This window comes from Arachis ipaensis, chromosome B1, assembly GCF_059453495.1.
Source record: "Arachis ipaensis isolate K30076 ecotype BB chromosome B1, ASM5945349v1, whole genome shotgun sequence".
In the NCBI taxonomy this organism is placed as follows: Eukaryota; Viridiplantae; Streptophyta; class Magnoliopsida; order Fabales; family Fabaceae; genus Arachis; species Arachis ipaensis.
This window is the reverse complement of record NC_142436.1, coordinates 7,304,114-7,448,292: the sequence shown is the minus strand read 5'-3', so window position 1 is coordinate 7,448,292 and position 144,179 is coordinate 7,304,114. Positions and strand designations below refer to the sequence as shown.

Below are 144,179 nucleotides of genomic sequence, written 5' to 3'. Positions count from 1 at the left end.
GAAATTATATGTCCTTTTTCTTTTGTTGAGATTGCTGCAACGTAACTTTTTATGAATCATTAAGTAAGATAGTTTTATTGTTTGTGTTTATAAAACTTTTAAAATGATAAATAATTTTTTTTTGGAAAAAAGAGTTCAACACTCTAGTGGAGCAAGTACAGATATGCAAGGGACATAAAATTACAACAACTTCTATGTCATCTCCGGCATAGTCATCGACAACTTGAGTTATCTATCACACCACTCTGTAGCACGTGTAAACGCTTGATCCACACAATCTGCAACTCCTGTTGTCTTATTATGAAATATAATTTCGTTCCGTCTTAGCCAAATAATCCATATTACTGAGAAGAATTCCACTATCCAACTCTTGCGTTGCGCCTTTTAACTGGCATATATCTCCAACTCTCAAAGTGATCTTTCAAATTACCAGGAGCAGTCCACTCCTGTCCAAATGATGATACCCATGCACACCACACCTGCCAGGAGAACTCGCAAGTAACAAATAAGTGTTGGATGTTTTCAACATCCTTCTTGCACAACACGCACAAGTTATCATTCTGTTGTATGATTCTCAGTCTACTCAGTCGATCCTTTGTGTTGACCCTCCCTACCAATACAAACCATGCGAACAACTCGACCCGGGGTGGGACTAACCCTTTCCAAATTTCCTTTGTGAATCCATAGCTTAGTATCTCCTCATCCAAAGTCTCCTCCTGCAAAACCTGCACAAATGAGTTAGTAGAATAAACTCCTTCTTTATCAAACCTCCACACCACTCTGTCTTGCACATCTGCTATTAATCTAATAGAATGCAAGACTTGCAGCAACTGGTCCAATGTCTCGGTTTCCCATTGGCGTAATTCTCTCCTCCATTGGAAGTGCCACACCCACTGTATCCCATCCCAAAATCCACAATCCCCGATTACTGATCCTTGTTGGTTTGAAATCAAGAAGAGTCTCGGAAAGGAGTCTTTGAGCTTTCCCACTTGGAGCCCATGTATCCTCCCAGAATCTGGTGTATCTACCACTTTTCACTTCCATAGCAAGGCCATCAATCATCTTTTGCCTGACATGTTGCTCCTTTATTTGTACTTGGCATATGTCTCTCCACGGTCCCCCTCGCGTTGGTAGCGCCTGAGTTGATAACAAATGATTCAGATTCAAATTATTGCAGGAGCACACAATCTTCTTCCATAGAGGACAGTCTTCCTTTGAGAATCGCCACCACCATTTAAACAGTAAAGCAGTGTTACGGACTACCGCATCACCCACTCCCAACCCTCCTAACTTCTTTGGAGCCTGGACCATCTCCCACTTCACAAGAGCCATACCCGGTCTTCCATCATCCTTTCCCCAGAAGAATCTCCTCTGCAGGGAAATGATTCTTCGTGCAACTGTATTTGGCATCTTATATAAGCTCAGGTAATAAATAGGAAGACTGTTGATCACCGACTTGATGAGCACTAGCTTTCCCGCCTTACTAAGCACCTTTGCTTTCCACAAGCTCAGTTTCTCCTCCACCTTATCTAGAACCGGCTTCCAAGTTTTCACCAACTGTGGATTTGCTCCCAGGTTAATGCCAAGATACCTCACTGGTAAGGCTGCCTCCTGACACCCTAGTAATTGACACATCCGGCTGACCCACTCCTGGCTGCAATTCACTGGTATCAAGTTGGATTTTTCATAATTAATGCTCAATCCAGACATAATTTCAAAGCATCTCAGTAGTCTCTGATAGTTTCTTACTGTATTCTCTTCTGGCGGACAGAATAATATAGTGTCGTCAGCAAATTATAGGTGTGACAACTCTATATTATCCCTCCCAACTAAGAGTGGAGATATTCGACCGTTCCTTACTGCCTCTCCAATTAAATAATTAAATCAAACATCATTTGTTAGTATAGAACAATATATTATTATATATATGAGTAGAAAAAAATTATATTGACAATATATACAAAATAAATTGTTAACTAGAAATGCTACATTATGATCTTGATATTATTTATTTATTTTAGTGGAAATGACATAAAGGCCCTCCATTGGGAGTGTGAAATGAAGAAGCTGAAGTACAATTATCTCAAAAATACATGACAATAATAAGTCAATATCATTGCTTAAAACAGAAGAATTAAGGCAAATTTATATATATATATATATATATATATATATATATATATATATATATATATATATATATATATATATAGCACTAGTATATATTCATCATATGATATTATTATAATATAAAAGAATAAGAGCCGAAAGTCCAATGTTTGATACCAATTTCCTAATAAAACGTTGGATCCCCAAAATTTGAATCATTGCGGAGGTTAGCTTTGTGCTTTTTTCCATATTCATGTTTTTACATTTTGCACCCCATTTTATGGACCACACCCAAAGAGAGCTTGTTTTGATTCACTTTGTAGCCTTTTTTTTTTCCTTTGGTTGGTTGGTTAAAGATGGAAGAGACTTCATCTAGAAGCATGCATGCTGTGCCCTTTGCCTATTTAGCATTAAAATTAGAGATTGCCATCTTTATCAAGAGAGAGGGAATGAAGTTAATGGATCATATGTCTAGAATAATTTTTCAAATTTTCTATTTTAAGGTATGGTGGATTAAACATTTTATATTATGCTAAGGTTTTAATGTGTGTTTGCGGGTTATAATATAAAAGATAGTTATTTTTGTTGATCGATATAGCATTACATAATTAAATATACATATAAATTTTTTTTGTACATTGACAACATATTAAAATTAAATTTTATATTATTATAATAATATATTTTAGTATTTTTTTAACACTAATAATTAAGAATAAATAGTAACTTAATTAAATTAAAATAAAAATTCTTGAGTTAGAAGAACTATTTGGAAGCAAGAGATTTATTTGGATGGTTAACAAAAATGTTTAAAAATTTTGTCTTCCAAATAATAAAACTCGTAAATGAAGTTTAATTTAATAATAAATGATGGATCAAGTGCAACGTTGATGCAGCATTTCTCGAAGTGTTTTCTGGAGGAGCAACAGCGGCAGTATTTAGAGACCATGCTGAAAACCTCCTCACAGCTTCAAATTTTAGAATTGCAGCTTCCTCGCCTTTAGCTGCGGAAGCATTAGCGGTCAGAAAAACACTAATAATAGCTAAGAACTTTTAACTAAAAAGAATTATCTTTAAATTTGACAGTTTGATGCTCATACAAACTCTACAAATTAGGTTTTTCAATCGGATCTAATTTCGGGACAACTTTGAGTCTTGGCAATTTTTTTCCCCTTCTTTTGACTTGCAATATCTTCTTTAATTGTCCTTCAATATGTTTGGAAATGCTGTTGTGTCACATAAAAAGATGGGTAAAGTATTGGATTAGTTAAACGGCGTTATATATATATTACAATGTGATGACCCTGGATGCCTTGATAAATGGGGAAAAGATGGGTTGGAAAAAAAATGAAAAAAAAAAGACAACAAATAACATTAGCAAAAAATTAATTAAAATAATCTAAAATTATTTTTTTTAATATTTATTAATTATTATTAAAATAATTATATAATTTTAAACATAATAAATATATAATTATAAATATTTTATATATTAGAATTATTAATAATATATTATATAAAATAATTTTAGATATTATCTCCCAAACTCTCCCATAACAAAAACAGCTAAGAGCACAGCCTTCGATCTTGCTTGTAAATATTATAGATTGATCATAGCCTCAATTTCTGCAATGTCAGAAAAAAAAAATGCAAGTTTTTTATTTGAGTTAATGTGAGGCTGAAAATTGATGTTTGTCATTCATAATTGATTGGGGTCCATTGAGATTGCAACTTCTCAATGAAAGTGATTCACGTATATTATCATATCCCGCATGCTAATATATATATATACACAGAAAACTTCTCATTGAAATTCATGTTTTTCACTCATCACTCGATTTTTCTTTTCAGGCTCATTTGTATATACACAGAAAACTGCTTTAATTTCAAATGACATCAATATTGATTTAAGTAAATATTATACTTTTGAATAAATTTATTTTATATAATTTTAAGATAATATTCAATTTGACCCTCAAACTTGTATACAAATTTTAATTTAGTCTTTAAAATTTTAGTTGTCTATATTTAATTTTCAAACTTTACGAATGTGACTTATATTAGTCCTTCGATAATTTTTGACACACAAATGTTAATGAAATATTAACTTTGACAGTTGGATGTCATTTGGATTCTTTAAAACAATATTATTTTTGTTTTAATTTTCATTTTCAAATAGCCTAAAAACAACATCGGAAGTGGTGTTTATTGAAACTTTTCTTCCCAAAACAAGTGATCCAGTATTATTTTTGGACTATTTAAACGTTAAACCAAAACGGTGTAACACCCTATCACACTAAGATTTACGCTTAAGTCGTAAAACAGAGGTGATGTGGTATTACGACCTCTAAAATAAAATGAGTACATATAATAGTAGAAGAATTATAATATGCTAGGAGACTTGAAGAATAGAGGAAATAAAAATCGCGAAATGAAAGCGCAACGCTCAAGGAACGAGTTAACTTGCGTGTTAAGAAAACCATAACTATTGAACATAAGATAACAGAAGTAGGAATAGAGTGACAAAGATACAAAATTACAAACTCCTAATTCAGCTTGCGAAGTCAAGACTGGCCGGAGAATATTTACACATATATATACATATCCAAAACCCAAAAGTACATATACACAATTCTGTCTCTCCATAAACCTCTAAGAGGATAAAAAAGAACAAGTTATGCAGAGAGAAAGCCAAGTATATATATATATATATATATATATATATAAAAAACAAAATAACCCAGTAACTACTTCGCCTCAAGAGTCCAGACGCCTAACGAGATGCCTCTCGACCTGCATCTGAAAAACAACAACATAGTATGGAATGAGAACTGGAGGTTCTCAGTATAGTAAATGTGTCACACACATAATATATAAGGTCTTGGGAATGCCAGAGGCAATCCTAGAACGCCGACACTCAGATTACAGAGCTTAAAAGGTGGTTTTTTAAGAATATTTAAACCTAACTTAACTCAATCTTAAATCTAAGTCTCATACTGCCATTCCTCTATACCTCCAACTCCATCATGCATTTCACAGACAGATAAACAGATAAAGGCAAGCATAAGAAGGTTACAAGTACTACAGGTAACAAATATACATTTAACATGGCAAGTACATTTAGGCACACCCAGTTAATACACAAGCAAGTAATTCAAGTAATATGCATATGATGCATGCCTGTCCTATGGCTGATGAGGCTCATCTGTCGGTTATCCAGCCAACCCGACAAGTCTGAATTGAACTTATCCTGTGGTTCATCAACAGGATACTAAGTATTAAATATACACATGCAATCCAACTTATCCTATGGTCATCTAGCCTAAGTTTTCACAAAACATTATATATTAAATGCAAAAAACCTAAACCATACTTTGGCCGATTTCCACGTAACGACCAAAGCTATTTATTCAAAATCAAGGTAGCCCCTCAAAATTCAACTAGTCAGCTTCCTCCAAGTTCCAATATTCACAATTTCAAGTTCTAATTATTTATTCACAATCTAATACACATTCATAACACATATATATCCAATTTAATACTCAAAGCTCAAATTCAATGAAATTAAAATAAAATTATTATTTCCTCACCTTACCCAAGCTTCAAATAAACAAGAGTGAACGTTTTCCTCAACCTAATTGGACCCTAAAACATCAAAAATCAAATAAATTCAACCTTCCTATTCAAAATTCGAAAATTGGGAGAAAAGAGTAGCTGAGAATATTTAAGGGCTTACCTATGAAATTGTTCTAGTAGAAATGTAGAGCTCGACGCGGTGGACGTGTGGCCGCAAACGATACGACGATCGGAGCTCGGACGGAGAAGTTACGGCGTATGGAAGATTGCTGTAAGGGTTCGGTGAAGTTTCGTTCTTCCCTCCCCTTTGTGTGCTGCAACTTCGTTTCTGTTAAAATGAAGGGGAAGAAAGGCTTTGGGCTCACTTAAAAGGGCTGGTCCGGTTGAGCCTATGGGCTCGGTTCAACTGGCTCGACCCGTTCGATCCAATCTTGGACTGTTTTTTTTTTTTTTAATTAGTGTCAAAATTATCATTTCGATGAGCTCTATCCTAATTTGATATAATATTTGTATTTCTAATATTCCTTATTAAAAACTAATTTATTAACTAATTATCTACTAATTTAATCGGGATTTACAAACAGCGTCATTTTATAAATTCCAGCGTGACATTTAGTTGTCCATGTCAACGCTCTATTAATATTTGTGTACTGAAAATTTTTTCAGGAACTAATGTGAGTCACACTTGCAAAATTTAGAGACTAAATAGAGACAATTGAAATTTCAAAAATTAAATTGAGATTGGCATATAAACTTAGAGACAAAATTAAATATTAACTCTATATTTTTTTAAAATTAACAGTTAGATTAAAGCTTGTATTATAGATTATTTCTAAAAAGCTTGTAGAGATTTAGAATAGCTTAATTACGATATCTTTTATATGCTTAAGAATAAACATAATATTATATATATAATTCACATGAAATTATTGTTACAATTCAGTATATATGAGTTGAATTAAGCTAGTTATACATACTCGAATTAAGTCTATTAGGTTTTCTTAAATGATCTTTGGCTTGAATTAATTTTGCCTTTTTGTGATATATACAATAAAACAAATCATTTTTCCATTTCAAATTTTCAGTATTCTTGTTCATTAAATTGATATATATATTGTTTCCTACAATATTTTCTAACCGAGTATGTTAACCGAGTATGTCAAGGACTAATTCATCATAAATTTAAATTATATTTAAAAATTTATCGTTGGTCAATAAATTATTGTATATAAAAGGCAAAATTCAAACTCAATACTTATTCAAGTGATTGAGTATCACTCAACAAACTTAAATTGGTTTATTAGAATTATATATAAAATAAAAGAAAATAAAGCTATGGGAGGAATTTTTTTTTTTTTTTTTGTCTTGAGAGAGAAATAGTTGCGTTTCTTGACCAAAAACAATAATTCACTTACCCAATGTTCAATTTCTTTTTGGGCCTAACACGAACCTAAAACTCTTTTTTTTTTCCGGAATGGAACCTGAAATTTAAAAGTTTGGAAATTTAAAATCTTTAGGGCCAAATGGAGCTGTATATCAAATCAAAACGAATACAAAAAAAAAAAAAAAGAAAAAAGAAAAAAACTAATCAGACCTAAAGGAAAAATATCAGCACATCTCTCTTTTGGTACAAGACGGATATATACCACTTTTTCATTGACGTTTCTCCATAATACTAAAAATCAAATAGAAAATATAGAACGAAAATATTCTTGATTTGTACAAAAATTTCTTAAATAAAAAAATTATTGACGAAAAAATGGTGGTTTTCTACAAAAGCTCATTGCAATTTTTTACTTTATATTGATATGATATGATATGATATGCAAGGGACATTTTTTCTTTGTTTTTGTGTTCTTATTTCGCACCATTCTTTCCACTTTAATTGTTGACCAATGAACTAAAGGGTTTTATTTAATGACAGGTGGCTATAAAAAATGTAATACTTTCACAAAAATTCCATAATTATTTTTAGAGATATTCTTTTATCATTAAATAATAAATTATAAAATTTAATTTAATATGTTATAAAAATATTACTTTTATTTAAAATATGACTAAACAAATAACTCATATTTTTAACATAAATATCTTTAATTGAAATAATAAGGTGTCATAAAAAATAATCCCAACTATTTAATAAAATAGGTTTTTTTTTTAATATACAAATGAATATTTGATGTTTCAAAAAAGTTTGATTGCATTGTAAAAAAAAATATTATTCTACTATGTTAAATTTAATTATCTTATTATAAAATATTTAATTATTTTATTATAAATGCTTGGTATTATTGTGACCGATTATCTTTGTTACAAAAGTATGCAAAATATATAAATTTATCCAATATATATGGCTGAGCTTATAACTAATTTTTAGATTTTATGGAACATTTTTAGTTACCTAAACTCATAAGAGATTTTCAATTCAACACCACCGAAAAGAAATTCTAAATTTTAAATTTTAAATTCTAAATCTTTAATTTTAAACTCTAAATTATAAACATTAAATTCTAAATTTTAAACTCTAAATTCTAATTTCTAAATCCAAATTATTAATATAAAATATAAAAATAAAATATATTTTGTCTTTAATATTTTTAAAATTTTTTAAAAATATCTTTAATATTTAATTTATCTCAATTTTATCCTTAATATTTTAAAAAAATATTTAGACATAATTTTTTGCCAATCAATTTTCGATCAAATTATTTTTACCAATTTTATCTATATTTATATCTTACTATTATCCTCTATTCTTCATTATCATCATATATTCATCATCATTATCATTATCACCATTGCCAATTTGCTGCCACCGTCGTTACCAGTTACAATACGATAATAACAAAGAATAGATGATAATGGTATGATATAAATATGAGTAAAATTGATAAAAGAAAAAATTGATCAAAAGTTGACTAGCAAAAAATTATGTCTAAGAATAAAATTGAGACAAATTAAATGTTGAGAATATTTTTAAAAAATTTTAAAAACGTTAGAGATAAAAATATATATTTTATCTAAAATATAATAAATAAAAAATTAAAATTTATTTAATTGACAAAGAATATAGTACTCATTTACTTAACAAAAAACTTTTATAAATGAAAAAAAGGGGTTTGAATAAGTTTTTGTTCATACAGAATAATTACTTTTTGTCTATATACAGAATAAGTTTTTGTTCATACAGAACAAACTAATGATAATTGATTTCGACTAAAAAATTAGAGATTTTTTAATTTTTATTAAATAAAAATTTAAAAAAGTTTATAGGAATAAAAATTAGTATTTTATGAGAATAAAAACTTATTCGAAAAAAGAAAAGGAAAAAAAAAAGGAAAAGAAAAGTAAAGAAAGACGTTTCCAAATTGCCATTTTATTCTCGACAACAATGATAATAGAAAATATAAGATAAGAGAATATAAATATTAGTATTTGAAAAATAGTTTGATTATTATGACATTGAGACTCATGCTTTTAGAAAGAATTTTTATGAACTCTTTATGGGCTGGGCTTCAAACAATTTGAACACAATAAACACTGTCACGCACATTTATATTCATGATGACTAGTTATCAAATATAAGAAATTTTGCTGTTAATCTTTAAATATTTAATATTTTTTAAAATCTTAACAAATTTACTAGCTAAGAAATATTTAGTGAATGTTCTTTTTTATTAAAAAAAAAAAACATTAAAAAGCAAGGAAACGTGTTAAACAATGTGATGATGCACTTATTCGTCAAGCGCTTACTCGTCAAGTCAACGTTTTTTCATTTAAAGCTGCATTCAATTATCCAAAGTCCGAACCAGAAAAAGGGTTCTTATCCACTTCTCCAGTTCAATGAATTTCCCCAAAAATAAGGACAAGTTAATTAATCAAAATCTGACACGTGTCCTATTCCATAAAGATTGTGATTTGTGACGAGTATATATTTATTGAGTAATGGGCTTAAGGTGATGAAGGGTGATAAATGATAATGAATAGCTTAGGATAGTTTTATTTAAATTGTATTGTGGGTTTAAATTTTTCATTCTGAACTTTTTTATTCGAATTCTAATTTTTTTTAAGATGACTCTATCCGACTTGATATGCAAAAATAAATTTATTTTAATTTAAATATAATATTCAATTTTTTATATTTTATAATATCAATATTATTTTTATATTAGTAGTAAATTAAATTATGAATTTGATTATACTGAATATTTGTGTACAAAACAAAAATTTATATAGAAATCTTTATTCAGATTCGACACCCAAATTCAGCGGCACACATTCGGCTAGGGGTGCACATGGGGCCGGGTGAAGCCGGGTTTGTCGTGACCCGAATCCGACCCTAAATAATGAGCGGGTCTATTTATGAGACCCTTACCCAACCTTAGACCCGATAAAATCGTGTTACTTTCGGGCCACACTTAAGCCGGGTCTAGACCGGGTGAAACCCGGGTCTTGATCAACTTTATCAGGACATCACCAAAAATTAGATTCTACATCTTTTGAACCTCTAAATTTTGAAAAATAATTATTCCATAACATTGCAACATTCACATAATAATAATTTAGAATCTAACAATAATAATTTAAAGTTTCATAATAATAATTATATCAATTACACATTAAACATTCAAAGTTCAAAAGACAATTAAAATAAAGTTAACAACCAACATAAGATTAACATAATAATAATAATTTATAGTGTCATACCAACCAATAACAACAAAATATTAAGTAACAAACAACTACACGGGTCCAACGGGCCGGGGCCGGGTGACCCGAGGCTTGGCCCGAACCCGATTTAATAAATAACCGGGGCCATCTATTGAAACCTTGGGTCTGACCGGGCCATAACAAAGCCGGACCAAATTAGCTCCGAAGTTATCGGGCCCAATCCGAGTCTTCAGGCCGGACCGGGTCTTGTGCACCCCTACATTCGGGTTGAATACCTACTGTACAGGTTGTTTACGGACTTAAACTAATATTTTTATTTATAATAATATTATAAAAATATAAATTTTTTAAAAGAACGAATATGATTTCATTCTGATATTATAGATTATGACATAAAAAATTTAAAAAATCAAACTATTTTTATAAAAAAGTTGTAGGAGACAAAAGTTTTTGTTGTCTAAAAAGATCAAAATTTTCGTAAATAAAAAAATAAATAATAAGATTTTTAGTTATTATTTTTATGTGAAAGAATTTTTTTTTTATAATTAATTTCAACTTTGTTATCTAAAATTTGAAACAATTTAACATGTATACTTTTATATTTGATTAGGTGTTAAATCTGTTGCATAAATAAAAATAATTTAATTTATGCTTGCTATTTGAAAATAATATTTTTTACTCTCTATGTATATAAAAATATAATTAGATATTATCATAAAAAATTTATAATGATAGTTATAAAATTAATTTAAAATCAATTTTTTTAAACAATTAAATTTTGATTCTAACTTTTAATCACAATATTAGTATTTTCTCCAATTTATATGTAATAAATATTTGAAAGAAGATAAATAAAAATATAGATTAGAAAAATAAGCGGTAAAAATTTAAAATTAAATAAAAAATAAAAAATATGTATATAATAATAATAATAATAATAATAATAATAATAATAATAATAATAATAATAATAATAATAATAATAATAATAATAATTTATTGCCAACGAGTTATAGCTCAAATGGCATAGTCTCTCCATACTCAATTAAGAGGTTGCGGGTTCGAGTCTCCTATTTTTGGTAAAAAAATAATAATAATAATTTATTTGAATTATATTATTTTGTTAATTTTATTTTTTGTATAATAGAAATGTAAAAAAATAGAGAAGGAAAGAAAAGAGAGAAAGATAAAGAAGAAGAAGGTTTAATTACTCTACAGGTCTTTATAGTTTTACCAAATTTTCAATTAGGTCTCTATACTTTTTTTTCTTTTCAATTGAGTCCCTGTACGTTAAATTTTTTTTCAATTAAGTCCATACCGTGAGAATAATGTTTAAGATAACAAAATATTCTATTTAAAAAACGAATATTCTCATGATTGGATTAGAATAGCTAGTTGAACATACATCTATTTTTTCAAAATACCAAAAGAATCCTTAGCATTTTGTTCCAAAAGAAAAAAAATCCTAGCCAGTCCCTAACTTGCTCTATGAAGATCATGTGCAGTGCGCTTCTCCTCCGTTGGTGCGTCGTCTTCATCCATATCCGTCGTCGTCCGCGGCAGATACTTGGTGGTCGTCCGTCTGTCACCTCCTTCTCTACGCTGCTTTGTTTTGCACTATTTGCTCGTCGCAACCCTCGCCGTCCCTTGCCGTGCTACGCCTTTTCTCGATCTGCCTATGCTCGATCTGCCAAAACAGGTGACACTAAAATTGATTACTATTATTATTATGTTCTCAAATTGTGTGAATTTGTGCTTCAATTTCAATTTTTTTTCTAGTTGTTTTCAGCTTCTCTCCTGTCTCTTAAGTTGTGAATTCTTAAGTTGAGTGAATTTGTAATTCAGTTTCAGTTTTGCTTAATTATTTGCAACTTCTATTTGTTTTTCAAATTGTGAATTTGTTCTTCATTTCTGTTTTACTTTCAGAGTTTTTCATTTTTATCACCAATTGTTCAAATTTGGTATATATATATATATTTATTTATATTCCAATTTTCTGCTTGTGTTATATTATGCATTTATGCATCATTTTACCTTCTCAATTTGCAGCTTCTGTTTATAAATTTATTTATTTTAGTTTCTATGTGTGTGTGTTTGTCGTTGCAGGTGCACCGTGTGGCACACCGACTATGGCAACAATCACGACGGTCGTTGGCCCTAGCACTTCAGTCTCGAATAGCTGATGTCTTTGCTGTCGACATTCACCATGCAGTGAGGATTGGAAAGGAGATTATGTTTGATCATGCGATGACGTGGTGGTTGGAGAGACTGCAGTGATTAGCAATAATGTCTCCATTCTGCACCATGTGACCCTTGGTGGTACCGGTAAGATTGGTGGGAACAGATACCCCAAGATTGGTGATGGTGTGCTGATTGGTGTCAGGAGCGTTGTTTTAATTGACGTGCCACTACGGATTACTGCGGTAACCTGGCAAGGTTGGTGGGTGGGAAGGAGAAGCCTTCTAAGCATGAGGATGTCTCCGGAAAATCAATAGACCATACTTCCTTCATCTCTAAATGATCAGATTATATTATTTGAATATGAATATGAAAGAGAAATTTTGGAAGTTTGTTAATTTTGGAAGAATAAGAGAGGAAGTTTGTTAATTTTGGAAGAAAAATTTATTTTAATTGTAATAAAAAATATCTGGTAACACATTTTGATTTGTCAAATTACTAATATAAAATATAAATTATATATAAAGTAAAAAAAGTAGAGAGAAATAGAAAAAAGAGAGAAATGTAGATAAAAGAATGTACGTAGGGAATTTATTAATTTGGAGTAAAATATTTTCTCTCAATTTTAATAAGAGAGTGTCATGTGACACATTTTGGTTATTAAATTAGTTAATAATTAATTTATAATATAGCTATATTTTAATTTTAATATTTTAATTTTAATGCAATTAGAGAATGTCATGTTGCATGTTTTGATTGTCAAATCTATAATTAATTATTGATAATGATATTAAGAGAGATAGAGTGAGTGAAAGAATGAGAGAGATAGAAAAAAAAAAAAAGAGAAAAAAACTCTTTAATTTAAAAAAAAAATTAATTTCAATTACAATAAAAAAGTGATATATCACATTATTTTTTATTATAAAAATAATAATATATTAATAGATGGGTCAGAATTTTAATTTATTTTTAATTATTCTTGCTAAATAAATAAAAAATTGAATATATTTTTTAAATTATTAAAAAATAAATTTCAAAATTTTTATTTAAAAATTTAAAAATAAGTTTGAATTCTTAATATTTTTCTATATGATTTGTACGAGAGAGAATACATCATTTTTTTCTCTGTATCTAAACAAGCATAATATGAAATAATAAGTTTTTTTATATATATTTAATGTTATTAATATCTTCATAAAAAATTAATATTTTTTTAAAATAAAAACTTCTGATTGACATCTGTTAAGAACACAAAAATAAAAATTGTTTATAAAAACATAATTTTTAAGGCATTAGCATTATTAAAAATTTTAATGTAATTTTATGAATGATTTTTTAAAAAAACATATAACAAATGTCTCTATTATAAAAAAGTTAAGTTTATAATATGTTTTTTTAATAGACAACGGGGCATTAAGCCTAAAAAAAAAAAAAACTAGATAAAAACTATCTTAAAAAATACTATTCCAATGAAATTTAAATAAAAATTTAAAGAAATGCGAGAGAGTAAAAAGGAAAAAATGATATTTCGACTGAAGTTTATGATCTTGTCATGCTAATTTATCTGGATAAGTATTCGTTTTTTAAAACTTATAATGGATTTTTTAATTACTTAGTCTATTACAGCATTTTTTAATAGCTAAAATTAACGCTCTTGTAGAACGTAATTTGATAGTTTTTTGAAGACAGAAATTTACTGTTATTTTAGAATCTATTTCCATGCAAATATTTATGTATCTAAAGTTTAGGGCTAAGTCCAAATCCAACTGAATACGTCAAAGTTCTGCTAGAGTTATTATTAGAGTTGGAAGTGAGTCAAGTCAACTCATAAGCTAGTTCGAGCTCGATTTGTTAGTAGCTCGATAAGTTGAACTCATGAGCTGGTGAACCGAACTTGAACCTGAAATTGAGGTTATAAATTAAATAAGTTGAATTTGAACTTAGATAAGCTTAACTCCTTAGCTCGTAAGCTGAGTTGATATATATATATATATATATATATATATATATATATATATATATATATATATATATATATATATATTGTAGGTTAAATAAATGATTGTTGAGTTAAGAAATTAACTAAATTGATTAGTGATGACAAACATTATTTTTAGGTAAAATAAATAATTAGTGTTGAGCGTTAATAATAATATGTTGCTAATTATTTATCAATTATTGCAGGCCAAAATTCAATCAAGCAGCCCAAATAGAATGAAAATAAAAACATCAAGGATAATGGACTGGTTAATCAAGTGGAGCCCAAAAGAAACAAAGAAAGGAACCAACGGGCCAAGCAAATCAAACCCGATCCAAACCCGTGTCCACCAATCCAAGTTGATCCCACCAAGCTTCTCGTATAAGATTGAAGTCCTCACTCTCTCTCTCATTGCTTCCAAAGCAACGTTCCTTTCTTCTCTGTCTCAGTCAAATCACTGAACTTAGAAAAAGTAAGAAAGAGAGCTTAGTCACTAAGCTAGTCATGAAAGAAGAAGGAAAGAGAAGGTTAAGCAAAGAAGGGTAAGGTCTAATCACCCATATCAAGAAAAGATCAGAAAGCTCAAGGTAATTCATTTCCTCTTACATGCAACACATTTTTTTCTTTTCATCTTCAACTCTCTGCATCTCCGTTTTGAGCTATATGGAAAAGAGGATTTCTGTTCCTCTCTGCTGTAAATCCACGGTCTCAAACATGTCTTGGGGACCAAGTTGGTTTTCAAAGGTTTAGATTAAGTTGACCATTGGAAGACTCTTGTGATTGCTGCTTTATGGCTTTCGGTCAAGATGGAGAAGTCAGAAGCAAAGTTTCTACTCTAAGGTTTAATGAGAAAAAGTGAATATGTGGGTTAGTGAAGCTCAAGGCTCAAGGTGTTGACCTTGGAAGAAGAACCCAGCAACATGCAAGGATATAAAATAAGACTTTCTGCTCATTCAGGAGCAAGGAGAGATAACCAGAATATTGAGGTTCTGTTCTGAGAAGTGTTCTTTGAAGAAGTTCATCTAACTGGACAGTGTTTCCTAGTTAAAGGAGCATTCCGCCAGTATGAAGGACTGAATCAGAGACATACAACTCTGGTTTATCACATAGCAAAGAGGCTGTTGATGAAGTCAATCTCTTTCATGTTTTACAGATTGTGATGTACTTTTCTATGTTTATCTTTCTGTAATTTCTTGTGAGAAAAGGCATTGTGAGAAATCTCAAGTAAAAGCCATGAGTGGAAAAAGGTTGAGTGATACACTTGAGAGAAAAGCCTAGAGTTATTTTCTGATTTCTTTAGGTATGTCTATGTCTTGTATCTTGTACCTGTGAGGTATCCCTTTCTTAGTTGGGTTAGCACTAAGAGTGAATAGTTAGGTATTAGCATAGCCAATGTCAAGTTAGGTTAGAACTTGAGTGTGAAAGGATTGGGTCAATCCTGTGAAATTGGTGTATGTAATACTGTTAACTATAGTGAAAATTCTTCCATAGTTGTGGAGGAGACTGAATGTAGGTTGCATAGCACAAGGCAACCGAACCAGGATACATGCTGGTGTTAGCTTCTCTCTTCTCTGCTGTGTTCTGTTTTCTGATATTCATTAGACAAAAATAAATTGTCTCATAAATTTTCGCTGCTGAGAACAAACAGGATCGGAATTGAAAGTTTGTTTAAAAGGGTCACAATTGCAACTAAGAAGGAAGGCATAGATTCAACCCCCCCTTCTCTAAGCCTACCACAACCTTCAATGATGAAATAGAACGTTATAAATATAGTTAAATTGTTCTTGATAGAAAAGAATAAGAGAGACGCATTTATATATATTAATGTTTTTAATTATTTAAAATTTTATAATCATATTTTATATATAATTTTGATATAGGGTATAAATAAAAAATTTATAATTGATATATAGACAATATATAAAATTGATATTCTTAAATTTTTTTAATATATAAGTTATAATTTATTAATATAGAATTATAGATTGTGTTCCTATTATTTGAGTCAGCTCAGGAGTTTTCAGCGAGTCAAACTTGAACTTAAGAAATAGGCTATAAGTCGATCCATGATCCAAACTCAATTTTTGTCTGCGGAATTTGAACTTGGTCTAGCTTAGTTCATTTTCAGTCTTAGTCACCGTACAACTACCTAGAATTGCATTGTAACAAATAAAAAATTTACTTTCGTGATGAAGAAAATCTCATGCCCTAAGCTATTCAAGCTGTGATGTTGATGGTTTGATGAACTAGAAGAGATTAAGAGAGGGAGAAAAATAAGTTCTTCTCATTGTTGAAGAGAATGAAAAATCCCTTAGAAAATATATTTGTTGAGTTATTACACCTTATATACTATGTACTCTTTATGTACTCTCACTAAAAAATAATTACAATGGTAAGCCTATTATTGATAAAGAAATAATCTAAATAACACCCTCCCGCAAGCTAGAATTGTGGAAATCTAACAATCCTAACTTGGAAATATTAGCAAGAAAAGGACCCGGTGGTAGAGCTTTGGTAAGAAAATTAGCAAATTGATCCTTGGAACGAACTGGCATAAGATGAATGAGACCAGACAAATACTTTTCACGAACAATATGGCAGTCCACTTCAATGTGTTTGGTTCTTTCATGAAAGATGGGATTATTGGCAATGTGAATGGCTGACTGGTTGTCACAGAATAGAGTGATAGACTTTTGAAGCGGCAAACCAATGAAATCCATCAAGAAAGATAACCAACTAGCTTCACAAGTGGCAACAGCAAGAGACCTATATTCAGCTTCTGTAGAGGACTTGGCAACTGTGGTTTGCTTCTTACTCTTCCAGCTAATGAGAGAGTTCCCAAGCATGAAGCAATAACCGGAAACGGAGCGACAAGTATCGGCACAGGTAGCCCAGTCAGCGTCGACAAATCTAGTGAGATGCAGATTAGAAGTAGAGGAGAAGAAGAGACCAGTTGCAGGTCGGCCTTTTAAATATCGGAGTACGCGAAAAGCAGCCTGTAGGTGAGAAGTGGTTGCATAGTCCAAAAATTGGCTCAAATGTCCCACAGCATAAGAGATATCGTGTCTAGTGTTTGTGAGGTAAAGGAGTCGGCCGATGAGCTGTCTGTAAATAGTGTTGTCTGTTAAAATGGTACATGATTCCTTTGAAAGTTTCTGACTATAATCAAATGGGATAGAAAGAGACTTGCAATCTAGATAACCAAAATCCCTGAGAAGGTCCATGGTGTACTTCCGCTGATAAATGTGAATTCCAGAGTTAGAGCGTGCTACTTCCATTCCCAAGAAGTATTTGAGATCACCAAGATCCTTTATTTTGAATTTGTCATCCAAATTTTGCTTGATGGAATTGATTTCACCAATGTCATTCCCGGTTAAAACCAAGTCATCAACATATACTAGAATGGCAGTGAAGCTTTCAGATTGTTTCTTTATGAAGAGTGAATGATCATAAAAAAACTGCTTATAACCAGCATCCACAAGAGTCTGAGTGAGCTTAATGTTCCATTGCCTGCTTGCTTGCTTAAGCCCATATAGAAATTTTTGCAATTTACAAACCAAACCTGGTTGTGACACAACTAAACTGGGTGGTATCTTCATATAAACTTTCTTGTCCAAATCTCCATAAAGGAAGGCAGTGTTGACGTCCAGCTGTTTCAAATGCCATTTCTTTGCCGCTGCTAATGCTAACATTACTTGTAGGGTAGTCATTTTGACAACTGGACTAAAAGTATCACTATAATCTACTCCTTGCACTTGAGTGAATTCTTTTGCAACTAGCCTCACTTTGTGCTTCTCTATGGTGCCATCGGGATTGAATTTTACCCGAAAAATCCATTTACAACCCACAGCCTTCTTGTCTTTTGGGAGTTCAGTGAGACACCAAGTTCTGTTCTGAGGTAGAGCTGTCAATTCATCTTGTATTGCCTTTCTCCAACATTCATGTGCAGCTGCTTCCTCATAAGTGCTAGGTTCTTGATTTGAGGTGATGGCTAGAGAAAGTGACTTATATTTTGGGGTTAGTTTATCATATGACAAGTGTTGTGAGATATGATATAAAGAGTTAGAGTTGGCAAAGTTGCTAGAGTGAGCTGTATGGGTTGTCATACAATGATAGTCCTTCAAATAAACAGGCGGTTTCTTGACTCTTTCAGACTTTCTAGTAATGCAGTCATGTGTGATGTCAGAGTGTTGTGATGCAGGTGCATTGTTAGTGTGTAGTGTGGTAATGGGTGCAATGGTGTGTGAGAAAATTGGTGAGTGCATTGAGTTTGAGAAATGTTCATTTGAATCTGTGAGTGTGGTATGTGTGGGTGATTGCAAATGATGTGTGGTTGGTGTATCATATTAAAAAAGATCAATGCATTATGGAGTACGAATGGGTACCACAGAAATATCAGTGCTAGTGGAATGTAAAAATGGAAAATGAGTTTCATAAAAAGTTACATTTCTGGATATGAAAATTTCCTTTGATTTTAAATCAATAAGTCGAAAACCCTTTGTTCTTAATTTAAAACCAAGAAAAGCTGTTTTTCTGGCTCTTGGGTCTAATTTTGTTTTTGAATTTGTTAATGTGGAGGCATATGCAAGAGAATCAAATACTCTTAAATATGAAAGGTCAGGTAAGTTACCATACAAAAGCTTGTAAGGACTAGCATTATCCAGGTTAGCACTGGGCAGCCTATTAATTAGGTGAATGGCGTGAGTGTAAGACCCGGTTAATTAATGGCTAATTAATCCATAAATGAGAATTTATTCTAGAAAGCCAAAAATGTTATTTTTATGGCTAAATGTGATAGAGAAGATTGAGACGAGAATTTCGGTACCAATTTTATAGAATTCGGACCAAGATTGGACCGAACGGGCCAAACCGGTCCAACCGGACCCAAAGTGGGCCCTTGGCCCAACTAAACTAAACCAAAACCCTAGTTTTCAGCACTCTCTCTCCTCACAACACACTAAACACGCTGAAAATGGAGGCTATGGAGGGAAGAACACTCTCTCAAGTTCTCTCCCTTGGTTGATCTTCAAACCACCATAACTTTTGATCTAGAGCTCCGATTGTCGCACCGTTTGCGGCCACGCGTTCACCACGGAGAGCTCTACAAAATCCATACAATCAATCTTGAGGTAAGCCACGTTTTACTGTTCGAAATTCCAGCCCTTGATTTCGAGTTTCATGAGCAAAAATGTTGAGATTTTGGGTTCTTTGATGTTATAGGACCCAACTCTCTTGAAGGAGAAGGTTAATCTTGTCTCCTTGAACCTTGGGTGTGGTAAGATTCTCAACCCTAGTGTAAATTGTTGTTCTATGATGTTTGGGTATTGAGATGTTGTGTATGGATATGATGATTGTGGCTTAGGTTGTGTATATGTGAATATTGGAGCTTGATTGGTGATTTTGGAAAGCTTGAAAGAGGGTTTTGTGTGATAAAAATCTGTTCTTGGAGGTGTTGATACCTTGAGAGCTTGTGGACAAGTGGTTTGGAAGTGCTCCGGTTGAGCTTGGAAAATCGGCTAAGGTATGGTTTCGGTTTCCTGTATCTAATATGTAATGTGGTAGGAAATACTTAGGCTAGAGGCCCTAAGATAGGAATTGAATTGTTGGTGTTGTTGAATGGTTGAGATATATGATGTGTTCATATATGTGATTATGAATATTGATGCCTTGATTGTGTGATATATGAGAAATGCATGTTGTGATATATGCTTGATGGATGATTGAGGTTGAATTGATGGGTGGTATCATGTTGATGGTGAGTATGATGTTGATCATGTATAATGATGGTTGATTTGGAAATTGATATTATTAGAAATTGGGATGAGAAGGATGTATGACATGAGATTGTGTTTGTCCTTTAGCCATTGATTGAGAAGTGTTAAAATGGTTGGAGGTAGTTTTGGGAATTTTGGTAAAATGTCAATGTGTGAGTTGAGGATGGCTTGTTGTTGATTTTGGTACATTTTGAATGATTTCAAAGAGAAGGGTTGAAATTGGCATGTTTTGAAAATGGCACTTTGTGGTTTTGAATGAAAATATGGTTTTTAGGCATACTTTGATGGGACATAACTTGGACTACGGATCTTTGATTTGTGCCAAATCTATTTAGAAATGAAATTGAATTCGGGATGTCCATGCCGTTCGAAGAACAGGTGAAAAATGATTTAAAATGAGAGAGTTATGACCGTCGGAAGATTGGGGGTTGAATCTGTGAATTCTGCAGCTTTTAACTTAGAAAAATTTTAGCAGAATGACCCCTCGCGCATAGGCGCACTTGGCGCGTACGCGCCGTTCTTCGAGAAAGCATCATCCACGCATACGCGTGGTGTGCGCGGGCGCGTCGATGCGCTGCATCGAATGCCCAGCCATTTTCCAGAGAGTTGTGCCAGAGTTGTGCCAGTTTTGTGCCTGGGGCACAATGTATTCGCGCGTATGCGTGGCTGACGCGTGCGCGTCGTTTGGCTAATTTTCAATCCACGCGTTCGCGCGTATGACGCTTGCGCGTCGATGAAGTTTTAAGGCCATCCACGCGTGCGCGTGGAGTGCGCGTACGCGTGGACCTGTTTTCATCCCAAAGTTGATTTTTGAGTTTTAAAAGCCAAATTTCATACTTCTAAGCCTCCGATCTCACCACGTATGTCTTAAATCATTATGATATGCCTAGCATGAGAAAAAGGGCTAGTGAATGTGGTAACTTACGAGTGAAGCAAGGGGGAAAATGAATGATCATTGAGGATCAAAGATGATTATGTGAGATGCGGAGGATGGCGGTGGAAGTGCTTGTTGTGCCATGGGCCAAAGGGCCGTAATTGTTAATGAATTGGCTGGTTATGAATTTAACCGTGAGCCGGATGGCTAGATTATTACCGTGTTACGGCGGAACCATGATTATGGCTAAGTATAAATGCATATATGTTGTTGAATGAATTGTGAATGTTTGCACTTCCACCATCGGAGATGAGGGTTTCCCTGGGTAGTAGCAGTGGCTAGCCACCACGTGCTCCAGGTTGAGACTCGAAGCTCTGTTAACCCAATGTCGTAAGTGTGGCCGGGCACTGTGAAAGGCCCGGATGAGCTCGCCCCCGTAAATATTCACCAGTGATGGTGATGGATAAATATTCACCAGTGAGGGTGATGGATATGGATCATGATTATGATCAAGTTTATGACGAGTATAACTCGAGTTGGGGATGCGCGACAGAGGGTCAGTCCAATGGTTAGCTACCAGGACTTGTCGGGTTGGCTCTATAACCGACAGATGATATCATCAGCCACTAGGGACAGGCATGCATCATAAGCATACTACATGAGTTGTTTGAGATTGCCTATTTGACTGCATATTACTTGCTATTTGTCTAAATGTCTTAATTGTTCTTATTTGTAAATCTCTTGTCTGATATAACTGTGTTTGCTATATTATACTCCTGCTGGTGGTTGGGAGGTCTGAAGGAATTGGAAAGGGAAGTATTAGTTAGAATGAAGAATCTTTAGTCAGTTGCCACTTACGGTTTAGCTTGTTTATAAGCTTTGATATTATCTGGAGGAAGTTCTAGGATTGCCTTTGGCTTTCCTCTATTATTATGTATTATATATGTGGAAGCTGTTACCGTGCTGGGGACCTCTGGTTCTCACCCATGCGGATTTTGTGGTTTTCAGATGCAGGACGCGAGGTTTCTCGTTGAGGCATGCTGGAGACTTCTGGATTAGCGAAGATCCTTTGTTCTCGGGACTCTGTTTTGGGATATATATTTTGTTTAGATACTTTTATCTCCACTAAATAATACAAACTGTGATGACTCCTTCTAGAGGGGGATTTTGGAGATTAGATTTCTGTATTTGTGTCCCTTTGGGTTTCCTTTGGGGTTTCCCTTATTTTATTATATGTATATATTGCTATGCTCGAACCGGTTATCTTCGCCGCCGGATTTTGAGCCTTGATATTCCTGTTTTTGATACTCTTTATATATACGATCTTGCGTTAGCTTATCCTTTGCTCGTTGTGTTAGTGATCGGAGTGTTGCGCTTTCGAGTTGCGGTTTTTGTCTACCCCTTTTTCTACAAGGCTCCTAGTTATAATCAATTATTCATACTACTATACGTACTAAATTTTTGTTTTAGAGGTCGTAATACCTTGCCATCTCTGAATTATGACTTAAGCATAAGACTCTGTATGGTAGGGTGTTACATTATGGTATCAGAGCAGTTCGTTCCTGTAGAGCCTGAGGAATGGACTGACTATGCTTCTGTGCATTCTCTGTATGTGTGTTATGTGCTGTTAGTATATCTACTTGATATAGTTGGCATAAACGTTCATGAGCATGCATTTGGGACTTTGAAGCACTAAACTTCCGATATTGAGACTGATCAACTTAATATCGATTGTTTGGTGTGTATAGGAACCAGATGGCGCCTCGTGGACGCGGTAGAGGCCGTGGGAGAGGACATACGAATGCTCGTGCGCCGGAGACTAACCCTAATGACCCGGTGAACTTTATGACTGCGTTGGAGAACATGGCTGCTGCTATGCAAGCCACTGCTGAGGCTCTTGGTCAACAGATGAACGACCATGGTAATGACGGAGGTGGAGTTCAGGACCCGATGACACTGGCAAACTTTTTGAAGGTTAATCCACCGAAGTTCAAGGGAACTACTAGCCCGACTGAAGCTGATACGTGGTTTCAGGCTATGGAACGAGCACTGCAAGTGCAGGTGGTACCTGAAGTGCAGCATGTGGAGTTCGCTACCTATTTGCTCACTGGTGAAGCGTCGCATTGGTGGCAAGGAATCCGACGCCTCCTGCAGCAGGGTGATGATTATATCACCTGGGACGTCTTCCAAGAGGAGTTCTATAAGAAGTACTTTCCGACTTCTGCTAGGACGGCCAAGGAGCTTGAATTGTTGCAGCTGAAGCAGGGTACTATGTCCGTATCTGAGTATACTGACTTGTTTGAGGAGCTATTCAGATTCTCTCGTATGTGTCAAGGGACTCCGGTGGAATATGAGGAATGGAAGTGTGTTAAGTACGAAGGAGGACTCCGGAGCGATATTTTCAGTTCAGTGGGACCAATGGAGATTAGGACTTTCTCCGAATTGGTGAACAAGTGTAGGGTTGCTGAAGAGTGTGTGAAGAGGGCAGTCACTGAGAAAGGAAATCACAAGGGATCATTTCCACAAAACCGAGGAAAGAGCTTTGCACCTAGAGGTCCGCCCTTCAAGAGGGGAGGTTCTTTTAGGAGGCCCAACAACAACAACTCCCAAGGGAAAAGGTTTGGGAAGCAGCCTCAGAATGATCAAGCTTGTACTAGGTGTGGAAGTCACCATCCGGGAGTACCATGCAAGGCCGGATGGGGTTTGTGCTACAATTGTGGAAAGGCGGGGCATAAAGCCGCAAGTTGTCCGAAGAAGCAAAAGCAAGGTGCTGGGAAAGCACAACAGACTGGTCGGGTGTTCACCACCTCAGCTGTGGGTGCAGAGGGATCCGAGACACTCATTCGAGGTAACTGTGAAATGGCTGGTCAAACTTTAAATGCTTTATTTGATTCGGGAGCATCGCATTCATTTATTGCATTTGAGAAAGCCCATGAATTAGGATTGAAGATCGTAACCTTAGGTTATGACTTAAAAGTGTATAATGCTACCCATGAAGTCATGGTAACTAGGCTAGGATGCCCGAAAGTTTCGTTTAGGTTCAAGCAGCGTGATTTTGTCCATAATTTAATCTGCTTACCGATGATCGGTCTTGATCTTATCTTGGGATTGGACTGGTTATCCGAAAACCATGTCCTGCTTGATTGTTCTACCAAGTCGGTGTACTTTATGCCGGAGGATACAAAAGGGCCGGTTGTGGTGAATAATTATTACTTGAATTCGATGATGGTGAACTGTTCTGGAATCGAATGTCAGGGTATCCTGTTGTTAACCGCGGGTGTTTCGGGTGATGATCAAATGTTGGATCAAATTTCGGTAGTGTGTGAGTTTCCAGAAGTGTTTCCCGATGATATTGAGAAATTTCCACCTAACCGAGAGATCGAGTTTGCTATTGAGTTGGTGCCTGGGGCGGGACCAATCTCAAGTGCTCCTTATAGAATGTCACCATTAGAGATGGCCGAGCTAAAGTCTCAGTTAGAGGAATTGTTGGGTAAGAACTTTATTCGACCAAGTGTATCCCCGTGGGGTGCTCCAGTGTTACTGGTAAAGAAGAAAGATGGAAGTATGCGACTCTGTGTGGATTACAGGCAGCTGAACAAGGTCACCATAAAGAATAAGTACCCATTGCCGAGGATTGATGATCTCATGGATCAGTTACAAGGAGCTGGGATTTTCTCCAAGATCGATTTGCGATCCGGTTATCACCAGATAAGGGTGAAGGGTGAGGATATCCCTAAGACCGCTTTCAGGACTCGTTATGGTCATTACGAGTATACTGTAATGTCCTTTGGGTTGACGAACGCTCCTGCAGTGTTTATGGATTACATGAATAGAGTATTCCGTCCGTTTCTGGATAAATTCGTTGTTGTCTTCATTGATGACATACTGATTTACTCCAAAACTGAAGAAGAGCATGCGGAACACTTGCGGACCGTGTTGCAGATTTTAAAGGAGAAGAAACTCTATGCGAAACTGTCTAAGTGTGAGTTTTGGAAGAGTGAGGTAAAGTTTTTGGGTCACGTGGTGAGTAAGAAGGGAATAGCCGTAGATCCAACCAAGGTAGAAGCTGTGATGGATTGGAAGCAACCAACCACAGTAACTGAGATAAGGAGTTTTCTGGGTTTAGCTGGCTATTACCGAAGATTCATCAAAGGCTTTTCGCAATTAGCTTTGCCGTTGACAAAGTTAACCCGCAAGGACACTCCGTTTGTTTGGACTCCTGAGTGCGAAGAGAGCTTTCAGACATTGAAGAAAAAGTTGACCACTGCACCTGTGTTAGTGTTACCTGAGCCGAACGAGCCTTTTGAGGTGTACTGTGATGCATCGTTAAAGGGCTTAGGATGCGTGCTGATGCAGCATCATAATGTGGTGGCGTATGCTTCATGACAGTTGAGACCTCATGAAGTTAGTTACCCTACGCACGATCTGGAACTCGCTGCGGTCGTGTTTGCCTTGAAGGTGTGGAGGCATTATCTCTATGGGGTTAAGTTCCAAGTCTTCTCTGATCACAAGAGCTTGAAATACCTCTTTGATCAGAAAGAGCTTAATATGAGGCAAAGGAGATGGATGGAATTGTTGAAAGACTATGACTTTGAGTTAAATTACCATCCTGGAAAAGCGAATATAGTGGCGGATGCGTTAAGTCGGAAGTCGTTATATGCGGCTTGGATGATGCTTCAAGAGGAGAAGTTGCTCAAGGGATTCGAGAGTCTAAAAATTGGTGCTCGAGAAGTATCGGGAACCTTGTGTTTGAGCCGATTAGAAATCTCAAGTGACTTTAAGTTCGAACTCCTAAAGGCTCATGAAAATGATGGAGCGTTATGGAAGGTGTTACCGGCTATCGAGCAAGGAAAACAATGGAGAGTGTCGGAAGAAAAAGATGGGTTATGGAGATTCAAGGGTAGGATCATTGTGCCGGATGTTGGTACTTTGAGGCAAGATATCTTAAAGGAGGCACACAAAAGCGGATTCTCCATTCACCCGGGGAGTACTAAGATGTACCATGATTTAAAGGCGATGTTTTGGTGGCCGGGTATGAAGAATGATGTGGCGGAATATGTTTCAAAGTGCTTAACTTGTCAAAAGGTAAAGATTGAACATCAAAGACCTTCTGGGATGTTGCAACCTTTAGAGGTTCCGCAATGGAAATGGGAAAGTATTGCAATGGACTTTGTGTCGGGATTGCCAAGGACTAGGACTGGTTTTGATGCTATCTGGGTGATTGTGGACCGACTGACGAAGTCAGCTCACTTTTTGCCCATTCGGATGACTTACACCCTTGAGGAGCTAGCTCGGTTATACATAAAGGAGATTGTGAGACTCCATGGTGTACCTGCTACTATAATCTCTGATAGAGATCCTCGTTTCACTTCGAGATTCTGGGGTGCATTTCAGAAAGCTTTTGGAACCCGATTAAGCTTGAGTACAGCTTACCATCCTCAAACAGATGGTCAATCTGAAAGGACGATCCAAACACTAGAGGATATGTTGAGAGCTTGTGTTTTGGACCAACCGGCGAGTTGGGATCGGTATATGCCGTTAGTAGAGTTTGCATACAATAATAGTTACCATGCGAGCATCGGAATGGCTCCGTATGAGGCATTGTATGGGAGGAAATGTCAATCTCCGCTATGTTGGTATGAAGCTGGAGAGAAAGGCTTGTTGGGGCCGGAAATGATAGCTGAGACCACTGAACAAGTCAAGAAAATCCGAGACAGGATGCTTACGGCGCAGAGTCGCCAAAAGAGTTACGCCGATCAGAGGCGGAAGCCCTTGGAATTTGAGGAAGGAGATCATGTTTTCCTGAAGGTTACTCCGACCACAGGAGTAGGTAGAGCGATTAAAGCAAAGAAGTTGAATCCTCGATACATTGGTCCATTTCAGATCCTGGAGAGGATTGGGCCGGTGGCGTATCGGGTGGCTCTACCACCTCATCTTTCGAACCTGCACGATGTGTTTCACGTGTCGCAGCTTCGGAAGTACACTCCTGATGCTAGCCATGTGTTAGAACCCGAATCGGTTCAGTTAAGGGAAGATTTGACGCTTCCAGTGGCTCCAGTCAGAATTGATGATACTAGTATTAAACGATTGCGTGGAAAAGAGGTTTCATTAGTCAAAGTGGCTTGGAGTCGAGGCGGTGTTGAGGAACACACTTGGGAACTTGAGTCGGAGATGCGAACGGATTATCCGCACTTATTCTCAGGTAATTGAATTTGAATTTTGTGGGCAAAATTCCCAATTAGGTGGGTAGAATGTAAGACCCGGTTAATTAATGGCTAATTAATCCATAAATGAGAATTTATTCTAGAAAGCCAAAAATGTTATTTTTATTGCTAAATGTGATAGAGAAGATTGAGACGAGAATTTCGGTACCAATTTTATAGAATTCGGACCAAGATTGGACCGAACAGGCCAAACCGGTCCAACCGGACCCAAAGTGGGCCCTTGGCCCAACTAAACTAAACCAAAACCCTAGTTTTCAGCACTCTCTCTCCTCACAACACACTAAACACGCTGAAAATGGAGGCTATGGAGGGAAGAACACTCTCTCAAGTTCTCTCCCTTGGTTGATCTTCAAACCACCATAACTTTTGATCTAGAGCTCCGATTGCCGCACCGTTTGCGGCCATGCGTTCACCGCGGAGAGCTCTACAAAACCCATACAATCAATCTTGAGGTAAGCCATGTTTTACTGTTCGAAATTCCAGCCCTTGATTTCGAGTTTCATGAGCAAAAATGTTGAGATTTTGGGTTCTTTGATGTTATAGGACCCAACTCTCTTGAAGGAGAAGGTTAATCTTGTCTCCTTGAACCTTGGGTGTGGTAAGATTCTCAACCCTAGTGTAAATTGTTGTTCTATGATGTTTGGGTATTGAGATGTTGTGTATGGATATGATGATTGTGGCTTAGGTTGTGTATATGTGAATATTGGAGCTTGATTGGTGATTTTGGAAAGCTTGAAAGAGGGTTTTGTGTGATAAAAATCTGTTCTTGGAGGTGTTGATACCTTGAGAGCTTGTGGACAAGTGGTTTGGAAGTGCTCCGGTTGAGCTTGGGAAATCGGCTAAGGTATGGTTTCGGTTTCCTATATCTAATATGTAATGTGGTAGGAAATACTTAGGCTAGAGGCCCTAAGATAGGAATTGAATTGTTGGTGTTGTTGAATGGTTGAGATATATGATGTGTTCATATATGTGATTATGAATATTGATGCCTTGATTGTGTGATATATGAGAAATGCATGTTGTGATATATGCTTGATGGATGATTGAGGTTGAATTGATGGGTGGTATCATGTTGATGGTGAGTATGATGTTGATCATGTATAATGATGGTTGATTTGGAAATTGATATTATTGGAAATTGGGATGAGAAGGATGTATGACATGAGATTGTGTTTGTCCTTTAGCCATTGATTGAGAAGTGTTAAAATGGTTGGAGGTAGTTTTGGGAATTTTGGTAAAATGTCAATGTGTGAGTTGAGGATGGCTTGTTGTTGATTTTGGTACATTTTGAATGATTTCAAAGAGAAGGGTTGAAATTGGCATGTTTTGAAAATGGCACTTTGTGGTTTTGAATGAAAATATGGTTTTTGGGTATACTTTGATGGGACATAACTTGGACTACGGATCTTTGATTTGTGCCAAATCTATTTAGAAATGAAATTGAATTCGGGATGTCCATGCCGTTCGAAAAACGGGTGAAAAATGATTTAAAATGAGAGAGTTATGACCGTCGGAAGATTGGGGGTTGAATCTGTGAATTCTGCAGCTTTTAACTTAGAAAAATTTTAGCAGAATGACCCCTCGCGCATAGGCGCACTTGGCGCGTACGCGCCGTTCTTCGAGAAAGCATCATCCACGCATGCGCGTGGTGTGCGCGGGCGCGTCGATGCGCTGCATCGAATGCCCAGCCATTTTCCAGAGAGTTGTGCCAGAGTTGTGCCAGTTTTGTGCCTGGGGCACAATGTATTTGCGCGTATGCGTGGCTGACACGTGCGCGTCGTTTGGCTAATTTTCAATCCACGCGTTCGCGCGTATGACGCTTGCGCGTCGATGAAGTTTTAAGGCCATCCACGCGTGCGCGTGGAGTGCGCGTACGCGTGGACCTGTTTTCATCCCAAAGTTGATTTTTGAGTTTTAAAAGCCAAATTTCATACTTCTAAGCCTCCGATCTCACCACGTATGTCTTAAATCATTATGATATGCCTAGCATGAGAAAAAGGGCTAGTGAATGTGGTAACTTACGAGTGAAGCAAGGGGAAAAATGAATGATCATTGAGGATCAAAGATGATTATGTGAGATGCGGAGGATGGCGGTGGAAGTGCTTGTTGTGCCATGGGCCGAAGGGCCGTAATTGTTAATGAATTGGCTGGTTATGAATTTAACCGTGAGCCGGATGGCTAGATTATTACCGTGTTACGGCGAAACCATGATTATGGCTAAGTATAAATGCATATATGTTGTTGAATGAATTGTGAATGTTTGCACTTCCACCATCGGAGATGAGGGTTTCCCTGGGTAGTAGCAGTGGCTAGCCACCACGTGCTCCAGGTTGAGACTCGAAGCTCTGTTAACCCAATGTCGTAAGTGTGGCCGGGCACTGTGAAAGGCCCGGATGAGCTCGCCCCCGTAAATATTCACCAGTGATGGTGATGGATAAATATTCACCAGTGAGGGTGATGGATATGGATCATGATTATGATCAAGTTTATGACGAGTATAACTCGAGTTGGGGATGCGCGACAGAGGGTCAGTCCAATGGTTAGCTACCAGGACTTGTCGGGTTGGCTCTATAACCGACAGATGATATCATCAGCCACTAGGGACAGGCATGCATCATAAGCATACTACATGAATTGTTTGAGATTGCCTATTTGACTGCATATTACTTGCTATTTGTCTAAATGTCTTAATTGTTCTTATTTGTAAATCTCTTGTCTGATATAACTGTGTTTGCTATATTATACTCCTGCTGGTGGTTGGGAGGTCTGAAGGAATTGGAAAGGGAAGTATTAGTTAGAATGAAGAATCTTTAGTCAGTTGCCACTTACGATTTAGCTTGTTTATAAGCTTTGATATTATCTGGAGGAAGTTCTAGGATTGCCTTCGGCTTTCCTCTATTATTATGTATTATATATGTGGAAGCTGTTACCGTGCTGGGGACCTCTGGTTCTCACCCATGCGGATTTTGTGGTTTTCAGATGCAGGACGCGAGGTTTCTCGTTGAGGCATGCTGGAGACTTCTGGATTAGCGAAGATCCTTTGTTCTCGGGACTCTGTTTTGGGATATATATTTTGTTTAGATACTTTTATCTCCACTAAATAATACAAACTGTGATGACTCCTTCTAGAGGGGGATTTTGGAGATTAGATTTCTGTATTTGTGTCCCTTTGGGTTTCCTTTGGGGTTTCCCTTATTTTATTATATGTATATATTGCTATGCTCGAATCGGTTATCTTCGCCGCCGGATTTTGAGCCTTGATATTCCTGTTTTTGATACTCTTTATATATACGATCTTGCGTTAGCTTATCCTTTGCTCGTTGTGTTAGTGATCGGAGTGTTGCGCTTTCGAGTTGCGGTTTTTGTCTACCCCTTTTTCTACAAGGCTCCTAGTTATAATCAATTATTCATACTACTATACGTACTAAATTTTTGTTTTAGAGGTCGTAATACCTTGCCATCTCTGAATTATGACTTAAGCATAAGACTCTGTATGGTAGGGTGTTACAGTGAGCAACTGCGTATTGCCAAAAATAATGTGAAATTCTTGATTGAAATAGCAGTGCTCTAGCAACACCTAAAATATACTGGTGTTTCTACACAAGAAGTTTGGTGTAAAATCCCAGTTGATGCAAAAAAGGATTTTAGAGTGAACTCTGGCCCATTGTCAATTCTTATACACTTAACTTATTTTTCAAATTGTACTCTGACAAAATTCACAAAATTAATAACCAATTGTGATACTTCAGATTTGGTCTTCATAAAAAAAAATCCAAGTGAATTTGCTCTTGCCATCCACCACAGTAAAAAAATACCTATGTTCTTCATTGGAAGGGACAGAAATAGGACCCCAGATATCCATATGAACTAAGTCAAAATAATCTTTTATTTTAGTTGTGCTAAGATTAAAAGATAATTTCTTTTGTTTTGCAAAATGACATGAATCACAAGAAAGTTTTGAAGCAATACAATCTATAAAAGGATAATACTTCTTTGGAAAAATCAATTTATGCATGGGTATGTGTCCTAATCTAAGATGCCAAATGTTGTTGTGCTCACTGTGTGAAGGTGTGGTGGGATGAGTAGTAGTCGTAGTTGCCGTCAATGAAGCTTGCTTTGTTAGAAGAGGGGGAAAGTAAGAAAATTTTGGTTCTCTACTCATTGTATATAACCCTTCTATACACTCAACAATGCCAATCATCTTTGATGTGGATCTATCTTGTATCTCACAACACTTATCATTGATTAACAGTTGACAATGTAAGTTTGAGGTTAACTTTGACACAGATATCAGTTTAAAATCAAAAGAAGGAATGTATAAAACATTTTTTAGAAATTTTTTTTTAGAATGTGATTGTGCCAATGATGGTGCTAACAGTTTTGGTCCCATTTAGCAATATCACATTGATTGGAGCAATATTTTGAAAACTTGCAAAATCTTTTAAGTCAAAAGTCACATGATCTGTTGCACCGGAATCAATGATCCATAGTGCAGATTTTGGAGTGATAATACTCATAATTCTCGCATTAAAATGTAATGCAATGGTTTTACCTGGAGTGGAAGTCTGAATGGAATTAGTCAAAATTTGATTTGCATTATGAGGTTGTTGCTGCACACTTTTGTCTTTGATAAACTCTAATAAGGCAAATCTTTGCTATGGAGTGAACCCAGATCTTGATATTCCAGTGTTCTCTTGGAGACAATTGAGCTGGAATTGTTTGTCATTGAGTATATCATCATGCCCCCTCAGTGATCACGTGATTGATGGTGGTATTATGTTGCTGTCGTTGATAGAAATGGGAGGAGTACTCATACTTCTTATAGCATACATCTTCTGTGTGGCCTTACTTGTTGCAATGAGAGCAAGCCAATGTAGCTCCACGACCTCTACAATGGGAGGATCTGTTTACCATGTTCGCCATTTTGAGAAATCAATGAATCACAGAGTAATAGAGATTCAAATTTTCTTCCTTCCAACTCGTTGATCGGAACAGCTATGTTCACCAAGAAAGAATCTTGCGAAATAGCCTCTCATCAAACTCTATTGGATGAGTTTGAAGGAAGAGGTAAGAATGGGGAAAGAAAATATCGAAAGAAAAATTAGGGACAGAAAGAAAATGGCAAAATTGGATTGATCTCAATTCACAACTTTTTTTTTAATTTGATTCACAGCTTGGTTGTCAAGATTGCGAGAACCGGACCGGTCATTGAACCGGTCAAGTGACTGATTCAATAGTTTAATGGTTCAACCGGAGTTCAACCGGTTTAGTTAAAATATACAATAAAATTATAAAAAAATTCAATATATAATAACAATAAACTGAGTTTTCTTAATAGCAGAAGATTTGTTAACCAAACATTTGTTCCTTTCATAAGACCATCTTAATCTTAGATTCATTTAACAATACATTGCCATGGCAATTGATTGTTGCAGCTTCCATATGCAGCAATCATAAGGAGGGGAAATCATTAAACAGAGAATGCCCCTGTCTCCAGTAGAAACGTGTCAAATATTATCACAATTGTCATTTCTTTTAATCAAGAGAGGCAGTAAGAATTAAAAAAAAAAACAGTATTAGAAACTCGAATTCAGTACTTCCACATATCAATAAAACCTCAACAACAAGAAGAAATAAGAGATCAGAGCTCAATTTTGTTAGATGATGAAGAAACAGAAGAAGAAGAATTTAATCTAATCGCAGATCCAATTGCGATACCAACTCGCAAAGTTAACACAACAACATGCAAGCAAAAGGATATGGCGATTGCGGTGAGGAACATGTAGCTGCGATGGCGCCTGGCGAAAAGAGGCAGTGGAAGGAGGAGATTGAGGGTGCTCTACCACCATCTCCAATCTTCAGTGGTGATGTCGCTAACAATGCTAGTAGCAGCGTCACGGTCGACGCCTCTGCAGAAGGGAAAGGGAAGGCGGTTGCAGTGATGGAGATGATGAACGCGACTCCACTAGATCTGATCTGCGACACCAGTAGTGCAATGCTCCGAAAACCAAGATGAGCAAATGGCAGCTACATCGTTGCAGAGAGGAAGCAAGTGGACTTCTCTGGCGCGTGGGATTATGGAACCTATCTGGGAGGAGATCGCAGAAGAAGATGAGGCTGGTGTGGTGGAACTTGGAAGAGAAATTAGGGTTGAGGTGTGGTGGCTGGTGAATGAGGGAACTGGGTCTCTGTTTGCGTAAGGGGTTGGGTAATTGGGTTACCGGGTCAGCTAGTAAATGGGTTGGTTTTTTTTTTTCAACATTGTAAAAAACCGTTAAAAACCCGTCTGGTTTGACCGGTTCACCGGTTCGACCGGTTTTTTACTGGTTTTTTATAGACTGGTTTTTGGGATCAACCGGACCGGCCTGATAACCAGTTCTCGGTTAATCCGGTTGAACTGGCCGGTCTGGTCCGGTTTTCAGAACCATGTTGGTTGCTCTCCACGCTCACCGCACCATGAAGAAAATCTCATGCGCTAAGCTGTTCAAGCTGTGATGTTGATGGTTTGATGAACCAGAAGGGATTAAAAGAGGGAGATAAATAAGTTCTTCTCATTGTTGAAGAGAATGAAAAATCCTCTTAAAAAATATATTTGTTGAGTTATTACACCTTATATATTATGTACTTCTTATGTACTCTCACTAAAAAAATAATTACAATAGTAAGCCTATTATTGATAAAAAAATAATTTAGATAACACGTGATCACTTAATATACCGTCGTAAGTCTTCTGATCACCGTCTTTGTTAATAGATCCATTGAAATTTAACTTAATAGAAAGGTAATTTGAGATTTTGAGGGAATTTAATGAATTTGTTTTTCAAAAAAACATTCAATTATTTTTCTTGATTTAAACTATCTCTTCGTGCATTATACTATTTAACTAAGTACACCAAATCATATATCTTACTTTTATCTAATATATTGTCTTTCTCAAAAATATGTTTGTTACTATGATATTTTTATTGTTTATTCTTCCTGACAAATATAGAAAATGGTGGACTAATTCCGTAAGCAAATAAATAAATGTAAATGAATTTTCATTTGAACTTTGCTGCAATAATTCGGATAAGAAAAAGTTAATTCGGTATACGCTACTTGCATAAAGCCATGACACCTTTTAAATCCCCCAAGATTATGAAAAAGACAAAGTAGAAGATGATGGAAATAAAAAAGGGAACTAAATTAAGACATGGCATAGCATAATAATAATTAACCAAGTTAGTAACATATAAACGGATAAAAGCCACGTACACTAACTTCCAAGATAAAAATAACGAAATCTAAAAAAGTATGACTTGATCCCTGAAGTTAAATTTGTCAAATTCAATTAATTATAAACACAACTGTGATTAATTGCTTTCATACAAGTATGTGCCGTTGGTCGTCATTTCGTTTAAGTAAGTGTTAAAATTTAAATTTTATTTTATGTGTAATAATTTATTAGTTAAAAATAAATTTTTAAATAAAATTTAAATTTATGATAAATTAGTCGTTATTCTATAAATAAACATTTAATTCAATTTTTATTTTATTCGAAAGACATTATAATTTTTGTAAAAAAAAAAAGACAAATCAGTCTTTGTCCCATACTTTTGTAAAACGTTGTGATTCTTTCGTTATTTTTTCTAACAAAAACAAACAAAAATGTCCTAAATTAACGTTGATGATATAGAGATTAACACTTTGTTGAGTTTTACGTTGGCGATTAAAAATGGACAGGAGTTGGTCTGTCCCGCTTTAAAAATACAATGTCTCAGAATTTTAAAGGATATCGATTTTGCTTTCTATTAAAGCGGGACAGATCAACCCTCTATCCAAGTTTTAATGACGAACATGCACGTGGAATTTAACAAAGTATTAACCTCTACATCTTCAATGTTAACTAACACGTAAGATATTTCCGTTAGTTTTGGTTAGGAGAGATGGCGAAAGGACCGCGACGTCTCACGAAAATATGGGACAGGAAGCAATTTGTCCTTTTTTTTTTTGGACAAGGGTCGCGATATCTTTTGAAAAAAAGAACAGAGACCGAATTAGGTGTTCACTCTTATCTTGTGAGCAAAACAAAATGATTTTTCTTTGAATATTTAAAAAAAAAAAGAGTGAATACTCCACCCGACTCCTGACAATTACGTTGAAAGGACAACGAGGCCCCAAGTAAAAAATACATTCAATTCCGTTCCTGATCTTTTTTTTTTTGGGACTGATTAGTTTCTATACCAAAAAAATAATATTGACTTTTTTTGGCACAGAAACCTCGTTGTCCTTTCAAAATAATTATCAAAGGCCGAATTAAATTTTTTTTTGTCAAGGACCTGGTTATCTTTCGAAGTAATTATCAAGAACTGTTTTTGATTTTTCTAAAAAATAAATTGTTCCTGGTGGGACCCAATTGAAGCTTCTATGACAAATTGACATTGAGTCAATGAGTTAAGAAGCGGAACGAAACTTCCTAAAACGACATGCCGTATTGGTTAAAATATATAGCTGAAAGCAGCAGCCAGTGGTCCCAACTCTGATTCACTGCCACGTCGGATTTTACAAAAATCCGATCAGCTTTGAAGAACCCACACTGACATGCTCAGAAAGTCAGAAACATTACAAAAGAATAAATATAATTAAAAAAAACTACTAAAAATGGAACACAAATTTAGCGAGGAAAAATCTAAAATAATCACGACAAGTTTGAAACACGAATTGTATATACTTTTTAGTTCAAAAATATTTTATATAATTGATTAATTATATTATTTTATTTGAATAATGTTTCACATAATAAATATAAAAATAATTATTTTTTATTAATTTAATAATATAAAATTGAATATATGTATACAGTTTTTGAAAATAATATATATTCATAATTCTTTTAGTATTGTTTAGAATTTAGACAATCTTAAATAAAAAAAGTAACTTTTTTTTTTAAAATTAAATAACAACCTCACTAACTAAAAAACCTTTAAAGTAATAATTTTAGCATCTAAATATGTAATGTTACAAGTAAAGTTTGATTAAAATTTCTTTAGTATGTCTCAAATTACAATAAATTATTTGTTGAAAATACTTTTATTATTTCTATATATAGATATATATATATCAAGACGAAAATTCACATTAAGTTATTTTTATATAAAATTAATTATTGTTAAGAATTATTAGATAATAATTTAATCAAATTTATTAAATTATTTGATAATTTTTAATTATTAATTTCATATAAAAATAAATATATTTAAATTTTCACAGTATATCAAAGTGTATTTTGATGGGACTCTTCATTATGTGAAGTTACCCCGCCATCTTCAACTTGATAAAGTGACGATCCATGAAAATTAAGTGAGAATGGATTTTAGGAGAAGTTTATAATTACAAGTTTACAACTATAATATCTCTCTCTCCCTCTCAAATGACCATAACTAAATATCTTTTACAATAATTATCAAGTATGATTTAATATTTTTTATATTATTATTACCTAACTTTATAAAAATTGATTTTTATACTCAAATGTTTAAAAATGAATCTTACAAGTTATCTAATGAATAAAACATATCTTCCTATTTTTAATAAATTTAATTAAATATATATTTGTCATTTTCACATTTCAAGATAATATTTATTCAGCATTTTTCTTACAAATAAATAGTGACGCATTTATACCTTAATTTAATTATTAAATAAAATGATCATGGCAAATAATTTTAGATTTTTTCATTAAAGCATAATATTTAATTTGGATAAATAATTTAATTAAATTTTTTTTTAAAATAGTGTAAATAATAAATATTTATATTAAAAATATTTATTTTAAAAGAAATATGATAAATAATTTTTTTATATTTTTTATAAATATTTAAATAATTTTAAAAAAATTATAATTTAATTTTAAAAATTATACCAAATATTAATACTATTATTTTTTATAAGTGAAAAACTAAAAAAAAATAAATTTAAAGCTTTTCAAATAAACTCGATGACAAAGATTTTGTATATATATATATATATATACACCCTCTTTTTAGGCTTTGAATTTTACGCTGGTGATTTGGTAGGGACATGGTGAAATTGGTAATTTGAGATGAAATAGAGGGTCCATTTACCAAAAAATAAAAGCAGCACCAAATTCTTCATAATCTGTGTTTAAACATTGACACACCCTCTCTTTGATAACTCTTAAACCTCTTTTGATTCAGCAGGTCATCGCTACACTCACTCAATCTCTCTTCAACTAATTTCTTGTGTCCAGTTTCAGGTGAGTTCTGAAATCAACATCTTTTATTGTTATTTTTTCATTACAACAAATCCCTGTGAGCATTGCTTGATTTTTATGTTACTACTGTTTGGTACTGTATTCAATTTTGATCAAAGCTGCAATCTTTCATTTCATTTCTCCATGTTTCCCATGGGATCTGAGACCCCATTTGAGTTTAGCCTCTTTGCTTGATTGGGATTGTATATTTTATACAATGATGAAATGGGCAAGCATAAAGTTTGCATTTTTATTTTAACTATTATTTATATTTTATTGGGTGTTGGTTGCATTGGAATGAACTTGTCCAATCCTTGCTTGAACTGCCCCCCTTTTTTGGCTTCTAAAGTTTTTCATTAACAAAATAAGATCATGCCCATTCATTATAGCTGTTTTATGAATGTTCTGGAAATGAGACAACAGGTCTTGTTATTCACCTTTATAAGAAAGAAAAATGGTGTGTGGTAGGTATTAGAGAATAGAAACCTTTGTAATTTTACCTCAGCATGCTTTAGGAATTTACCAGAGTTTAAGGTCACATATAAAATGAAAATTACAAGACCTAGAATGAGTTTATCATAACCTGTCTTAATCTGCTATCTTATTCAGTACAATCGTCTGCATATCCAATTAGCATTGTCATCGACTATATTGTCTTCTATCATTGGTTCATTCAACTTAATCCAATCAGACATATTTTGAGTTAAAACTAAATTGTGTATTTATTTATCTTTTTGTTTTATGTTTTTGCTGAGATATTAAATGGGGACCGGTGTGAGATGTCCCTATCTTTTGTTTATGTTATTGGTTTCTCTATATGTGAATATCAACCGATATTTTAGTAGGTCTTTGCATGGATACTAAATCAGCTGTTGATTTGATGGAGTCTTCCTCCGAGGTTCACTTTTCTGGATTTCACATGGATGGTTTTGAGCAAAGAAAGTCAGGCATGGAACAACCGACAACATCAGCGACTGACATGTATAAACAACCATTTGTCATAGGTGTGTTTTCTCACGAGTCACGACATGCCTTTAACATGTATAAACAACCATTTGTCATAGCTTTTCGCGAGTCATAGGTGGATACTAAGACATGTCTTTTTTTGGGTATTTCATGCCTTGCAGATTGCTTCAATTTGTTGATGGTAGCTACTACATATATAGTTATTATTGAACAAACATCTACTGCTTTCTGAAATAATAATAAAAAATGAGAGTCTTAATTGGGATGCCTTTAGTTTCAATTTTACAAAATTTCCATCATTTTTGTAGGGAATTTAATTTATTTATTGTTTGTGTTTCATCATGCAGGTGTTGCTGGTGGTGCAGCATCAGGCAAGACTGCAGTTTGTGATATGATTATTCAGCAACTTCATGATCAACGAGTTGTATTAGTTAATCAGGTAGTGATTTCTTTTTGTTACTGCTTATAATATCATCAAAATTGAGATTTATTAGCTATGTCAAAATTATTATAGAATGCAAACAATTAACTTTGTAGTCCCATTGTTCCAATTTCTTTCTTTATTTATTACTCTGACCACCTGTTCCTTTCTTCCTCTCGTCACATTTTCTTAATTTATGACAGGATTCTTTTTACCATAACTTGACTGAAGAGGAACTTGCTCGTGTACAGGATTACAACTTTGACCATCCTGGTCAGTAAAATGATACTTTTGAGTCTTTAATTTCAGTGACCTTATAGAGTATGAAATATTATCTGATGTTACTGGGGCAGCTTTATGTATTCTATTATTATGTAGCTTATTTACAAAATCTGGAATTCGGTTTTTCTGAAATCTTTTAATGGTTTCACACATTTACATTTAAATAATTAATGTAACTGTACCCACCTAGGCCTTAGTTGTTGTTGCCGTGCTTTAATGCATGGCTCCCTAATGCATGTGAATGTTCTTTTACTGATGTTGGCATCAGCAGATGCTTTTGATACTGAGCTATTGCTATGTGTTATGGACAAGTTGAAGCGTGGTGAGGCAGTAGATATTCCAAAGTACGACTTCAAGAGTTACAAGAGTGATGTGTATCCAAAAAGAAGGGTATGTCACTGGAAATCTCATTTTGGATTAGGTGCTTTAGCCTCACTTTTCTCAAAATTCTTAACAGCTTTAGATTGAAATCTATTTTAGAGCTTGTAAAAAAATATATTTAGCATTTAATCCCGATGCATAATTTTGATTGTCAAGAATACAATTACAATAATATGTCACTGCCATTCAAATAATGTTGCTGTGATGTGCCTTTTAGGTAAACCCCTCAGATGTTATAATTTTGGAAGGGATCCTTGTTTTCCATGATCCACGTGTTCGGGAGTTGATGAATATGAAGATATTTGTTGATACAGGTCTTTTATTATTGTTGTTCCACCCTTAAGTTGGACTTTATTTTCTGTAATTTATTTGGGATCTGTACTCATTTCATTTTTATTTCTCTCAGTATTCTTTTCTTGTTGTGTGTGTTCTGTTGTAGCATATGGCATTTATATGGGATCTATTGTTAGATTTATTTCATTTTTATTCATGGAATTGTTTTCTTTTCCCTCTGTACTAATTCACATTGTGTTTCTTATAGTCATTTGTTAAAATACTAAGTTAAGCTGTCGCTTTACATATTAAACTGTTCAGCGCAGATGCTGATGTTCGTCTGGCGAGAAGGATTAGACGAGATACTGGCGAGAAGGGTCGGGATATTGCAGTAGTTCTTGATCAGGTAACAACTTCTGTCCACACCATGCATGCTACCATGAATGACTTGTTTTGTGCTTGTCATAAAATTAACTTAACACATTCTTTTGAAGGCTATGTTTCAATTTAATGGATTTTGCAAGCTGATTCATATGTAATCCTTGTTGCGGTATTCAAAATTTGTGAAACCAGCATTTGATGATTTTATTCTCCCTACAAAGAAGTATGCTGATATCATTATACCGCGTGGGGGAGATAATCATGTAGCCATTGACCTGATTGTACAGCATATCCGCACGAAGCTTGGTCAACATGACCTGTGTAAAATATATTCCAATTTATATGTCATTCAGTCAACTTTTCAGGTACCATTTTCTTGCTATTGATCTTCACTATCATCTCATCCTAGGGAGAACTCCAAAATTGGGTTTGCTATAAAGATTGAATCCTCGTTGTAATTGCTTCTATGCAGATACGGGGCATGCATACCCTGATACGTGATGCTCAGATAACAAAGCACGATTTTGTATTTTATTCTGACCGTTTGATTCGTTTGGTAAGCAGACAGGATCCATTTTTTTTTTTTCATGATTTTTTTATGATATGGCTTTTTCATTAATTTATGCACTTGACCAGGTTGTTGAACATGGGCTGGGGCATCTGCCATTTACAGAAAAGCAAGTAATCACTCCCACTGGTAACCTCTTCTTTTCTATTCTTTCCTTCTGAGATTATTGTGCCATAAAAGCTTCATGTGTTTTTGTCTTTCTTTCTTTCTTTTTTCAAATCCTTGCAGCTAAAGGATCTACTTGGATTTTTGTGGCCACTATGGTTCTTCATAGATGCTTCATTCCCTACTTTTACTAAATATTATCATGGATGATTTGTATATAGTGTAGTTGGTCTCTATAAGGAACCAAAAGCCAGAGAATATGAGTAGTGTGATTGTATTATTTGTATTGATGAGTCTGGAATTCAGCTCACATTTGTAGAGAAGATAGAAGAGAATTAGAAGCAAGCACTATAGCAGCCTCCACTCTCCCTCAACAGAAAAACACACACGTGCACTGTGCGAACACCCACCTGCCAGTATGGCATTCCCTTGCACTTAACTTCTGCACAAGTTAAGGTCTTGAGGTCCACTCAGTTCTCCCACTCCCCGATTTTGCTTAATTCCAAAACTTGTCCTCAGAGATGTTCTGCCGATCTTCTTCCTACATATCCTAACCACCTAAGACGAGACGAGATTCTACTGTCTTTTTAACAATAGACGCTATTCTAACTTTTTCTTTTATCCTTGTTTCTTGTTTTGTCTATACGTGTTTGGTCGCTCATCCATCTACATGTCAGCAAAATTCTATGGACAAATTGCGAAACAAATGTGTGTAGTGTTCATGTTATAGTACCTCTAGATATTCAAATCACCTAAGACGAGATTCTACCATCTTTGCAACAATAGGTCAACTTTTTCTTTTATATCTTGTTCTTGTTTTGTCTATACGTGTTTGACCGCTCATCCATCTACAATCAGGGAAACCCAATGGACAAGTTGGGAAACAAATGCGTTTAGTGTTCGTGTTATAGTACCTCTAGAAGTTCTGTTTTTGAACCTTCTCATGGTAATCTCTGGTTGTTTTCTTTCAATACAGGTTCTGTATACACTGGCGTGGACTTTTGTAAGAGATTGTGTGGTGTCTCTGTCATCAGGAGGTATTAATCTTGTCGAATTTTCGAACTTCCATATGGTGACTAAAGTATCTATTCTATTTAAATCAAATAACACCACTTGATATTTGATAATTCATTCCTTAGTGGCACTTATTGTATTTAAATCTAACATCTGCTAATTTCAGTGGGGAGAGTATGGAGAATGCTTTACGAGCATGCTGTAAAGGTATCAAGATCGGGAAAATTCTAATTCACAGAGAAGGTGACAACGGTCAGCAGGTTTGTCTCTCTGCATGTATAAGTCAGGCACATATCTATGTCTTTTGAGTGTCATGATCATTGCAAGTTTAACCTTCCATCAATGAGCAGCTAATATACGAAAAGCTTCCAAACGATATCTCGGATAGGCACGTGTTACTGTTGGATCCTATCCTTGGCACAGGTTTGTTGTTCTCTTGCATGTTTTCATTGTTGCTCTGATCTTTCTAATTGTTTCTCACCTACGGCAACCTGAATCAACATTTTCGCCATGACGGTTTTGATTTGAATCAACAATTCATCTTCAGGTAATTCGGCTGTACAAGCGATCTCTTTACTTATAAGAAAGGGTGTACCGGAGTCCAACATTATATTTCTCAACCTGATATCTGTAAGTCAAAGATTTCTTTGTTCCTATATACTTTTTGGCCCTTTTTACTTAACAATATAATTATAGAGTAAATAAATCCCCATCTCATCACTAAAAAAAACAAGACAAATTACTCTTTCAAGATTTCAAAGTGACAATTTTTGTCTCTCACCGGCTAACTTCGTCCGCATTGTTCAAATAAAGTGGACAACCTGGCATTTTAGTCTTCCTGTTTTCAGCTAGGACGACATCCGGAATTTACTCATAATTATATTATTTGTGTTTCTTTTTAAGGGCCGAGTTGACGATTACTAACATCAATCGTCGCCTCATCTTTTCAGGCACCTCAAGGTGTTCATGTGGTCTGCAAAAAGTTTCCTAGAATAAAAATAGTGACATCTGAGATCGAGATTGGTTTGAATAAAGATTATCGCGTCATACCAGGCATGGGTGAGTTCGGCGACCGGTACTTCGGAACAGATGATGATGAGCAGTTGGTGGTTCCTTCACAGTAGTTCCTTACTAGGGAAGAAATTTCTACAATGTTTTTTCAGCTTATCAAAATTAAAAACAACAGTACCATGGGAGAAATAGGTTGAAGTGGCAGAATCTTAGTTTTAAACAAAATCTTGAAGTGAGCTTTGAGAACATCATTTCCTTGTGCTTTTGTTTGAGAATGCTCAAATGAAAATCTCATGTGTACCTATTTACTATAATAACAGAACCAGATTTGTCCTTTGTACTTATGTTGGTTTCTTCAGACATATTCATGCATTATTAATTCGGTGTATACAATCTTTAAACTGAATCCATAAAGAGAGTTTCGATTTTGACACATTCATAATAATTTGATAGAGTTTAGCATGCTAGAGGTTTGTTCATCCAGAAAGAAATTAAAAAGGATCATAGGCTTGTGCAAAGCAAGTTTGTTTTGAGTTTTAACATATTTGTATAAAGTTTTAAAATAGTAAAATATTTTAATTTTTTTTAAAAAATAAATCAGTTGAGTTTTCTTAAGTCATGAAAAAAACACAATTTGTAAAATTATATATTACAGTATCAGAAGGGAATATTTCCCTTGAAAATGAACTTATAAGATTTGTTGCACAAATCACTCATAAATTTTGTGATTATTTTTTAGCTTCAAATAATTCAGACGGCTTTTAAGAGAATATAATCCACTAGTGGAGATAACCAGAGTGAAAAGCAGGACTTATGTGAGTATCTGCTTTGAAAATTCTGTATTAACTAGATTAAGTGACATAAATTTGAGTTTATATGCTATCAGGCATGACATCTTTTTATTTAATTTTAGTATAAATTACACTATTCTTATATTTTATAAAATATAGTAATTGTTACAAAACTAAGTCATGATAAAATAAAAGAACAATGTATGTTATATACTTCATTACTTAATTTATTAGAGATAAGTGTATTTTATCCTAAACAATTTGATGCAAGTAAAAATTTTGAAACCTTGGTTCATTGTCCATCAATCTTTGCAGAACCTTTTGTTCCACATTTTGGCTTTAATTGCTTTAGACAGTCAAAAAGATATCTAATAAGTACAGCTGATATATAATAAATTTTATGCAATTAAGAAAACAAAATAGTGTTGAAGGACACTTTCCAAAACCCTTAGGAAATTCAAGTTATTGATTGCTGTGTTCTTTGTATAAAAAAATTAGGTGTAATTATTCTGCTTATATTTATAGTTTTATTAAATTTTAATTAGGTTTCTATCGTTTAAAATTTATAATTGAATATATATATTAGATCATTTTTTTTTTAAATTAGGTTGTCTCAAACTATTGTTATTAAAAATATAAAATACTTTTAAAATATTTGTTTTTGTGTTTAATATAGAATGAATTATGGAATATTCTAAAAGCAAATATTTTTTTATTGCATTTTTTTCTGAAAATAATAACTAGTAAAGATAAAAATCTAATTACAAATTTTTATCTAATATTAATATTTAATTACAAACTTTTAAATTACAAGAATCTAATTAAAAATTTGGTAAAATTATAAGAATTAATAGAATAATTAGAAAAGAAATTACTATGTCTAAGTGCCTAACTAGTAGAAAACTATACCAAAATGATTAAATAAGTCAAATATAACAGAAGTACCTATTCCCTTATAAAATCAAGAGTAGTAAAGATAATTTGAACATTTATTTGTTATTTGCAGATGAAATGAATCCCCCAACATCATATTCTCTGATTTAATTATCTACATACCAAACACCTTGAAAATTCATCATCTAATCATTTTCCCTTTTTCATTCTTTTACCATCTATATCATATGGTATATTTATCAAACATTTTACAGAATCATTCTTATGCACAACTATATAGTATAGAAAACATTAAATCAAACAAGCAAAGAATAACCTTATGTTCATCTCTTTGTTATGCAGTTTCTTGCTACTAATACTCCAGTTGGTGGACCAGTCATCTCAATCTGGCATCTACTATGCAACCAATAAGATACATGAATTAGACCAATGGTGATTTTCACTCTAAATGTTCCCTTCACATTGTAGATTACCCTATTGTTCTGAACTTGCTTTTGAAGCTTCACACCAATATCCTGAGGCAAAAACACCAAGCTAGATATGAAGTTCACTGATTGCAACTTGCTTTCTCTTCTCCTCTGAGGGAACGGCTCTATCGACTGTGCCGATATGAGCCTCTCAGAGAAGAAGAGCTCGATGTCTAAAGACTCGAAAAGGACATTGATTTTTTTGTTGGGGTTGGTGAAGTTTGCAAGGAGGGTGAAGTCACCATTGATGTAATTTGGAGAGTCAAAGTACACCAAATTGAGGTTTGCATTTGGAATATCAAAAATGGGGGTTCTTGGTTTTATGATAAGGAAGATTATCAATGTTGCAATACCAAAGAAGATAAGGACAAGGCTGAATATTAGGCATAGAACTGCAGTGAACCATATGATTGGATTTGTTCTCTTTGGTTGAGGTTGTCTTAGTGGTGTTCTTGGTGGCCTAATTAGCTTTGTTGTAACAGAATTTGGTGCATTTGTTTCAATAGAATTTTGGTTTCTTGTTTGTTTTGTTGATATGACAATTTGGTCAAGTGAAATTGGTTTCGATTGTTTTCTTGGTGGGGGTGAGAGCTGTGGCGGCGGCGGCGGCGGTGGAAGAGAAAGCATGTTTTAGTGATCTATGTAGTACAAAGAGGAAGAGATGAATGTGGAGATTAGGATGAAGGTGTTTGTCTATTATTCTAAAATAGAGTGATGGTGTTAAGGAAAGTGAAAAGTGAAGATAAGAAGCAGCTTTTAATTGTGTTATTATAGTGGGGACAATGTAGTATTTTTTTTTTCTTCTTCTGGGTATTAGCAAAAGGTTGAGTTTACAGGGTGGTGGTGCTAAAGTACTAAAGTTGGAGCAGATTTGAGGATTGGATTTTGAATTTTTGTTTTTAGGTTGTAGTGTTTTTGAGAAAGTGCTAAAGAAGTTTCAAGTGCTTAAGAGAACCACCACCTCACATTCTTTATTTCATCACGATTTAAGAATGTTGGAACTCAATGGCTGCTAGATTTGGTCAAAATGGTAAATTGAATAGAATTATACACTACTCAATTGAAGTCTTTAAAATCTTTCTATTTACTCATTACGAAATATCATGTCAACTTATTCATTATCTATTATTAAATAGAAAATTAAAACAAGTTAACAAGATGTCTTGTATATTCCAAAACTATGTATTTGATGGGTGGGATGTTTAAGGACTAAGGAAGCTAGCTGCTAGGAAGTATATAAAACAAAGAATAAAATAATGTTGGATAGTGACCCTTTCTTTTTATGGATACAGTGATGAAGTCCATGCTTTTCTGCCGAGTCTCAATCACAGGAATTGAGCATGTACGCAATTTATGCTATTTGGTGCTTTGTTCATTCTTCTACTTGGATAAGGGTCTCAAAAGTTTATATAAACTGGCGTAATAACCAAATTGGATTGGTCTAGTGATTAACTCATTAGTTCGCTTAAACAAGTGTTGGGGTTCAAATTTCACCTTGTGCACCCTTAAATGGAACTCCGATCCACAACGGATTATTCCTTGGCTTATCGGGTTGAGAGATACCGTGAAAAACCAAAAAAAAAAAAAAAAAAAACTGGCCTAATAATCCATTGCACCACATGTCCAAGAAGAAGCTGAAAGGGCTTTCCAGAATTCGGTTCCTCCTAAGGAGACTGAACAATCACTTCCAATATTAGCAAGACACACGAAATAGATTCCACACAAATTTAACGCATCTCATTTAGATGCACTCATAATAAACATGGATCCCATTTTGTTAAAGCAGTACTCACTAATTTATGGATTCCACACACATTTTCTTTATAAAACTCTAAATCTCCGTGAGACCACAAAATCGCGAATTCTAACTGTGGAATCAGTCACTCACTCATGTAATTATCAAGTTAGGCTACTTACATTATATCCTTTGGAGACCGGCCTTTTCCTGAACACTGCGTTGAGCGAGATGTTTGTGCACTGAATTGCTCCTTTTTAACTGTGCACATGCAAGAATTATTGAGCACATCTGCAGTAAGTCTGCCCACTCCAAGGCCATGAAAATCACATGAAGCTGTAAAAGATGCACCCCTGTCGCCTACTATCACTTTGGTTAAACAAAACAAGACAAGGTTTTCATAAACAACCTTTTAATCACACACCTTACTTATACACTATCAATCCGAAAAATAAGTTAGCACAACCCCGTGCCATGATTCAAAATATGCCTTTTGATTTCCTAGAACTACCCATGAGATATAATTCAACCCTAAACCAAACACACCACAACACAGCCTCCAAGCAGAAAGTGCGATGGAAGAACAGATCGAAAACTGACTCTTCGTACCTTTAGAATAAAAAAACAATGCAGGAGTTATTCCGGACGAACTCCCACTCCGTTTGAACTTTCATTATATCTGTTACAAGCTCAAACTTTGCATATGTTCTTCGGTACAAGAGATGGTGATGAAAATGAGAGTAAAAACTAGAAAAAAGGAATAGATAACAATATTCATGTAAAATTCATGTCGTAATCTTATTTTCTCTTCTTATTGTATACAGCTTGCTGAGTGCTAAAAAAACTCGGCAAATTTCGTGAAATGTTTGTTTAAATTTATCCAAATTCTCTGTTGAGTGTGTGATATGCCCGAGAGAACACATTCTACTAAATCCAATAAAAAAAATTCATGCCCAGTGGCTAAACACCAATGGGAAACATCACAAGCTATATCCTCTTGAAAGGGGTCATTTCACACATGCAATGCAACTAACTGGGCATCACTCTGTAGCCACGGTACATCGAGAAATAGATTGTCGCACATCAGGCATGTAGGTATCAGTTATCAGTATAAGCTAACTCTTAAATATTTGTTAGATCTTCGTCTGGTACTGGCCAATGAAAACCATGATCAACCTCTTTGACAAGTCTTCTTCTTTGCAATGGCTGTGTCGTACTGCTGCCTGTGCCAATCTGAGATTTTCTCTCCTCTTCTTTCCTTCTCTTAGCATTCGCCATAGCAAACATTCCACAGTTTTGTATATTGACTTTGTCAACAAACTCTTTTACATCCTAGGCAACCATTGGCAAAAAGAACAAATTAAACTGCCTGACCTTTTTCTTTTGCCTTCTTGAGCCACTTAAGCGTGCTCTCCAATGTCGAGTAAGCAACAACATCTGTCAAACTCTTGCTTTCAACTGCATAATCAAACACTTCATAGGCCTCAGCAATTCTATCATCCCTACACAGTGCCCTAACAAACGTGGCATAAGAAGCTGTCTCAAGCTTCAAACCACCTGATTTCATCACTCCATACAATTCCATTGCCTTCTCCAACAACCTAGACTTACATAACCCATGTAACAGGGTGTTATACGTGCACGAATTCGGACAGCACCCCTTGTCCTCCATTTCTCCCAACAACGCCAATGCACCCAGTGCATCCCCTTTCCTGCACATACCATTCATCAGCGAAGTATAAGTCACCTCGTCGGGGAAAAAGCCCTTTTCCGCCATAACTCGCAACAACTTTTTAGCTTCCACAACCCTTCCACATTTCGACAACCCAAAAATCAAAGTGTTATAAGTGACAAGATCAGGCTCTACCCCATCATCCTTCATCTTGTTATAAACCTCAATCGCCTCGCTCCCCCTACTCAGCATACAATACCCTTTCATAATCGTATTGTATAAAAAGCAATCGGGCTTAAACCCTTCCTCGTTGAGCACACTAACCAACCTCAAAGCCTCCCTCAAGTTCTTAGTATTACACACATTATCAATCAAAATCGTGTAAGTAACAAGATCAGGCTTAAAGCCGAAACTATCACGCATCTCATCAATGAATCCATAAACAGTACTCAAGCTACGGCACTTACATAGATGTTTAACAATGCAATTGAAAGTGTAAGTGTCTGGAACACAATGCTTCAAAGAAAGCTCTTTGAACAATTCAACAGCGTGGTCTACCCTTCCGGCGGAACAGAGCGACCTCACGGCGACATCAGCGGTGGATTTGTCGGGGGAGACGCCGTCTTTGACCATCAGATTTAGGGTTTTATGAATTGGGGAAAGGGAGGAGGGGGAATCAGGAGGCGAATCGTTGTTGCAGGTTTGGGAGAGGAGGATGTGGTAGGTGGATCGGTCGGGGGAGAAGGAAGGGCTTGCAGCGGACATGTGGCGGAGAAAAGCGACGGAATCATCAAAGGTGGAGATTGAAGCGTAGGATTGAAGAAGAGAATTGTGGAATCGAGGGTCAATGGAAGCATTTGCGGAATCGGAGGTTTTGATTATGGAGTTGAAGACGGTCTTGGCTTCTTGGAGGCTCGGGGATTTGAAGAGAACGGGGGTTTTCGGAGGTTGTTGCTGGTTGTTAGGTTTTCGGGATTTTCCGGGAAAATGAGAAGGGGTTTTCTTGGGAAAGTGATGGGGTTTGGAGGATGGAGAGGACGGAGGAAGTAGAGAAGATGGGTTTCTGAATTGAGGGTTTGTGACAGCGGATCGAAATGCAGGTGGTATTTTTCCCATTTTGTCCTTCTTCTTCTTCTTCTTCTTCTTATTCTGAGAGTAGAGATGCGAGGGGAACAAGAAAGGAGGCAGAGAATGACAGTAGAGTCTCAAAGCTCCTCCAAACACAACACAAACCTGGGTTTAGGGTTTAGTCTTTTAGATCAACAATAAACACTGGTGATTAAACAATTTAATATTACATATATTTTTAATCCGAAGTAAACACAAAAAATTATAATAAGATTAATTATCATTTTATTAATTAGCAATTTTATGATAACATGCTATTTATTTTGTTATCTGAAATTAGGGGTGTTCGCGGTGCGGTTTGGTTCGGTTTTAAGGAAAAAAGTCATCCAATCTGAACGCTTAATTTATGTGCGGTGCGGTTTGGATTGGATAAATTTTTTTTGGAAATCCGATCCGATTACAAGCGGTTTGGATTGGTTTGGATTTGTGGTTTTTTAAATAAAAAAATTAAATACATATATCAAGTCTCAACATCAAGTTTTAACAATATCTTAAAAAGCCAACGGTAACATAACAATATAAATAAAATTATAGGTTAGTTAAAATAAATAAACAAATAACATTTTGAACATAAAATATTTATTAAATAATAATAATACATGAATAATAGAAAAATGTATAACAAATTGAACATGTTATAAGTATAATTGTAAATATAATAATAAAATAATAATATTATAACATATTGTGCGGTTTGGATTGGATTGGATCGGTTATGAAAAGTATATCCGAAATCCGATCCGATCCAGCGGTTTGTAAAAAATAGAATCCAATTAAATCCGAATTAATACGGTTTTAATCGGTTTTCAGTTTGGATCGGATTGAATGAGCGGTTTAATTTGGATCGGTTTAGATTTGAACACCCCTATCTGAAATTATGATTTATTCTTTTAAATAATATTAAAATTTTTATTTTTTTTCTTTACAAGCAATAATTAAAAATGGTTTAATTATTCTTATGATATAAAAAATATAACTTTTATGAATTATTATAAGAATTTAATTTTAATATACTGAGTAATAAAATATTTTATATAATCGTTTAATTATATTTTTTTTAGGTAATTATTCACTGTGAATGTTAAAAATAATTATTTTTGTTTATGTAAGTATGTAAAATTATTTTATACTAATAGTATATCAAAATTAAATTCAATAAATAAACAAACATTACTTAAATATTTACCATTCTGGTTTGTAAAATTTAAATGTAATTAATTATTCTAAAAATCATATCTACTACTTATTATTTGTTATTTTTATAATATACTATAATTTATTGATTAGAGTAAAGTATTGTTTTTTTTTTTTTTTACCAAAGATAGGAGACTCGAACCCGCAACCTCTTAATTGAGTATCGGGAGACTATGCCATTTGAGCTATTGCTCATTGGCGAGTAAAATATTGCTTTTGTTCCCAACGTTTGGAGTAAGTCTTATTTATGTCCCTAACGTTTAAATTGTCATATTTGTATCCTTAATATTTGTAAAAATGATTCAATATTATCCTGTCGTCAATTACACATCATGAGTTTTAGTTGAAGTTTTAAAAATCTCTTGTTAAAGTTAGAATATAAATGTCTCGGATAGAACTGATGATCTACTCCGGATAATAACTCATCAAAAGTTAAATTAATCCCAACAGCATTTACATAATTCACTTTTTTAGTCCAATACAATAATTAATTATCATGAATTAGAGTTTGATTTAAGAATTTATTGTCGATTAATAAATTATTGCACAGACAAAATAAAATTTAAATTTTCAATACTTATTTAAGTTGACAAATGAATAAATTGAATCCACAATTTTAAAAACCAATCTATTATCCCTCTTTAAATATATCTTTTTATAGTAAAAACTAAAATGTATATGGACCAACTAAACTCTTAATGCAACAATCCTCTTAATATCAACATTTTAATTTTAGCATTTAGACCATGAATCATGTAAGAATTTAGTTATTATTATTTTTTTATTTAATCAACCTATAATAAATGACAAATCAAAATAATAAGAATGAGTAGACCAACCTAATTAAGGTTGGTAATGCTAATTCTATCAGTAAGTATTTAATCCGGACTAAATTCTTGTTTTGGTTCTTAAGATACACACGATTATCCATTTTGATCTTCAAAATTTAAAATTACTTATATTGGTCATCTAGATTTAAGTCCGGGCACCAATGTGGTCCCATGACTCTTTCCGGCGATGACTAGGTAAACAGAGTGCTGAGATCTCACCCTCTCTGTCACGCTGGATGATAAGTAAACGATGTCGTATATATCTTTGCGTTCATCCGTTACACTACAAAAGGAGGAGCTTTGAAGGTTATAAGGGAAATAAATCGCATGAAATTGAGGGGTCAAGTTGTTTTTGTAGGAGAAGCCAAGTACAGAAGGAAGTCGGATACGAATGGAATCCAGAGAACCACGGGAACAAACGTTGACCAAAACACAATTACTCTCAGGCCGCTACGTCAGGAGGTAGTGGCCCGAGTGAATACAACAGAAGTGGGCAAGGAGGAGAAAAGCCTAGATCCACATGAAAATGGATGGACAAAGAAGGTGGAAGTATTTGTGGCAAAAGAAAATATGGAATGGTTACAGAGAAGCCTAGTGGGAGGGACAACAACTGTTATTAACTTCAGATCCTTGGAAGAACAGATTGTGAAAAATTTGCCCCCGAGTCACCCATATACGAGAACTGGGAGCTTACAAAGCCTTACTGACATTTGATACTATGTTAAGCGCTGAAGAGGCATACACCTTTAATATGAACAGTCTTCTTCAGTTTTTTCATAGCGTTTGGAGATGGGAGGAATCGGAGCGAAGTGAAACCCGAAGAGTGTGGCTAGAATGTTTTGGAGTGCCGCTGCATGCCTGGTCTACGAAAACATTCAAAACCATCGGGAGTCAATGGGGTGAAGTGGTTGGTTGCGATACGATGACAGAATCCTGCAATTACTTCAGTGTGGGACGAGTACAAATTGATACATGTTTTATGAATGTGATTAACGAGTGGATACACATTACAATTGGCATTAGCGGGTTCGATGTTATGGTAAAGGAGGTGGGACGTGAGACGCTTGGAACTAGTTATAAGTTGAATAATAACTCTAATGAAAGCACAACCGGCGAGATGCAAAGAGAAATTGCTTCAGGCAGTGGCTCAGATGCGATTAGCATGATGGTGGGGCAAATAAACTGAGCGGAATGCTTTAGCCCGGGAGAAGAACTGCTGATGGCGGTGGCACGGGAGGATGACGTAGTGGAAGATAGAAGGGTAATTTCTGAAAGTATTTTGAATGAGTGGATCAATGTGACTTTAATTGATAATCAACGCAATCAGGTAATGTTCAAATCAAGCATTGAAGGTATTGGAGGGCATGCGGATTGGTGGGAACGCTGATTTGGGGAGTAATGAGGATTCTGATAGAACCATTTCTTGGGAGGTGGAGGATTTGGACTGTGGGCTGCCAAGTAGGGCTGTCCATGGATCGGATCGTATCCGCAGATCCGCGGTAAATATTCGCATCCGATCCGAAAATTGCGGATACGATCCGATCCTCAAATTGATCGGATCGCAGATATCTGCTCTACATCCGCGTATCTGATCCGCGGATCCACAGATCCGCACTATAATAATTAAAAAATAAATAAATATATATATGTTTGGTATTATATTTACTTGTTTGTATGTTTTAGTTAGTAATTATTATTCATATATTGTATTATTTTATTTTTGTTATTTAGAGAGAGTTTGATTAAAAATATTTTAGAAATAAATAAGTTTAAAAGTATGAAAGAAATATTTTTATCGAATTATTTTACATAGAAATATGATTAAAAAGAGAAGGTTTAATTATGCGGATATATCCGATATCCGATCCGATCCGATGAAAATTGTGCGAATCGGATCGAATTTTCGACCATATCCGATCCGATCCGATCCGCGGACACCCCTACTGCTAAGGGGTGCTAGAAGGAGTATAAAAACAAAAAAAAACACAAAGGATACTTGGCCCAATAATAAGAGCAACCGGTTTGGGCCACCAAATGCTGCTGGGCCAGAACTCCTCGTGGGGGCAGCAAGAAAGAACGCTGAGGCGGTTGACAAGGCTGGATCGGGTTAGGATGAGGCGGGTTGAAGGAAGCGGAGCTCACCATGGGTCTGCAGCCCTGTTATTCATCGTGAAACTACCACAGGAGCGATGTAGGGAGATCGCGGCGCTGCTTCCCCCCTGATCCCGCGAAAACAAGGGGCTGGAGGCTTACGTGAATCCCATGCGAGCCAGGGACTGGAGGGATGGTGTGCGATTGGGACGGCCAACGGGGATGAGGGTGAGCCGGCTGTTGACGGCAGAGGCGGTTGCGCTGAGGCGGTTGGGTGTGAGGAGTTGATGGCGAATCCGGAGGAATTGGACGATGGTCGGGTTCTGGGGATGAACAGGAGTGTAACCCCAGGCCTTCGGTCAGTTGCTGGCTTAGGAGTTGCTGGGGCTATGGTAGGAATACATGACGGAAATGGGGATGTTAGTGACAATGGCAACCTTGGGGACAACGGTTCAGACGAGGAGAACAAAACCGCTGGGAAAGCTGAAAGCACAAGTTCGGCTAACAGGATAGATGTGGTTAACGGTGCTGTACACGTCTGTAATGGTTCGAAGATAGGGCCGGGAAAGTTAATGCCGAGTGGAGATGGAGTTGGGATTACTACCAGGAAGGGTGACGGAGATGAATATGAAGATATTGGTGACAACCATAGTTCAACGCTGGAGGAGCAGATGTTGGAAAACAGGAGGACATGGGAAATAGCTGTGGAGTCTGGAGCCATGCTGTACAACAAAGAAGACGATATCATGGCCGCCCTTCAAACTCAAATTGAAGAAAATGCACAGAAAAGAAGATTGGCAAAACAAAAGGCGAAAGCAAGACGATGTAGACTTAAGAACAAAAGCAAGGTGTGTAATAATATTTTTAAATGATTTTAGTTCATGGAATGTGAGGGGATTGAGGGGGGACGGCAAAGTGAAAATGATAAAGGATATGAAGAAAAAATATAAACTAGACATGTTAGGTCTGATTGAAACTAAAAAGCTTGCAGTAACTAGATTTGATGTATCAAGGTTCTGGGGACAAGGTAGTGTTGGGCGGGAATTTGTTGAGTCTGATGGTGCGTCGGGAGGTTTGTTGTTAATGTGGGATGAAATGAGTTTTAAAGTGAATAATTGTTATAAAGGGGAGATATGGTTATGTGTAGAAGGGGTAATTTTGAAGAACAGCTTCAATTGTGCATTTTTCTTTATCTATGGTGCCCATACCAGAGACGAAAAACTTATTGTTTGGAAAGAGTTGAGCTATACAGCTGGATTATGTCAGGTACCTTGTTGCTTTATGGGTGACTTTAATGAGATTGTACATATAGAAGAAAGGAAAGGTAATGTCAACTTATCAATTTCTGCCGAAGAGTTTAAGAACTGGATACAAGATATGCATCTGGTGGACCTACCGCTTAATGACATGAAGTTTACCTGGTTCAGAGGACGATCCTATAGCCGGATTGATAGAGTTTTGGTGAATCTAGAATGGGTGGAGGAGTTCCCAGAGATTCGCTTGAGAGGAGGACCACGGGCTTGTTAGATCACTGCCCTATGATAGTAGAAGATACTAGCTTGAGATATGGGCCTAGGCCTTTTCGGAGTCTTGACTCGTGGTTTACACATGAAGGCTTCCTAAGAATGGTCAAAGAGGAATGGAGGGGATTAGGGAATATACAGTTCATAGAAAAATTGAAGGCCTTGACAAATCCGCTGGGAAGGTGGTTGGTGCACGAAATTGTGATCATCAATGGCGCCAACAACTTGGTACGCACAATTATAATCTCAACTCTTTGTCACAACTCCGCACAACTAACCAGCAAGTGCACTGGGTCGTCCAAGTAATAAACCTTACGTGAGTAAGGGTCGATCCCACGGAGATTGTCGGCTTGAAGCAAGCTATGGTCATCTTGTAAATCTCAGTCAGGCAGATTCAAATGGTTATGGAGAATTGATAATTAAAAGATGAATAAAACATAAAATAGGATAGAGATACTTATGTAATTCATTGGTGAGAATTTCAGATAAGCGTATGAAGATGCTTTGTTCCTTCTGAACCTCTGCCTTCCTAGTGCCTTCTTCCAATCATTCATACTCCTTTCCATGGCAAGCTTATGTTGGGTTTCACCGTTGTCAATGGATACCTCCCGTCCTCTCAGTGAAAATGGTCCAAATGCGTTGTTACCACACGGCTAATCAGCTGTTGGTTCTCGATCATGTTGGAATAGGATCCATTGATCCTTTTGCGTCTGTCACTACGCCCAACACTCGCGAGTTTGAAGCTCGTCACAGTCATCCCTTCCTAGATCCTACTCGGAATACCACAGACAAGGTTTAGACTTTTCGGATCTCAAGAATGCTGCCAATTGATTTTAGCCTATACCACGAAGACTCTGATCTCATGGAATGGAAGGCTCGGTTGTCAGGCGAGGCAACCATGCGTCATGAACCAGAAAGCTAAGAGATACGCACTCAAGCTATTGCAAGTAGAACGGAAGTGGTTGTCAGGCACGCGTTCATAGGTGAGAATGATGATGAGTGTCACGGATCATCACATTCATCAAGTTGAAGAACGAGTGTATATCTTAGAGAAGAAGTAGGCGTGAATTGAATAGAAAAACAATAGTACTTTGCATTAATTCATGAAGAACAACAGAGCTCCACACCTTAATCTATGGTGTGTAGAAACTCCACCGTTGAAAATACATAAGAACAAGAAGTCTAGGCATGGCCGTGAGGCCAGCCTCAAACGTGAATAGGTCTATGAAAAAGTATGAAAATACAATAGCAAAAAGTCCTATTTATAGAAAACTAGTAGCTTAGGATTACAGAAATAAGTAATTAATGCAGAAATCTTCTTCTGGGCCCACTTGGTGTGTGCTTGGGCTGAGCATTGAAGCTCTCACATGTAGAGACTTTTCTTGGAGTTAAACGCCAGCTTTTGTGCCGGTTTGGGCGTTTAACTCCAGCTTTTCTGCCAGTTCTGGCGTTTTGATGCCAGAATTTTTATGCTGACTTGGAATGCCGGTTTGGGCCATCAAATCTCGTGCAAAGTATGGACTATTATATATTTCTGAAAAGCCCAGGATGTCTACTTTCCAACGCAATTGAGAGCGTGCCAATTGAGCTTCTATAGCTCCAGAAAATCCACTTTGAGTGCAGAGAGGTAAGAATCCAACAGCATCTGCAGTCATTTTTCAGCCTCTGAATCAGATTTTTGCTCAGGTCCCTCAATTTCAGCCAGAAAATACCTGAAATCACAGAAATACACACAAACTCATAGTAAAGTCAAGAAATATGATTTTTATTTAAAAACTAATAAAAATATAATAAAAACTAACTAAAACATACTAAAAACATACTAAAAATAATGCCAAAAAGCGTATAAATTATCTGCTCATCAGTGGCACAGAGATAATTTTGGAGACATGGATAAGAAAATTATGAAGTTTGAGGAAGAGATAAAGAAGATAGACGACATGGTAAGCAATGATGTATTTGATGGAACAGTTGAGGCAAGAAGGAAGGCGTTGGTGACGTGCTGTAAGAAGTGGTATGTAAGGAAGGAACTGCACTAGAAACAGATATCGCGATCCTGCCTCGCGAAGGACATGGACAAAAATACCAGGTACTTTCACAACGTAGCTTCAACTAGAAGGAAGAATAACAGGATTGATGCGCTGGTTATTAATGGAAGGCTAGTCAGAAATCAAGCAAGGATAAAAATTGCTATCAGAGAGTTCTATAAGAAATTATATTACCAGGAGGAGGCTCCTTTGGTGGGCTTTAGAGATGGACTGGTAAATATAATAGATGTGGAACTTGCTGAAGTATTGGAGGTTTTGTCGTCGCCTGAAGAGATAAAAGACGCCGTGTGGGACTGTGAATCATCTAGGGCACCAGGAAGTGATGGGTACAACATGAACTTCATTAAAAAGTGTTGGGAGGAAATTGGGGCTGAGTTCACGGCAGCGGTGCTAGGATTCTTTCAAACCTCTAGGCTACCGAAAGACTCTAATCTCACATGGGTGGCATTGGCGCCGTAGTTTACTGGTGCTAAGGAGATTAAAGACCTTCGTCCAATTTGCATGGTTGGTTGTGTGTACAAGGTGATTTCCAAGGTATTGGTTAGCAGGATGAGATCAGTTATGCCAGGTCTGGTTGGAGAGACTCAGAGTGCGTTTGTAAAGGGACAAAAAATACATGATGGGGCTCTGCTTGCTTGTGAAATTGCACATTGGCTCAAATCGAGGAAGAAGGAAGCAGCAATAATCAAGCTGAATTTTCAAAAGGCATATGATAGGGTCAGGTGGAGGTTTGTGGACATTGTCCTGTAGAAGATGGGATTTGGCCTTAGGTGGAGAGAGTGGGTTATGGAGTGTGTCAGCACAGCCACTATGTCAGTATTGGTAAATGGTTCGCCAACTAAACCGTTCAAGATGGATAGAGGTCTGAGACAAGGTGATCTTCTTTCTCCGTTCCTATTTGTACTTGTTGTTGATGTTCTACATAGGATGATTGGGGAGGCAGTCAGAAATGGTCGGATATCCCCTCTGTTCGTGGGAAGAGACAATATAGAATTGTCACATCTCCAGTTTGCTGATGATACTGTGTTGTTCTGTCCGCCAGAGGAGGAGTCCGTTAAGAATTATAAAAGGCTTCTACGATGCTTTGAATTGATGTCGGGCTTAAGCATCAACTTTGAGAAATTGAGTTTAATACCTATAAATTGTGATCAACAGTGGGTTCAGAGCATGTGTAGCTTGTTGGGGTGTAAAGAAGCTGCTCTTCTGGTAAAATACTTGGGGATTCCTTTAGGTGCAAATCCGAGGTTGGTGAAGACTTGGAAGCCAATAATTGACAAAGTGGAGGACAAGCTCAGTTTATGGAAATCCAAGGTCCTTAATAAAGTGAAAAAATTGGTTCTCATCAAAGCTGTCTTAAATAGCTTATCGGTATATTATTTAAGCTTATACAAGATGCCGAAAGCGGTTGCGGAGAAACTTATTTCATTGCAGAGAAGATTCTTGTGGGGAAAGGAGGACGGGAGGTATGGCATGGCTTTGGTTAAATGGGAAGTGGTCCAAGCTCCAAAAAGGTTAGGCGGACTAGGAGTTGGTGATGCGATGCTCTACAACACAGCTCTGTTATTTAAGTGGTGGTAGAGATTCTCTTAGGAGGAGTGTCCGTTGTGGAAGAAAGTGGTCTGTTCCTGTAATAATCTCTCCCCTAACCATCTCTTATCCATCCAAGATTTACCTACTAGAGGGGGGCCTTGGAAAGATATTTGCCACCTACAGATAAAGGAGCAACCTGTACGAGACAAGATGATAACTGGCTTGTCAATGGAGATAGGTGACGGAAGGAGAACTCACTTCTCGGAAGATATCTAGTTGAGTTGTGGTTCCCTGAAGGATAGGTTTCCTAGGCTGTTCTCGGTTTCAACCCAAAAAGGCTTTGTCATAGGGGTTTGTGGGTTTTGGAATGGGCTTGAGTGGATTTGGAACTTCCAATGGAGGTCCGAGCTATTCCAATGGGAGTTGAAACTTGTGAATCAATTACATGAAACCTTGAGGCCGGTAAAACTAGCTCCTGACAGAGAGGATAGAGTTGTCTAGAAGTTTGACAGGCAAGGTGTGTTTTCTACTAACTCCTTTGTGCAGGTACTACAGCCAGAGACGCTTCCGAAGGAAGTAACAAGCTATAGTTTCACCAAGACTATCTGGAAAGGCTTAGTCCCTCCAAGAGTTGAGCTATTTATATAGTTTGCTTTAATAGGCAGAGTGAACACTAAAGAAAGACTGTGTAGATTTGGAATTGTCAACTAGGGTGATACTATGTGTGTTCTATGTAATAAGGAGGTTGAAAATGTCTGCCACATGTTTCTTGGTTGTGATTTTACTTGGCAGGTGTGGTGCGCTTGGTTATCTGATTTTGGCATAAAATGGACTACTCCGTGTACTTTAAAGGAGCACTTTGTAAGCTGGACATGTGTCACAACTAGGAAGGAGGAATGTAAGAAGTGGTTCATAAGCTTCTTCGCGGTTATTTGGAACGTTTGGTTGGAAAGGAATCGGAGATTATTTCAGAATACAGGAAAAAGTGCTAGCGATGTTATCAACATGACTATGCAAAATTACAAAGAGTGGAGGTGCGATGATCCCTTTTGTTGTTGATGGCAATGTCGGAGATGACATGCGGATATGTATTTGTGGAGCGATCTAGGTGGTAACAATAGGTGTTTTTTATTGTTGTCTTTTGTTTGGTTTTCTGCTGTTTATGTTTCAAATGCTCCACGTTTGTGTTGAGCTCTTATTGTTTCAAAAAAAAAAGTAAACGATGCCGTTTACCCTTGGCGTCCAAACAAGTCAGAAATGAAGAATAGTGGAGGTAGAAAAGAAGAAGAATACTTTATTTTGGGTCTCCATCATTTCTTCTCCCTTCATATACAAAGCGACGACATTTTTTACTTGTTTGGTTGCCAAGAGTAAAAGACGTCGTTTACTCATCATCCAGCATGGCAGGGAGGGTGCTATCTCAACACTGTTTGCCTAGTTATCGCCGGAAAGAGTCGAGGGACCACATTGATGCCCGAACTTGAATACGGAGGACCAGTATAGGTAATTTTGAATTTTAAGGACTAAAATGGATAATCTTGTGAATCTCAGGGACCAAAATAAAAATTTAGTCATTCAATCCGACTTAACTCGTTCGAGTAAGGCTGGTATTTGACTTACAACAAATCAGTTGAGAACAAAGTCGGTTAAATTACGAGTAGAGTAAGATGTGAGTTTAGTCCTAATCTTACTCGACTTACCCGTATTTCTAATATATTATGGTATGCAATTAAAATTATTATATATGTATAATAAAACTGATGGAGATCGAATCTACATTTTCTTCTTTTTGTAATTTTAACATGGAATTCATTATTATTTTGTTATTTTTAATTTTATATTTTTATTTTATTAATTTATTTATAAAATATAAAATAATTAAATATTATATTTGATTGAAAAATTTTAATTTATTACAGATAAGGTCGAGGATAGGATGCAAACGTAGAACTTTAGAACACATGTCAAATTAGAATTGAGAAATTCTCCTATTAGGCTATTACTATTTCTTTCTTTCTTTTTTTTTATATATTTCAAAACCATGTCTTACTATTTCTATTTTCATTTTTCACATCACAGAAGTTATTTTTCAAAGCGAATTTCTCCTTCTATTCTTGTAATTTATTTTTCTGCTAATACTTATTTTTCTATTAGATACTTCCTGTTCTTTATAAATTTATGGGTATTGTTTACGAGGATAACATTTGCAATATGAATATGTGCTTTGATAGTTTGATTTTTATTGATATAAATTTATTTATTTTGATTTTGATATTTAATACGTTTTCTGTGATGATGTGAATTTTTAGTCAAAGATACTTTTTAACAGAAAAATTATATTTTTTAAAATTTTAATGTATTGACAAATTTTTTAAAACAAAAATAAAAAAACACTAAAATATAAAAAAATACAATTATCAACTTTTTTAAAAAGACTTGTTTTTACTTTACAAAAGAGATGTTTTAATAAAGAAGTAGTTTTACTTTAAGTTTAGTAATAGCCAAAATAGAATAGAATATAATATAGTTTACACTCTATCTTAACCTTACTTGTGAATTAAAAATTTTTTAAAACTCAACTCTACTTTACCTTGCGGATTGAGAATCTGTCAACTCTAACCCTACTCGCACAGTTCTAAAATTTACTTGACCCGCATGCTACCCGTAGAAAAATTAAAATTTTTTAAATAAATATAAAATTCAATCATTCTATATTTAATATAAATTAATAAAATAAAAAATAAAAAATTAAATTTAAATTTAAATTAAAAAAATAACATTTTAAAAAAATTAACATAAAATTATAAATAACATAATCATAAATTTTTTTTAATAAAATTAAAATAACACTAATAATAAATATTTTGTCACCCTTTCTCTAATTCCAACTTGAGAGGTGCAACATTATTCTTTACATAACAAAGGTACTATATTAGTAGTATAATATATGCTTGCTTTTCTGATTCTCTCATCATCAAAGTTGCTCCAAAATGATAACAAATCCTGACCTGGACAAAAGATCTCAGAACCAGTCCCTATCTCTCTCTCCTCGCCCTTCTTTGTTGCTTCCTTGGCCCTGTCTCCGCTGCGTGCTCCCCTGTCTGGTGCTGTCCCGCCTTCGCCGCCCTGCCTGGCGCCGTGACGTCTTCTGTGGTATTTTCTTTTGTCTGTGGTGTTTGAAAGGTTTGCGTCATCCCTGCTGCTATCTGTGGTGTGGAGTGCGCCAAATGATGGTTTACGAAGCATTGGATTGGAAAAGGTAACCTGATCTCAATACGCGGCTGGCTGCTCGATTCAGGAATAGAGAACTTAGTTGACTGTGACATGTTTGCTGCATTTTCAGACTTGGCTGCACCTCGGCGTGCTCGGCTTCTTGTTACAAGTTCCGGAACTGGATCAAGCTGAATTCCAGCAAGGCGCTTTGAATAACGGCGAGGAAGATTGATCTCCTTTTGGGGAAGTTGCTTCGCTTGGGAATCTTCTTCAGCACCCACCACGCCTATATCATGTAATAAACATACATTAATACATACATGCAAGAATATAACTAAATTGTTGAAAGGCAATATTATATGTGAAAAATTCAGAAGTTTACACTCAGCAGAAGCATTTTCAGAGATTGGCGTAGAAGCATATTCTCCTGAACGCGCAGGCTTTGGAACTTGTTCCGAATCCGAGCTCAAACCCATGATATTGGCTGAAAAAGGAACAAGCAAACAAGAAGTTAATCAAGTATAAATCTTTTGATTGAAATGGTTTTAAACAGAAACAATTTTAACAGAAGCAAAGGCGGCGAGATAACTAATGAACATTAATTAAGGCATCAAAAGAGTATCATATATCACAATGAGTAATTTAGTCATTTGCATTTAAATGTACAGTTGAGTTATCTTGATTCCTAATTGTAATATTCTCAATAAGAAAGAAGAATAATCTAACCGACATATTTTTCTTCTATTTCACATTTAACATCAACTCATTCACAATGGATTCAATTGATTGTTTCATTTTCCAATTTTCCGAGATGTTGCAGACCAAAAATACTTACAGAGAACTTGTCAGCGAAACACAAAGGGAACTTGAATGATTTATGAGAGGTCAGAAGTGATATATGGATGTATAAAACACTTGAGCGTTGACATAAAAGAAGAGTAAGAATGAGAGATCTCTCCTCAAATACTGCTGAAAAGGTTAACTAGCAGTCATAATTTCAGGATAATCAAAGTTCATTTATCATGTGTCCATTAGATATTTATAATTCAAATTTGACTCACAATCCATTACAAATTTGACTCACATAGAGAACTTGAATGATTCATGAGAGGCCAAAAGGTGATATATATAGATGTATAAAGCATTTGAGTGTTCATATGAAAGAAGAGTAAGAATGAGAGATCTCTCCTCAAATACTGTTGAAAAGGTAAACCAGCAATCATAATATCAGGACAGTCAAGGTTTATTTATCATGTGTGTCCATACAAATATTTATAATTTAAATTTGACTCATAATCCATTACAAATTTGATTCACATAGGAAATTTGAATGATTCATGAAAAGTCAGAAGTAATATGTATAGATGTATAAAACACTTGAGTGTTCACATGAAATTGAAGAAGAGTAAGAATGAGAGATCTCTCCTCAAATACTGTTGAAAAGGTTAACCAGCAGTCATAATTTCAGAACAATCAAAATTCATTTATCATGTGTATTTATACAGATATTTATAATTTAAATTTGATCGTCCATTGCCATAGGAGAAATAGGTTGAAGTGGCAGAATTTTAGTTTTAAACAAAATCTTGAAGTGAGCATTGAGAACATCATTTCCTTGTGCTGTTGTTTGAGAATGCTCAAATGAAAATCTCATGTGTACCTATTTACTATAATAACAGAACCAGATTTATCCTTTGAACTTATGTTGGTTTCTTCAGACATATTCATGCATTATTAATTCGGTGTATATAATCTTAAAACTGAATCCATGAAGAAAGAGAGTTTAGATTTTGACACATTCATAATAATTTGATAGAGTTTAGCATGCTAGGTTTGTTCATCCAGAAAGAAATTAAAAAGGATCATAGGCTTGTGCAAAGCAAGTTTTGTTTTGACTTTTAACATATTTGTATAAAGTTTTAAGATAGTCAAATATTTTATTTTTTAAAAAATAAATCAGTTGAGTTTTCTTAAGTCATGAAAAAAATACAATTTGTAAACTTATGTATTGCAGTATCAGAAGGGAATACTTCCCTTGAAAATGAACGTATAAGATTTGTTGCACAAATCACTCATAAATTTTGTGATTATTTTTTAGCTTCAAATAATTCACATGGCTTCTAAGAGAATATAATCCACTAGTGGAGATAACCAGCGTGAAAAGCAGGACTTATGTGAGTATCTGCTTTGAAGATTCTGTATTAACTAGATTAAGTGGCATAAAGCTCAACAATAAATTTTAGTATAAATTACACTATTTGTTATTTGAGTTTATATGCTATTAGGCATGACATCTTTTTATTTAATTTTAGTATAAATTACACTATTCTTATATTTTATAAAGGTCAGTTCTCTGGTGGCACAATTAATGATACTTAGTGGTGCCTAAGTGTTGACCAACCAGTAGATGTGTGACACTTGGTTAAAGGATTATGAAGAATAATTAGTGGTGAGAATGATAAGCAATGATAATTTTGGGAAGTTTACGATGAAGGTAAAATGAACAATTGACGTCCAAAAATTGACTCTTATATTGTGGACTGTGACTGTGTACCAGGCCAACAAAAATATGAAAAACACCAAACTTACAGACAAAAATTAAAAAAAAAAAACAAAAAAAAGGCTTGGGTTGTTTTGCTTTTTTTTAAGATGAAGATAGTAAATAATCAAATTTACAATACATGACTTCAAAGAAAAAAAAATCCAATTTACAAGCAAAAGAGAAAAAATAAAAAAGAAAAAGGACTAGGAAAACACCCCATGACACTTCTTCTGGCTCTCAAAATCTTTCCTTTTTTTAATGGTTGTCGATTTTTTTTTTTTGTTTTTTTGACAAAATTTTAATATTTATATTAGTATTCATGAATACTATCATATCTTATAAATTAAGGTTGTTTAATTTAAATGTTGTAATATTAATTTAAAATTATATGAAAATGATAATTTCTAAAATTTTAAATTTTAATTATGTAATACATTTTTGAAATATTATCCAATAATATTAGATATTGTTTTATCTATTTTAAAATATTATCAAATTGAAAAGAGATTGGATCGTCTAACAATAATAAACGTTAGATATTGTTTTATCTATTTTAAAATCTAAAAAATTAAAGTCTAACTTTAAAAACTCTAATGATTGATTTAAGTAATTAATCTACATTTTTATTTATGTAAAAGGATTTTTGTTTAATTATTTATGTTAATTAAATTTATTTGTTTTTTTAAACCAATATTTTTTTTGAAAGAAATTTAATTTTTTTATTTGTTTATTCTTATAGGGGTTTAAAATTCTTGTATTCGTGAATTTTTAGTATTTATAAATACCAACAAAAATCTATTTTAATTTTTAAATATAATTTTGGGGTGAATCACCCAATTAAATTGGTTTGACTTACCTAAAAAATTGCATTGTCACATTAAATCAAATTATACACATATGTCCAGTTCTAGTAAATTCTTTTTATTTAAAATAATTTACTGTACATTTATACTAATTTATTTTAAGGCATATTGATTTATATAAAGATATTTTTAAAATAAAAGTTATAATAAAATTAAGAAGTAATATTAAAACCAAACCAACGCAAAATGTTGATTTTTCCTCATTCTAAACTACTGTTACAATATATTCGGTAAAATTGCATAGTTTAAATATAATTTAGTATTTATGGATATTAATAGGTGATTTCTTCCAAACCCATGGCAATTTTGTGGGTAAATTACCCTTGCACATGTATCATCATCTTAGCCATTGATCAAGTAAAATTTTCAACCTTGCATTAATGCATTCAATAAATATGTTCACACTACATTGTATTTTATAGTATTTACATTATACCACATAACGTATTTATACTGTGTGTAATGTGCAAATAGTTGATTTTACATATCCCTCCCCAAATACCAAAGAAATCAAAATCTTCCCAAAATACTATTTGAATGTCTACAGCTTCTTCTTCTTCTACCTCTCAAAATACACTTAGAAGGAACTGCTTCTTCTTCAACCTCACTGCTTCTTCTCCCCTACTGACCACTGCTCCTTCTTCTCTAGCCTTCCTGTAGGTGATGGGTGTGATTTTTCCGGCGTCCCACTCGCAAAACCTTCCCCAAATACCCCTGTAATGTCCACTTCTTCTTCTTCTACTACCTCACTGCTTCCTCTACCCTTCCTATAGGTGACAGGTTTGATTTTTCCAGCGACCCACTCGCAAAACCTTCCCCAAATAACCGTGTAATATCCAGAGCTTCTTCTTCTACCTCGCTGTTCCTCCAACCGTTCCTGTAGTTGAAGCGTTTGACTTTTCCGGCGACCCACTCGCAAAACCTTGCCCCAAATACCCGTGTAATGTCAACAGCCTCTTCTTCTACCTCATTCTTCTGATTTCTTCGGTGACTCATCGTTAGTGACAGATTTTTTCGAACCCCGTCGAAGACCCTGCCTACTGCTTCTTCGTCTAGGGTTACGCGGTTGTCCTTTTCTGTGACTCACAGGCGGAGTGAAGTATTTCCGAAACTGTCGAAGCACATAACTCATCCCCTTGCCGGGAACGGTTCCGTCGATCCACGTCGAAAACCCTCTCGAAAAACCATTGTAAGGCCTACTGCTTCTTCTTATAGCTGATTCGTTTCTTTTTGTTGTTGATTTTCATAACCAATTTTGCATGATTTGTTCTGTTATTCACTTTCTTTAATCACCATTAATCAAAGCAGATTGTTTCAATTTTGAATGCAATAGTTGGTAATAATTGTTCATGGTGGTGTTTAATGTTAATCAGATTGATGGCCAGTGATGCATGGTCCTCAAACACGAGACGAGGCAGAGGCGAAGCCGGCGGACAATAGGAACTGATAGCTGGATATGCAAGTTCAAGTTCACTGCAACTTGCGGATGTAACAGATGGTGTTGCCCCAAAATGCTTCTGCGGAAAATATGCTATCTGTTACATGTCAAAGACAGACAGCAACCTGAATAGGCTGTTTTTTGGATGCCCATTGTTAAAGGTAAGCACCCGATTCTTCATGTATGATCACTAAGTTTATGCTAAAATTGGCTAAATTTTGAATTTTTGGAATGGAGGTTTAGTAATATAGACTTTGGTTATTTTTCCTAGATCAAGTTGTTGTGGATGTGATTTTTAGTTGTTTAATGGCATGCCTATTAGTTATGAAAATGATTTGATTTTGTGAGCGATATGCTGTTAAATTGGGTTGATATTATATATGATTTGATATTGATGCTGGTTAATTATGAAGAATGATTGAGAACTGGGAAAAAGTTGATTTCTTGAAAATAGATGTACCTAGATTAAAAATATTGATTTTGACATGAATTCACATGGAACCTGATCTGATATAAAAATGGCTTTAAAATTTGAAAGGTTTTTTAATATTTAGCCTTTAGGGATTAATTACATTCACATATGTGTATTAGATTGAATTGGAGTGTTTTGTACCACCATACATTCAATGTGTTCTATTTGATATAGGTGACAGAAGCACACTGCAAATTCTTTTTCTGGGTTGATGACCACATTGTAAGGGTCAGAGCGGGGGAGGCTACAAGGGGATCGGGTGATGGGAAGCAGAATCATGTTGAAGAACATTTGGGAATGGATAACCTGATAGCACATGTAGAGGAAAGAATAGTGAACCTAGAGAAGCTGCTGAACAAGAAAAGTATACAAGCAGAGTTGAGGAAGAAGACTAAAGAAGCAGCTGCAAGAGAGATGGAGGCTTCATCAACAAAGTCTAACCATTAGATCAAAACCGGAACCTGAAGCACCTCTATTAGGTTGAAAAACTTAAGAATAATTTCCTTCTTTCAGAATTTTTCTGCTAGAATGTAGACACACAATTGCTTGAAGCTTTTAAAGCAAAAATTGTCGATGTCGTTTATTTGATACGTATATGTTTTATGGTATTTATTTTTGTGACTTAGTTATCAAAGTTCCCTACTAATTTCAGTAGCATATGAAGGCTAATATGTTGTAGTAAGTCAGCCTGAATACCAGAAAATAGCAACCTTTTTATTACTGAAACGAATGCTTAAGATTGCAGTCATGTTATAACTCAATCTTCGGCAATTATGTAAGAGTAGAAGGTGAAGGGCATGACAATATATACCGATGATTTGGTTGGTAAATCCATGACAAATCATACAGCCACCACAATAGATAATTGACAAGATCTGTTTATCTTCTTATATACTAGTGTGCAGCATAAATTTTAAGTTGTGAGAGAATGAAGAAGCTGAAAGTAAACTAGAATGTTATGTTAGGCTTTGGAAATTTGTTGAATTGCAACTTGTTAGTCAAGTTTAATTGCTTTCATTTCAGAAAATTTCCTGCATAGGTTTCCAAATTCCTAATCCCTTGAACCTAAATAAATCTTAACACTTGTAGTTTATTTGATCATGATGAATGGCCACTGCTTTGTTCTAATACACATGAATTGTTCAGCAAAGGAGAGCAGCTATGATGCCTGAAATAAGCTAGCCTGTCTGTTAACATAATGGATTTTAAAGGCTTCATATCATCAAGTATTGAAGTTGTAGATCATCATCTTTATACCCCTGCACATGATGTATAATACTCCAATTGAAAGATCTGACTTTTTAAAAAACCATAACTTCCCATTATTGCTGAATCCTTTGTTTGCTCAATTTGTTTAACTTTATTCACCCCTTCATGCACTCGATTGAATTCCTATTACTCTATAAACCAAAGTAAATGAACGAGTGCTAATGGGTTGATCATTTCAGCGACGTGGTCGTGGAGGTAGAGTGCAACCTGGAGTTTGTTTATGGAGTGCTAATGGCTTATTGCAGGTCTTACCAAGTTACCATGTACTCGGTTGCTCTGTTTTTCTTCTTATAAAGTAATATTCAACGAGTATATGGCTTATTGCAGGTTTTACCGTGCACTGTGCTAGGTTCTGCCATCGTCCAACAAAGCAGTGGTGTATACAATTGTTCTCCTGAAACCCAGGGCCATCATGTAAGTTTCTCTTCTAACATTGTCCGTTTATATGTCTGTTTATTTGTCGTCTTTTTTGATCGAATCGTGTTACATAGGAAAACTTTGGTCGAATTATAGGTCGAAATGTCTCGATTCACGATTATACCGGATGAGTTCTGGTTAGGTATTAAGGTGTAACATAGTATATGATCAAAGGTAATCCAAATTTTTTTCCCCCAGCGTTTGTTACTTTAATTAACTGAATATTTAGTCTTTCTGTCATACTTGGGATTGGGCTCGGTCAACTAACCTGGTAAGACATTTTTTTTTGGTAGTTCAAGTCTATCTAAAAGTAAAGTGGGCTATCTATCAATTTGGGCCAGCTACAAAAACAATTAGTGGATAATTCAAGTGAGGATTAATGCAGCAACTGGCTTGAAACCTGTTAAGCCCAACTCTCTCCGGAAATTTAAAAGAAAACCAAGTTTTTCCAGGTAACTATTTATTCCATTCATGTGTGTGTTAACCGTTAATTTGATAAATCTTTTTTTGGAATAGCATTTCTTGATTGAATATTCGCCTAAAATGTTAGTAGGTTAACTGATATTTCTCACATAATCCCTATACTAGGATGGTTAGAAACAGAATAACACCATTATAAATCTCCTGTACATAAGGAACACTACATGACACATCGAATTATATAGATTGAGGTTGTTTTGCAACCATTTCTCTTAATTTTGCCTCCTTCAAACCAATGTAAAACATACAATTGTAAAGACCAACTGAAAGAAAAAACACTAGGAATTAACCAGTGTTATAACAGTTATGGGGATTTCATTAACAAAAAAAAACATAATTAACATCAACTGGAATACTAAACATAGAGTTTCAACCAAGTTCCACAATACATGTAGTCGGAGTAGATCTAAATGTCAATTATTTCTAGACAGGAAACATCCCTGCAAAATACTTGAGTGTAGACCTTACTGTGATCGGGTGTGGCGTTTCTGGGTATCGCCATGCTCTCCTCACCAATAGATTTCTAGTGCCATGTTCGATGTCATATTCTATCAACACAAGCTCTCTGTACCTGTAATTGACGAGTAACTCTCTTTCCTTTGAATTGTTCACCAACAAAAGTAGGTTATCATCCATGAATAGTATTGGATTTTCTCTGATGCTTCGACTCGCAAACCTGCAGTATTGCTCTAATATTCTGTTTCCACCGGCGTCTTCATTCAAGTGCCAAATTGCTGCGACATAACCAAATTCATTGTGTGTATGAGCGAGGAGTGCAACTTTTTCCTTGTGGGTTAGTAAATTGTGAACGGTATATATTGCACCTACTGGGATAGACACCTCGCTAAATGATTCATCTTCAACACTGTAACATAAAACAGACTTGGGTGTAGCATAGCTATCTCCTGTACCAGTTATCCAATACGCATGACCATTATTAAAAACAGAGTTAGGGTCAATTTTTTCTACACCAGGGAGACAATCAACGCAGTAAAACCATGTAGAATGCCTTGAACAATATCTAGAGAAAAAAACGTAGGCATCAACTATGTCCCTTTTGCACATATGTATGATTGTGTATGCATCTGAGTTTGGTACATGACCGAAACCATATACTGGGAAATACGATCTACCGTGGTCCTTGTGGGGGTCGGAAATCTCTCTAGAGCATTGTGTTGTCGGATTCTATACCAAAAGTCTTGTGTCATCTTGTTCACGGGAGAACTTGAAACATATGTTCCCGTTTGACACTCCCACAATACGAAACCACCCATGGATGCCAACTCCGAAAGGTTGCTGAACATGCACCTCTTCTCCAGAAGCAGCATTCACTATATATAGTGAATCTGAACCCATTAGCAGAAGTGAGTATCCAACATGAAACAAAACATGTTGATCTAACACTTTCTGCCTTCGCATGTGTTGTATGCATGTCTTTGGTTGGCGTAGCTGTCGGTGCCAGAATTTATTCAAGCATATACATCTCCCTACAGCTTTGGCACTACTTCGCAGGAAGATTTCTTGTAGCAGTTCATTCGGAATAATCGGCAAGGGAAGTTGGAATTTAGTCATTTTACTAGACGCGCGTTTCGTAGTCTTGGTTTTCGGTTGTGTTTACTTTGTAGTTTTTGAATGGTTGAAGTCTGTTGCTCTCTTTTAAGTAATGAACCTAAATTAGTCTAACTTATTAATTGTGTGAGATGTTGCAACCAACGAGAATTGATGTGGCAGATTATTGTATTTACCGATGTTATCGTAACCTGTTTGAACTAGGTGTTGTGTACCATTAAATTTGTCTCGTCTACCAAAGTTTTTGCCTACCCTAGTAAATAAATTCCGTTGGAATTCCAACATACTCCAATAAACTTATCTTTGATTTTTTGTTTATTAAGTTTGAAATTAGAAGCAGCCGCAAATTTTCCCTTATTTTGTTAATATAGCCACTAATCTGTTTACTTGATTTCCAATATTGTTGGCCTTATCACAATATTACAACCCCTCATCCTAAAGAAATCCATGTTACTCCCAATTTAATCATTTCTGCAGATTCAGCATAAAGTATTTCCAATACCTAATTAGGATGTTACCAGTTACCACTGCCACACCCTCATCCATGTAGCCACAGGTAAACAACAGTCAAGTTTTCCACATGAAAAAGCATTTGTTACCAAATTTTCTTACAAATAATGACTGGAATAAAAAAATACTTCTGATGGTAGACTTGTGTGAGACTTGATCAAAAATAAACCCATAGATGTATATACATTAACAAAATAACGAAGTCCAACACCATACTTTACATTCAGAAAATCAAACCTATTACACAGAATACTAATCGAAGATGTCCACAAAAGTAAACATGTACATATAGACATGGCTACCGAAACACTATTACAAAACATTAGTTCACCAATAAACCTTAAACAAATTAATTTGTCATCTTATGTCCTACGATGATGGTATTATCTGGTTCACAGACGAGTTGGAAGAGTCAGATGGCGAATTTCTTCCATACCTCCTACTAGGTCCTACGATTGCCCTCCTACTAGGTCCTGCCACTGCACCTCCCCCCTGTTGACAGCGGTTGAACCTACAGTAATTTTGGAAAATTTATTATACAACAATGAATATAATAAAGTCTGTAGATTTACTTTCCTAAGTAAACAAGTTATTGTTACCTTGACTCGTGAGAACGCGGTGGTGAACCTTGTTGCCTCCGATGCTGCCGGCGTAATAACCTTTCGGTCTCAAACGCAGCCACCTGTTCATCCTTGTTGAAGTGTACGTTGCATCTGTCCGCCAGTCAGTGTTTGATTTGGTCCGGCAATACGTTGGAGGCATATATCTCATCAACGGCTCTGGGCATTTCTACCGAATGAGTATGGTCCCATGCAAGCATGTAGAAGATACCCCAACCTACGTAACTAAGTTCCAGAATAAGCCGTGGAGTTGGTCGATAGAGAGATCTTATCCTCCCCATATCGGCTGCTTTGATCCAGTACTTATCACCGTCTCTATTTGGGTGGATATGGAGACAGTTGTCTTGTCTGTCTATGAAGTACAGATCACTGGTTGTGAAGAACGAAAAGTGCCATACAATGTGCTGTGGAAACCTTACATCTTCCTATAGTAAGAGAAACAAAATTAGATGTTAAACAGATTTTGAAAAAAATTAGATAAAAAAACGTAAAGAGAAGTAGCGTCTGCGGCGTCTGAAGTAAACTTACATCTGTTGGGAATAGGTTTAAGACGAAAGTCTGGTCAGGGCATCTTCTTACGTTCCTTAAGGCATTGACGTAACTAGCAACCACGAACCAAAAAATGAAAAGTCAGTATTGTTAAAAATAAGAAACCATGGAAGGACAGAACCGAAAGTTGAGAAGTAATCAATGTTAAAAAGAACCACCATATGGAGACAGATGATCATGTGTATGAAAAAAAAAATTGAACAAAAAGCAGATAATAGTTATATGCTTACCAGAATTCTGGCTCCATCTTTGTTTGCTAAGATTATTGACTAGTTTGTGAAGTTGATAGGCGCGGTGAGTGAATTAGGAAAGGGTTTAAAATGTTGGTGTCAAATAATTTTTTTTAAGAAGTCAAGGTTTACTTTTAAAGAGGGTAAAACCAGAGGTCACACCGGTTGGATATGAAGTTGAAGGGATATCTTGAAGCCATCCATTAGGATTCAAACCTCATCACTAATCAAACCTTTTCGAAAATCTAAACTAAATAATAAATACACATGATAAACTCTATTTGAACTGTATTACTCTTGTTTTGGTAAAGGTAAATGTAGTTTAATAACCATTCATTGGTATACGTATCACTAAATGAATAAACATAACGAAGGTTACATAAAATAAAATAAAAAAAATATAATAAGTTTGATCTTGTGTTTATATTTAGGTAAATTATTGAAATCATGTTTACTGAATTGATTTACAAAATATAGGAAATCATTCAAACCTTTTTAATTAACATAACAAAATGTGGTGTTCCATTCAAAAATTAACATAAAGTACTTCAAATAACATAATCATAATTTTTACGACCAAGTAGCATTTTCTCAATCAGTAAGCGCAACACAAAACCTAATATCGAAAATTAACATAAAGTCCTTCAAATAACATAATCAGAATAACTTATTGCAAGCATTAAAGTATTAAAAGTTTATGCAATGGACACAACTATTTTAATGCCTTAGGCATAAATAACTCAGAGCATATTTCCTATCCCCTTAACCAATCGCTCTTCCTTTTTAGATATTTCGTTGTAGTATTTCTTTGCTGCCTCAAGGACTTCCTGGGATTTCAAATTGAACGGATTCATGACCAGATCAATAGCCAGCCGTAATCTAGTGCTTTCATTTACCTAAGACAAAAACAAAAAAATTCAGACGCATAGGTTAGATTAAAATTTTGAGATAATATATGAAACCATGAAACCAATTTTATTTTATAATTACCTTAATATTGTAGTTATTCCTCCATTGGCACTCCCTCATCCAGGTTGTGACCCAAACTCCACAATCATTCCTTGTATATTTAAAAAAAGTTTATCAACAGTCTATAACCAACTTAATTTCTAAGGGTACATTATCATAGCAAACGGAATGGTACTGTAAAAAATATTATCTTCCGTAACCAAGGCTGGCCGGAAAAGCAATGTATAACACTATAACAACGTCAATAAATATGTTAGCGGTCTCTTTTAGTTGTGCAGAAGGAAAATTTATTCATCACACGTTAGCAAATTCATTCATGTATCTCAGTAATTCAGGATTCAACAATCAATAATAACTTATGAGGTTTCTTACGAGTCATCGTTCTGCTCGCCAATTTCTGCAGGGTGTATTATAGGATACTCCGAAATTACTGGTCTGTGTGTTGTTTGGTTAGCATAGAAGGTCGAGTCATCAAGCATCTCCTCAATAAACAGTGCCTGTAATCAAAGTAAAATTTATTTCAGTTGTCAACTCTGGTGTCTGTTCAAACAATTTAGAATTTATTTCCGCCTATTAGAAATTTTGAAACACTACCATTTGTTTCGCACAACGACGGCGCCTGGTTCTGTTTGAGACGCATGGTTTAGAATCCAGTAATATTAGGTGTCTTTTTTCAATGTCAATTACAAGCAGGTACCAGTGCATGTTATCCTCATTCATTGGAACAAAAATCTAACAAAAATATAAACAAATACATTATATTGGAATAAGAATTTTTTACTTACATTATCATATATTACGAGAATTAAATTTGAAAGTTACCTTGCATAACGATTCAAACTCTCCCATGTATTCCTCAGCGTAATAGCGTTTCAAAGTCTTTGGGAAGTGAGTCCAATTAAGGGCAAATTGCTGAAATTTGATTTTTCGTAAACATGTATAAGATCAATGGAGACCAGGAGATGGAGATTCTCTTAATGGTTTTCACTCACCGAAAATGTAGTGAGTAAAAACCACAAGCAGGGAAAACCGGTGTCCTTGCGTGCATCACACATGAGCATGCTTGATGTGAGGTTTATGATCTGCTTCATCGTTCGTTGATTGACGGCCAATAAGAAAAAATATAAACATATATTCCCTTGTTAAAATTATTTTATATGTTAGGAATTTCATTTATGAAATTAATGAATGCTAATGACTGAAAAATCCATACCTCGTCCACCAATGGTTTGTTTGGCAGTAGAGTATACATGACTCTCCTATTAGCGTGCCACAAGTTTGTCTGTGAGATTATCTCCGAATTCAACTCTTCATCCTCCAGATCTGAACCAAAGACGTAGGTTACGACTGAAACTTCGTCCTTGCACAGTGCCATATCACCTGGGGGACGGAACAGAACAGGCTTCCACTGATACAACGAAAACTAAGCCGTTAGTTATTAATAGTTAATTAGAACAACAAATCTTTAACACTTACTTAACATGATATAACCCACCGCAGGTATCTTTGCAGTTTCCTTCGCTAGTGGCAATTTTCTGTCAGCCGGGTTGAAGTAGCTAACATATACAGCCTTGTCTAAGCTACTCATTATAACTGGTTCTGTAGCTGTCTTCTTTCCAGTACCATCATCGCTGAACAAACTTCGGTGAATAACATAATCATCTGGCGGTGTCTGTTCACACTTCGGAGACATTGAACAACACTTTGTAGCCATATGCGATATTGAATCCGCGGCTTGATGAATGCTGGACATGTTGGATCTAATCTTCTTGGAGGAATCCAGATTCCTCTCAAGAGTACCGGATGGCATGCTGAATCTGCTCATGATCACAGGCATTACTGTAGGGTTGAAGTTATCGGGTGGACCATTCCGAAGATTAATCGTTTGTGGCATAGTTCCAAACACAGGATAACACGTCTTGGTCTGAGAAGCAATCAGGTTTGAAAGTGTATTCATCATCGTCGACATTTGCGTTACCACTTCTTTTAGGGAAGGTTCTACCACTCTAGTTTTACCGAAGTCGTCGCCTATCTCTTTGCTGGCTCCACCGTTAAAATTTACATGTAGTCGCTGGTCATGCATGGTGCTTCCTCGGAGACTATGAGAAACAAAACTTAAAAATATGAATACTTTATATTCGGAATCGTTTTATAAGGACATCACTAGTTTGTCGAAATGTAATTTAATTCTAACCTTGATGACAGTTCTATCACTTCCTTGTCGACCACTTTTCTTGAGATTTTCTACTTTGTTCCTTTTTGGCTTCGTCGTCTCCCTTTTCTATTTTTTGTGTTGAGCGTCGCTTTCCTCTGGCAGCCATTGGGTGTTTTAGCTGTTTAATTTTTTTATTAAAAAAAAAACATGAAAAATACTGCAACATGTACAGTTAATGAGTTGCACTCCACTAGCAAGCACAATTTCGTAAAAGAATAACAAACATGGTAGGTTGTCCCTACTATTCAAAGGAGTTTTGACAGCTGATTGATATTTGGCTGTAGACCTCTAATATATGAGGCAGTTTACGTATCCAGTTTATATTCCTAAAGTTTTGCGAAAAAATAATTTACATAAAACTCTTTTTTCTGATTGGTAAAAGATAAGGCTCCAACAATTTTTTTTTTTAAATTATCTTTGTTGAGTTGAGGTATCCATCTGTTTGATCTATTTGAAGTTATTCAGCTCAATACATTAGTTTATTTACGTTGATGTAGTCAAAGCTAATAAAAATTTTCTGGTAACCGTCTATTTTTTTCCTTTAACCAATCGGTTATTGGAAGATTTGTTTTAATTTTCGTAATGAATGCTTGTCTCCATTAAGTTGCTCATAAAGTAATATGCTCATATAACAGAATTGTGTTTCTTGTTATCTCTTATTATCACACACCCGGTCAAAGATTTAGTCCACAACAAAGTTTAATGCGACGGCTAAACACTCGAAAAGGTAAGCATGAAAATAATACACGTATTTGCTGATAGCTCGAGAAAAGGGAATTTTTTTTCCATTTCCTATGAGTTATATTCCTTTTCATTAACTATGTGTATAACATTACCTGTCTCCCACACAGATCTTTGATTTTTCGTTTGTCATGGACACTCATCATCTAATTTATTGCCTAATGACTTTTTTGCTTTCCACTTTTAGGCCCGTTGCCTATCACTTATAGGAGACTGAACTTCCCATCCCTCATCGCAAAGCACTTCCTTCCCCGAAAGATAATAACGTAACTTACAACTAACTATTAGTAATGTGTTTGGAACTTTTTTAGTATAATTTTAGTAGCATAACATTGATTATACTCACTATAAAACTGGAACCATTAACTCGAAGACCTTATACCTAGTCACTAAACAGTACATATTGAACCGTATGCATTGAACCGGTAAACGACAAACCATAAACCATATGCACGAACCGATTCAATCTAAAACATAGTAACTAGTCCGTGAATCCTAGCCCGTACGCAACGAAACCATTCAATCTAAGATCTAGTCACTAAACCGTACACATTGAACCGTGCGTAATGAACCGAAAATAGGCAAACAATAAACAATATACACGAATAAGTTCACTAAAAGACCTAGTGATCAAACCGTGCATCTTAAACCGTAAACATTGAACCAAAAACCGCCGAACGATAAAATATAGGCACAGAACCATTCACTATAAGACCTAACGACCAAACCGTGAACCCTAAACCGTACACATCGAACGGGAAACCACCAAACAATAAACCATAGCCACGAAACCATTCATTATAAGACCTACTCAGTAAACCGTACACATTGAACCGTACACATTGAAGCATAAACCGCCAAACAATAAACCGTGGCCACGAAACCATTCACCGTAAGACCTAACGACCAAACCGTGAACCCTAAACCGTACACATTGAACCAGAAACCGCCAAACAATAAACTGTTGGCACGAAACCATTCACTCTAAGACCTATTCACTAAACCGTACACAATTAACCGTGCGCAATGAACCAGAAACCGGCAAACAATAAACAATATACACGAAACCGTTCACTAAAAGACCTAGCGATCAAACCGTGAACCCTAAACCGTAAATATTGAACCGAAAACCGCCAAACGATTAACCATAGGCACAGAACCATTCACTAAAAGACCTAACGACCAAACCATGAACCCTAAACCGTACACATCAAACGGGAAACCGCCAAATAATAAACCATAGCCATGAAACCATTCATTATAAGACCTACTCAGTAAACCGAACACATTGAACCGTACACATTGAAGCATAAACTGTCAAACAATAAACCATGGCCACGAAACCATTCACCGTAAGACCCAACGAACAAACCTTGAACCCTAAACCGTAGACATTGAACCAGAAACCGCCAAACAATAAACCGTTTGCATAAAACCATTCACTCTAAGACCTATCACTAAACCGTACACATTGAACCGTGCACAATGAACCGGAAACTGGCAAACAATAAACAATATACACGAAACCGTTCACTAAAAGACATAGCGATCAAACCGTGAACCCTAAATCGTAAATATTGAACCGGAAACCGCCAAACGATAAACCATAGGCACAGAACCATTCACTATAAGACCTAACCACCAAACCGTGAACCCTAAACCGTACACATCGAACGGAAAACTGCCAAACAATAAACCATAGCCACGAAACCATTCATTATAAGACCTACTCAGTAAACCGTACACATTGAACCGTACACATTGAAGCATAAACCGCCAAACAATAAACCATGGCCACGAAACCATTCACCGTAAGACCCAACGAACAAACCTTGAACCCTAGACCGTACACATTGAACAAGAAACCGCCAAACAATAAACCGTTTGCACGAAACCATTCACTCTAAGACCTATTCACTAAACCGTACACATGGAACCGTGCACAATGAACCGGAAACCGGCAAACAATAAACAATATACACGAAACCGTTCACTAAAAGACCTAGCGATCAGACCGTGAATCCTAAACCGTAAACATTGAACCGGAAACTGCCAAACGATAAACCATAGGCACAGAACCATTCACTGTAAGACCTAACGACCAAACCGTGAACCTTAAACCGTACACATCGAACGAGAAACCGCCAAACAATAAACCATAGCCACGAAACCATTCATTATAAGACCTACTCAGTAAACCGTACACATTGAACCGTACACATTGAAGCATAAACCGCCAAACAATAAACCATGGCCACGAAACCATTCACCGTAAGACCCAACGAACAAACCTTGAACCCTAGACCGTACACATTGAACCAGAAACCGCCAAACAATAAACCGTTTGCACGAAACCATTCACTCTAAGACCTATTCACTAAACCGTACATATTGAACCGTGCGCAATGAACCGAAAACCGGCAAACAATAAACAATATACACGAAACCGTTCACTAAAAGACGTAGCGATCAAACCGTGAACCCTAAAATAAATATTTCAATTACTACCAACATAAATATTTAATTTTTTTAATTATTCTTAGTACTCTCTAAAATTTATATTTTATTAGTTTTAATTAAAAATATATTTTCCCAATTTTTATATATTATTTTTATTTTAGTTTTTAAATATTAATTTTATTATAGAATTAATTAATCAGATCTATTCAATTATGTAAATTAAAATGATAACATAATATACAAAAATTATTTAACTTGGTGTATATTTTAGTAATTTTTTATCCACAGGTGATTTTGAGTAGTATAATCCAAACAACAATTATTTTAATATAATTAATTTTGATGCAAACATTGCCAAACATAAATCACTTTAACACAAACTTACTTTTCATCAAAATCAAGTTTGCCAAATTATAGTTTACCACATCGATAGCACTAAAACTCAGTTTTGGTTTAAAGTTGCTTATGCTAAATAACCTGGTATGATTCGTAAAATATGGCGAGGTTTACCCAATTTAATTTCAATTGCTCCTTACTAGATAAAGTTATCGCATGTTCTTTTTCAAGAAGAAACTATAAACCGCACCTAGTGGTATCCATAAAACCATATACATGTATACAACATAATTAAGGCCATTAAATAATATTCCAATTAGGTATGTGATGGTTAGTCTAGGACTACGAGCAAGAACATGGTGCAATAAAGTGGAGGCCATGCTACATGACTACAAGAACGAGGGAATGAGTTGGTGGTCTAAGCATAAAAAACTTCAACTACAAACTATATGCTTACAAATTCTACCCCATACAACATGGATACTAGAAGGAAGCCCTCAACCATGGCAATCGAATGTTTGGAAATGTTCCATGGAATTGATCGAACTACATTCAGGATGATGACGCAAGTCCTTCACCGTGAAGTTAAACAGTCCCTGATGGTCATGGCATTTCTTCTGTCAATGGAGACCATGGGACTGAATGGTATTGTGCAAACAGCCATAAAAAATGAAGGTTAGTTTATGAACAATCTTGCCGAGGATTGTGTAATCTGTTTGCAATGCCTACTATCTCAGGAGTTCTCTGGGGTTGTGGAGAAATCCAGAAAACTCGAAACCCTCGGACACGTGCTGAAAACTGAGCTCACCTTATACCAGGTTCATAGGATGAGATCCGTCCTCCTAATGCTAATTCCCGATACCCTATCAAACATTTGCTCTAGAATTCTACACGACATAACAATGGATGCCGTGTGGTTGGAGTATCAGAGGAATCCTAAAGAACTATTGGGTTTCAACACACAGGACCAGTGCATATCGGTTACACCAGAGGCATTGAGTAGACATAACAATGGCCGAGGATTGCATATGCAACAAGGAGGAAGGCAAACTGAGCAAGATAAGGGAAAGCAGAAGTACGTCTGCAAGGAGCTGGATGACGCGAAACGTCCAAAGACACTGACCGTATGCTTCGGTCGAGAGTCCTTGCCCACTGCAGATGGCATTGCTGAGTTTTTCTGTAACTTGTTTGGTCATGTGGTTCAAAGGGTGACAGTCATGCCTCGGAGGGACAAAGACTCGGGTGATTTTGCTTTCGTTCTTTTCAACGACGCATCAATCTCGCGCATTATCATGGGGGACAAAAATGTCGTTCATCATACCATACAAGGCATGAAAAGTTGGATCAGATGGTGGACAGGAACACATTATCGCTGTGTGAATTAGTCATACAATAGACGATAAAGGTTAGTGTCGTTTTTTCAAAATAATCTAGTTACAACAGAATCTTTACTTGTTAAGGGAGCTGAAATATACGTTATATGCTCATTTTTAATATCCAAGTTAAATTATCTTTCCATGTTACTTGATTTTGTTGATAGAATCTTGATCAATCAGGTTCCTTATTCGGCTGTGGTCATGAAGTTTAAATTGGAAATAACAAACCCTATGACCATTAATTAAGTTAATGTCTTTTGGAGTCCTTCACCATCCACCTCCCAAACAGAAGATATTATTATGTACTTGAACTTGTTGGGACTAACGTAGGAGACATACCAGGAATGTTCTTTGGAAATATATTACTTGAATATCACCTTTTTTAGTTGGACATTTTAAAATCGGACTGGTGCATGTGGCAGACACTTTGTGAATAAGTTTTAATTTTTTTTCGTGGGCCTTAAAGCTGTTGTTAGGAAAAAAATCTTTGTAAAATGTAAAGGATTATACACTATGACCAAAAATTCCAAATGACATTTAAGTGGGCCAGTGACAATGTACTTGTTTTGGAAATCTAGTACGTTTTTTTTTTCTTAACTTTTTTAAAACCCAAAACCGGGAGAGTGCTCCAATTAACAAATAACAAAGTGCTTCACAAAAAAAAATAAATAACAAAGTGAAGAAATCAAATAAACCCAGCATTCTTGAGGGAATACAATATTGTGACAATGATTTTGTTATGGCCACAAACAAATCTTTAACAAGAAGAATAGCTAAACCTCTAAAATTATTTTCATGGTAAAACTGATTGTTTAACAGTTAACATGGAATTTTTTTCCTGTTTAATGCTTAAACTAATCAATTGTTTTCCCACATACTATTGTTATCATATTTGATATGTGCAAACAGTATCATTTGCATTCAGTAGCATTGTATTTGCATGCAGTAGCAGTCACTATCTGGTCGATAAACTGCTGATAACCAAACGCAGTCGCAATAAAATAGAAAGCAAGATATGCACCATAAATACAAACCATAGTATATCACAACTAGTCACCAAATGTCAAACACATTACATCACATACAAAATAACACATTCAGAATAACATTTTGATTAATTACACTACACAGGAAAATTTATAGGTCTGCATAAATCTGTTAAGTTGACCCCTGGTTGACGGACGAGTCAGGAGAGGTCTCGGGTCGCTGTCGCTTACTAGGACCTGCCTCAGCCCCCCCCACCATGTTGCCTCTTGTTTACACTATAGTTGAGTTAAAAAAATTTAGGCATAAAGCATGAAAACGTGAGAAATTATACCAGAAAATAATGGTCCGATGTTACTAACCCTGACTGCTGAGTATCGAAATATTGCTGTTGTTGGCTCCAGCAGTGATTCCTAAGGAACATCTCGGTCTGGTAAACTCTAAGTTGGGCTTCTTTCTTGAAGTAAGCACCGCACACCGAAGCTAAGCGTTGAATAATATGGTCAGGCAACACCTTCGCCGCATACAGTTCATCAACAACACACGGAGGTTCATCTTTCCGGTTAATGTCCCTGACGATCATGTAGAATACTCACCAGCCAATGTACCTAAGCTCCACACTCAGCAAAGAACTTCGTCTGTACATGCGCCGTATCCTCCCTAAATCAGCTCCCTTTATCCAGAACCTGTTACCATCTGTCTTGGGCGTGATGTGGAGGCAATTGTCTTGAGTGTCAACTAAATAAAGATCAGTGGTACTGTACCACCTGAAGAGATTCACGATATTAGGTGGGAATTCAACATCATCCTGTGGCGGAACAAGACAAAACCATGGCAACTTAGTTTTTCAAATGTTTTTTAACAGAATCATAACAACGAAAGAAGGCAAAATTGTGGATATACGTACATCTGTTGCAAAGAGCCCGAAGACATAGAACTGGTTGTACGATTGTTGAATGTTTCTTAATGCATTAACATACCTGACCAACATGTAGAAACAACAACAAATAAAACACAGGGGCCCGAAACCTAAAAGAAGGGAGTAGCCAAACATTTTGTGACTCTTTATTTACTTATTCTATGCATGCAGTTATTTAAATATGCTCGATTTTATCCTTTACAGATACGGCTGCTATCAAAGGAGGTAGTAAAAATTGAAGAAGATGCTTACCGGAATCCAGAGTCCATTCTTGGTTAATTACTTCGACGATGGCTGTGGTTGAAGGGAGGGAGATGCCAAGGAAGTTTTCAGAAGAAGAATAGTTGATTAATGAGTGTAACTTTTTTTCTTTTCAGTTATTTTTGTATGTTACTATGTTAGTTGAGAATTTATTAAACCTTTTAATGTAAAATTAATCAAAACGTCGAATCAGTGGTAGAGGGTACTTATTATTAGCCAACTCTGTGTTATCCTAATTTTTGGAAAACGTAAAATATCCTTTAATTCATTGATTATCAAAATGTTTTGGAAATGTGTCATTTATAAATGTGCAAAGATTTTTTTAGTTTTATGTAGTTTAATAATTTTCATTGAAGAATTTAAATATAAACAATAATAGTTATCAAAATAGGTAGTCACAGGCATTTTAAAAAAGAAAAAAAGATACCCATTAATCAAATTATTTAAAAAATTGAATTTAAATTTAAAAATTTTAAAACGTTTGTTTCGAGTTTCTAGCGGTTTTATTTTAATCTAGCAATTATTTTGGATAGTAACAATTGTTGAAGAATTTAATTTTCAAAGGAAATAGTAGTAGTTACGTATAAACCGACTAATTAAATGAATTATTTTATTTAAGTCTTAAAATGTGTTCCAACAACTTTGCAAACATTAATGCGGTTAATAGCAAACAATTAATAATTTCATTTTCCTAGGATTTCTTTTTTTTTTTGGGAGGTAAATTAAATTTTATTTAGTTTTTTGTTGAAAACGAAATTCGATGGAGAGGGATTTACGGGGAGTTATTGGGATAGAATAGAATATTTGTTGGAGATTATCGAAAACCGCAAGGTTTAAGTAGCTAAATTACTAGTATTTTTTTTTAAAACGCCGCGTTTTTAACCCCTCATTTTTTACTTTATATTTTCTTTTCATTCACAAGCGTGTAACATAAGTATCTTTCAGTAATCACTATTCACCTTCCATCATCCTTCACAAAACACTTTGCATAGTAACCCCAACCTAACACAGAATTTGCTGCTGAAGGTATCGACTCCAACAACTTCGTCTCGGAGAAAATGTCAAACAAGGTGAAACTCTATCCTAACTCTTCTCCTGATAGTGATCGGTTATTAATCATCATCTGCATGTAGTGTCAATGTAATAAAAATGTAATCGTTGTAAAATCAAAATAAGATAGTTAAGCATTTTTTTAAATGAATGGGTGACTGATTTGAGTTTCTGATTTGTTCGTTTGAATAGGATTTTATGCATTTAGGTTTGATTAAGATTGTTCTGTTAAAGATTCAATAGATCACGACAGTAAACCATTTCAACAAAATATAGTTGCACTGTTTGTGGATAAATTGAACCACTTTGTTCCCAATTCCAAAAACATGCATGTGTGTTGATTTTAAATCAAAAGATTCGACTGTATGAGTTTTTTTTGAATGAACTCTGACTTTGTTCCTTTTTGAACTTGGCAACTGTGTGACACTTGCCATAGATGACGTCTTCGAAGGACAAGGGTAAGAGAGTCCAAGCGATTGATAACGGTACGAAACAGAACTACAAGATGAGGTTTTTGAAGCCAGTAATAAGGCCTTCAATGTTCAAACTGGTAATTAACATATGTTTCCTTAACACCTCTTAATTTTAAAGTTTTTGCAACGCTATCGATGTTTTGACAGAACTTGACCTATTTGTAACAGTCATTACCTATAACTCCCGATGAGCTACCAAACCGTACCCCCTACCTGGACCTGGTTGTGCCTGACGGAAGGAATAACCCCTTTCGGTGCTTCTGGACGCAACTCCAAAGTGGCAAAATTGCATTGACTCGAGGCTGGGAGGAGTTCTATCAGATGTACAAAATCAATCTGGACTCCATGCTATATTTCACACACAAAGGAAACTCCAATTTCTAAGGACTGGTATTGAGAATTCATACCAACTCTGTGATCCTGAAGAACCACCATATGTAAGGACTGGTAATTATGAAATTACAAAGTGTATCAACATCCCTCCTTCACCCAGTGCTAGAGCGGTTGCCGCAAAGGTCAAAAGCAAGTGGCCTTTTTTTGTGATGGACCTAACTGCTCGCATGATGTCGTCGCGATTGTTGGTGAGCGTTAAGTTGTTGCAACATTTTGGTTGAAATATTGTTTACTGAAGTAAGCATTAAATTAGCTAATACTAACTGAAATTTCTTGTGTTATAATCAGCCGAACGTCCCTCATCTCAGTCACTTCACTGGTCAGAGGCACCCTATCATCCTCACACATGGCCACATACAGGTCGAAGCTACATATATAAGGTACATTGGAAAAAGGGATGGTAGCTTCGGCGTTATTTCTGGAGGATGGGAGAACTTTGCTTCATTGTGCAACTTCAAGCCAGGTGGTATGGGGGTCTTCGAGGTGATATCAAAGGAGCCAGTGACGATCATCCAGGTTCGATGCAGATAGGATGCATAAGGATGAGTGACTGAAGGCGCTTAGCCCGTGTGTTTGACCTCTTTGTCATAATATATCATGCTAAGACTTTTCCCCTAGGTTTAGATAGTATTATATGTTTCTTGTTTGTTGAACAATTATATTGACTTTTTTTGGGTGTTATTAAGTTGAAAACAACTTTTGGTATTAACTAAAACAGAATCGCATTCGCAAATATTATAGGTTTCTGCTCGTTTTTTAATTGACTTTTCCATTTTAACTTGATTGGACAAAAATTAGTTTTCCAAGTACAAATGGCAGAGTTGCCTTAATTTTTTTTTTTGAATTATAGCCAGAATAAATTGATTACTTTGTTGGCCTTTACAAAAAATTAAAAAGAAAAATCTGGCCCAATTGGTGAGGAAGACAACAAAACCTCATATTTTTGTAGGTGGAATTCTCTTTATATGTTGGGTTTTATATTGACAATTAAAAGGGGGGATTTTTTTTAAAAATTGGTTTGGTTTGACCTTAAAATGTTAAAGAAAAAAAAAGTAAATCGAGAAAGATGAAAACACCGGTAATGTTTGAATGAAGCCGTATGTCACCAGTTTTTTTTTTAACTTGGTTTAATGAAAAATGTTTTTCTTTTTCATACATGAACAGAATAGTAAAAACTTAATTCGGCCCAATCAATGAGTAAAATAGCCCAACCGTTGTTTCTTTTAATGACTCAAGGGTGGGTAATTTATTGTGGTTGGGCTTGGATCTCAGCTGGGCCACTGGTCTAGCATGCAGTGTGTGCCTTTTTTTATTTCTTAAGGGGGCAATTATATGGTACAGATTAAAGGATACAGATTGAATGGGATGTTGACAAGTGGCGAGGATGGTGGATGCAGGGGACATGCTTGGCAGAGCTCTGCAAGCTTGCCTGCCAATTTTGTTGATGGGGGAGCCGGCTGATGGAGTAAAGCTACGTGGTTCCAATAAGTGGTACGTGGGCTGTGTTATTGCGTTGTGTTTTTTGTTCTTGGTCTTCAGCGGTGGACTTGTTTAAGGTAGTTGGGCCAATGGGTGGTGTGGGCTTATTCACTTTGCAGTGGGGGTCATGTGGTTTCATTTTGCAGGTCCAGAGCATAGATAAGAAGAGGTGGATCTGGAAGAGAAGAACGAGAACCACAAATTGCCGATCCTAATGAGATAAGACTTTATCCACATCCAAGATCACTCTATCCAACACCAAGCAAGGGTTCTACAAATGGGCAGATTGTCTTCAACCCCATCAACGCTCGTTCGGTTGAGGTTTTCCCTAATTCCACAAATCGTCACAATTAGCGGTAGTATCGTGGATGCCCTGTATCGTCTCACAGGATGGGTTGTTTCTCGCTAAATCAAAGTGGCTCTATCGTCGATACGATAGTAAGTTCTTCTCGGTTTATGGAATAATTTGTGAATTCATTATATTAGGTGATGTATTTGGACATGATTTTGTTGGAACATGGTTGTTAATGTTTATAATTGATTTGATGAATGACTTATTGAGTGTTTTATACCTGATGTGTCTGTCTGGGATTTTAGATTGTGTTCGGGAAGCAGTGTTCATTCCAAGTGTTGCTGGGTGGACTTTTGTGATCCAAGATGCACGTTGGTCGATGAAATTGACAGCCATGGGGTTGCCATCGCCGTTCGGATGCTGGAAACTGCGGTCACAGGTGTCGCCGGAAGCAATCGTATTGAAGGAAGCTACTCAATACCCGAACCCAAAGCAGCCAACAAATCTGACTATGAAGGTAAGACAATGGCGTGATGGTTGTAATGTGAATAAAATTTTCAGAGTTACTTGGTTAGGCTCTTTTAACACAATATTGTCGGAGGTACCAGCGGGTGACGGGAAAAAGGTTTGACTAAGAAAAAATATAGATGCTCGTGTCTGTTTGAATGAAAGTTGGTATGGAGTTGTTGGTTTCTTAGCGCTAAGGCATGGGTATTTTGTTGTTTTTTTTGTGCACTGGTAAATCCATGATGAATTCCTTGTGACCCTACTGAGTGAACCGATGATTGAATTTTCGAGGTTGATCCGTTTCCATCACGAGCACCGGGATGTGGGAAATGATTTTCCGTATCACTTCCTGCTGGTCGTTATGAAAACATTTCAAACTTGACTAGTCATTCTTTGCATCAGTCAGAGTGGATCACAATTAATTCGTATACGGATTCAGCATGTACTTGAAAACCACAAAATATCCATGCTTTAGTCTTAAGAACTCAGGAAGTGCATACCAACCTTCATTCAACCAAATACTATCATCTACCTTCCTCCGTCTGACTTTTATTCCGTCACCTGTTGGTAGCTCCGACAAAATTGGAGTTGAAACTCCTTCCCACTTAGCCGAACAAGGAACGTCTTCTGTAGTCGGCTTGACACACTAAATTAAAGTTCGACAACATGTCATCGGCTACAGACCTCGATAATACTGCCTTGGGTTTTGTCTTGAGTAATTCATAATTTTCATACGTAGCGGAAATCCGTCTATGTTTCACGAACGGTTGTACTTACGACCGTTGAACCTTTTCCACATACTTCTGCACGGAAGAAAAAAGCAAAATATTAACTAAAGATATCTCATCTCAATGCACGACGAGGATGCGCAAAGGGAACAGATGACGTTGCTTCTCCCCCAAGAGTTCAGGAAGATGGTGAAAACGAGAAGTATCATTCCCAAACCAACTTAGGCACTTGTGCTGCGGTACCGATTCATTTTCCCACGGAAGATATCCGTCTAGAGGTAAAAAAAATGCTTCTTTTTTCTAATTTAGAGTACAAGTGTCCCGGATGGTGTTTGGGTGCATGCAGTAGAGCTATTAAAAGAATCCGACTAATGGATGGTTGGTCCATGTGATGTATTTCTTTGAATTTATATACTTATATTTAACATAGGCTGTTGTTGTGTATGTAGGTAGAACACTGGGAAAGGAAATTGATGAAGAACCTAGAACCTAAAGGCTAAAGGGTAAGTAGCAGTTTCGTGGATCCTTTTTTTTCAGGTTTACTGAATTAATTGATTTTTTTTATTCATCTATTGTGTATAGTTGTCGTGATGAGTTTTCTTAATATCAGGTCATAATAGTCAACAATGTTACCGATGCTGGATGACTACATTTTGGAAACATTCAAGCTCTTAATCCCAGGAAGGAAAATCTTGCCTATCAAAGTAAAGTCATGCCGTAGTCAAGTAGCTGATAACATAGAAAGATTCGCTATTGTACAACTTAAAGGAAATGTCCACATTGTTTCAAACATTTATTGTTCCTAATGTTAAATTCTGTCAGTATGTAAGACTCTAACAACATCAAAATGTTATTGAACCTAATAATCGAAACTATGATATGAGCGAATAGAAATGTGTTTGTGTTTACGAATCTTCTGCTTCATATGTCTATATATATTTCAAACTGCTTTCATACACAGTGTGCCATTTCCCCTTAAATAAAATTTTCAATGAATATAGGAAATCCATAATAACAAAGTAGATTCACAATCTCAACGTTACAAAAGAGATTTAAAACCATGTATGAACAATTCAACCTTGGAGAATACAACCCATTCAATTTAATAATTTGGTTGGTAAATTAAATGCACTAAGAAAGGAAAAAAATCAATTAACACAGCTCTATTTTTTCAACTGTATTGCATAACCACAATGGTAGGAAGTCCTTACCCCAAATGCAACCACAATAAACTGCAACTAAACTACAACAATGTAAGCAAAACACATGCATATTAGAACCAATTATACTTGCATTGCACTAAATTCAGAAGACTAATTCCTTGAAATGGTCAAAGCGTCCTATGCATCGACGCGAACAATGCCATGTACGATCCTTGTTTGTTGCCACAAGGGAGTGACGATGGTAACTGATCTCGGACATCGATCTGCACATGTCGTGTGTCACATTTATCATCAATGACATCATTATCGAATTCATAGTTCGTGAATGAATGTCTCTTGTCCTGCTGTGACTCCTTCACCTGCTGATAACATCATAATCCCCAATCAGAAACTATAATAATGCATACAACCATAATGGTCATTCATCGCAAAGTGGTTAAAAGGAGTTTTACGCATCACACATGTGTTAACGAGTCAAGATTTTTATTGAAAACACCATTCGTGGACGCGATGTCAATGGATTCGCTGCTTTCACGGAGGCTCCGCTGTTTTATAAATTTTTTTTTAGACAAGAAGAAGGAGATCTTCATTAATTTACCCAGTTCATGACACAGAAATTAGATGTTTATATTCAAAAAAATTACCTCGACAAAAGTGTTGTCTTTACCCTTCCGGTTCTTCATACCTGTCGCCGTAAACTTCCTAGTTCCACCCTTTTTAAAAGGCTGCCCAAACAGAGGAGCATTCACATAGTTTAATGGTTTTTAAAAGGACACACACCGAACAAGATTTTCACAGCAGGAGTCTATTTAGAATAAACAAATCGTACCTTGGTATTAGGTCCTGAGTGGTGTTCGGACTTAATTGAGAACGACCTCAAAGAATTAGCAAACATTTCTGGACTAAAACCTAGTCCTTGGCTGATGCATTGTCGTATGATCGATCGCGAGGGTTACCTTCCACACTATGCTGCATCAGATCTGGACAGCGCTTGTAGTAATGACCGTACTTGTGGCAATTAGAGCATGATCTCTTCTTCCTCCAAGAAGACCTCTTGGAAGGGGCTCCTTTGCTTTTGACAACAAAGGGATCGTTGATGCCTTCCACGTTAACATTAGGAGTTGACTTGCCTTGTTTGCGTGACTGCAGGCGGATAACTAAATTGACAAGTTCAGACTGGACTTCATCAAAGTCTGCAACATCCTTGCAGGCAATATCACACAGCTTGTTGCAATTCGATGCCAATGCTCCAACTCGAAACTTTAAGACCCTTTCGATGTCATCATTCACAGGCATTTCTGTGCTAATAAATTCGTTCTTTGCATTCTTTGTCCACCTTTTGTATATCAACGAATCTGGTAACTCAAGTATGTTTTCGAACTTCATGGCACAGAAGATATGACTACAGGGAATACCACGTGATTCAAACAGCTTGCACGAGCACGAGAACAGATTCTTACCTCTATCAACTTCCACCCGTCGATCTTTGGCCGGGTCTCCGAGAGCAGTCACACTGAACTCTACCTTGTCCAAGGTTGTGCTTAGTACCGTTATATTCAAAGCCCCTGCCCTCTGAATCTCATTACGAATTTCCTTGAAAATGTTTCGCGTGAAATAACATGATGCAGATCTTTCATATACCTCCAATGAGGTAATCATCACTGGCTCTGAGCACTAAGACTTAAAGTCAGCTATTAATTCGTTGTTTCTATACTCCTTTAAGGCCCTATCCAGGTTATGCATGAAGTCAATGAGGGTGTTCTTGCGATTAACATAGAATCTGATGAGAGAATTTATACCTTCACACTGTGATGTCGTCCTTATGTAACCGAAAAACTTATCCCGGAGGAAATAATGGGACCACATCTCACGAGTTTCGTATGTCTTTTCCATCCAGGTACTGCCAACAAGGTTGTGCTTATCCAAAATGGCTGCCCATCTCTGATCAAAGTCTCTCTGGTCGTTGTTGTCGTATATAAGACCCTTAAAATCGCGCAGGAAATTAGGATTCTTTATATTTTCACATGCATTTCTCTGCAGATGCCAGCCGCATAACCGATGGGTCGCATCAGGCAGAACATTCTTGATTGCATCTCGCATGGCAAGGTCTCCGTCAGTTATTACTGCTTTTGGACTTTTTCCACTCATCGCTTCAACAAAGGTTTCCAACAACCACTTATACGTCTCTGTGGTTTCGTCGGATAGTAGGCCGGAGCCGAAGATAACAGTCTGCCCGTGATGAGTGCATCCAGAGAAAATGACCAAAGGCTTGTTGTATTTATTCTTCTTGTAGGTTGAATCAAAGGCAACAATATCTCCAAAACAGTGATAGTCGATAATTGACTGCCCATCTGCCCAAAAAATATGCTCGAGCCTTTCGTCACAAGTGAACGTATACTTTCCAAAGAACAGCGGATCGTTGTTTGACTTGCCAATCAAATAGTTTATTGCCGCATTGGCATCCCCGTTTCTAACCTTTGACCGACGATAACAATCAATGTGGTTGTACAAATCTTTGCGTGTGAAGCCAGCATGACGATATCCACCCTTCTGGAACGCAATATACCCCATAATATGGCAGGTCTTGACACCAAAATTATGAAGATTTTCCACTTGGACTTTATCGGTGACAGTGAGACGACGATTGGCCGGAACCAGATGCGCAAATTGGGGTGGCGTCAGATCGTGGTTGTGAGATTCGACAAAACATGATACCTTCCATCTACCGCAGCCGTAGTCAAGCTTTACCCTAAGCCGAGCTGGACACTTGGTTCACGTTAGTGACCTTGCCTCCCTTGATCTATCATCCAGATCGAGATACCTCATATTCCTCCAGCCCTCTTTGTTGCAAACAAGTTGCCTGCTAATGATTCTACCTTGATTATCCCTAACCACGTCGTCCTTCCTCATTATAAATCTATGCCAACAAGAATAAGCGTTATAAAACTGGCAGGCCTCATCCTCTGTCCTAAACTCCAGGTTCCAAATATCCTCCACCATTAAATCTGCTATTCTTTTTACACCACAAACTTCTTCACTCTTGCTAGTAGAATCCAGCAAATCCACATGGTCGTCTTCAGCATCGTCTTCTGCATTCGGTTGATAATCGAAATCATCACCCAAATCATTATCAGAATCATTCTTCACATCATCCTCGTTTATGGACATAATATAACCCCTGCCATAATTTTACCCAAAAATGTCAATAAACAGAGCCAATGGCAGCAACGAAGGGAAGCTAAACTAAGCTGCATGTAAAATTAAATGAACCAAATCCAATTAAACTAACCTAATTGTTTACGACTCCAGTATTAGGTTTTAATTTCAATTCCCCAAACCTAGCCACAGCATAGAGCTGGACAATGTTACTTTATTTCCAAATTCCAGAATAGCAACCCAATACCGTAAACAGAGAACCGTTGAAAAGGCATAGACTATCATCAAAATTAAACTAATCTGGATTAACAAAAAAACTTAATCGGACATACCTTGATGACAACCAAAGGTTGAGCTTGAACGGATAAAAAATACACTCCCGAAGGGAGGTGACCTTACCTAATCCAACGCACCTAATTCGAAGTCAGCAAAAAAATGGAGATGGTAACCCAGCTTCCACCAGCCACAGTTTCGTCAAAAGCAGAAGTTCAGTAACAAATTTTGAATACTGGAGCCACATCAGTTTAGCATTCGCCATCTCCTCAATTGACGTCGATGCCTAGCCGACGGAACCAGAGTACCAGTTTCGGCTCCTGTTACTCGAAGGAGATCAATCTTGCTAAATGGACGCTGGGTGGATTACTCTCTGGTGTAACACTGAACGAAAGCGAAAAAACCAAACAGGGTTGGATAGTGGGTACTAGGATAAGAAATTTCACTGTTGGAGGTGTGTTTTTCAATTTCTGAGAGATGCATGTTGAATATCAGGAAGAGATGGAGGGTACTTTTTAAAATGAAAAATAAGTTAGATAGTAGAAATTATAATTGCAAATGTTCCCCAATATAATATACAGTATGTATATACTGTAATTAATGTAGTATCTATTATAGTATATGTTCATTAAAAGCTTTTGCTATAACCAATGAATGCATTAATGCAAGGTTGAAAATTTTTTTAATCAATGGCTGAGATGATGACACATGTGCAAGGGTAACTTACCCACAAAATTGTCATGGGTTTGGAAGAAATCACCATATTAATAAAACAAACTATTTTTATATTGCTTTCGTTGTGGCAATGTGTAGGTTAATGGATCGAACGGGTGATAAATTGGTAGGTAATAAGTCAAAATTTTTTACTAAAGATAAAAATCTGGTACTAAAAGTTTAGTAACTTATAAAATGCGAGAGAAATTATTTATATAAGTTATTTTACAGAAATTTTTTTATATATGAAAAAGAAAATGGTGATCTTCTTTAATATTAGTGTTATAGGTGCTTTGTATAAATGTGGGGCATCAGAAATCTTAGTTTCTGTAACACTCTACTATACTTAATCTTATGCTTAAGTCATAAGACTGAGATAGTATGGTATTACGACTTCTAAAAGTAAAAATATATACATAATAATAAGGAAAAAGATACTCAACTAGGAGCCTTGAAAAACGGGTAAAACAAATTCGCAAAAAGAAAAGCGCAACGCTCGAGGAATCGAATTACTTGCGTGTTAAGAAACCTAAAAGGAAGAGATAAAGATAAATAAGAGAGAAAAGGAAAGCCAAGGGAACAACATAACTAGCTCTTGACTCAGCCTGCGAAATTAAGGCTGACCAAAGAATATATATATACATATAAACATACATAAGTATTCCCAAAGTACACTAAGGTACCAAAGTAAACTCATATTTACATATTTACAAACAGAAGCAAAGGCCAGATAACTAATGAACATTAATTAAGGCATCAAAAGAGTAGGATATATCACAATGAGTAATTTAATTAGTCATTTGCATTTAAATGTATAATTGAGTTATCTTGATTCTTAATTGTAATATTCTCAATAAAAAAGAAGAATAATCTAACCGATCTATTTTTCTTCATTTTCACATTTATCATCAACTCATTCACAATGGATTCAATTGATTGTTTCATTTTCCAATTTTTGGAGATGTTGCAGACAAAAAATGCTTACAGGGAACTTGTCAGCAAAATACAGAGAGAACTTAAATGATTTATGAAAGATTAGAGGTGATATATATAGATGTATAAAGTATTTGAGTATTTACATAAAAGAAATGTAAGAATGAGATTTTTTTTTAAATATTGTTAAAAAGGTTAATCAAACAATCACAATTTTAAAACAGTTAAGATTCATTTATGATGTGTATTAATACAGATATTTATAATTTAAATTTGACTCACAATTCATTATAAATTTGACTCACATAAGAAATTTGAATAATTTATGAAAGGTCAGAGGTGATATATAGATATATATAAGTACTTCAGTGTTCACATGAAAGGAGAATAACAATGAGAGATCTCTCTTCGAATACTATTGAAAAGATTAACCAGCAACCACAACTTTAAGACAGTCAAGATTCATTTATCATGTGTGTCCATACAGATATTTATAATTTAAATTTGACTCACAATCTATTACAAATTTGACTCACGTATAGAACTTGAATGATTCATGAGAGATCAGAAGTAATATATATAGAGGTATAAAGCACTTGAGTGTTCACATGAAAGAAGAGTAAGAATGAGAGATCTCTTCTCAAATACTGTTGAAAAGATTAACCAACAGTCACAATTTCAAGACGGTCAAGATTCATTTATTATGTATGTCCATATAAATATTTATCATGTGTATTCATACAGATATTTATAATTTAAATTTGACTCATAATTCATTACAAATTTGATTTACATAGGAAACTTAAATGATTTATGAGAGGCAAAAAGTGATATATATAGATATATAAAGTATTTGAGTATTCACATAAAAGAAGAATAAAAATAAAATATTTCTCTTTAAATACTGTTAAAAAGATTAACAAAAAATTATAATTTTAAGACACTCAAAATTCATTTATTATATGTATTTATACAGATATTTATTATTTAAATTTGACTCATAATTCATTATAAATATGAATAAGAGTTCGTTTGAAAAATAATAAAATTATTGTTTTTTAAATTATGAAAAATCATGTATTTAGTATATATTTTTGAAAAATAATAGTAATGACATGACATGAGTGTCCATTGATGGCATCCTGCTGCCTATGGAACTACTTCTATGGACGGAGATGACTCCATAGACCATATGTGAATTGCATGATTATGAGAATGACAATTGACAAGTGTCATGGGACAATACTAGAGCATTTTCATGCAATTTCCACTGGAATCTCTCCTTTTTTTTTTTTTTTTTTTTGGTAAGGGGAATCTCATTTAATTATCAACGTATTGATTGCAAATAGAGCCGAGTATAAGGAACATGATTTGTAGAACAATCTGTTTAAACCATAATTTATACCATTTAAATCCGTAAATTTTCGATTCGCATTATTAACAAGTTTTTTTTTACGATATTTTTTCTAATACAATAATTTATTTATCGTAAATCAAAATTTTATTTAAAAATTTATTATTAATTAATTAATAAAATTTAAATTTTTAATATTTATTTAAACAGACAAATAAATAAACTAAATCTATAATTTAAAAAGATAATCTATTATCCCATTTTAAATGTATATTTTTATAGTAAAAATTAAAATGTATATAGACTAGCCAAACTCGTAATGCAATAATCCTTGAATATCAAAATTTTGATTTTAATCTTTAGGCCATGAATCAGGTAAGAATTCAGTTATTATTATTATTTTTATTTAATCAACTTATAATATAATAGATGACAAATTAAAATAATAACAATGCAAATTGAATACATATATATATATATAAAAGAATACACAAACCAATCTAAATTCTATCTGAGAGTATTCAATTCGACCTAATTCGTTTGAATAATGTTGGTAATTTAACTTGTAATTAGTCAGTTGAGAGCGAAGTCAGTTAAATTATAAGTAGAGTTGGATGTGAGTTTAGTTTTAATCTTATCCAACTTACTCGTATTTCTAATATATTATGGTATGCAATTAAAATTATTATACATGTATAATAAAACTGATGGAGATCAAATTCAAGTTTTTTTTTTTGTAATTTTAACTTGAATTTATTATTATTTTATTATTTTTAATTTTAATATAAATTTAATTTTATATTTTTTATTTATTAGTATGTTTATAAAATATGAAATACTTAAATATGAAAGGTTTGCGGCATCCCTGCTGCTATCTGTGGTGTGGAGTGCGCCAAATGATGGTTTACGAAGCATTGGACTGGAAAAGGTAACCTGATCTCAAATGAGGTTTACATACATTGATACATACATGCAAGAATCAAACTAAACTGTTGAAAGGCAATATTATATGAAAAATTTAGAAGTTTAATTACACTCAGCAAAAGTATTTTCAGAGATTGGCGTAGAAGCATATTCTCCTGAACGCGCAGGCTTTGGAACTTGTTCCGAATCTGAGCTCAAACCCATGGTATTGGCTGAAAAAGGAACAAGTAAACAACAAGTTAATCAACTATAAATCTTTTTATTGAAATGGTTTTAAACAGAAACATTTTAACAGAAGCAAAGGCCAGATAACTCATGAACATTAATTAAGGCATATCACAATGAGTAATTTAGTCATTTGCATTTAAATGTATAGTTGAGTTATCTTGATTACTAATTGTAATATTCTCAATAAGAAAGAAGAATAATTTAACCGACATATTTTTGTTCTATTTCACATTTAACATCAACTCATTCAAAAAGGATTCAATTGATTGTTTCATTTTCCAATTTTCGGAGATGTTGCAGACAAAAAAGTGCTTACAGGGAACTTGTCAGCGAAACACATAGGAACTTGAATGATTTATGAGAGATTCAGAGGTAATATATATGAATGTATAAAGCACTTGAGCGTTCACTTGAAAGAAGAGTAAGAATGAAAGATCTGTTCTCAAATACGGTTGAAAAAATTAACCAGCAGTTACAAATTTAGGACAATCAAAGTTCATTTATCATGTGTGTCCATCAGATATTTATAATTTAAATTTGATTCAGTCTATTACAAATTTAATTCACATAAAAAATTTGAATGATTTATGAGAGGCAGAGGTGATATATATATATTTATAGATGTATAAAGCATTTGATTGTTCACATGTGAAGAGTAAGAATGAGAGATCTCTCTTCAATATTATTAAAAAAGTTAATCAGCAGTCACAATTTTAGGACGGTCAAAGTTCACTTATCATGTGTGTCCATACAGATATTTATAATTTAAATTTGACTCACAGTCCATTACAAATTTAACTCACATAGAAAATTTGAATAATTCATGAGAGACCAGAAGTGATATATAATTATATATAAATGTATAAAGCACTTGAGTGTTCACATAAAAGAAGAGTAAGAATGAGAGATCTCTCCTCAAATACTATTAAAAAGGTTAACCAACCATTACAATTTCAAAACAGTCAAGATTTATTTATCATGTGTGTCCTTACAGATATTTATAATTCAAATTTGATTAACATATAGTCCATTACAAATTTGACTTACATTAAAAACTTGAATGATTCATGAGAGGTCAGAAGTGATATATATAGATGTATAAAGTACTTGAATGTTCATATGAAAAGAAGAGTAAGAATGAGAGATCTCTCCTCAAATATTGTTGAAAAGGTTAACTAGTAGTCACAATTTCAGGACAGTTATGTTTATCATGTGTGTCCATACAGATATTTATAATTCAAATTTGACTCACAGTCCATTGCAAAATTGACTCAAATAGGAAACTTGAATGATTCATGAAAGGGGGGTGATATTTATCGTTTATAATTTTAAATAGCTATTTTTTTTTAATTTTAGGACTATCAAAGTTCATTTATTATGTGTGTCCATACAGATATTTATAATTTAATTTTGACTCACAATCCATTCCAAATTTGACTCGTATAAAAAATTTGAATGGTTCTTACTTTTGAATTATGAAAAGTCACATTACGTATATTTGGCATAGTTATTAAAACTGGACTCGCAGTCCATTACAAATTTGACTCAGATAGGAAACTTGAATGATTCATGAGAGGTCAGAGGTGATATTTATCATTTATAATTTCAAATAGCTATTTTTCTAATTTCATGATAGTCAAAATTTATTTATCATGTGTGTTCATACAGATATGTATAATTCAAATTTGACTCACATAAAAAACTTGAATGGTTCTTACTTTTGAATTATGAAAAGTCACGTTACACATTAAGTGTAGTTGACATAGTTATTAAAATCGAACTCGCAGTCCATTACAAATTTGACTCGGATAGAGAACTTGAATGATGTATGAGAAGTCAAAGGTAATATTTATCATTATAATTTCAAATAGCTATTTTTTTTTTTAAATTTTAGGACCGTCAAAGTTCATTTATCATGTGTGTCCATACAGATATTCATAATTTAAATTTGACTCACAATTAATTACAAACAAGTGTATTAACCCGTGCCATGCACGTGATAAGATTGAAATTATAATTTTAAATTATTTTGTTAAGATAATTTAAATTATAATAATTTGATTAATAAAACTATAATATGTTATGTATTATTTGTTTTTTCTTAATCTAGTATTAAATATATTAACTCTAAAATAGTTATTAATTGGTTTTAGTAATCTACTTTTTTCAATAAATCAAATATATATACTCAATGTAACCATAAATAACTTAATAATACTTAAACTCAACAAATTTTTATATGTTGTTTTATTGTTAAGTAAGAACATATCAAAATTAATTCAAAATAAATAATAAATTATTAAAAAATTCTAATTCACAAAATTCTCTAATAAACAATAAATAATTTAAATCTACTAAAAAATAACTCAACACTTTTCTTTGATGCCTGCAAAACATATACCTGAAATAATATTATATCAATGTTAGTATACAGTTTTACAATCATCAACCGTATTTACTATACATGACTCCTTCTTAAAAGTTATTCTACATATGTATGCAGTCGGAAGATAAATTATTAGACTTTATTTTAATTTTCTAAATTATTATAATTATGCATTATTTTATTAAATACTAATTATAATAAAAATAATGTGATACCCAATTATCTTATTTTAATTTCACACTACAATATTAAAATAATGTCATACCCAATTATCTTATTTTAATTTATTTCTTAAATTTATATATCATAAAAATTAAATCAAATAATTAATATACATAATTTTAAATTGTGTGATACTTAAATATCTATTCAAATCAATTAGTTGATATAATTAATTCATCATAATGAATTGTCTCTAATGAGTTAAACAAAATAAAGCAGAAGCATGCTACGTTGATTCTATCATTAAAGGTAAAAATTTGATTTTTACATAATAGAATAGATATAGAATAGATAATATAATAGACGGCGAGAAAGAGAAAGATAAACATTTTAGATCCTAAGTTGTTTCATTTGAATGTTGCAACGTAGGTATCATATTATTTTACTTATTCTACCATATGGACTCTTTTGTAACTTTATTTCAGTATCAATGGAATTTCACTACCTTTGAGTACTAAATTAAAATTCAAAATAAAACTGAAAAAAAAGTAAAGCGTATAAAATTATTAATTGAAAAACACTCTAAATAATAAAAAGCCAAATTAACTTTAATATTAAATTCATTAATACGATTTTAATTTTATATAATAGTTAGATAATAGATTAGTAAAAGTAAAGGGAAGAATGGCTTTAATTAGTATTTGAAAAAATATTCATTTAGAATAATTAAAAAATATAAAATTATAATATTATTAAAAATAATACATTTTTATGTTAAAAAAATTATATTTAAATAAAATATTTATAAAATATAAAATTTAGAGTAACATAGCTTTATGAACATTAATCATTAATTAATTATGAACTAACATAAAATTATAATATAATTTATTTATGAAAAAATAATCAATAATTAATATTAATAAATATAAAAATCATCTAAACACTTTGATTAAAAGTATGAGTAGTTAATTATTATTCATTATTAATAATATTTTGTTCATAACAAAAACTGAAAATATAATTATTTAGATTTAGATTTTAGAAAAATAAACATATAAGTAATAAATGATCTATTTTATCATATATATTATAAATTAATGAATTAAACTAACTGATATAATAAATTATAATTAATTAATTAGTATAAATTATAATAAATTATATGATATTTAAAAAGAAAATAAAATAAATAAAAAATAAAAAGAAATAGAAGAATAGAAGACTACAATAAAATAAATTGAATGTGAGTTTTTTTTTTTTTACAAATTTTATATCACATCCGCTTCAATAATAATAAATAAAAATACATTAACTTAATATCTAAGAGAAAATGATGAGATAAAATCATAACACAATTCTAAAATAAAAGTTTAAATTAAACCATAATATCATTGCACAACACAAATTGAAAGTAATTTCACACTATAATATACCACAAAAATAGATAAATGACTTAAACTTAATTACGAATTTTTTATTTATTTATGCATACATGATAACACCATGGTCTATAAATGCTTAATGGATAACATATCATATATTGCTCTGAATGATGAGTACGGGAGTTGAAGAGTGTATACTGATTTGTGTCCATGATAGTTGCCTTCTTGTGACGACGCCTCATAGGAAGAAAAAGAATTGTTGTAAAAACTACTCAATGAAAGAGTAATTGGTAAATGAATGATATTTTCTTCTAGCATATATGGTCTTTTATAGTGGTAAAATAAAAATAGAAGGAATAAAATTTTTTATTTTTATATTAGAAATAGAATTTGATATTTATCCTAATAAAATTAAATAACTAATTAGTTATATTTTAATAAATAAAATAAATTAAATGAAAATATTTTTAAGAATTAATCAAATCAATTAGTTAATACAAATAATTAGTATAATTAATTTTATTTAATTTATTGAATTCAAAAAATAAATTAAAAAATAATTGATTGAATTAATTAGTTGATATAATTAATTTATTATAATTGATTGGATTTAATGAATTAAAAAAAATAAATAGGAAAACATAGGAGACAATGATTTTTTTAACTAAATTAACATGTATTTATTGTATTTAATCAGTATAAGTAACAAATTATCTATGTTATTATGTATCTTATAAATTAATGAATTAAAATAATTGATATAATAAATTACAATGATTTGATTGATATAAATTATAATAAATCGTGTGATATTTAAATACCTAATCAAATCAATTAGTTGATATAATTAATTTACTGTAATAAATTGTATTTAATGAGTTATAAAAAATAAATTAAGAAACACGTTAAGAAGTATGCCACGCCCATCATGAAGTGCAGAAATTCAATTTTTATATAATAAAAATATACATTCTTATATATATTATAGAAATATGATTTGATTCCATTAACTTGCTTATTTTTTTTAATTTGCCACCTATATTCAGCATGGAATTTTAATTTTTCTAAAATAAATTTAGAAGAGAGAATAGTACTTTCATTTTGGAGAGAAAATAAATTCATGAAGAATTGACACCTCGCTTTCATTAGTTGATAATGCATTAAATATTAATTTTATATAATTATAATAAATATATTTTCCTAAATTAGTATAATCATACATTATTCATTAAATATTAATTGTAATATAAATATAATAAAGATATTTTTCTAAAATAAATTTAGAAGAGAGAATAGTACTTTCATTTTAGAAGAAAAATGAATTTATGAAAAATTGACACCTCACTTCAATTAGTTAGAAAAAAAATACAATTTTAGTATATTAAGTAGAAGTATATTATTATTATTATTATTATTATTATTATTATTATTATTAAAATGATTAAAAATATATTTGATTGATAATTGATAAGTAGTTTAATAATGTATTAAATATGGATTTTATATAATTATAATAAAGATATTTTTCTAAATTAGTATAATTATGCATTATTCATTAAATGCATTCATTTTGGAGGGAAAATGAATTCAGGAGGAATTTACACCTCACTCTCATTAGTTGAGAAAAACTCAATTTTAATATATTAAGTAGATTATATAAATAGAAATACTTGCTAAGTATATATAAAAGAGGAGATATATAATTATATATAATATAATTGTTATATATGTAACAGATATAAATTGTTATAATTATAGAGACTTACTATAATTATATTAAATTTAATTATGAATGTAAATAAATAAAAGTGATAATAATTAATATTATTTTTTTTACATTTAATATTTACCGTAAATATAAAAAATATTGAGAAAAAAGTAGATACTGACTTTATTTTATTTTATTTTACGTCATGAATTTTTTTACTAAAATTAATGGAGGAAAAAAAAATCTTTATGATTATATATCAATCTCAATCACAATAAATAAGATGAATCAGTTGAGCAACTAACAAATTTAATGGATAAATATTATTTTCTATTTATAAAAAAAATGAGGTAACATACCTGCGTATATTAATATAGGAAGAATATATACTCATAGTTTTAAAATCTTTAAAAATATTTGATTTTATTATCCTTCAAGCCAAAAAATCCATCCTTTATTTTCATTAAATATTTATATTAATTCAATTAGATGAGTGTTTTAATAAAAGGAAAAATAATTATTATTATTATTATTGAATAATAACGATAATTATCGTTATTAATATTAAATTGGTTATATATATATATTTATTGTTGCTTCTACAATCATGTAATAATATTTTCTTTCATTTGTTAATTAATTAAACTTGGTTATTTATATTAAATATATTTAATGATTACTAAAAATTAATCATATAATTATCATTATTAATAACCAATTATTAATAACCAATTTATATTTCTCTAAAATATAATTTTCTATCTTTTTATTATTATTATTATTATTATTATTATTATTATTATTATTATTATTATTATTATTATTATATAGGTCACCATTAAAATAATAATTTGTCACTAATAAAATTTTAGGATAATGAATAAAAAATAGAATTATATCAATATAATTAAAATTAATATAATTAAAATAGTTAATAATATTTTTAATTGATAATTAGGTTAATAATGTATTAATTATTGATTTTATATAATTATAATAGAAATATTTTTATAAATTAGTATAATTATGAATTATTCATTAAATGCTAAGTATAATATTGTTATATAATTATAATTAAGATAATTTTCTGAAATAAATTTAAAAAAGATTAGTATAATTATAATAAAGAGATTATCTTAAATTAGTATAATTATGTATCATGTATTCATTAAATACTAATTATAATATAATTATATCAATTAAAGATCATTTTTAAAAATAAATTTAAAAGAGAGAAATAGTGCAATCATTTTGGAAGAAAAATGGATTCACGAGAAAATGATACCTCACCATCATAAGTTGGGAAAAAACCCAATTTTAGTATATTAAAGAGATTGGTATAAATTATAATAAATTATATAACATTTAAAAAGAAAATAAAATGAATAAGAAGAAAATAAAAATAAATAGAATAGATAGAAGACTACAATAAAATAAATTGAATGTGAGAGTTTTTTTTTGTACATTTCATATTACATCCGTTTCAATAATAATAATAATAATAAATAAAAATACGTCAACTTGATATCTAAGAAAAAATGATGAGATAAAATCATAATACAGTTCTAAAGTAAAAGCTTAAATTAGAACATAATATCATTATACAACACATATTGAAAGTAATTTTACACTACAATATACTACAAACAGGTAAATGACTTAAATTTAAATACAAAATATTTTTTATTTATGCATACATGATAACACCATAGTCTATAAATACTTCATAGATAACATATCTATATAGCTCCGAATGATGAGCATGAAAGTTGGAGAGTGTGGTAGTTTGTGTCTACGATAGTTGCCTTCTTGCAATGACGCTTAATAGGAAGAAAAAGAATTGTTGTAAAAGCTATCAAATGAAAGAGTAATTGGTAAACGAATGATATTTTCTTCTAGCATATATGGTCTTTTATAGTGGTAAAATAAAAATGGAAGGAATTAAATTTTATATTTTTATATTAGGAATAGAATTTGATATTTATCCTAATAAAATTATTATTATTATCATCAATATAAACGGGTTAACAACTTGCCACTAATAAAATCATTGGATAATGAATAAGAATTAGAAGGATATAAATATAATTAAAATAATATAATTAAAATGTTTAAAAATATTTTTGATTAATAATTAGTTTAATAATGTATTAAATATTGATTTTATATAATTATAATAAAGATATTTTCTTAAATTAGTATAATTATGCATTATTTATTAAAATAATTAAAAATATTTTTGATTAATAATTGATAATTAGTTTAATAATGCATTAAATATTAATTTTATATAATTATAATAAAAATATTTTCCTAAATTAGTATAATTATGCATTATTCATTAAATGTATTCATTTTGGAGGGAAAATGGGTTCACGAGAAAGTGACACCTCACTTTCATTAGTTGGGGGAAAACCCAATTTTAGTATATTAAGTAGATTTAACTCAGACAAAAAACTTGAATAATTTGTGATATTTATCATTTATAATTTTAAATAGTTTTTTTTTTAATTTCAGATAATCAAAATTCATTTATCATATTTATCTATACAGATATTTATAATTTAAATTTGACTCATAGTCCATTACAAATTTGACTCACATAAAAAACTTGAATGATTCTTTTGAATTATAAAAAATCACATTACGTGTATTTAACATAGTTATTTAGAATGTGTTTAGTTTAACGTTTAAACTATCAAAAGCTCGTTTAATTTTTTTGAAGGCTTCACTTTTTCGTTTGGTTATTTTTTCTTTACATAATTCAATAGACCATTTTATAATAAGCACAAATTTAAAGACTTAAAAGTCAAACTTTATAAATTTACAATTTTATATACAATGCCAATAAAAAAATACTAAATTGAATATGCTTACCTCGTCTATTAACTATTAAGAACCAATTTCAAGTTTTTTTTTACCATAGACGATTTCTTCTATTAGATACTTCTTGTTCTTTATAAATTTGTGGGTATTGTTTACGAGGATAATATATATGCAATGAATATGTGTTTTGATAGTTTGATTTTTATCGATATGTATTTATTTATTTTTATTTTGATATTTAATAATTAATACGTTTTTTGTGATGATGTGAATTTTTAGTAAAAGATATTTTTTAACAGAAAAATTATCTTTTTTAAAATTTTAATGTATTTAACGAATTTTTTAAAATAAAAATAAAAAAACACTAAAATATACATTTTTTTAAAAGACTTGTTTTTATTTTACAACAGATATGTTTTAATAAAAAAATAATTTTACATATAAGACTCACAATAGTCAAAAGAGAGTAGGATATTTTTTTTGGTGACTTTAGATTAATTTGATTTTGGGGTTCACCAAAGTTCAAATTCTTAAATTTTTAGATCTAGAATTCTGATACCATGTCATGATACCACTCATCCCAAAAACTTCTGCTAAAATAGAATAGGATATGATATGGTCTACACTCTATCTCATTTTTATTTGTGAATTGAAAATTTTTTTGAAGCTCAACCCTATTTTACTTACGGGTTGAGAATTTTTCAACTCTAACTCTACTTGCACTTTAAAATTCTAAATTCTACTTTATTTACACTCTACCAGTAAAAAAATTAAAATTTTTTAAATAAATATAAAATCCAATCATTTCATATTCAATATAAATTAATAAATATAAAATTAAAAATTAAATTCAAATTAAATTATAAATACTAAAATTTTAAAAGAAATTCGATATAAAATTACAAATAACATAATTATTAATTTCTTAATAAAATTAAAATAACATAAAAAAAAGATAAATATTTTGTCATTGTTCTTCTAACTCCAAATCCTTATAACTTACTCTTTAAACAACAAACATACTAAATTAGTAGTATAATCTGTGTTTGCTATTCTTCTTCTCTCATCGTCAAAGTTGCTCCGAAAATGATGAACAAAAGGTCTCAAAACCAGTCATTATCGCTCTCTCCTCGCCCTTCTTTGTTGCTTCCTTAGCCCTGTCTCTGCTGCGTGCTCCTCTGCCTGGTGCTGTCCTGCCTTCGCCGCCCTGCCTGGCGCCGTGGCGTCTTCTGTAGTATTTTCTTTTGTCTGTGGTGTTTGAAAGGTTTGCGTCATCCCTGCTGCTATCTGTGGTGTGGAGTGCGCCAAATGATGGTTTACGAAGCATTGGATTGGAACAGGTAACCTGATCTCAATACGCGGCTGCCTGCTCGATTCAGGAGTAGACAACTTAGTTGACTGTTACATGTTTGCTGCATTTTCAGACTTGGCTGCACCTCGGCGTGCTCGGCTTCTTGTTACAGTTCCGGCACTGGATCAGGCTGAATTCCAGCAAGGCGCTTTGAGAAACGGCGAGGAAGATTGATCTCCTTTTGGGGAAGTTGCTTCGCTTGGGAATCTTCTTCAGCACCCACCACGCCTATATCATGTAATAAACATACATTAACACATACATGCAAGAATCAAACTAAACTGTTGAAAGGCAATATTATATGAAAAATTCAGAAGTTTAATTACACTCAGCAAAAGTATTTTCAGAGATTGGCGTAGAAGCATATTCTCCTGAACGCGCAGGCTTTGGAACTTGTTCCGAATCTGAGCTCAAACCCATGGTACTGGCTGAAAAAGGAACAAGAAGTTAATCCTTTTATTGAAATGGTTTTAAACAGAAACAATTTTAACAGAAGCAAAGGCCAGATAACTCATGAACATTAATTAAGGCATATCACAATGAGTAATTTAGTCATTTGCATTTAAATGTATAGTTGAGTTATCTTGATTACTAATTGTAATATTCTCAATAAGAAAGAAGAATAATTTAACCGACATATTTTTGTTCTATTTCACATTTAACATCAACTCATTCAGAAAAGGATTCAATTGATTGTTTCATTTTCCAATTTTCGGAGAAGTTGCAGACAAAAACTACTTACAGCGAACTTGTCAGCTAAACACATAGGAATTTGAATGATTTATGAGAGGTCAGAGGTGATTTATATGGATGTATAAAGCTGATGAGCGTTCACATGAAAGAAGAGTAAGAATGAGAGATCTCTCCTCAAATACTGTTAAAATGATTAACCAGCAGTCACAATTTTAGGATAATCAAAATTCATTTATCATGTGTGTTCATCAGATATTTATAATTTAAATTTGACTCACAATCCATTACAAATTTAACTCACATAAAAAACTTGAATGATTTATGAGAGGCCAGAGGTGAATATATAGATGTATAAAGTATTTGAGTGTTCACATGAAAGAATAGTAAGAATGAGAGATCGCTCTTTAATACTATTAAAATGGTTAATCAGCAGTCACAATTTCAGGACAGTCAAGGTTCACTTATCATGTGTGTCCATACAGATATTTATAATTTAAATTTGACTCACAGTTCATTACAAATTTAACTCATAGGAAACTTGAATGATTTATGAGAGACCAGAAGTGATATTTATAGATATATAAAGTTCACATGAAAGAAGAGTACGAATGAGAAATCTTTCCTCAAAATCTATTGAAAAGGTTAACCAACCATTACAATTTCAGGACAATCAAGATTTATTTATCATGTGTATCCATATAGATGTTTATAATTTAAATTTGATTACCATACAGACTATTACAAATTGGACTCATATAGAAAACTTGAATGATTCATTAGAGGTCAGATCAGAGGTGATATATATAAATGTATAAAGTACTTGAATGTTCATATGAAAGAAAAGTAAGAATGAGAGATCTCTTCTCAAATATTGTTGAAAAGGTTAAGTAGTAGTCATAATTTCAGGACAGATATTTATAATTCAAATTTGACTTATCACATAGTCACAGTCCATTACAAATTTGACTCAAATAAAAAATTTGAATGATTTATAAGAGGTTAGAGGTGATATTTATCATTTATAATTTTAAATAACTATTTTTTTAATTTTAAAACCGTCAAAGTTCATTTATTATGTGTGTCCATATAGATATTTATAATTCAAATTTCACTCATAATCTATTACAAGTTTGATTCACATAAGAAACTTGAATGGTTCTTACTTTTGAATTATGAAAAGTCACGTGTATTTCGCATAGTTATTAAAACTGGACTCGGAGTCCATTACAAATTTGACTCAAATTAGAAACTTGAATGATTTCTGAGAGGCCAGGGGTGATATTTATCATTTATAATTTCAAATAGCTATTTTTTTAATTTTAGGACAGTCAAAGTTCATTTATCATGTGTGTTCATACAGATATTTATAATTTAAATTTGACTCACAGTCCATTGCAAATTTGACTCACATAGAAAACTTGAATGGTTCTTAAGTCACGTTAAGTGTATTTGACATAATTATTAAAATTGGACTTACAGTCAATTATAAATTTGACTCAGATAAGGAACTTAAATTATTTATGAGAAGTCAGAAGAAATATTTATCATTTATATTTTAAATAACTATTTTTTTATTTTAAGACAGTCAAAATTCATTTATCATGTGTGTCCATACAAATATTTATAATTTAAATTTGACTCACAATCAATTACAAATTTAACTCACATAAAATGATTTGTGAAATTTATCTTTAAGAACCAATTTCAAGTTTTTTCACCATAGACTATTTCTTCTATTAGATACTTTTTGTTCTTTATAAATTTTTGAGTATTGTTTACGAGGATAATATATGCTATGAATATGTGCTTTGATAGTTTGATTTTTATGGATATGTATTTATTTATTTTTATTTTGATATTTAATACGTTTTTTGTGATGATATGAATTTTTAGTCAAAGATCTTTTTTAACAAAAAAATTATCTTTTTTAAAATTTTAATGTACTTGACAAATTTTTTAAAATAAAAAAAAACACTAAAATATAAATTTTAAAAAATACAATTATCAACTTTTTTAAAAAAACTTGCTTTTACTTTACAAAAGATATGTTTTAATAAAAAAATAATTTTACATATAAGACTCACAATCGTTAAAATAGAGTAGGATAAGATATGGTTTATATTTTACCTTAACTTTATTTGTGAATTGAAAATTTTTTTAAAATTTAATCTTACTCTACCTACGAGTTGAGAATTTCTCAATCCTAACTCTACTCGCATCTTAAAGTTCTAAATTCTATTTTACACGCACTCTATCCATAAAAAAATTAAAATTTTTTAAATAAATATAAAATTCTATCATTCCATATTCAATATAAATTAATAAATATAAAATTAAAAATATAAATAAAAAATTTAATATAAAATTACAAATAACATAATTATCAATCTCTTAATAAAATTAAAATAACACAAATAAAAATAAATATTTTGTCACTCTTTTTCTATCTCCAAATTCTTATAACTTACTCTTTAAACAACAAACATACTAAATTAGTAATATAATCTGTGTTTGTTGTTCTTCTTCCCTCATCATCAAAGTTGCTCCGAAAATGATGAACAAAAGGTCTCAAAACCAGTCATTATCGCTCTCTCCTCGCCTTTCTTTGTTGCTTCCTTAGCCCTGTTTCCGCTGGGTGCTCGTCTGCCTGGTGCTGTCCCGCCTTCGCCGCCCTGCCTGGCGCCGTGGCGTCTTCTGTAGTATTTTCTTTTGTCTGTGGTGTTTGAAAGGTTTGCGGCATCCCTGCTGCTATCTGTGGTGTGGAGTGCGCCAAATGATGGTTTACAAAGCATTGGACTGGAAAAGGTAACCTGATCTCAATACGCGGCTGGCTGCTCGATTCAGGAGTAGACAACTTAGTTGACTTTGACATGTTTGCTGCATTTTCAGACTTGGCTGCACCTCGGACTGCTCGGCTTCTTGTTACAAGTTCCGGCACTGGATCAAGCTGAATTCCAGCAAGGCGCTTTGAGAAACGGCGAGGAAGATTGATCTCCTTTTGGGGAAGTTGCTTCGCTTGGGAATCTTCTTCAGCACCCACCACGCCTATATCATGTAATAAACATACATTGATACATACATGCAAGAATCAAACTAAACTGTTGAAAGGCAATATTATATGAGAAAAATTCAAAAGTTTACACTCAGCAGATGAGCAGAAGTATTTCTAGAGATTGGCGTCGAAGCATATTCTCCTGAACGCGCAGGCTTTGGAACTTGTTCCGAATCTGAGCTCAAACCCATGGTATTGGCTGAAAAAGGAACAAGTAAACAACAAGTTAATCAACTATAAATCTTTTTATTGGAATGGTTTTAAACAGAAACAATTTTAACAGAAGCAAAGGCCAGATAACTCATGAACATTAATTAAGGCATATCACAATGAGTAATTTAGTCATTTGCATTTAAATGTACAGTTGAGTTATCTTGATTCCTAATTGTAATATTCTCAATAAGAAAGAAGAATAATCTAACCAACATATTTTTCTTCTATTTCACATTTAACATCAACTCATTCACAATGGATTCAATTGATTGTTTCATTTTCCAGTTTTCGGAGATTTTGCAGACAAAAAATGCTTACAGGGAACTTGTCAACAACACACGTAGAGAGATTGAATGATTTATGAGAGGTTAAAGATGATATATATAGATGTATAATACATTTGAGTGTTTACATGAAAGAAGAGTAAAAGTGAGAGATTTCTCTTCAAATACTATTGAAAAGATTAACAGGCAACAGCCGTCACAATTTTAGGACAGTCAAGATTCATTTATCATGTGTGTCTATACAGATATTTATAATTTAAATTTAACTCACAGTCCATTAAAAATTTGACTCACATAGAAAACTTGAATGATTCATGAGATGTGATATATATAAATGTATAAAGCACTTGAGTGTTCACATGAAAGAAGAGTAAGAATGAGAGATCTCTCTTCAAATTCTATTAAAAAGGTTAATCAGTAGTCACAATTTCAGGACAGTCAAAGTTTATTTATTATGTGTGTTCATTCAGATATTTATAATTCAAATTAGACTTATAGTATGTTACAAATTACTATTGAAAAGGTTAACCAACAATCATAATTTCAGGACAGTCAAGGTTCATTTATCATATGTGTCCATACAGATATTTATAATTTAAATTTGACTCACATACAGTCCATTATAAATTTGACTCACATAGAAAACTTGAATGATTCATGAGAAGTCAGAGGTGATATAAATAGATGTATAAAGCACTTGAGTGTTCACATAAAAGAAGAAGAAGAATGAGAGATCTCTCTTCAAATATTGTTGAAAAGGTTAACTAGCAGTCACAATTTCAAGACAGTCAAGGTTCATTTATTATGTGTGTCCATATAGATATTTATAATTTAAATTTGACTCAGTCTATTACAAATTTGACTCAGATAGGGAACTTGAATGATTCATGAGAGGCCAGAGGTGATATTTATCGTTTATAGTTTCAAATAGCTATTTTTTTTTTTAATTTCAGGACGGTCAAAGTTCATTTATCATGTGTGTCCATACATTCAAATTTGATTCATAATCCATTACAAATTTGACTCTGATAGAGAACTTGAATGATTCATGAGAGGTCAGAAGTGATATTTATCCTTTAAAATTTCAAATAGCTATTTTTTCTTAATTTCAGGACAGTCAAAGTTCATTTATCATGTGTGTCCATTCAAATATTTATAATTCAAATTTGACTCACAGTCTATCACAAATTTGACTCAGATAAAAAACTGGAATGATTCATGAGGGGTCAGAGGGTGATATATATCATTTATAATTTCAAATAGCTATTTTTTAATTTCAGGACAGTCAAAGTTCATTTATCATGTGTATCTATACAGATATTTTTAATTCAAATTTGACTCACAGTTCATTACAAATTTGATTCATATAGGAAACTTGGATGATTCTTACTTTTGAATTATGAAAAGTCACATGTAAAAAAGAGTATAGCACATATACAATAAAGTATAAATTATACCTTCTTGTCTCTAATATACTAAACTTCTTTAATATTTAATTTAATTAAATTTTATTTTTAACTTTTAAATAAATTTTATTTTTTTTCCTTCAATAATTTTAATTTTTTTACAATAGATAATTATTTAATTTAATTTTTAATTTTGCTCTTAATAAAAAATAAATGTACTTAGAATGAAAGTAATGTGATTAAGAGTAAAATTAAGAAATAAATTTATTTAGAATAAGAGTAATGTGATTAAGAGTAATTTACTTAGATGTAATTAAAAAATATTAAATAACTATTTATTGTAAAAAAATAATATTATTAAATAATAAAATTAAAATTTATTTCAAAATTAAAAATAAAGTTTAACTAAGTTAAACAGTAAAGAATTTTGATATATTAGAGACAAAAATTTATAATTTATCCTTTATTGTATATATACCATATTCTTTTTTTTTCTTTTCGCAAGTTTATGTATTAACCATTCTACAAATATTTCATAACGAGTAAAAATCTTTAAGAATAAAATAAAAAAAAAATTATTATACATGTATAATGAAATAGATGAAGATTAAACCCACATTCTCTCTTTTTTGTAATTTTAATATGAAATTTATTATGATTTTGTTACTTTTAATTTTAATATAAATTTAATTTTGTATTTTCTATTTTATTAGTATGTTTATAAAATATGAAATAATTAAATATTGTGTTCGATTGAAAAATTTTGATTTGTTACATTACTGCTAGGGTCGAATAAGTGCAAGTGTGGAACTTTAGGGCATACGTAAAATTAGAATCGAAAGATTCTCAACTTTCGGATAAGACATATTTGAATTTTAGAGAGAATTTAAACCTGCAAATAAAATTAGAACATAATCTAAATTCTACCCTACCCTATCCATTTTTAGCCCTAAAGTTGATCCGTGAACCCATGGACCAAAAGCGGTTTAAACAACCCATTTATTTTGCAAATTGAACTGTTCTGGTCTCTTAATATTTAACTCAGGTTTCGGCCTGTGTACCCACCTCTAACTGCTCTCTGCTCTGCAGGGTTCAAGGATTTGACTGCGTTTGGATTCTAGACAAAATTGCAGAGATAAAGCGACAAGGAGACAGCGACACAGATTTTCTATCTTTAGGACACAAATTGTAAATTGTGTATATGTTCATGTCTTTATCTCTACGACCAAATGATTCCTACTATCATTGCATACCTATATCAAAGACAATATCCGAATGAAAGATTCATGTATATCAGTTGCTGTAAATATTTTCCCAGTCGTATATATTAAGGCCGAGGGCAAAATGAACTCAAGCAAGTCACATACTAGTGAACCCAAACATATTAATATAATAACCGAATTTAAGAGAAACAAAGAACTGATATATGAGGGATAGGCAAATGGAATAATAATCAAAAGTCAAAACTAATCCAATTCTTTTAATAAAAAACTTGAAAGATACAATGCCACCAACCATTCATCTCTTGTGCAAATATAAACGGTATTCTGGAATATCATCCTTTTGCTCACAAAAATACACACTAGAAAATCAAGACAAAATTCCTTATAATTAATGCAAGCAACAATAATTAAGAAATGAAATCAATATTACAATGCATTGCTGGGTTGCGTGGGTGAAACTCTCTGAGTTTTACACCTGTAAATGATGAGAATTGATAATTCAGAGAAGTGTGTTAATGGGAAATAAGAACGTGTTAGACGGTGGCTTACATGATCTTATCTTTAATCAGAGTGTATTCAAGTTCCTACCTCTTCAAATCTAAAAATAATAGCAGAGTAATTCACCTGTTACACTGTAATCTGGAAGCATAATTATGGTTGTTGCAATTTGTGCACATCCAATCTCCGCTACGCCATTGCTTTGCTCTGTTAATTCAAACAGATAAAAGTAATTAAGTAATAATGCTAGGAGTAGGAGTGTATAATATCATCATTTAAGAGTTGACAAACACAAAAAAAATGTCTTCAATATTATATTGAGCTTATGTGAGAGTCAGAGGAAATTACCCTTTTCCAAGGAGTGCAGGTGTAGAAACTTGAGGTGGAAATAGCGTCGGTATTGGCAACGTTGAAGCTATGCTTGAGTTTATGCTAGGAAATGACGGGAGCACTCCAGGTTTTGGATCTCCGCTTGTTCCTACTACTTGGTCATTAGTCTGCACAATAAGTGTAAAGGGAATAAGAAATTCAAAGAGAAAGAGCATTAGCTATGATGACAAACGAGATCTAAAATCACAGAAGAATTAGAAATTCAATTAAAGCCCCAAAAAAGTTCTTACAGGTCCCACGTTCAATCTCTTCTTGTCCCAGTCATCAACCAATTCTTCAGAAGCTAACCGTTTTGTCCCAAGTGCTTTGAACCAAATAAGTGTAAACAGCATGAAGTTAACATCAATCACCACAGAAAATTTCATTTTTACCAAAAATATCTCTGTAGTACTGCAATGTTCCCAGAAGGAACACCTTATGTATCTTGCACCTATAATATATACACTAACTTAAAAAAGAAAGAAAGGCATACCAGGTGGAAAAGCGTCGCATTTTTTACACTGCAAAAAGATTCAACATAGAAACATATCAAACTTAAAAAATGAATACTTCAGTGCTTGTGTAATTCTACATCATTTATAATTTATAAGTAGAATTCAAGACTCTACCTGCGAGCGCGAAGAGTAATTATGGAAGCCACAATTACAGATCCAATCCCCATTCCGCCACCCCTTTGGTACAGATAGGTTTTGACTGTTGGAATTTTCAATAGGAAGTCCAGAGCTATAATTTGCACCAAGCAGCCATAGGGGAAGTGGTTGGACACCATACTTATCTGATCCTAACATCGACCAATTGGAACCTAAGTGGAGTGACTGAGGTGGAGCACCGGCACCATTGCCAATCAATCCAATATTCAACTTTTGATCTGGTCCCCCAGGAGCCCTGGAGAAGTAATTTGGATAAGCAGGGAAAGATGCCCCGGTCATTGCAATTGCTGGCATAGCTGCTATCTCCTTTGGTTGTCCGCACTTCTTGCACCTCTCTCTTGATGCATAATTGTTGTTAGTGCAGCCTATTGATCCATAGTATAAAATCCATCCCCACAAAGCATCCAGAGGGAAAGGAAGCCAAGCATACGCACACCAACACGTCCCACGCACACCAACCCGTCCATTTCACACAAAAATACACATACAAAAGCACAAATATCTCAACCTAGTTGACAGCATGTTCTTCATCTTAAAGTTCAATACAAGATCATAAGCCAAAAATAAAACATCAAATGCAATGCTAAGCTGTTCATGATTTTGTCAACTAACGGGAAACCCTAAAATAACAAAGGAAATGCACAACTCAATTCGTGGTGTTGACTACATAAGGTTCTAAAATCACTATCCTTGAGAGAAATCAGGTTCTAAAACTAATTACATGATAAAGCTAGCCTATGTTGTAGTCAATACCCTGGATTTGGATTTTAATCTCCATTCAATTTCCAGCTTCCAGAACACTCAAATTCAAGCTTGCAAGTGTCGCCGCATAATATATGAGCCAAATTCAAAGAGCTAGTTGGTCATTAGTGAACTGAACAAGTGATGTTTAGTGACTAATTTTGCTTATTTTCATTTCATTTCTGTATCTTATCCCCACTAACAACATTGAATTCAAATATACAAACATATAGGCACAAACCGCAAAGCATGAATATCATATGAGAAATGTTAACATGACACTATGGCCAGAGACTCCCATCCACCATTGGATGGAACATGCGCTCCATACATCCAATCCAACAGTCGATGAGAGTATGTGGCGACGGTGCCCCTCAATTGTTAGATTCAAAAAACATTACTCAACCCACTATCTCAGTTCTGTTCAGTATCCAATCAATTTGTAAAATCTCTCCACATTCAAAAACAATTAGTAAAGCAAACAGAGATAAAATTGACAAGAGAGGATAGGAGGTCTAACCAGTGCAGATCCAATCACCAATTCGAGGTAGCCACTTGGAATCAGAAGGGGTTTTGGTATCGACAAGGATCCGTGGCTGCTTGCAACGGTTACAGAATGATCTGAATGCGTAGTTTCTGTTGTTGCAGCTGCTACAATCCCAATCCCCATCTCTCCCTTCTCCCATTCTCCTTCTTCTCTCAATCCTCAACTGCCTCTGCAATAATCCACATTATCATATAGACGTAGTAATGTAATTACAATGATAATCGTAATAAACAGTTAGGTGAAGAATGAAATGCATATGTTGTGTAAAATAAACGAGAAAGAGAAAGCTGAAAGCACCGTTTTTTTTCCCTCTTACCTATTGGCAGATAGAGTGAAGATGGAAGAAGGCGATGGAACGGGATGAGATGAGATTGTGAAAAATGAGAAAGGATTGAATGAATGAGATGGTGATGGGAGTGATGAAAGTGGAGGGTGAGATTGAGAAGAATCAGAGAGTGAACTGAAAACCCTAGTACGAGCGAAGCGTCTTCTAAGAACAACACTGGTGCATAGTTTCAGCTTCCATTGTGTATCTCTCTCTTTCTAATAATATAAGTTTAATTTTAAACTAAAACAAAAACTTTTTTTTTTTTCAAAAGATAATAGTGATATTTTATAAAATAGAAAAAAAATATAATGTCTAAAAGTCAAGACAAAAAAAATAAAAAATGAGAATTTATAAATATGCATGAACATATTGAAATTGTAAGAAAAAATAATATGAAAAAGTAGATATAGAAGAGACTTTAGAACACGATGCTTAAAGTAAAATAAATAGTTTCTCATTCAACTTAAGCCATGTTGCTAGCACTTTTTCGGAGACTTCTAGACATATTCAAAGACTCGTTGACACCTCTTTTTCTAAATATTCCAAACTATAATTAAAACCAGTCGAACTTTTAGAGGACTTATTTCTTAAAGTCCAGTTTGTAACACTGAATCCCTTCACCAATCGAACAACAAAGAACATCTATGATATATCGTTTGGAATGAGATAAGCTAAATAACTCTTCTTCCACACTAGATTAGCGTCTCCACAAAAAAAATAGATAGTGCTTGAGTGATTATAGAGTTGACTTGCAGATTGGACAAGTTGCCTGAGCGATGGAAACCGCTGGTGGATGAGAAATTAAACAGAAAACTTACTATGGAAGATTTTTTACGCAAAGAACAAAATCTTGTGAGCGATTTTCAGCTTCCATAAATGGCTCCAACTGACATCTGTTGCATGAAATTTGGACACAATTTAATGGAGGTATGGTAAAATTGGTAAGCAATCCTGTACCTTAATGTAACATCATATGTTTTTACTCTATTCATTACCCATTGAATTGTGTCTTCACTTTCTCCTGAGGTTATGTAGAGAATTCGCTAAGCAATTTCTGGAGGGAAAGGATTTGAGATTAATACTTAGTTCCACTATTTATTTGACAAAAATAGGTCTTTCACCCATAACAAATGATAACTATCTGATAATAGTGCCACATATGGTGGAACAGTGAAGGAGTAAGGAGGAGGGAGTCATGGTTCACCGAAGATTCAGATATCACTAGAACTTACTTTTCAACTAATGTATTTTTCTACAACTCGTCTTCCTTCAAGAATACTTTGCCAACCCCAAGAAGATAAAGTTCCTACTTCTACTATAAGAATAGAATTAAATCTAAAGTATTTACCATTAAGTATTCTAGAAAGAATAGAGTTAACTTGAGTCACGATTTTTCATTACTGTTTATCCAAAAGAGCCAGGTTTTGAGTCCTGAGATCTTTAAAACTAAGTCTGCCTTCTTTCTTAGGCCTACTAATCTTATCCCAACTAATCCACACCATTCGTCTTTCAGAACATTTCTTCTCCCATCAGAACTGGGTTAAAATACTATGAATTTCATTTAGCAAGCTGTCCAAAAGTTTAAAATATGATAATGTGTATATTGGTATGGCTTCACCACCTGTTCAGAATAATACATGTCTTTCTCCATTAGATAACAAAAACATTTTCTATCCTTGTGTCCATTTGAGAAACTTATATTTGATTGAATAGAAGGTTGCTTTCTTAGAGCGGTTAATAAGAGAAAGTAGACCCAAATATTTATCCTGTGCACCTATGTGAAAAATATTCAATTGGGTTGCTAGGGAGGTTCTAATCAACTCTAGAATGTTATTACTGAAGAATATGGCCAATTTATTAAGATTAAATCTTAGCCCACTGAAGGTTTCATAAGATTCCAATAATTTTAGAATAGAGGCATAATTATTTTTTGAAGCTTTAGCGAATAGAATGGAATCATCAGCGAATAACAAGTGATTTATAGTAGAGTATATTCTATTTATCTGAATTTTTTAAATGAGACTATTTTGCTTTGTTTTGTACAGTAAGAAGGAAAGTCTTTGTGCACATAATAAGAAAAGAAAAGAGGATAGAGGGTCAGCCTCTATTTGGTTTAAAAAAATCATAGGGTTAACCGTCCACAACAATAGAGTAAAAAATAGTTGTCAACAATTCACAAATTCAGTCAATGAATCTCAATTCAAAACCCAACTTCTCCATAATAAACCATAGGAAATGCCACTCTACTCTGTCGTAAACTTTACTCATATCAAACTTGAGTGTCATTTCATATTTCAAGCCTCAATTTTTTTGTTTAAGATAGTGCATACATTCGTGTGCTATAAGAATGTTATCAGAAATAAGTTTATTTAAGAATGCACTTTGAATAGGGTTAATTACCTTGTTCGTACACCCTTAGAGTTTGTGGACCAGTACCTTTGAAATGATTTTGTAGACAACAGAGGATAAACTGATGGAATTTATCTGAGTCATATCACTCACATTTAAAATTTTTGGCACTAGACATATATTTATGTATTTAAAACTTTTTAAAATTCTACCTCCAGCAAAGAAACTCCTCACAGTTCAAAACACGTCTTCTCCACTATATCCCAGTAGAATTGGAAGAATTTAGCCGTTATACTGTCCTCTCCTGGTGCACTCCAAGGGTGAATACTAAAATTCTAAAAATAGCTCTTTTTACCTCCTCCATAGAAACATGTCTTCTGAGCCTATGATTCATGTTATCTGTAATCTTAGACTCAAAGTTTGTGAAAAAAGGCCAGGATCCGCCTGCTTAGAAGATGTAAAAATATTCTTAAAGTAGTTCTTAGCCACCTTAACAATATCAGCATTGGTTATTGCCATATCCCCTTTATCCTTCTGCAGATGCCATATTTTATTTCTTCTAATTCTAGATTTAAATTTTTGACGGAAGAAGTTTGAATTTTGGTCTCCTTCCTTCAGTCATTTAATTCTAGATTTGTCTTTTTAATAAAATTTTTCGTCCAAATATGCTTTTTTAAGCCGTTGTTTAAGCTCAAGTAATCCAGTGTCTCCCATGATGTCTGATGTCTGCTTTTGTTCTAGAAGGGAAGTAACTTCTACAATCTTCTTTTTAGAATTAGTAGAATTGTTCTTTACCTGAGAACCAATCGGTGTCTAACCAATTTAAACTTTAGAAATAATCTGAACATGCTGAACATTCAATATCTGAGTCCCAGACCCCACTGATGAAGTTACGAATTTATTCTTCACCAAACCAGCAGGATTGAAATTTGAATCTCCTCTTTGATCTCTCTAATTGGTAGTTAGTGTTCAAAAAGAGGGGAGCGTGATCAGAATCTGTCTCTGATAGTTTAAAGACCGTGGGATGAGAGTATAATTAGGACCAAGATTCATCAACAAGCATTCTGTCAAGCCTTTCCTAAATTAGTTCACTTTTCTTGCGTCTATTACTCCAAGTAAATGGTCTACCCACCATTCTCAAATCAATCAATGAGTTATCTCCAATAAAGTAATTAAAGGCAGCAATGGAAGAATGAGATTTAGGATTACTACCAAGTTTTTCAACTTGATCAATAATAAAATTGAAATCACCAACAATAACTTATTTAACTTGGATTTAGGAGAGCACCAAAGATATTTCTTAAAATTGGGATAGCCAAAAATATTCTCATTGCAGTTTAAATAAATGCCTACAAAGTTCTATTCAATGTTGAGAGGGACATCTTTTATCAAGGCAGCACTCAGAACAACTGAAAATCTGAACAAAGTCATCCTTCCATGCCAACGCAAGTCCATCCGCATTATTAGAAGGATCAACAATTTGCCAATTATAATTGCCACAAGCCCTGAATTTTTCTTCTACCTGTCGAGATTATTTTTTGTTTCACAAAGAAAAATCAATTCGGGAGAGTAGGATTGAACAATTCCTTTAAGGTTGTGAACTACTACATGTCTCCTCAAACCCCGACAATTTCACAATAACATTCTCATGGGTCTCGGGATGTCATTGACCGGCTGGCACCCTCCACCTTCTAATCAGCAATTAGCTTTTATTCAACACATATCTTCTTGGCCACAAGTTCTATACATGCTTCCAGTCTCTTAGGTAGCGTTTGTTTTGAGGTACTGAGACAGAGACTGAGAGACTAAGACTCAGTATCGTGTTTGTTAGTTCAGAAATTGGTACTAAAATTTATGTCTCTGTATCTAAAATTTTAGTATTTCAGTACCTCCAAAAAGTAGGAACACAGGGACTGAAATTTTTAGAGATGGAGACTGAAACTTTAATAACATTTTATACCTAAAATACTTTCATTTCAATTAATTAATTCCAATTTTACCCTTTGTGCAAATTAAATTAGAGTTTCATTCTTGTTTCGATTTCTGTCTCCCATTTTATACCAAATAGAATACTGAGATTTATTTCAATCCCTGTCTCTTAGTCTCTGTCTCTCAGTCTCAGTCTTTCTGTCTCTGTCTCTCCACCAAACGCTACCTTAGAGAATAGAATGAGAGAAAGATAAAAAGGATTAAAAAAGTAAAAAAAGAAAAAAATTGTAAGGAATAGATTCAGATGAAAAAATAATTTGAAAGAATAAGAAGAGAATTAAAGAATTAAGGTTAAAAGGAAAGAAACAAAAACATCCTTGGAGGCATAGCAAAATTCCTGACAAAGCAATTTGAAAGACTACACTTCAGTTCATAAAACAAAATTAAACTTATTATAAGAATGAATATAATTTTGATGTATAGTTAGTGTAAATAGTTTTATGCATATCACTTTTCATATTAACTACATAATGATCATTAAAAAAAAAAACAGATATGATTGTATAATTGTATAAGTGCATCAATATTAAACTCTTACAAAAATATATGATAAGCTCTACTTTGCTTTTGTTGACAGAAAAGATTGACATATCAAATAAAAATGTATATGGATTAAACCTCTAAAATAGTTCTCAAGATCAAAATATTCTATGTATATTTAAAATTAATTATCTAGCATAAAATATTTTATATCGTTATTTAATTATATATTTAAAAAAAATTATTCACACAAAAATATAAAAAATAATTATTTTTATTGATATATTATAACTTAATTAGATGTATATAAAATTATTTTATATCAATAATATAACAAAATTAAATTCTTAAGTTATTACATATTTGTGTATATCTATATATGTTAATTTACAAATTTTTTTAATTAAGTAATTAATTTTCAAATATAATCAAACATATCATAATAAAATAATCAAAATATAATACGTAATAATTAAATTTGTTTAGAGTAATATAAAAAAATTATAAGAGGTCAACTATAGATGAGATTCGTATGCGAGCAATGGTAAAGGAGCATCTAGATGAGATTTGTGAGAGAATTTTAGCACCACAATGTTTGTCATTGGAAGTGGTGTCATTGTCGAAGTAATAGACTATTGAGCGAATGGAGGTGGTGGAAGAATCTACTCTGATAAAGCATCCAGATGACTTCCTGGTGACGAGAGTGGCGTAGCAGAAAGAGCCACGTAGTTAGAGTTAAAGATCTTGATGAACGATTGATCCTGTGCACCCATTACCTGTGACGTCTCAGAGATAGTCAGAGTAAAAAAGTCCCAAGGGTATCAGTAGACACCATCCCTCTATCCCGACTATAAGGCCATTGGTGACACCTTTGCCTGTCGTTATATCTGCAAAAAGCATACCAGCAAACACATATGTCACAAAAATAATATAATAGCAAAAATATATCACAACCTACAACTCAGATTCTACTTAAAAAACACCTTAAAAGAAATACTAATGCTTGTAGAGAGTTGGAACTAGTTCAGCTTCAAAAAGTCAAGTAGAAAGAGTTTTTTAAATCTAAACCTCCTCTAACAAAATTAGTTGGAATTAGTTCAAACTCAAAAATTACTTAACATACAAGAAGTCAAGTAGGAAGAGCTACATTATGGAGTATATCAAAATTAAATTTAAATTTGATTCTGATTAGACTTCTTATCTTTAGTAATTTAAATCAAATTTGAACTAATTTATGAACTTTAAATCCGATTTAAATTTTGCATTTCATGACTATTATTCATTCAATACCAAAAAGATTTTTGTTTTTAATTTCACCATTCAATTATATTTAGGTGTTTTAGAAATTTTGACCGAATTTCATTTATAATTAGAAGCCTCCTCCAAATTTAATTTTCATTTTTTTAACAAACTAAACAAGTGTTTTAACGAAAATTTGGCTTAATTTTCTCTTAATTAAGATACCTCAACCAAAAGATTTTGTTAAAATTTCACATAGGAAACAGTTGCAAGCATTAATTAAAACAAGCAGACATTTAAATTTAATCAATTTTTAGTTGTTTTTGTGCGCAACCCTTTATTGTTCCGCAATTTTTCAACAAACAAATATTTCGAGAAGGTGCCAACAAGGCAACCTTCTCCCACTTCTGTCGAAAAAAACTGTTGGAGGGAACTGCCAGAGATGACGTTAAAGGAGAGACGAGAGAGTTAGAGAGAGTGTGAGAGATGGGAGAGTGAGAAGAGAGAGTGTGTAATTCGAAATGAAGGAAGAGAAGATTTTCGGTTCGAATTTAGGATAAAATTACTGTCGATAACGAATCAACAAGTGACCAAAATATAGCGTTGCACTAATTAAGTTTACTATCGGAAAAATCCAACCCTAAATCACAGTAATCATCGCGCCAATTTTTTTTTCAATTATTACTTGCGAATTTATTGTCGAAAAATTGAATCCGCCAATAAATACGTCACAAATTTATGACGCTGAATCCAACGATAAATTCAACATTTTTCTTATAATAAATATCTCAAAATACAATATTTTTATTTATACTTCATCTCCCCACATAATTTTATATCTCGTTGTGCTCTTTTAGTGTCACATACTTCCTAATTAATTCTTTGTTATCGAAGGGCTCATAATTATTAGCTAAACAATGTCCCAATCCTATTAACTAGAAGAACGAGGCCAGGGCATAAGAATTTAGATAGAAAATTTCAAGAATAAAGACTATAGATAGCACATGTCATTTGTCACTACCATTGCAAGTATTACACACTAGAGCCTTTAATTTTATTGGCTATTCCACATTAAGAAAATAACAATGCTAGAGAACTAAAAGAGTATTAGCCAAAAATCAGCTAAAATATCTTTGGATAAATCTAAAATTTCTACGAGTTAATATATATGATATTTCTTCTGCTAAGTATCAAAATGTTTCTTTTTTATACTAAATGAATGTTCTTTTATATATTTTTCGAATTTTTTTTTGTATTGCAAATGTGAATGTCTTTATTTCTTTAAGAATTTCATATTTTTTTTAAAATTTTATAGATATTTAATTATTTTTGCTAAAAATATAACTGGGTATTTCTTTTGTTAAGTATTACAATGTTTTTTTTTTCATATTAAATGAATGTTTTTTTTATATTTCTGTAATTGTGTAGTTTGCAGTCTCTTTAATCATCAAAACGGCACCTAATATCCCAAAACGCAGAGAACAACCGTGTCTAAGGTGGGATTCAAACTCACCTCCCATGAGATTTTAATTATATGACATTTGATACCTTTCAATTTTTGTAAAATGTGACACTGACATCCCTTATAAACACGACACTAACTGCCGCTCATGATTTGTATCATTGACAAATCTAGGGATTTCATTTATAGTTTATTATCTGAAGTCAGTGTAATCTACCTTTAGTTTTTTGGGTAATATCTAAGGTGTATCCATCATGTGAGAAAAAGTCAAGAGCTAAGAAGAGTTCATCAACTAGAAGGATACCAAGAAAAACCCTAAATGAATCCAATAAAATTGATTCATATCGAACTGGCATTTTTGAAAACATTGTTTGTGGCTGATATAACGGGCATTGTTTGATCCATGGAAGATGAAACTAATGGGAACTCCTCTCTTTAATCCTCCGTCGCCTCCTCCCTCCACGCCCGCCACCGCCTCCAAGGCTTCTCCGGCTGTTCCCCCCCTCGAAATCGCCGCCGCCTTAGGGATTGAGCTCAAGTTCAACTCCAACTGCAACAGCGGCTCCGATAACACATCTGATTTACAAAAGGAAAGCGGTTTTTGTCGACGGTGGCGAATTCGACGTGCCAGATGTCGGTGATAGAAGAGGAGTGGGTCGCGGTGGGGGAGGCAGAGGGCTTGACGGTGAGAGAGAGAGGTTTGTGTATGTGATTGTTGGAAGTGGGTAGGTTAATGTGAGAGAGAAGAGGAAGGTTTTTATAGATTTTAATTAGGTTTACTTAAAAAACTTTAAATTTTTTAAATTTTGAATTTAAAAAATTTAAAATTATTATTAATATAAATTAATATAGTTTTGTTTAGTTTTTAGCTGGTAACCTCTTGGTTCCATATACTTTTCCTTAAAAAAAATTGTTTCCGTATTTATTATTTTGCATTCAAGTTAATATTAATTAACCCTTACTTTTTTAAATAAAAAGTATTTTTTTTAATCTTCTTCAAAACAATAACCACCTTAATTATATTTTGAATAAGAAAATTTAAATTTATATTTTAATAATTAAATAACAAATAAAATATATATATATATATATATATATATATATATATTTTTGTGAATTATACATGTTGTGTAGGAGAAACCAGCCATAACAAACAATGACATTCCATTGAAATATAAACATATATATCTTCACAAAACATTATAAATTTATAATTATTTATTGGAAACCAAAGCCGCATACATCATTCAAGCCAAAAGCCAACAACTTATGAAGTATGTACATTTTGTTAAATTATCATATCTGCGTGTCGAATTTTGAATACGATATTTACTGACATTTGTTTGATATGCGTATTTGTTGTGTCTAAATGTATTTTGATAAAAAATAAAAAAATTTTTTGATATACTTAGACACACGTAAATACTATTATGTGTCAACGTGTCCAATCTTATTCTTAACATATATTTTTGAAATAAATTTAGAGATAGTATATATTATGATTTATTAAAACAATAAAATATTTTAAATACTTGATATAATTAAAATAAGACATTAAAAATAATTAAAAAATTAATTTATATTTTAATATCAATAAAATATCAAAATATCATTATAATTTATCTAAAAAATACTTTATATTTTATATGTATATTCTCATATCTTATAAAAATTTAAAATTCGCGTGTCAACGTGTTCTTGTTTGTGTCGGTGTCCGTGCATCATAACCGATAACACAAACTTCTTTTTCATTTACAATAATTTGGACGTCATAAAAATTAAAAAAAAAATGAAATCACCTCTAAATATTGACACGAATACAAAACTTATATATCTAAAATATTATATGATTGGGTCAATTTTTAATATGTTTAGATTCTAAATAAAAATAGGTTTTGTTGTTTAAGAGGATTGATGAGTTATATTACACCGAATAAATTAAAGCAAAAACCAATAAAAAGGCTAGCCATAAGAATTTGTTTTTCTTCGAAACAATACAGCTGTAATGGCTTCTGTTAATATAATAATAATTAAAAAGGGAAAAAAAAATGCAACTAATACTGTATTGTCAAGAACACGAAAAGTCATTATACGATGTTCAATAATTATGAAATTCAATTAGAATTTAACGGAATGCTCGTTAGAAGAACTTATTGTAAAAAAATGAATTTAAGGTTTAATAACTATACTTTTTTTTTTTTTCAATAAAAATTTTCTCTAAGTTTTTACATTTTTAACAAGTGCTCTAACTTCGTTACTAAAAAAAATTTATATATAAACTCAAAATAGAAAAAACATTAATTCTATTACATTAAAAAAAATTAATCTTTTACATAAAGTAATTTACTACTTCTGTACAAAAGCCATTCATTATTGAATTGGGATCTTCTAAGTTGTGATCCCTTTAAAATAAGAACGATCATCATCACTCTTAAATAATTTAATCAATTATGTACATATAAACTATACACTAACAACGTCTCTTTCATTCACAATTCACAAACATATATAGCAAATAATAAACCTACATATTAAGAAACTATATATAATTTTTTTATTTGAAAAATATCTAACCTCCTGCCAATGCCGTTTCCTGTTCAGGGGTCCATCATGGCATAAATGGATACTACATATATAAAATAATATGGCCTATTTCATAATTTTATTTTAAAAAATAAAATAATTTTGGTAACTATTCACATAAAAATGATTAAGTAATAATATTTATGTAAAGATCGATTATAACTAAAAATAATTAAATAATTTAATATATTTAATTAAATTATTTAACATAATATATATTTTTATATATCTTAAATTTTTAATTATTATCTAAAAAAATTATTCTAATTATTTTTATATATTTTTTATTATAATTTTTATATAAAATAGACCACTTATTTATTATTTTTTTTTATCAAAGATAGGAGACTCGAACACGCAACCTCTTAATTGAGTATGGGGAGACTATGCCATTTGAGCTATTACTCATTGGCATAAAATTTGAAAAAATAGGAGACTCGAATTCGCAACCACTTATTTAAACAAACGAATAAACTTATTACTTACTTAAGTCGGTTATCATGTAAGAAGCTATAGTAACTATAAAATAATTATTAATACGAAGTATTTTTTTAATGCATATATATACACGTAATCAGTGGTGGACCTACCTGATAGGGAAGGGGAATAATTACTCTCCTCAAATTAATAATTTATATGTATAAGTCTTTAATTTTTTAGTTGGGCCTCTTTTTAATTTTAATTTTTCTGTTATTTTAACTTATATTTTTTATGTAGGTCCTTTTTAAAAAAATTTCTAACTCTGTCCCAACACGTAATTATAACTAAACAATTATTTGAAATCGAACGAAGTAATTTATTAATTAGATAAATTACAAAAAATATATTCGAATTATGTTGATATTAAAAAAATACCGTCGAATTATATTATTGACAAAAATGTTTACAAATTATTTAAAAATATAACAAAAATATTTTTATCCTTTTCATTAACATAAAATGGCTTAATTCACAGAAGTATATTTTTGACACATTTTAAAATTATTTAAAAATATTTTTGTTGATAACAAAATTTAAAAATATTTTTATAAACAATAAAATAATTCAGGTGCATGCATTTTTTGTGGTTTATTCTTACTAATTTTTAAAGTTCCCTTCTTTATAAATACCATGGAATACCATTAATTACTACTTATTATAGCCACCATATATATATATATCAAGGGTCTTATTGAGTCACAAAAGCTTCAATCATTAGTAGCAGTGATGAAGAGCAAGTGGGGTTTGAGAATGCATCCAATAATGATAACAATGGTGGTGGTGGTGATGATGGCATATGGGTTTAAAGGTTCCAATGGGTTCAGCATGTGTAACATGAACGAAGAAGGGTTAACGGCTTGCATGCCATCAGTGAAAACCAAAAGCACAGTTAATCCATCTTCTCAGTGCTGCAAAGCTATTCAAACTGCTGATTTGGTTTGCCTTTGTTCTTACAAGAACTCCCTTCAGCTTCCTCTTCTTGGAATTGATCCTGCTCTTGCCATCGCACTTCCTTCTCGCTGCAATCTCAGGATTCCTGTTGGTTGGAATGGATGTTAATATTATTCTGTTTCGACGCGATACTTTTTCTGTTCTCAATTAATTATCATCTAAATTTTACGTTTTTAGTATGCTAAAAATTAATATATTCAGAGATATATTATATTTTCAGTATATTAAAATAGTAAAATAAAAATGACAATTGATTAAGAACAGAGTGAGTATACAATAAATTTTTGTTAAGAATACAAAAATATATAAAAAAATTGATAGAGAAAATATAAACATTTGTTTTTGTATTCTTGACAAATTCTATCAAAATGCTGTATCGTCAAATACATGTGTGATGGAAATTTTACATGGTTTAAGAAACATTTAATATATGTTCCAAAATTATTCATTTTTATTAATTAAAAATAAAGAATGAATGATTATGGATAATTTTGGAATACATGTTAAATGTGTTATATTAAATGTATGCAAGAGTATTTCTTTATGTATGTGTATATCTATGTCTGGATTTGTACTGCATTAGTGCTTAATATGTATATCAATTATCAAGGTATACGTATTTGCTGAATGTGCGCAAATAAAAAACACCTTGAACTTGAAGAGTTTAAGGTTTTCAAGAAGCTCTTAGATGATATGCCTCAATTTGTTTAAAATGTTCATGTACTTACCTTAACATTAAATATTGTTTATTAGTTTGAGATGTTTAAAAAGAGTATCTGAAAATTATATTTTTCACATACCCTTGAATCTATCGGGAAAAAAAATCACTAAGGTACGATAACATATAAGGTGAATAAAGTGAATATAATAATTTAAATAAAGTATAAATAGTCTCTTCTTCAAATGCTTCCACATTAATATATAAGAATATATTTTTACATTGTTGTTTAATTAATTATTATATACGACCAGTTCATATAACTTTCTTTTACTATCGCATAAAACCCAATTCCTATGCTCTTCTAGCTAGGCTTGCAACTGCTTGTGGCCTTCAATAATCGCCACTTTTTGTGGTATCTTGAGCGTTGTTTCAGTATTTCTTTTGTCTCCATCTTTCTTTTTTCCTGTCGCCTTGGTTGCATTTGTTTGCTACATAAAATACTAAGATAAAAATACAGAAATATTGAAATCTGATGATGAAAGATGATTATGAGTTAGCAGATGAAAAAAAATTAGGGAAGAGTGTTTTTTGTTTTTTTTTCATCAAAAAATAATATTCACATACATTCTCCTTTTCATATATTTAAGGCTCTGACTCCTCATCACTAACCCTCAATTTAATCTTTTTTAATTTCAAGTCTATTACTCTTCTCAGCTCCCTTAAACTCAAGGAATCTCTTGAAGTGATCTTGAGTTTGTTTTTGAATTTTTCAAAAACATTTAGAGACAAGAGTTTGGTACAGATATCAACAATCTGATAAAGTCTTAGGACATGTATAATATGTAATTTTTGTTGATTCACTCTATCCCAGACAAAATGAAGATTGAGCTCAAAATGTTTGGTACAACTATGTATAATTGGATTTGCAGATATTTGGACAGCACTAGTATTGTCACAGTAAATCATAGGGGTGCCATAGACAGGAATATGTAACTCATGCAGGAGATTTTTAAGTCAAATATTTTTCGTAGAAGCGTCAGCAGCACTGCAAAATTCAGCTTCTGTATTAGAACGGCTGATAGAGTGTTGCTTCCTGCTAGACCAGGCCACCAAATTTTCACCAAAATAAACACAGTACCTAGAGGTTGAGCGTCGGTCATCCACATTAGAGCCCCAGTTTGCATAAGCAAAAGCAAAAGCAAAAGTTGAAAAACGAGGAGAGGGATGAAAAATAAGACCCTGATCTGTTGTGTTGGAAAGGTATCTGAGGATACGCTTAACAACTTTTCAATGAGAGTTCAATGGTTTGTGCATGAATTGGCTGACTTTGTTGACAGCAAAACAAATATCAAGTCTAGTAAGAGTGCAATATTGCAAGGCACCTACAATAGACCTGTAATGTGTAGGGTCATCAAATGATTCAGCACCAAACTGAGATAGCTTTTCAGAAGATAACATAAGAGTTGGAACAGGTTTTGAATCATGCATGCCAGATTTTAACAACAAATCTTTGATATATTTGACTTGACATAGAAGATAAGAGCCAAATTTTAATTGAAGAGCCTCTCTACCAAGAAAGTAATTGAAGATACCAAGATATTTGAGAGTAAAAATATGATGCAGTTTAGTCATTATAGATGTTATAACTAAAAAATTGTTACCTGTGATTAGTATGTCATCTACATACACCAATATATACATACTATAAACACTAGTTTGTAAGAAAAATAGGGAAGGATTAGACCTGGTACTCTTGAAGCCGAATTGAGCAAGAGTTGAAGACAATGTAATATACCAGGCTCTAGGAGCCTGTTTTAGGCTATAGATAGCCTTATTGAGTCTGCAAACCTGAGAAGAGGGATGTAAAACAGAATCAGGAGGTTGTGTAATATATACAGTTTCATTTAGAGTGCCGTTTAAGAAAGCATTATTAAAGTCATATTGGTGAATTGTCCAAGTTTTGGAGATTGCAATAGTTAAAATAACACAAATGGTAGAGGGTTTGATAACGGGACTGAATACTTCAGTAAAATTTATACCTTCAACTTGATAATTTTCAAGGGCTACTAACCTCGCTTTGTATCTCTTCACTTCACCAGAGGCAGATCTTTTAATAGCATATACCCATTTTGTCCCAATAACCTTAATTAGACAAAAGATCAACCAGTCTCCAAGTCTGAGTGTGTTGTAAAGCATCCAATTCAGCAAGCATAGCATCTTTTCAATGTGGTAAAGTAAGAGCTTTCTTAACAGAAGAGGGTATAGTTTGAAGATGCCGAGGATCAAAATCAGATATAGAAAGTGCAAATTTAAAAACCTTTGGTCTAGAGGAGGCAGATTTGGATCTAGTTATCATAGAATGATTATTTGTAGTAGAAGAATTTGGTTTTTGAAGGGGTAAGTGAATTTCAATGCCGGAGATAGGGATTGAAGATGAAGAGGGTGGAGGTAGGGATGTCAATGGGGGCAGGGCGGGGGCGGGGATGCCTCCCTGCTCTCCATCCCCATTCCTCACAGGGCCCCATTTCTCGCGGGGACCCCATTCCCCATCTCTCTGTCTGACTAATTATTAATTTCCATAGGAAAATAGCTGAAAGTATCCATCCTATACAAAAATAGCAAGATTTTATACAAAAAGTCTAAACGACAAGATGGTGACTTCTTTCAAAATCACGCAGTAGGGGATACCACGACAAGCCAGAGCATAGAGCAGTGGACGAGGTGACGGACGCAGCAGCAGAGAGGAGAATGGACACGACAACAGAATTGTGGAAAGGAATGCCACAAAAATAAAGAACGATGCGGTGATGGTATATATATAGCATGTGAAATGACTAAAACACATATAAGAAATAAACTATTAAGGACAATTAAGTAAATTTATAAATTTTGGGGATTAGGGGGACGGGGCGGGGATCCCTGCTCGGGTCTCCGCGCTTGTCTTGGGGGAATTTTGCTCTCTGTCCCATCGCCGCGGAAAAAATTTCCGACAGTCGGATCTCCATTTGGGGTAGTCCTCGCAAGGATCCCCACGTCTCGGAGAGTTTTGCCATCCCTAGGTGGAGGGTGAGATGAATTTGGATCAAGTGGAAGAGATGGAGAAGAGGCTACTGGGTTTGAAATACAAGGATTTGTTGGTGCATCTGCAAGATGGTGAGTGTAAGAGGAAGGTACTTGTGCATGAGATGAAGAAGATCCAGAATGGTTTTCAGCAGTAAGGATGTTAGAAGAAGAATGCAGAACAGGCATAGTTAAAGTTGTATGAGAAAATTGTGCAGGAGCATGTTTAGTAGTGTGGGTATGAAATAATTCAGAATAAAGAAAAACTGTCTCATCAAATAGCATATTTCTAGAGATGATAATCTTACCAGATTGAGTTAAGCATTTGTATCCTTTATGATTTAGAACATAACCAATAAACACAAGAAGATCAGATTTGAAAGAAATTTTTTTATCATTGTATGGTCGTAAATAAAGAAAATACCACAACCAAAAATCTTGAGAAAAGAATAATCTGGAGATTTTTTATGTAAAAATTCATACGGAGATATAGCATGAGTGGTAGAAGATGGCTATGAGATAGATTGCAGACAAAAAAGCATCATCCTAATGAACAAGGGGAATAGAAGCTCTAGCTTACATAGATAATCCGATCTCAACAATGTGTCTATATTTTCTTTCAGCCCTCCCATTTTGTTGATGAGTGTAAGGGCATGAAAATCGATGTTCTATTCTACTTTTAGTGAGAAATTTTGTAAAAGAGTGGGATAAATATCTCCATCTATGATCAGATTACAAAGCCTTAATCTTAAGACCAATGTGATTTTCAATTTGAGTCTTAAATTGAACAAATACTTGAAAAACCTGAGCTTTAGTATGCAGCAAAAAAATAGAGGTATACCTAGTAAAAACATCAATAAATGAAACATAGTAGTAAAAACCATGGTGAGATAGATTTGGGGAAGGACCATACATCTGTGTAAATCATGTCAAGAGGCTTATTAAATTGAAAATCATCTTTAACAAATGGTAAGGAATGCATTTTTCCCTTACAACAAAATCTACACAAAGTATTTGTTTTTATTGAATTTGATATAAGTATCTTACATGAGTTCAAGATTTTCTTAATAACTATAGAAGAAGCATGACCAAATCTATCATGTCAAATAGAGAACGAGGAGCATTTTGCATCAAACACACGAGAATGAGTAGAAACAGATAGTGAAAAAGAAGAGGTACAATCAGAAATAGGTAAAACAGAAGGGAAAACACGAGCTGCATTGCCGGAGGGAGAAGAAAAAGTAGCACAAGTCACAGAATCAGAATTAGTTGGAAGAGAAGTAGCAATTGCAACACGATGAAATTGATATACACCATTATTAGGCACTCCTTGAAGCAGGATCTGATGAGTGCCCTGAGATTTAACCACACAATGATTAGCATGAAATTCAAAAAAATAATTGTTATTTTGAGCAAAATTTTGCACGCTTATCAAATGTTTAGACATCAGGAGCATGAATTAAATTTCTCAATAAAAAATTTTGATTTATATCAAGAGACATTAAATAACTATGACCAATGTGGGAGATACGTGTACCTGTTTCATTACCTAGCAGAACCTGATTTGGACCTGTAAATTCTGATGCAGAAAGTAAGTGTGATTGATCAGGGGTTATGTGATGTGAGACTCCCGTGTCAAGAAACCAAGAATGTTCAGAGAAATTTGAAGTAGTAGCCATAAAAGATCGTGGATTCTGAAAATTGGACGGGGTAGGAGTAGGAATAGGGGATGAATTTTGACTAGAACCAGATTGAGGAGGAAATTGTTGATCATACCGGTGAAAGCATAAAATCATAATGTGACCAAACCTACCACAAAGTTGACATTGTGGTCTTGATGAGAAAGAATTCTAAAATTGTGATCCTCTACCATAACCCCTAGCAGCTCCTTTTCCTCTTTTTGATTAAAAACCTCTACCAAAATCTCTACTAAATGATGTTTGAGTGAAATTGGATTGTATTTGTCCGAGTTCAGTTTTTTGAATCTCTCAAGCATATCTTTATGCCCAAAAAGCAAGGATTATATTTTTAAAATGGTGATATCATCAGATTTTGACAAAACAAAAGAAAGAAACAAAGAGTAATCTTTGGTTAGCCCATCAGAGATGGCATCAATGTGCTTATCGACAGTAAGTTCATGACCAATAGCAACTAAAGCATCTACTACGATATGAATTTGTTTAAGGTATTCTGTGGCAGATAATCTTGCTTTCTTAATGGTTTTAAGTTTGAGTTTTAATTGTTTTACCTGAATCTTGGAAGGGTGAGAGAAATAATCTTGAATGCGCTGCCATACTTGATAAGCAAAAGCACAATTAAGCATCTTGTTCTTGATTGACGTTTTCATGGACGAGAGTAACCAAGTCATCAAGTAATGATCTTTGGCTTTCCAGTCTTTGTATGCTGCAGATTCAGTGTTTGTTTGTCTCTTAACCTCCTTTGAAAATTTTGGAGGAATCTTTTCTGGAATTAGATGATCTTCGAGAAAATTTGCACTAATCGCATGAAGAGCCAACTGGAGTCATATTTTGTAAGAGTTCTTATCGAGTTCATCAAGAACAGGTATGGAGTGGAAGGATTTGTTGGTGGAACCGGTGGGTAATGGAATGATTTCAGCCATGAATCCGAACAAACTCTGGCGTTCCGGGAGATGATTCAGTGTTGTGGGGAAGGGCGACGACAAGTGAAGTGAGGGCACGGATAAAGGTTGGGGTTCGATGACCATGAAGAGTAGATCTTCTGCGATTGGGGGCTTTCCAATAATTCCAGACACAAGGAGAGTAGATCTTTCACGAGAGGTAGATGATTACATGCTTGAAACCATAGAAGATTGCTTGGCTCGTGATACCATGTTGAAATCTGATAATGAAAGATGATTCTGCAGTTAGCAGATGAAGAAAAACTAAAGAAGTGTTTTTGGTTTTCTTTTTATCAAAAAATAATATTCACATACATTCCCCCTTTTATATATTCAAGGCTCTAACTTCTCACTAACCCTCAATCTATAATTGCCCTTTTTCAGTTTCAAGTCTATTACTCTTCTCAAGAAACATAAAATTATATTTGATAGATAAAATATAGACACAGATATTATATTCATAGACACTAAATTAATGTATTTTGTGACAAAAAACTAACAAAAAAATATAATTTATTTTTTATTTTTTATTATTTCTATTAATTTTTATAATTTTATTTTTTCTAAAATTTTGTATGAAAAAAAAAGAATAGTAAATTGAAGTTTTGTAATTTATTGTTTTAATATTTAATTTATCATCAAATAAAATACAAGAACACTAATTTTTGTATCTTTATTTTTTGTGTCTTATTTTCAATATCCTATCTTATTATGTTCTCAAAATTAAATGCAGCCCTTGTGTTTTTAGTTTGCCAGGACTCTTGCCTCTTGTCATTGATATAGTTCTATTGTTATTGATATATTTCACTGTTTAGAAATATTGAAGGAACTAAAATTTTGTATTTCAAAACTAAAATTTTAATTCCATTCTTTGACCACTAAATATATATTGAGTTTCAATTCTCCCATTCATGAAAACAAACCCTACCTTAAACGTGAAGTTGATCCCTAGGGTGGCTAATGTGTTTTCCTTATTATTCCAACTTTCAACAAGAGAGACAACTACCTAATTCTAATTTTGGCAAGCAAAATTAGTAGGTTTAATATTCAAAGTGGTCTCTAAAATTGCACTCGAGACTTAAAGTTGTCCCTAAAATTAATAGTTATCCAGTTTTTCATCAAAATTGCACTCTGAAACTCATAGTAGTCCCTCAAAAAATTTTTGTCCATCATTGGCCATCGAAAAGTTGAGATGGACTCATCTCTGCCACCCTGACACTGTAATGGCTAACTGATGTGACAAAAAAAAATCTTTTTGTCCAATTTGGTCCCTTTTTCCTTTTAAAACTCTACTCCCCAAATTATGTTCGCTATGTGCAGACCTTCCATTCCCTTCTCCTCTGTTGAAAAATCAAAACAGACTCCATTAGTAGCCTTAACTAATCCTACCTCATCAACTATTTTCCACATGATATGATCTACAGAGTTGTTCCGACTCTTCTTTGTTGGTCCTGGCTGGGGAAGGGGGAGGGAATCCTTGCTTTTGCTGTAGCTTCTGAGAAAGGTTTCTATTCTTTGATGAGGAGGGTGAAGGGGTGGTAGTGGCAATACCCGAATCCGCACCCACATGCTGGTTGTTGTTGCTCTGTTATGGTAGGTATTATAGTTGAGTTATTGAAGGAGAGAATGAATGTTCTTGGCCTTTTTCCCTCTGTGCTCTCCGCCATGCCACTGATGATGAAATTCGTAGTAGAATGATTGTCACTAAAATCCAGTGGTATCTGTAGGATTTCTCTGAGGGATGGTGGGAATACCTTGCACTCATGTTTAATCAATTTATGATGCATATTCTAGGTAGACAACATAATCTTGATTTTCTGCTTGGTCCTATTCCCAATTTTCTTCCTCTCAATTTGTATACAGTGATAATTTCATTAGTATGTTGATAAGCCTTTTTAGTTTATTTTCTTCTGATTTTTTTTTTTTTTGGGTGGAAAATGGCCATTGGTGTCTAAATGAGATGTTCATGGATTTAGTTCTGTTTTTCTTCTAGAGCCATTTGGCAGTTGAGTTACCTTACTAATCTTTATTGCAGTTGACAACTGTCAAGGTTGGATATGTTCCTCTCCCAACATAACTCAGAAAGTGTCCCAACATCTTTTAGATGATTCGGTATATCAAATGCATAATGTTGCAATTGAGCATTTAAGAGAATCATTTCATGATCAGAAAAATCTGAAGGATAAAACTTTTCAGCTAACTTGCATATATTATGAATATTAAACAACTTAAAATTATCTTTAGGGTCCAAAGCAGTACTTAAAGTCAAAAGTTTCATGGTTTTCTCATTGAATCTACTATTTAACTCTTGAATTTGAGAGTCAATTGCTGCCAAAAACACATCAACTCGATAATAATGCTCGATTGTTATCTTTGGTTGACGAGATCGACCTCTTCCAACCGTGTATTGTGTACTCATATCAGGGATGTCAATTTCATGTTTCTCACAAAACTTCTTAACAATCTCAAGTAAATTGCATCAATCATTATCCCTCAATTTTTGAAGAAGTAGTTTTGATGTAGAAACAACATGCATTGCATTCAAAATATCTTGAGATTTTTGTTGTAATGCTTGGCACAAAATATTAGTAATCCCCATAATTTCCTTCATCAAATGTAACGAAAAAACAAATTCAAACAAATATTAGTAATACCAAATGACATACTTCCATTTGTTCAGGATTAAGTCGTGGGCGCTTTGACTTTGAACTAGTTGAGGAGCTAAAGTGTTCATGTTTGATACCTCAAGTATTGAAGAGGTTGGTGTTGATGTAACAACATTAGAAACATTTTCACTCTTCTGGCTAGTCTTTTTGAAAAAAGTATCTATTGTTTTCATCTTGCTCATGATTCAACTAAATTCCTACAATTAAAAATTTACATAGATAATAAGATAAACATTATGCAACTTAACTAAACTCAATTTATTTTATTTTTTGCAAATCAATAATATCACTATCACAAACAATTAATAATGAGAAAAAAATTAAAAACAATACAGGGATAACATTATAATTACATGATTCAAAAACCTAAATTATTATTACAATATTATAAACTAGATAAATAAATAAATAAATATATAAATTATTCATAAAAACAAATAAAATAAATAACTTACAAAAGAAAGAAGAATGAAAGATGATAATGGAAGACCAAAAACTATTTGCTTTCTTTTAAATTGTAATGATAATGAAAATATGGAGTGATGTTTTGTTTTCTAATTGAAAGAAGAAGGAAGAATGGAAAAAGTGATTTGTTGACTTTTTATTATTGCCTTTTCAGACTTTTAATATGGATTTGGACTTTTTTTTTTAATTAAGTATATAACCCACTATTCATAGTCCAAATAACACACTACTTTCTAAACCATTTTTTGAATAAAATTATGTACAACATATATTTTTCAAAGGGTGGAGGCCTACTTAGGGGAGCCACTCTTTAATTTTTTATTATTCTTGTAAATAAAAAACTTTTTTTGGGGGCTACTGCCTCCCCTATAATATGAGAAGCTTCGCCCTGGATATAAGTAACCATCTACATTAGCTTGTAATTCTTATATACTATGTTTATTATTAAAATTTTGTTTAATGTTCTGATTTTTCATATATGTTATTATTTTTTGGAGTTCTTATTATTTACTATACTATTCTTTACGTTTATTTTTTTAGAAATTTTTTTTTTATTTTTATTTGATTTTATTCATTTGATTTTTTACTTATTTTTATTTGGTTATGTATAAAATATTATTTTTTATGTATTTTATTGGTGTTTTATTTTTTAATTTAATATTTATTTATATTAATATATTAAACTATTAGTTTATTCATATATTTTTTTATTTTTAATATAAATATATTTTGCCATTTTTATGTATTATTTTTAATTTAATAAATAAATATTAATTTTATTATAAAATTAAGTAATAACACATCTATTTAAATATCTAAATTAAAATAATAGTTAAAAAATATTTAAATTAATATTTTTTAATAATTTTTTTATTTAAAAGTAATTTCAAATAGTATAATTCAAATAACATTTATTTTACTATAATCCATTTTGATATAAAGATTACTAAATATAAATTACGTTTAATATAAATGTACTCTTTATCAAAATCAAATTTGTAAAATCAATTTTATATAAACTAATGGTTGTAAATTTAAATCCAAATACACACCTTCGTAGGTTCAGTTCGGTGGTTAACATGACAACATTAAGAGTGCTATTGGCTGGTAAAGAAGCCAGTTGGTTCGTTCTCTTTACAAATTACAATATGAGAGACTTGTGATCTTTTTCTAGTTTTTACATACCCAAAACAACGTACTGTAACAACAAATTAGCTCTTAATATAGTAGCCAACCCAATACTCCATGAAAGAATTAAAATATAGAAATGGATTGTTACAGTAAAAGGGAGAGAGCTCAATCTGGATTAGTAAAGTTGCATTGCTACCACCAATTTCAATACACATTTTAACTGAAATTCTTGCTCCTTATTCGCTCAATCATGTTTAGCCAAGCTCAGGCTTCTAGATTTTCACTAACCAAGCTTGAGGGAGATAGATATTTATTATCATCAAAATTTATTGCTGCGGTGATTATAGTAGCTATATAATTTTAGTAAATTTTTTTTTAAATTAAAGTAACAATGTTTTATTATTTAATGTTTTTTAACTTAAAATTAAAAATAAAAAATATTATTAAAATATAATTTTATTTTTTATAATATTTTTTAAATGTTATTAAAACGGTTTAACAACTATAACTATTATAATGAATTAATGATAAAATCATAAACATTATAGACTCTACCATTTATGTAACTAAGTGTAAATCTGTAATAAGCTAATTATATATAGCTTGTGGCACAAGCTATCTCCTTTGAAAGTCATCATTTTATTTAGTCATATACTAGAAATTCTCACTCTGACGGAGTCACGGTCTTAATTCTCACTGCTAATTAAAGAGAAACTTTAACGAAAAGATTAGAGAAAAGTAATGATGATAGTTGACTTACAATAGTAGAAATTAGAAAATGATTTTACTCGGTCACTTTTTCTTAAATCTTTTTTGGTATATTAATATAATTTAATAAAGTAGTAATTTAGAAAATAATAATAATAATGTGACTTTTTTTTATTTTGAAAAAATAATTATTTGTACCAATCATTTATAACTTAAATGATATAATCTTCTCATACTAGTCGCGAATTTGCGAGTTTGAGTTTTGCATCGCCACCATCTTTTCACAACACCTCCAACAACACTGGTTGGTTTGATGCTTGAATGCAGGTATGTAAAGATTATAAAAAGAGTAGTAGAGATGATGTGTTGATGATTAAAGTGTTGGTAAATAAAAAATATAAAAATGAGAGATTCGAGGAAAAAGAAATAACGATGAAATTGAAGTTGAAGATAAAGGATGAGATAATTTAAAAATTTTATTAAAAAATTAATAAAAATTTAGAATTTAAGTATTTTTGTTGTACAAAATTTATTTTTAATGAGTATAATATTAATTTTCTTCTTTATAAATACTTTTATCTTCATAAAGTTTATGGGTACAAATTCTTATTATTTTTTCTTTTTTTACTCCGTTTCACTATTTCTTTTAATTATTTCAATAGCAAAGTTACGGAATTTTCCCAAATTAAACTCTCTCTTATTCTCTGATTTGATTCATAATAAAGCCAAATTCAAATAATGGAACGGTTGTCAGTGATGCATGTCTCTTCCACTTCCACTCTCTATATATAACGTGAAAAATTCAAGCTTTTTCCCTAAGGAAGACAAAAGAAAATGCTGTAAGGTGGGAACGTGTTGATTGGAAAAAGTGGGACAAAAAAGGAAAAGCAATAACAAACGAAAGAAAAAAATCCATACCTCTATGAAAGGGAAGAACAGGAAGAAAAGAAGAAAAGCTTTGAATTGGAGCATGGAGAAAGAAGAAGTAGGTGCAAAATGGGTAACACACTATTCAAGTGATCACCAAATACTGTTGGTTGGGGACGGTGATTTCTCCTTCTCTCTTTCACTCGCACGATCCTTCGGTTCTGCTTCCAACATTGTAGCTTCTTCTCTTGATTCCTATGGTCTCTCTCTCATTTTCACTATGATTCTTTATTACTCTCTTGATTCTCGTGTTGTTTAATGTAAAAGTTTCGAACTTTGGGTCTTTGATGGATACTTATGTATATATGATTGAATGTTCCTTTCCCCCTTTCGCGGGAAAAATTAGGGTGGATATATATATATATATATTGTTGTTCTCCTTGTTTTTGTGTTTAAAATATTAGTCTCCTTGTTTTTGTGTTTAAAAGATTAGAATGAACTATTAAGCAAGTGTAGAAGTTCGAATCCACCTTTTTGTATGCAGCAACCCATTAGGCAGTAGTCAACCTTAAATGGAGATGAGGTTCATATCCATAAGGATTAGTTCTTGGCTGATCGGATTGGAAGATACATGGACAAAAAAAAACATTATTCTCTTAGCTTATTATTCTGTGGCTTGTGTTGTGTAACTTTTAACAATGATGAATCACTTTCTAGATATTTGTTTATACCTTTTAACCAGGTTATGGTTCTCCACAACTAGTGAAATTGCTTGTAAACTAGTGAATTTATATTTATGTGTTTTTCTTTTTTTAATTTTTTATTTACTTTCCCTTCCCGTTTCACAGGACATTGTATGGTATTGGTAGCTAGTGTTTGCTCATGTTATGTTTGTTTTTTCAGGTTGGTGCTTATTTTGGTCCTTGAGGAGTCAAAATAGTCCCCATAAATAACTATTAAGGGAAATGTTTTAAAATGAGTTATGTTATTTGTAATCACTTGGCACACTCTTCTACCATTGGATTAGGTGTGTGACCTATTTGATTTGGTTCCCATATGAGGATATATGTATATGAGACATAGCAAGCACACACAACGTTCACAATATCACTCTTTCAAGTGTTATATGGCTAGAGTAAAGATGGGATGGTGGAAAAGGGATGAGTGAGATAAGGGATAACTTATAAGCTTACATTGTTCTAATGCAAATGCTTCTTTTATTCCCCCTTTATCATTTTCACTTCAGTCAAGCATACCCTTAATTAGTGTAATTCTTTTGTTACTTTGATTCTTTGAAAAAATGATTCTGCCTGACTTTTGGCGTTGATTGATGCTGTCCACATCATTCATGAAGATGATGTTACCAAGAACTACAAGCAAGCGAAATCGAATTTAGACGAACTAAAACAGCTAGGAGCGTGCTTGTATTACGGAGTGGATGCAACCAAGATGAAGTATCTTCTGGAATTGAAGATGCGCAGGTTTGATCGCATTATATTCAACTTTCCTCATGCAGGTTTCCATGGAAAGGAAGACAACTTGACAGTGATTAAGTAAGTTTTCCAGTGACCAGTCATATATTTGGATTCCTCGTTATTGTTCATGGATAATAGTAGTATCAAGTATAACTAAGTTATGTCTTTTCTTATTCAGTATGTGTTTCTTAAATATACAAAGTTAAGAACATGAATTAACCTTCTCAATATGCACATATTTGGTTTTTATAGAATTGTTATTGACTTGTAATTGTTCGTTCATCATGAGTATTTCTATTTTCGCATTAAGTTGTTGTCTACTAGTAGTAGTATTCTACTATGTTTCTTTTTTACTTTTTGGTTTATATTGAATTTCATTTTCCACTATTTATCCTACTAAACTTTACAGGAAGCATAAAGATCTTGTGCTTGGTTTCTTCAAGAATGCAAGTTGCATGCTTAGTGCTAATGGTGAAATTCATGTGAATCATAAGACTAGTCCTCCTTTCAGCAACTGGGAGATTGAGAAGCTTGGTGAACAAAGCTTATTGACATTGATCGAGCTTGCCGACTTCAGGAAAGAAGATTACCCTGGTTATAACAACAAGCGAGGCGATAGTGGTAGATGCGATGAACCCTTTCCACTCGGAATGTGCAGCACTTACAAGTTTATTAGAGCTACAATGAGGAAGTGCGAGAGGAAAAGGAAAAGGGGTTCAGGAGAGCAAATATGTCGCCCATATCTAGAAATACAAGATGCTAGGCAGCAATTACCAACTACTTCAGTTGATCTCAATTGTTATTCTCAATCAAGTGAGGTTTCGAAATTCCCGCGAATTGTGTCATCAGACTCATCACTCTATGGTTTGTCAAATGAACATGCTTCAATCAGATGTGGCTACCTGAACAATGTCGATGCAACACACCATAGAGCTGCTCATTGTGCTGCCTACTATTATGGTCAGGGTATGAGACAGAGCTCTCAGAGATTGTTGCAGCCTTTGCAACCAATGAAGCCATTGAATCCTTTCCAACTTTGGCCAACATCAACTAATGTTAGATATTCTCAAACATATTATGTTAGAACAATGGATATCACTCGACTGCCACTTGTTGCTAGAAATGAAGGCTACCAGGTATGTATTTGTTTGACTTCTTTCAGCATAAAAAACGGTTTATAAATTATAAACAAAGAGATATATTATTTGGGGAATGCATTTAGTGAACCAATTCAAACTTGGTATATGGTGTACTATCATAAATCTAACTAAGATATATAGTTACAAGATTATCTTGGTGCATTGTCCTATGATTTATACATTATTATTTATATATCTAAAAATGGACATCCTATCTGTTAGAGATATATACCATTCATGTGGCTTAAGCTTTTGAGAAAAATGATTTCATGACATTATATAGTGAAAGAAAAACACATATTCTTAGGTGGTGGCAAATGTTCCAAAATGTCTACTTTTAGACGTCCAAATAATGTTTCTCACAATGCAACTATGTCCTTAAAATATGCTTTTTCCCTAATCATCTCTCAGGTCTATAGTGGCAGTTCAAATTATATGGGAGAAGCAGTTGGTGGAACAGTTCAAAGGTATCACTATGAAAGAGTAGAGAGACCTCAATTCCAGAGTTATCTCTCTGAGTTGCATTGGGAAGTTGTCAATGGTGGCAACTATGTTCATAGTGACATTCCCAGGATGGGTGTGATAGAAGAGAGGAATATGATGTTTATTAGGTCCTGATGAATGATGATGTTGTTAATCATCCCTTTTTTTTATTTGACTTATTAATCTATCAACATCTATCATACCTTGTTAAATATGTTGATATTTTTCATATCAAGCTCTCGTTTGATCAAAGCTGTGTATATAAGAAATTTATCCTTTATATCAAATGTCCAACTTTTGTAGGGGCCTTCTAGTGTTTATTTATTTATTTTATATGTTTAAGAGTAAACAACCATTTTGACATTTGAAAGATTTTGATTTTGACAAAATGAATCTCTAAATATCAACTTCCATTTGACAAAATGAACTAATCGTTTAACTCACCACTTTAGAGGATAAAGTGTGATTT

The 144,179-nt window shown here is 33.3% G+C and overlaps 9 protein-coding genes and 1 pseudogene across 12 annotated transcripts; 3 read left to right on the top strand and 7 right to left on the bottom strand.

Annotated features, from left to right (window-relative positions):
• The first annotated feature begins 22,915 nt into the window (after positions 1–22,915).
• LOC148575639 (uncharacterized) lies at positions 22,916–30,389 on the top strand. Its single transcript, XM_088501061.1, has 2 exons — positions 22,916–24,008; positions 30,364–30,389. Exons 1-2 carry the CDS (start codon positions 22,916–22,918, stop codon positions 30,387–30,389), a joined length of 1,119 nt encoding a protein of 372 aa, XP_088357187.1.
• A 7,110-nt stretch (positions 30,390–37,499) lies between these two features.
• On the top strand, positions 37,500–43,382 carry LOC107614609 (uridine kinase-like protein 3). 3 transcript variants are annotated; one of them, XM_088500937.1, is made up of 15 exons: positions 37,500–37,639; positions 38,482–38,640; positions 38,950–39,041; positions 39,227–39,296; positions 39,577–39,695; positions 39,904–40,000; positions 40,286–40,365; positions 40,628–40,705; positions 40,813–40,896; positions 40,977–41,037; positions 41,990–42,050; positions 42,194–42,287; positions 42,378–42,450; positions 42,575–42,657; positions 42,978–43,382. In XM_088500937.1, the coding sequence occupies exons 2-15, from the start codon at positions 38,490–38,492 to the stop codon at positions 43,149–43,151; spliced, it is 1,317 nt and encodes a 438-aa protein (XP_088357063.1). In that variant the 5' UTR covers positions 37,500–37,639; positions 38,482–38,489; the 3' UTR covers positions 43,152–43,382. The 3 variants fall into 3 exon arrangements, with proteins under 3 accessions (XP_088357063.1, XP_088357064.1, XP_088357065.1); XM_088500938.1 differs by having other exon boundaries at positions 38,479–38,640; XM_088500939.1 differs by lacking the exons at positions 37,500–37,639; positions 38,482–38,640 and adding an exon at positions 38,680–38,700.
• A 1,471-nt stretch (positions 43,383–44,853) lies between these two features.
• On the bottom strand, positions 44,854–46,080 carry LOC107616387 (Late embryogenesis abundant (LEA) hydroxyproline-rich glycoprotein family). The gene has a single exon (XM_016318351.3). The coding sequence runs from the start codon at positions 45,815–45,817 to the stop codon at positions 45,047–45,049; it is 771 nt and encodes a 256-aa protein (XP_016173837.1). The 5' UTR covers positions 45,818–46,080; the 3' UTR covers positions 44,854–45,046.
• A 1,618-nt stretch (positions 46,081–47,698) lies between these two features.
• Positions 47,699–49,841, bottom strand: LOC107614493 (Tetratricopeptide repeat (TPR)-like superfamily protein). The gene has a single exon (XM_016316714.3). The coding sequence runs from the start codon at positions 49,711–49,713 to the stop codon at positions 48,286–48,288; it is 1,428 nt and encodes a 475-aa protein (XP_016172200.1). The 5' UTR covers positions 49,714–49,841; the 3' UTR covers positions 47,699–48,285.
• A 12,135-nt stretch (positions 49,842–61,976) lies between these two features.
• LOC148575638 (uncharacterized) lies at positions 61,977–62,630 on the bottom strand. Its single transcript, XM_088502462.1, has 2 exons — positions 62,537–62,630; positions 61,977–62,440 (listed from the first exon to the last, which is right to left on the bottom strand). Exons 1-2 carry the CDS (start codon positions 62,628–62,630, stop codon positions 61,977–61,979), a joined length of 558 nt encoding a protein of 185 aa, XP_088358588.1.
• Positions 62,631–89,626: 26,996 nt separating this feature from the next.
• On the bottom strand, positions 89,627–90,142 carry LOC148575637 (uncharacterized). The gene is made up of 3 exons (XM_088501567.1): positions 90,104–90,142; positions 89,921–90,004; positions 89,627–89,818 (listed from the first exon to the last, which is right to left on the bottom strand). The coding sequence occupies exons 1-3, from the start codon at positions 90,140–90,142 to the stop codon at positions 89,627–89,629; spliced, it is 315 nt and encodes a 104-aa protein (XP_088357693.1).
• Positions 90,143–90,264: 122 nt separating this feature from the next.
• Positions 90,265–92,459, bottom strand: LOC107645284 (protein FAR1-RELATED SEQUENCE 5-like; annotated as a pseudogene).
• Positions 92,460–109,995: 17,536 nt separating this feature from the next.
• LOC148575636 (uncharacterized) lies at positions 109,996–110,795 on the bottom strand. Its single transcript, XM_088500624.1, has 2 exons — positions 110,696–110,795; positions 109,996–110,597 (listed from the first exon to the last, which is right to left on the bottom strand). The coding sequence occupies exons 1-2, from the start codon at positions 110,793–110,795 to the stop codon at positions 110,134–110,136; spliced, it is 564 nt and encodes a 187-aa protein (XP_088356750.1). The 3' UTR covers positions 109,996–110,133.
• A 3,159-nt stretch (positions 110,796–113,954) lies between these two features.
• Positions 113,955–117,100, bottom strand: LOC107614331 (zinc finger (Ran-binding) family protein). Of its 2 annotated transcripts, none has more exons than XM_016316574.3 (8): positions 116,873–117,100; positions 116,530–116,725; positions 115,227–115,633; positions 115,091–115,118; positions 114,849–114,922; positions 114,577–114,725; positions 114,355–114,435; positions 113,955–114,205 (listed from the first exon to the last, which is right to left on the bottom strand). In XM_016316574.3, exons 2-8 carry the CDS (start codon positions 116,693–116,695, stop codon positions 114,157–114,159), a joined length of 954 nt encoding a protein of 317 aa, XP_016172060.1. In that variant the 5' UTR covers positions 116,696–116,725; positions 116,873–117,100; the 3' UTR covers positions 113,955–114,156. The 2 variants fall into 2 exon arrangements, with proteins under 2 accessions (XP_016172060.1, XP_016172123.1); XM_016316637.3 differs by having other exon boundaries at positions 115,227–115,605; positions 116,873–117,090.
• A 23,328-nt stretch (positions 117,101–140,428) lies between these two features.
• Positions 140,429–144,018, top strand: LOC107614240 (uncharacterized). Its single transcript, XM_016316494.3, has 4 exons — positions 140,429–140,873; positions 141,968–142,166; positions 142,498–143,224; positions 143,639–144,018. Exons 1-4 carry the CDS (start codon positions 140,669–140,671, stop codon positions 143,843–143,845), a joined length of 1,338 nt encoding a protein of 445 aa, XP_016171980.1. The 5' UTR covers positions 140,429–140,668; the 3' UTR covers positions 143,846–144,018.
• Positions 144,019–144,179: the final 161 nt, after the last annotated feature.

Coding starts and splice junctions, on each gene's coding strand:
- LOC148575639 (XM_088501061.1), top strand. CDS start 22,916: ATGGCGCCTCGTGGACGCGGTAGAGGCCGTGGGAGAGGACATACGAAT. Junction 24,009..30,363: donor ATCCGAGACACTCATTCGAG/GTAACTGTGAAA, acceptor TGTGGTTTTCAG/ATGCAGGACGCGAGGTTTCT.
- LOC107614609 (XM_088500937.1), top strand. CDS start 38,490: ATGGATACTAAATCAGCTGTTGATTTGATGGAGTCTTCCTCCGAGGTT. Junction 39,297..39,576: donor TTACAACTTTGACCATCCTG/GTCAGTAAAATG, acceptor TGGCATCAGCAG/ATGCTTTTGATACTGAGCTA. Junction 40,897..40,976: donor CTGACCGTTTGATTCGTTTG/GTAAGCAGACAG, acceptor GCACTTGACCAG/GTTGTTGAACATGGGCTGGG.
- LOC107616387 (XM_016318351.3), bottom strand. CDS start 45,817: ATGCTTTCTCTTCCACCGCCGCCGCCGCCGCCACAGCTCTCACCCCCA.
- LOC107614493 (XM_016316714.3), bottom strand. CDS start 49,713: ATGGGAAAAATACCACCTGCATTTCGATCCGCTGTCACAAACCCTCAA.
- LOC148575638 (XM_088502462.1), bottom strand. CDS start 62,630: ATGGGTTTGAGCTCGGATTCGGAACAAGTTCCAAAGCCTGCGCGTTCA. Junction 62,441..62,536: donor TGAAAATGCTTCTGCTGAGT/GTAAACTTCTGA, acceptor TACATGATATAG/GCGTGGTGGGTGCTGAAGAA.
- LOC148575637 (XM_088501567.1), bottom strand. CDS start 90,142: ATGAAGAACCGGAAGGGTAAAGACAACACTTTTGTCGAG. Junction 90,005..90,103: donor AAGACAACACTTTTGTCGAG/GTAATTTTTTTG, acceptor TTTATAAAACAG/CGGAGCCTCCGTGAAAGCAG. Junction 89,819..89,920: donor ATCTTGACTCGTTAACACAT/GTGTGATGCGTA, acceptor TGTTATCAGCAG/GTGAAGGAGTCACAGCAGGA.
- LOC148575636 (XM_088500624.1), bottom strand. CDS start 110,795: ATGGGTTTGAGCTCAGATTCGGAACAAGTTCCAAAGCCTGCGCGTTCA. Junction 110,598..110,695: donor TACTTCTGCTCATCTGCTGA/GTGTAAACTTTT, acceptor TACATGATATAG/GCGTGGTGGGTGCTGAAGAA.
- LOC107614331 (XM_016316574.3), bottom strand. CDS start 116,695: ATGGGAGAAGGGAGAGATGGGGATTGGGATTGTAGCAGCTGCAACAAC. Junction 114,923..115,090: donor ATGCGACGCTTTTCCACCTG/GTATGCCTTTCT, acceptor TTTGGTTCAAAG/CACTTGGGACAAAACGGTTA. Junction 114,206..114,354: donor TCCAGATTACAGTGTAACAG/GTGAATTACTCT, acceptor CATCATTTACAG/GTGTAAAACTCAGAGAGTTT.
- LOC107614240 (XM_016316494.3), top strand. CDS start 140,669: ATGAAAGGGAAGAACAGGAAGAAAAGAAGAAAAGCTTTGAATTGGAGC. Junction 142,167..142,497: donor GACAACTTGACAGTGATTAA/GTAAGTTTTCCA, acceptor TAAACTTTACAG/GAAGCATAAAGATCTTGTGC. Junction 143,225..143,638: donor CTAGAAATGAAGGCTACCAG/GTATGTATTTGT, acceptor ATCATCTCTCAG/GTCTATAGTGGCAGTTCAAA.